This window comes from Eupeodes corollae, chromosome 3, assembly GCF_945859685.1.
Source record: "Eupeodes corollae chromosome 3, idEupCoro1.1, whole genome shotgun sequence".
Lineage (NCBI taxonomy): Eukaryota > Metazoa > Arthropoda > Insecta > Diptera > Syrphidae > Eupeodes > Eupeodes corollae.
Genome location: NC_079149.1, coordinates 30,084,191 through 30,199,724, shown reverse-complemented (window position 1 = coordinate 30,199,724; position 115,534 = coordinate 30,084,191). Strand labels below are relative to the sequence as shown.

The following is a 115,534-nucleotide window of genomic DNA, read 5'->3' as shown; positions in this document are numbered from 1 at the left end:
CACTTTAAAAATTGTTGTAAATACTTTTTTATTTTAACATATTATTTACTAAATTTAATTTGTTATAGCAGTGAGTATCAATATTTAACAGTAGTGATGATTTAAAATAAGATACTGAACTTTGAGCACTGCTTAGTATGAAGGGGACCCACTGTGCAATGGTTTTTCGACAATCACTCTTGGATTATCATTCGCCCATATGCGGCAATTCTTCTTATTGACGAATCCACTGAGGTACAAATGTGCATCATCCCTGAAGACGATTTTCTTAAAATAATTGATCATCCACTGTTGCTATTAGTTCCACCATTCTGTCCACTAACGATGGTGACGTTTGAAATGGTCAAAACGCTTTAGTTCTTGAGACAATTGCACCTTGCAAGCGTGTAAATGCCCGTCTTCATATTGCACTATTGTTTTCCCATCTGCTACAAACCCCGTTTGCTCCAATTTTTGTTCGACTTTCCGATTGTACGCACATTTAAAAGATTATATTGAACCACAAAATCCATCCCAGTGTTTTGGTGTCTTGGTCAAACAACATTTATCAAAACAAGCAAAATTTGAGATTAATCGTTATGATACAAAATTAGCAAGAACTTTTTAAGAAATGCACTATTTGATTTGATCTGAACTCCCATTTTCATAATAAGCCTAAAAAAACTTTGACAACATGTTCAATTGTGTATCCTTCCATGGTTCAAATGGAGTTAGTCTGAAATTCAGAAATATCAAATAAAATGCAGTTTATATGTGGCTTACAATCAACATCGGCCTTTAAAACTTAACCACCGCCTATTTCGATTTTGATACATGCAGAAAATGTTAAGCTCTATTTACATTTACTTCGCCAGCTGTCCAAATCAAAATATTTGAAACAAATTGTAACGATACAAATACAATGCATTGCTGCTGCTTCTATAGCTTCAAACACAGCTAGAAGAAATTGATTCGAATACATTATGACATAAGCTATTGCAACTGTAGGTCAAGCTACAATCAAAAAATCTCGGTGGTCAATCGTGATCTTCGAGAAATGTCACGGTCAGAAAATTTGTCTTGCAATTGTTTCGTCGCCATTTCATTTCCATTTTTGGAGAGAATTCAAACAATGTTGATGGGTAATTAATGAGGAATCTTTACATTTTTAGTAATGGCGTATTTTTTAATTGTGAAATTTCAAGAGATGACAGCTTAAAAATTTACAGCTGTCTTAAAAGTGAGCTGTTTAAAAAAAATAATAAATAATTGTTTTAAGGTAAAAAGGACTAGCATAGGAATTTTTACACTTAATTCTTGGCATAAAGTATCGCTTACCTTCAAACTTGCAACGCTATATAGAATATTATCCGTGCTTCAATTTTAAAACACCTTTCAGTTTCACTTTTGTTTACCTTCAATGATAAACATAAAATCAAAAACAAACAAATAATTATTGTTTTGTGTCTACATATATGTATGTGTCTACAAATTTACATCAAAATACTACTTTAAACAAATAAATTAGCAATGAAACACTTGTCAAGTTTCTTTTCACCTAAAAAACATCATCATTGTGGACATCGAAAATAGAAACAAAACAAAAATCAAATTTTTTCTAAAGTAGCATTTCTTGAAGACCTCGACTTCAAAAAGGTACACACAGAAAGAATATCAATTAAACGCCTCTCACAATCAAAAACTAAAAATGATGATGGTATCGCTAAATAAAAGTTGCAAATATCTATGCTTCGCACGCTTCTCCTGTAATCGCACCATTTAAAAAATAATAATAAAATTAAAAAAAAAAATTAAAAAACTTTTAACAACTGAACAATTTTATAGTGGCAAAGTCAATTAAGTTTGCTGTCATGGTTGAGATATCGCGAGCAATTCGACATTGTAGCAGATAGGAGTAAGGACGTGTAAGAGGTGGCGGTGTCTTATGCTCATAAGATCGCATACTTCAACATGGTAAAACATAAGCAATGTTCATTGAAATGAAATTCCATTTCCTACACATATCCCCTTAGCCGCTTGAACTGCACATATAACATGTAAACCGCTAGAGGCTGTCTAAAAAGGTCTTGAACAACCTTAAACTTGGGCACATACATTAGTCGTGTGCAACAGACTCCTCCAATGTCAAACTTAAAACAACATAGCATGCGTGCGTTCGTTGCGTCGTCGTCGCTTGGTCTCGATCGTTCCTCGACGTCTTCGTCTTTCGGTCGATTTAATTTATCGATCGCTGTTCATCTCTTTTTACGGCCCGTTGAATATGTCTGTTCACATTTTTGTTGTCTTCTAAAAAATAAACATGCCTCAGCAACGACGACAACGAGGATGCAGGCGGCAGGCGTTGACAAGATGATAATGCTTGCTCTATGCCATCATATGCTTCATTGGTTTTTTATTAAAATGCTTTAAGCCTATTTTCTTGTTGCGTTTCTTTGTTGTTGAAATTGAATTAAAGTTCTTGTTTTCTGGGATAAAGTATGGTTCAATAGCAGTGACGTAGTCACAGAAAAATTCGTCTTAAGGTCTGTTATCAAAAGGGACCCTTGATAGTCACATAGGTACAGAATAACAGGGGTTCAACCTGAGTTATTCCGGCTTAATTGTGGATACATTTTTTTGGTAAAATTACCCCTAATTAACATAAAATGGTTCTATAACGTTGATTATATTGAACCTTTATACTTTTTTTTTGAGAAAGAAACAAGAGGAGATATCATTCCATTTGGTGAGTCACCAAAACTTAATGAATCAAAGGAACTCACGATTAGAGATTGGACATAATATGTTAGATAATTATTTAAACACATATGACAAAGTTATCATGCCAACTAGGCACATTCTCCTAGGCCAATTAGCTTGGGGCTGAAAGGTCAATAGCTTTATTGTGGTTACAGTATTGTCGTCTTGTCACTGGCCTACGAATACATTTTTTCATATTTTGAGCATTTACTATGATATAAGGATCAAGGTTGTAAAAATTGATTTATTTTGGCAGCTGTCACTTTTGAAGCTGTCATACTATGAAATTTAACAAGCAAAAAATACATCATTGCTAAAAATTAAAAGATACAACTTTCAAAAATGTATTGAATTTTTTAAAATCAAAAACAAAAATGGTGAAAATTTTGAAGTTACCGTTCGAAGTTGCTTAACTAAAACCTTTCAAACGGCATAAAATTCAAAGATCCAATCCAATGCGCTTTGCTTTGACAAACAACTCACGTCTGATTCAATAGACACATCAATTTTTACCAAATTTACGTACTATTTACAGACTGTGGGATTCTTATAAGAAACAATTGAATATTGAAAACAATATTTTCTGCGAAATAAAATAAGTTTGAAGCCAATATTTTGAATTTTTGAAAAGATATTTGAGCCGAAAGTATATTTTTACCAAGTTTTAGTATTGTTTTTTTTAGGTTTTTATTTTTTGTAAAAAACTGTCAATTCGATTTTTCTCAAAATGTTATCAAATGTTAAAAAAAAAATATTTTGAAGTCATAATCTTCAATGTTTATTAACTTTTAGTAATTTTTTACGCTTTTAATTTTTGGTAAAAAAAAAACTGTCAATTGAAATGTTGAAAACAATATTTTCTATAATTTTTGAAAAGATATTTGAGTCGAAAATAAGTTTTTAAAAACTTTACTTAATTTTGTAGGTCTCTATTTTTTGACAAAAAAAAATGTCAAATTATTTTATTTTTTTTCAAATTTGTGTCAGATTTTAGGAACGTTATTTTTCGTTGCACAAAATTACGGACTTACGAACAAAATTACGGACTTATGAACGTATGTACACACGCAGGCACAGGCATCTCTCTAAAAATCTTTTATTTCGACTCTGGGGACCTTGAAACGTCGAGAAATGTCAACATTTTTGAATTCGACAAATCGGACCGATTACTATAACTTCCTATGGGAAGTTAAAAATAGATGACGTACGGTGGTAGTATTCTATGACTCACCTTAAAAATTTTCCGTTACAATTTCCCAAACGCGTGTCTCTTATACGTTTATAATTTTAGTAGGTGGTCTATCGTCTTTTTTTAACAAATTTTCGTAATAGATGTTCAACAACTTATGTGACATTATCCAGACTCTCAAAATTAACACCATTTCTATGCACGCCAGTGCTAATAAACTTATCTCACAACAAACGTCACAACGCACTCTTTATACACAATGCATGCACGCAATATGCATCAACACCCCTCATCGCATGCATCAACATCAACATCCCACGGGCATTACACTCTTTTTTTCAAGTTCTAAAACCCAACCACACAAAGTCATCATTGTCTTCCGGCCGCAAAATGCAGCCCAGCCATCTCAAGCCAAAAGTAACTATCGACAAACTTAGTCTTCGTCGTCAAGCCCATCGAATACCCAATATGAAGACAATTTCAAAGTAAACAAGGTACAAAGAAAAAAGTTAAAAAAGAAAGAAAAATAAAAAAAGACCAAAGAGGAAGCTAGAGCCTAAGCCGAAGAAGAAGAAAAAAATACCAAACCACAAGCCAAGCTAGCTACGGCCGCGCGCCATCAATGCATAGTTGGTCTGCGTCGTATAACCCATCATCATTCGCCATCATGCCCACAACCAGCTCCGAATCCGACCTCCATAGGAATACCGAATCCGAATCAGAGCCTCAAAGCACAAACTCAACCATCCAAATCCATACTATCAACTTTACTGCATTTTTCCTCGGTTAGTCCACTCCGATCCGTGTCGCGGTAAACGTCTCGTCTTCGTCGCAGCGCAGTTGTCTTTATAATATTATTCGTATTCTTAATAATCTCGCTAAACGCGTACGCATGCGGTCTTGATTTGAAGACAAAAAAAAATCTATCTGTGAGATACTTTTCTCGTTTTTTTTGCGTGATTAATTTATTTTAATGAAATAAAAAAAATCAACAAAAAGAAATTAAATATTTATAAAATTTCGGGTTGCGTATCTCTGAATTACAATTAAAGTTGTTTTTTTGATTGAATTTGTATCTGAGAGATACATTTGAAATCTATCTTTATGATTTGCTCGAAGTTTTGTTAAACGTTTTTGCTTAGTGCTAAAAATATGAAAAAATGAAAAAATCCTTTTGAATGTTTAAATAATTGTTAAAAAATTGAGAATTCGTGTAAAAGTCAAAGTTTTGAAAAAGAATTCTTGAAAAATAAAAAAAAACGGAGATATTTTGTGTTTTTGAAATTATAGAAAAATCTTTTTTAAGTGATGTTTGATTAACTTGCCTCCCTTAAATCTTGTAATTAACCTCAACCTTAAAAACGAAATGCCAATAGGCCGCTTGGAACAAAGCATTCGAAAGCCATCTTCCCTGGAGACTCTTTGCATTAGTACGAATAGTACTCTAGAATCTCGTCTCTCCAGCAATGACATACCCAAAATGGAGCTACTCAAAATCAATTATGTCAATCAGTGTAAACAGGCAGTTTCTGTTACAAGATCAACTCCTTCCCCAAGATCACCAATTGCATCATCATCAGCATCATCGTCTCCCACGTCTAAGCCCCGGATAGAGAGTGATCCAACTCGGGATTATAGATTTCTGGGCTATAAGAGACCCAATAGTCATCCAGAGATGCTGTCGAAGAAAGATTCATCGGTGACTATGATCGAGAAGTCACACCATGAAACTTGGGATTTTCTTCAGAATAAACGAGCCATTCCAACAGCAGCAGCGTCGTCACCAATCGAAGTCGCTGGATCTTCATCAGATTGTCGGGATTGTTGTTCGGAATGTTCGGATTGTTCATCTGGAACCACAGACTCACTGTCATGTTCAGGAGCAGTGGAAAAGAGCAACAGTTGGAATTATCGCTCAAAGTTTGACATTCCCAAGAAGCCAGAATCTGTCAGTATACCCCGAACAGAGCGTTATACAAAAATCGATTCAGTCGATAGGAGAGATCATGAAAAGGTTCAGATGAGGCATCCAAACTCTATAATAGGTGCAAAATCATCCTCGGATGTGTCGAAAATTCAGCGGATGTTCGAGTCGGCTAGCCAACATCAGAGAAATCATCATGTGCCTAAGCGAGAATCACTTGATTCTGAGCCTTCGCGGAAATTGAACTCAAGACAGGCCGATTCTCCTCGACGAAGGACTTTCTCGCCAGCTGGGAGTGATGAGAGAATAAAAAGACTGGAAGGCCAACCTTACGACTCAGACTGTTGTGAATGTAAAAGTAATCGAAAGCTTCTGAGTGATCAAAAATCGATCTCCAGAATTCCCAAGAAGGTGGATTCTAACGATCAATTGAGTCGACAAAATAAAAAAATGATGGATCATAAGGCTGAAAGTAAAGACATTCCAGGAAAGCAGTTCAAAAAGCAAGATGTACATCAAATTCTAAGTCGACAAATATCTGCGGATGTTAAGGCTTTATCAAAAAATTACTCCGAACCAACAGAAACGAGAAGCTGGGAGATTAGCAAAGAAAAATCAAAGAGCGAGCCCAATGAACTCGTAACCTGGCAGGCTCAAAAACAAGCCGAGACGAAAAGTCGAAGAGATTCAAGTGATTTCGAGTATCACCCTCGAAATGAATCCAATGAACAATTCAATCGCCAGATAAAGAAAATGTTCCAAACCTCTGAGGGCATTTCTTCCACATCCATCAATCGCAATCGATTTTATGACTCTTCACCGAGTTCAGACAACGATTTGCCACAGATAATCGATTCGAAGATGCTCCGCAAGCGGAATCCACATCAAATCAAAGTCGAACGTATTCACATTCGAAAGAAACGTCAACCCCTGCTGATCATTAATCAGCTCTCCGATTCCTCATCGCCAACTACCGCCGCTGCCGATCATTATTGCGAAAAATCTTCAAACAATAACGTTGATAAGTCTAAAAACACGTGTGGCTTCAAGAAGTGCACTTTCTCGAACTGCCCGATGTCAGCAAACGATCCTCACAACACTAATGACAGTCCGAAAGATCAATTGGTCAAGGAGAATAACAAGAAAAACCTTGAGAAGTCAACCTCTTCACAGACCACCACGGAGAAGAAGATCATTTTGGCTTCACCAATGACCCAAAAGAAAAAGCTATCCACGGTTGATGATGATGGCGATGGCGATCACCATCAACGAATCGAGGATCAAGTGACAATTGTGATCAATCGGGGTCAACAGAGCAGCGGTGACCCTAATGATGTTCAGAATTTCAGCAATAAAAATCTAACAAAAGCAACAACTGATGAGCTATTAGCGCCATCTGTGCTCAACAATACGATCGTGATCAAGTCGCCATCAAGCGAGAAGATCAGCAATGTGGATGTCAATTTGATGAACATCCAGAATCGTAAGTTCAATGATCTAAAGAACATCAATCATTGGACGGAGGAAGCAGAGAATGCTGGTGGTCATCATCATCGATCACAACAGCAAGCCCACAGCGGCGGCATCTCCAGCAGCGATCACGTGCGGAATAGCGTTAAGATTTTCGTTCGCAATTATCCCGTTAACAGTTGCTCATCATCGACAACGTCGACGTCGTCGTCTGCCGATAGTAATTCCTTGTCGTCTGCCGATGCCGACGACCGGGGGCGACGTGTAGGTAATGGCGTTGGTGATCTTATCAAACGATACGACTCCCAACAGACGGCGAGTGGCTCGAGTTGTGTGACATTGTCTTCATCATCGGCGGCAGACGATGAAGAGTACGACGATGATGATGGCTCCGGAAGTGCCCTATCTGCGGATCTGCGAAAATACCAATCGGATTGTAGTAGCAGTAGTAATTGTAGTTTATCTGTTTTGGTTCCTGCCTCCGTGTCATCGGCAACGTCGTCATCAAGAGGAACGGCGACAATTCAAAGTGTCTTCCCGCCCTCCTCGACGAAATTCGGTTGCGATGGTGGGATTTTTTGGAATAATTGTTATTTCTATGATGGAGATAAGAGTAATTACTGTTGTTCGGCGATAAGTTGTGATGATGAAAATTGTCCGTACTACGATTTGGAAGATGACGAAACTGCAGCGCATCAATCTTCGGATAAAGTTGATGGTTGTTGCAAGGAGAAAGGGACTAAGCAAAAAGTGACACCCGTCTCCGCCGCCGTGGTGGTGGTAGGAAAGAACCGGAGTCCAAGAAAGGTTTGTACATCAGTTTTGTCACTTTCATATTTTTAAATGTTAATTTGGAAAAAAAAGTAGAGAAAACAAAATAGCTGAAAAATTAGTAATTCCAAAAGTTTGCATTTTATGTCCCAAAATGTCATTTGAGCATTTTCAAAATGTCAAATAGTTTGAAAATTAGATACTTATGTGATTGTCAAATTGAGAAAGGTGCAAGAACATCCCCAACTTAATTGTTTACACAAAGATTTAAATTGAATTTATTGTAAGACATAATTAGGACACATTTTTCGGTCTTTTGAAAGATATGAAGTTTTTTCTTGTCATTTATGTCATTATTTCCTATATTCAACTTCAAGAATTTAAGATTAAAACTATTTTCTATGCTGTCCCAATTTAAAAACCAAATATCCTAAATTGAAGGTAGATCAAAATATTTGTGACAAATTTGTAGAATATAATTCCAAGTTATTTGGAGAATGATACATTTTTATGATAATCTTAACAAATAATAAAGTATACAAAATTTTGTAAGCTAATAAATTATGTCCCAAACTCTTACAATTAAATTCTAAAGTGTCCCAAAATTGTGTTTTAAACGGTTTCAAATACCAAAAAATATAATTTTATGGATTTTACCTCTAATAGACATTTCTGACAGTGTTTGCTGTCCCAAGGTCTTATCATCAAATGTCCTAAACATGGCGCAGTTTAGTAAAATGAATGTCTAACAATATTAATAATTTTGTACAATACCATGCATTGAACATTTTGCAACAAAAAAATTGTCAGCTTATAAATCCCGAATTATGTTTTAACACTTATACTTTTATTGAAAAGTGACCTAACCTTCCGGATAATTTTACAAATAAAAATTGTTAGTTAAAGTGGTTATAAGTTATTTGGGACATATTATATTCTGAGCCTGAACATATTTTCTGATGTTGAACATGTTTAAGAGATTTAAAATAATTTTAAAAGTGATAACTTTGACACAAAAATTTGCTGTCAATAGCTAAAGTCTTGTCCCAATGTTGTACAATTTCATTCCAAACGTATCCTGAGCGTCAAACGTCTAAAAATTGTGTGTACAGGTGATTGTAATACATATTTCTGTAAATTATATCCTTACAATGATTTGCATGTTCAGAGCTAAATGATTGTAAGACACTTGGGATAAAATCTTTAGATAAGAACAATAAAACTGCTGTCCCAAAGTCCTTAAGAAAAAAGCTTATATTCCTTATTAAAGGCAAGTTCTTGGTTTCTAATCATGCATTACGTCTTTTATTTGAACAAAAATACACCTTAAGTATTTCCAAGTCTCAAATCAAAGCGTATACCACGCCTTGCATCAAATTTGAATGTGCCTTACTTTTTTCAATAGACGAAACATTTTAATTCGAATTTTATATGCATTTAAAATTAAATACACAAATCATCAATTACTTTCAGTACAACACCTTCATTTATAACCATGAAATTAAGATATCTTGACAATCTAATTAATTTAAGTCATTGTGCGTTAACCCTAATCTTATTTGAGAAAAATAAACCGTTGCCTTTTTCTATTTACCGATCTATTGAGCCCACATTTAAATCACAATGTGCGTCTTACCGTGGATGCACCACAATACAGAGATCCCTATCTTTCTATGAATTTTCATTTGGATCTTTGGACTTGCTAAGCATACCTATATTCAAATCATTCATACATATTTTAAGGTCACCAAACATCTCGGCTATAATTGGGTCATCCACACATCGTCGCATCGTCCAAGAACAGATGAATAATCCAATTAAAGAACAAGTCTTGTATCACTGAATGCATTCATCGTGTTTTAAATTGTGGTTATATGGTGAATACAACTTTAATGGCTACTCGACTATAGACCGTTAATAACACACAATTTTGTGACGTGCGTCGTTGGTTGTTGTTGGTTGCTCGTACCCCATATTTATGTAGATTTTTATCAACAACTTAATATAAAATACAAGTTTTTATTTTATTTTTTCTTCTATTAGAAGCTTTGGTTTTATTCTGCCTAAATCAGTTGAATCCAGTGCAAGAATTTATTAACTGGTTTTAAATGGTTGTTTTTGTTGTTGTTGTTGGTTGGTTTTGAATTTGATTTTGATTTGTTTGAATATTTTCCGTTGGAATAAGTTTGTAAAGCAGGACAATGTACGGTAGATTTTTGATTTACGATAAAACACAATTTATGCATTATTAAAATTTAAATTTAAATTTGAAAAGAAATTTTATTTCTATAGAACGATCGAGCGGTATTAATTTTTAATTGTGTTGTTTTATGGAGATGTGATTTGTATTCTATAAAATGGGCTTGTAATGTGATATTTTTTTTTAATTTACATAATTGCCATCACCACCGATTATAAATAATGTATGCATTCAAAGAATTCAGATTCGGTCAATCACATAATTTAAGACCTTGGCATACTTTTGTTTTTGTTTTTGGCAGATTTGGTAGCCGCTATGTGCGTTATGTGTAAACGAGAATTATGTTAAAATTAACTTAATTAGGTTATGAGAAATGTAAATAAAGGTTTTGTTACCATCATGATAAAAACATAATTTTGGGCATTTCAAGAGTTTATTTTTTAATTAAAGGTCTAATGGAAAAAAATTGATGTTTTCATTTATTTTTGTCTTGTTGATTTATTTAAAACCATAAAATTCACATCATTGAATGCAACGTAACCCACCCACAATGAAGAAGTCAGGTCTTAGTGAAACTTTATTCAAATTTGTTTTTAATTAACATGCAATGGCAAATATACACCACTGACATATAGACTCTCATATCAGGTATTAAATTTGATGGAAAGCCTGTATGCAAAGAAAAAGTATCAGATTTTTCTTGAAATTTCCCACAATCAAATTTACAAGGGATACTAACTTGAAAAATGAATGTAATTAAGTCTCCATGTATATATTTAAAAGTTCAATGATCAATATGATGTTAGGTATTAAAAGTACAGTGCCCTATTATATAAGTTTCTGTACATTTATTTTTAATTGGGATTATTGTTAAAAATCAAGTGAACTATGGAAAAAATATTAAGAAAATTGTAGTGTTTACTTTTTAAACAATGTGAATCATTTCATATTCGTTTGACTTAATGCAAAGTTGCAAATTTTTAAACATAACAATATACTCGTATGTGTTTTTGTAAGGAATCAAAAATTTACCTGTTAGATATCTATCTCCTTCTATTTTTAATCGAATACCATTAACTTAACTTCATTTGATTAAAAAAAAATTAGCTCAGAAGCCATATTGATTAAGCAAATTACTTAAAGTTAATGTAGATATTTTGTGATTTCAAATTTAGAAAATATTTAGAGATAGTAAAAATCGTTTGAAATAAGTACAATTGTCATCAAGTTTTAAATAACTTAGCAATTCAATTTAAAATGTTATACCAGAATATTTAAAAAAAATTGATGTAAGGTTTTGTAAGACTCGACCTTTTAAAATGTTTTTAAAAAAATAAATAAAGAGAAGTTGCACTTTATTACTTGTAAGATGAAACATTTATGCTCGGATTCAGAGTCCATGATCCAGCAATGCATCTTATTTCAAAATAGACGTTACTTGACATACTTTTTTGACACTACGTTAAATTTTTGTTTTAGTTTATTAAATGATAATTTTGACTTTTCGACGTTTCAAGGTCCCTGGAGTCAAAATAAAAGATTTTTAGAAAGATGTCTGCGCGTGCGTGTGTACATACATACGTATATCCGTACGTTTGCGACGTTTTTTTCGTCTTCCATAGCTCAAAAACCAGAAGAGATATCGACTTCAAATAAGTTTTGTTATACAGATAATAATGCAGAAAGATGCAGAAAGGGCACTTAAGAAAATTGTGTGGGTGGTTTTCTTACCATAGCAGTTTAAAAAAAAGTGAACATTTTGGTTAACCCTAAATATCTCAAGAATCAATGGCACTAGAGACTTGAATTAAATTTTATATTTTATGTTGTAACGTGATACCAAACATACATATTTTTGGAAAAAAATCATGTCACCTCGAAAATTTTACGAATGCACAAAACAATTTTGTGCAACGAAAAATAAGAAATAAAACTTTAAAAAAAACTCTACTCAAAGTTGGTAAAAATTTACTTTCGAGTCAAATAGCTTTTCGAAAATTAAAAATATTGTCTTCAAATTTCTTTTTTTTTTTCACAGAAAATATTGTTTTCGATATTCAGTTGTTCAATTTGTAAAAATTTAAGAAATACTACTAAAATTGGTAAAAATTTGTTTTCGACTTAAAATCTATTTAACAAAACTAAATTTTCAAACTAAACTATTTCTTTATACAAAAAATATTACTCGTAAATTTAAAATTTGTAAGAATAATTCAACTGACAACTTTTTAAACCCAACGCGAAAACCTACAAACTTTTAAGCAAGACAAATCGACAGACGGGATGGGAAGTTATCAGTGTGGGTCGCATCCCAGTCTTTTTTTTATTTGTATATTTGCAAACATTTCAAATAAGCAAGTTTTGTATTGTCAAGTTCAAGAAAAACGTGACTTCAATAGTCAACTTATTTTGAAAATAACAAAAATATATACATACATATAAGTACTCCTTCATAAAAGAACGATATTTAAATCAACAAAAATAAAAGAACAATTCGTTGTAAAGAAATCAAATAAATAAAAATAAGTACACATACACCCCAGTGTACATTAAAAAATGTTTGTAATGTTTAGTTATATATTAATGATCAAAAATTGTTGAAGTGGTCTAGATCAATTTAAAAAGAAATAAAATAAACAAAATGAACTTTATATTGAAGGAGGAGTAATTTTATTTGAAAAAAAAGACCAGAAAAGTATAGCCACAAATTAAGGGAAGTCTCGGGCTTACCTTATTCAAGTAAAACCAGATACAGTGTTATCCATTTTGCGGTTTTAAAATTCAACGTCAACAAAACGCATATAAAATATTTTGTTCATGATATTTCTTTTTTATAATAAAATTTTAACTTTGACATTATGAGTGAAACACCACATAATCAAAATGACTACCACGAGAATTGTTACAAGCATCAATTCTATTGAGGTAATTTTCGACAATACTTTTGACACATATAAGCCGGTATATCAGCCATAGCTTCACAAAAAATAAGTCCAGCATTGTCAAATCGCATGGTGGCCAGTTGATATCGCCATGACGAGAAATTCAACGGCCAGGAAATGTTTCTTGAAATAAAGTCATACTAGATCGATCTGTGTGGCATGTGGCACCGTCTTGTTGAAACTACATGTGTTCTAAGTCGTATTTTCTTCAATAGCAGGCAAAACAAAAGTCGGTTATATTATGACCAAAACGCTCCGAATTGACGTGACAGTGGTTCCAACGTACTTTTCGAATACGTTAAGTCGAATCACACCTCCGGACCAAAGAGGGCACCAAACATTGAATTTTTGTGGATGTAATGGCCTCTATTCAATTACTTGAGGATTCTTAGAACCCCAAATACACCGAGCAAGAAATATGCTTTGTCGCTGAAGAAAATTTTGTTCGAAAAATCGCAGTCCACCGCCAGTTGTTTTAGCACCCATTTGATGAATCTACGACGCACAGTCATATCTATCCTCTTAAACTGTATGTTAAAGTACTCTTAGATAACCCGAGCGTATGATTTAAAAGTTATTTTTAACATACATATATATTTTATGTTCTGATTTACAAGCCCTCAAAGTTGAAAAATAATTTTACTGAAATTGCGAAATTTTCAGCAAATTTTGAGATGTTTTTTTCGAAGTTTCTTTAAATAAATTCTCTCACTCCTTCAATAATTTAATTGGTCTATTTTTTTGATTATCTAAAAAAAATAAGTATTGGTTATTTATAAAAGAAACCTGCTATAAGTAGTCTGAAGCTTTAGTACTAAGAAAAAATCCTTTTTTACCTTTTTGATTTAAAAAAAAAAGCGCCAAAAGATACCAAAAACGCAGATACGCCACCATATGCTCTATACATTCATATTAAAGCACAAACAAAATCAGCTGCAGATACGTGCAGATGTGGAAGGTATGCTCAAAAATGTTTCAGTGAATCGTATTTCAAAAAACTCCGTTTTGACGGTGGTGTATACCAATAAGTTTGATGTCTTTGGTATTAATTGTCAAAATAAACTGGTTAAGGCCATTATTTTATCTTTAATTCAGCGGTTTACTGTTATCCTTGAAGTAATAACGTCGAATGAAAAAAAAATGAAAATAAAATGTTAAGATTTTACTAAAGAAAACTTTTATTTAAATTTAACATCAAAACCCTCAAATTTTACAAAAATTTCAATAACACAATATGTGGCTGTGGTAGAATCACCATTTTTGTAGTAGGTTTTAAACGATCTATTTTCGAAAATGCCAGACTTTCAAAAAAACAAAAACTGGTTTAACAAATAAGTTTAACAGTTGTCGAATTCCAGCTATGTACTTTTGAAACCACAAATGAATAACCTGTTATTAAAATAAGGAAATCAATTGCCTTGACTGTAATTTAAAATTAATTTCCCTCAAGAACTTAAATAAATCCATTAAAATGTTCAATAAATGCTTTTCTTCAATTACAATTACAATTAATTGAAATGAGTATCTTTTCGAATACAATTGCAAGTAATTAAAAAAAATATTTGTTTCAATAATAATTACATTTTCAATCAGAATTACTTGTAATTTTATTGCAAAAAAAGTCAGTTACTAATGCAATCAATTACAGAAATGAAATCTTAACCATTATTTCTTAACTCTGGTACATAAACCAAATAAGCTCTAAAAATAGTACATAATATCATAGCTTTCATAATGTGGCTAATTTGAAGAAATAATATCTGAATCAATTCTTACAAAAAGAGGATGGGATGCTACTTAAACTTGCCATTCGTGACCGTTTGTAGATTTGTCTAAAAGTTTAACATAATATTAATAACAACGATTTATGTTAAATAACAAAATTTGAAGTTGTTCTTTTCATGTTTAAAAAATAAATTGGTCAGTTAAATTTTTCTAAAACATTTACTTAAAGTTTGCAACAATATTTCACTATAAAAATGAGTTTGATTCTAGAACTGTTTTATCTACGGAGATTTTTATTCAAATACCATTTTTTATTACTTTTTGAAAGTTTTAGATATTTCCAATTATCTTGCGTTAACAACAAAATTCATCATAAAATGAAAGCATTTTAAATCCCTTACCGTCATTTATTCCCGAGATATCAAGAATCGAATATCGATTTTTAATAATTTGGTGTAGTATTTTTTTGTAGATTATAATTTTTTTGAAAAAAAATGTATTGTTGGAAATTTTACTGAATATTAAAAACAATATTTTTTATAAGGTTAAATTATTTTAAAAGGAATATTTTTAATTTTTAGAAGATATTGAAGTCGAAAATAATAATTTTTATAATTTTTTAGGTTTCTTTATTTTATGAAAGAAAAACAGTCAATTCGATTTTTCTCAACATTTTACCAGATGTCAAAAACGTTATTCTTTTTATAAAATCGTAATTTGTTCGTAAGACATTCGAGGTGACAAATATTGGTTTCAGTTTGTTTTATTTATAAAAAACAAACGTTACCTGATTGTGTTATTAATATAATATCAGTTTAGTATCACGTCACATTATAGAACATACAATTTAATTCAAGTCGCTTGTGTTATTGGTCCTTGAGATATTTTGGGTTAACCGAAATGTTCACTTTTTTAAAATTGATATGGTATAAAAACCAACTATTCAATTTGTTTAAAAGTCCTTTTTGCATCTTTCTGTGTTATTGTATGTACATATTTGTTATTTTTAATTCGATATCTCAACTGGTTCTTTTCATATGAACTAGAAAAAAAGCTTCTTGAACGTACGAAAGCTTTTATTTAGATTTTCGGCACCTTAAAACTTCGAACAATATCAAACTTTACAATTCGACAAATCGGACCGTTTACAATAGCTTCCTATGGGAAGTTAAAAATAAATTACCTTGAGTGTAATTTAAAAATGCTTTCTGTCAAGAACTTTCAAAGCCCATTACAATTTTCAATTACAACTACAAGTAATTGAAATTACAATTACATTTGCATTTGCATTTGTAACTAACATTAATATAGAGCTTTGAAAGTTATTCCACAAAGTTTATATTTCCAAAAAGTAAAAAAATTCTAGATTTTGTATGTGTAACATATATTTTTGCCTGTCATTGAAATTAGTAAAATTTGTAACCCTCCATCAAAAACTATGAAATCAATTTGTCTGCCCTCAAAAGAACAAAAACTAAGTTAAAGAGATTCTTGAAAATTGTTAACAGTTTAAGGAAATAATTGTAACGGCGCAACAGTCCGTTGACACCTAAGTCCTAGTGACTTACAACTCTCAACCATTCCTGTGTGCGAGTACTGTTGTCAGAATTTATCCATGAAAAAAAACTAAAGATGACATAGCCAGGGATTGAACCCAAGACCTTTGGCATGATATAAAATTAACTGAAATATAATAAAATAAATACAAGCCCCAAATTCTTTTTTAACTTGTGTAATTTTAGGATGTTTTTTGTTTAGAATCGAGATCGTATACCCATTTCAAAATACGTTAGCTTAAACATTTATTTTTAAAGTAACTATATTTTTGTTTTGTGAGGGCCAATATAAAATATCTTTATTTCTCTTCACATTCAGACGAAACATAGTAATAAAGTTAACTTAATTTGATGATTACCCGTTGTATTCGATTATACCTTAAAAATTTACATAATTCTCCACCTTTTCTCAAACTTTTTCTAAATGATTCAGACAAAACCAGATAATTAAGTGTACATTTATGAATTTATTCAAGTATGTAGGTATGTACACTTTAAAATACAAGTAGCACTCCAATTTAACAGCCCATTAAATCGTTTAAACTAACGCGAGACGCTCAGTTCCGATTTAATTAACCAGTTTTCAATATTTTTAACTATATCAGCTGACTTAAGTAGTGCAGATTTTTTGATTTTGTTTCTTAATTAATTTGTCTATCCTACTCAAAATCAATAAATAAAATAAATTTTCGCTAAAACTAAAATTAAAAGAAACATTTAACTGCACTTTTAAAAAGATAAACTTGTCTTAAAACCGCGACTTTGCATGTAACTCTTTTAAACAACCGTCAAAAATATCTAAACCTGTTGACTTTCTTTTTATTCATCATCATCATCAGCATCAACTTCAGCGTCTCGTCGGTCGTCTTAGATTGAAGTCCAAGACGAAGTCGTCATGATTATTATTTTTTTGAACTTCGCGAGTATCTTGTGATTGATCCGTTATTTAACGAAAATTTAGCATTCACGCAGATATTTTGTATATTTTTGGGTTTTATGTTTTTCTCTTTGATTTCATATAATCAAGTTCATTATGTAAATATTTTTTTGGATTTGTTTTTGTTTTTTTAGGTTGTTTTTCTATATACACAATATACACACATATAAATGTACTATCAGGTTAAGTGGGGTTTATTCAATTTGTTAACGGATTGTTTTAAAATGTAGATTTGCATTAGACTTATGTTAATTTTGTTCAAGAATTAACCTAACAATATTGTTGCAAATTTGTATCTTTTTTGTGAGTCAGTCTATTCTTGGCCGACCTAAAAATAAAAGAATTCAAACAAGAAATACAACTCTTCAATTTTATTTCCTTGAACTATATGTTTATAGAATTATTTTCATATAATGACAATTAAATTTGACATTTAAAAGAATATAATGTAGAGTTGATGATGTCAAAAATGCATTTAAAATATTAAAGTCAAGCTAAAAAACAAGTTTTGGTGAAAAGATTCATTGGATTTGTGTATAATATGTGAAACATTTTTCGAGATGATTTAAATCGAATTAATAAGTAATAATAAATTGAATGCATTAGGATCGTGAAAAGACAACTTAATAAAAGTCATAATATTTTATTTGGTGCGTTATAATTTATTAAACAAAAGTAAACACATAATCATTTCTTTATAACTAATATTTTTGACATTTAGTTGCATTATTAGACATCTGGTTTTTAATGTGGCAATACTTTTTTTCGGAGTTGGTCTTTTTGACAGCTGTCACTTGATTTATGATAAGTTTGGTTTGCAAATTGTGCAAATTATTAACAAAAATAACACAAGAAAACAATTAATTTGTTAAAGGAAACTTTTGCTGAACGTATTATTTCATGTCATGGGTCCAAAATCAAGCAATTTAACATCCCTGGACTGTTTTGTGAGGTTATATGACGTTGCTTGGCTACGAAGATAAGCCCGAGACTATTGAATATTGAAAGATAACATTTGGCTTGTTATTGTTGACATAAGGCCCCAAAGGGCAAAAAGTGGCTTCATGTCTGGAATTTCTTTGAGTCTGCTGTGGCGACCACTTATTAAAAGTAAATTTTAATACATAATGACGAACCTTTATCATAATAATAAAGATAGATATTTTTATTCAATAATTTTAAGGTTCTTGCCACATACATTTTTTGGTTTAAGGAATAAATAATAAGGCATGACAAAATGTCGTCTGCCCGAGTGACAATGTTATTTAATTTTATATTCAATTTAAAAACTTACAATGTTTATTTATTTTTTCAAGTAATTGATACTTAGTGACTTGTAGCATAATTTACTTTTAGTTCAATAAAATAATAAAAAGGAGAGTAGTTGTAACTTTTAGTTTAGTCAAAACAAAATTACTTTAATTACTTTTACTGAAAAATGGAAATTTGCTTACTTTAAGTTTATTTACAAAATCCAAAGAAAAACATTACTTTTTGTAGACACAAAAGAAAAAGGTAGTTTAAAAATTTTCATCTATGATTCTTCTATAGATCATCGCCTCGGTGGTATATTTTTGGATCAGCAACCAATCTTCTCCATTTAGGTAACTTATTGTTTCGTTGTCGCTTAGATAGCTTTTTCCAAAAAAGAGTCTCCTTAGCTCCTTTAATATTAGATATACACCGATGAAGTGGATAGTGTTTTCGTTCACTCCCATATTGCATAAGGAGCAAATATTAACCAAATCGAAAATTTAGAATGAAACAACAACAACTTGTGTGTGCTACCTTCAAGTTCATAGGCTGGAGTTGAACTTCAATTGTAAATTCGGCAAGCAGCTGCCTTAAAACCTTCTTAGAATTGTAAAAATTAAAAATCTTGACCAGTGTCAACTCTTTCGCCTCATCTCCCTCCTCATACGAATCCAATCGAAATCGTTGGCTTATGAAAAAGAGAGGAGACAATAGAAGGAACCTGAATAAAACAACAACAATTACTTGTGTGTGCTTAGAAAAATGCTAATCGGTTCAGTATAGTTCGATAGAACGGAAAAAAAAAACCTTTAATTGGCTTACAACTTTCATGTGGGTGCGGTGGCATGGCGTAGTGCGTAGTGCACTAGCTCCTCACACACTAGGTCGCTTGTTCAAGCCCAGCTCGGGCAAAAAGTTCTTCAAAAATTAAATTGAACATAAAAGCGATTAAGCACCACTAAAGGAGTCTGATGATCGGGTTGGTCCCCGTGAAATAGCTATAACTCCAGCCTATGAACTTGATGGTAGCACTCCTTAGAATTAACCAAATCGTTTTTGTGTGGCAAAACAATTTAGGTTAAGAAGTTCACCTCTTACTTTAAAAATAGTTCTAATCAATGTCCCTTTCCGTAGATGTCCTCGTCTTTTTATAATTGACTTCCTTTCATTTTCATCCATCGATTCGATAACCTTGTACAGTTTTTTTTTTGCATCTGGAGACTAATACAACCATGTTCTAGAATGATAGGACAATTTTCAGCAAGATCAATCCAATCCTTGTAGAATCCAGTTTTTCGACGCATGACACTTCTCAACATAATATTTGGCAATCGGTTTCGGTCCATATTAATCACCTGTATCAAATAGTCTGCGCTCATCTTCAATGTTGATGCAAAGACAATCGAAAGGCCTGTTTCCAAATGATACATGTACTTAGGCGTACTTAAAGGGAGGAGAAATTCTTCTAAGGAAGAATCGAAGCAAGTTTTAAACAACTTGTATATCCGAACACCCCAGATCTATGCTCCATAAAACAGAACTGCTTTTGCAGTTGCGTTAAAAACTTCATGTTTGGCGTTTGTTGATATGTTGCTATTATTGAAAATTTTCGTTCTAGCAGCATCGGTCTTGGCTTTGGGGTGTAAGATAAACATAATCCTTGTTTTCTTCTCTTGCGGCCCGTCCTGCACCATTTGGAATACCATTATCTTAGATTTTTCCGAATTTACTTCCAGTCCCCATTTTTTACAATAATCATATAGCCTATTGATCGTAAGCTGAAGTCAAGCTGGTGACTCTGCCAAAATGACAATGTCATCAGCATACATAATTACTTTTATTTTTAGATTTAAAACTCCACTCCACAAGGAAACCAATCAACCAAGTCATCAAGAAATGACGCAAAAAACAATGGGCTGAGATTGCATCCTTGACGTAGTCCTCGATTTATTTGGAATTTTTGAAGTGTAAATCTTCAAACTTGCATTAAGGAATGATATTCCCCTATAATTTGCTGTGTCGTTTGGGTCACCTTTTTAAAGTATTGGTCATTTAATAGCCTCATCGAAGCAATCGGGATGTAGAGCAAAACTAAAGATGATATTGAGTGCTTGCCCCAATTTTTTCGGTGGAAGTATAATTGAAGAATTCTGCGGAAATCCCGTCTGTGCTGGCTGCTTTGCCATGTGTGACTCTAGTACCCTTTCTACTTTCAAAACCGTTATCTACGCATCAAGGATATCATCTTCGGCATGTGGTGTCGCATAATTCCATACTAGTTGTTCTGAAGAGATATTTAGCTATCCTGAAAATGTTATCTTTGTTATTAAGAAAACAATTTTTTTTAATAAAAACCAAGTGATGTTTATATTATTGATAAAAAGAAGAAGACAGTGGAGAAATATCAGTTGCGGTTTGAAACGCATATCGTTTTCATGAATTTTCAACTATTTAATAGTCAATTTGACTACCACAATAGTCAATATGATGGCTCTTAGCGTTCTGTGTAATAATATCCGTGGAGTGATGGTTAGTGCGTAGGACTTTCAGAGCGAAGGTCTTGGATTCAATCCCTGCCTGTACCACCTAAAGTTTTTTTTTCACTGGTACTGCAAGATTAATTGACAAATCTACCAAGCGTTATTCTTGTCATAAATAAGTTCGGACGTTTGGATTCGACATAATCCTCCATACTTGAAATGACTCGCACGAAGAATTTAATGAGAGCTATGAGTCACTATACACTGGTTATCTACGGATTTAATTTTCACGTTTTCACTTTCTCGTTAACTTCCCATAGGAAGTTATTGTAATGGGTCCGATTTGTCAAATTGAAAATTTTGACATTTCTCGACGTTTCAAGGTCCCTAGAGTCGAAATAAAAGATTTTTAGAAAGATGTCTGTGCGTGCGTGTGTACGTACGTTTGTACGTCCGTACGTCCGTACGTTCGCGACGTTTTTTTCGTCGTCCATAGCTCAAGAACCAGAAGAGATATCGACTTCAAATAAATTTTTTTACGCAGATAATAAGGCAGAAAGATGCAGAAAGGGCTCTCAAGAAAATTGCGTGGGTGGTTTTTTTACCATAGCAGTTTGAAAAAAAAGGTGAAAATTTTGGTTAACCTTAAATATCTTACGAACCAAAAAAGCTAGAGACTTGAATTAAATTTCTTATAATATATTGTAACGTGATACCAAACAGGTATATTTTTTGAAAAAAATCAATATAACGGTTTTTTTTTATAAATCAATAAAACTGAAAAAAAAAATTTGTCACCTCCAAAATTTTACGACTGAAATATGATTTCATCTCTAAAACAATTTTGTGCAACGAAGAATAATGTTTTTGACATCTGATAAAATTTTGAGAAAAATCTAATTGACCGTTTTTTTTACAAAAAATAAAAACCTAAAAAAAAAATGTATAAAAGTTTGCAAAAATTAATTTTCGACTCAAATATCTTTTCAAAACTTTGAGTTATTGGCTTAAATTCACTTTTATCTTTCAAAACATTTTGTTGTCAACATTCAGTTAAAGTTTGAAAAAAATCGATTTGACATTTTTTGTACAAAAAATTAAAAACAGAAAAAAAATTAAAAAAAGTTCGTAAAAAATGATTTTCGACTCAAATATCTTTTAAAAACTTTGAGATAATAGGTTCTAACTAATTTTTGCTTATAAGAAATATTGTTTTCAACATTAGGACAAATTTTGAGAAAAATCGAATTGAAAGTTTTTTTACAAAAAATAAAAACCTGAAAAAAATGTATAAAAGTTGGTAAAAATTGATTTTCGACTCAAATATCTCTTCAAAAATTTAAAATATTGGCTTCAAACTAATTTTATCTTATAAGAAATATTGTTTTCAACATTAGGACAAATTTTGAGAAAAATTTAATTGACAGTTTTTTCACAAAAAATAAAACTCTAAAAAAAAAAAGAATACTAAAACTTGGTAAAAATTTACTTTCGGCTCAAATAGCTTTTCAAAAATTAAAAATATTGGCTTCAAACTTATTTTATTTCAGATAAAATATTGTTTTCAATATTCAGTAATTTTTATATAAATATCCAACAGTCCGTTTTTTCATAAAAAATAAAATCTACAAAAAATAGTGCTCAAATTTGGTAAAAATACATATAGACAAACTTTTAAGTAAGACAAATCGACAGACGGGATGGGAAGTTATCAGTGTGGGTTGCATCCCAGCCTCTTTTTAACATCAGGAATTCCATGGATTATTGGCATAGACCTAATCGTTCACAGCTCTCTAAAGAAAAAAGTCCAAATGTGTAAAATCACAAGATCTCGGTGGAAATTTTTTAGGTAACTTCCGCGTCAATCCATTTAGTTGCACAAGCCTCCTAAACCTAAGTTGATATGTAAAATACGGTGTAATGTCATAGGTATATGGTCGAATTCAAAAGATCGGCAAACTTGAGTTTATGTTAAGGAAACAATGTTCTAAATTGTCGGTATCAATCCTCCACATTATTATCTTGTCGCAGCAGCTCAAATTCCACGATGCGGACGACTTAAGAAAGCTTTAATTTCACACGCTTTAACTGCAACATTTGCACCATTTTTGTTTTGAATTTCAACATTTTCAATATATTTCATTCTGTTTTTAAGAATGACTTAATATTGACTTGTCAAGTGTCATAAAATGACAGCTTGAAAAGTGACAACCTTTAAAATATTGGGATATTTAAAATCAAGCCTGGTATTGGAAAACAATTTGGAAAAATATTAAATAAACTATTCTTTCTGTATTTAAAAAAATGTCTGCTGAATATTCAAATGAAATTATTTACTTATATATTTTTATTCAAATTCCGTTTAAATGAAAGTATAAAACTTTAAAAGCTTTCAAATTTTAAGAAAAACAAATACATACGTTTTTGTTTGCCTTTTTGACACCTTTCGCACAAAAATGTATCGATCTTGAGCATAAACATTTTATGCAACAATAAATCGAACGTCTTAGAGTTTCTTTTTGCTCCAATTAAATTAATGTAACGTACATACATATGGATGTAACTTCTTCTTTTTCTTTCGACCTTAATTAGCCTATAGCCTCTTTCTTTTATTTTTTTTCTTATAACGTATATTTGTATAAAAATCTAGAGCATTACAAATTATGAATAAAACATAAAGCCGGCAAAATGCTTGAGTTTGGTTGAATGTAATGTAAATTGTTATGAATAAGTTTAAATTTGATATAAAAACACAAAATAAAGGAACAAGAGTTCTTAAACTTGTATGCTTATGATTATGGACGGAAACAAAGCAAAGAAAAGAAGCGTTTAAAAATTTCAAACGCAATGGTCGGTGAAATTATTAACTAGTATATGCAAATAGCAAATTGTAAGACTGACGGGCAAGTTAGGTACTTAAACTTGAGTAACAATTACAATGTACACTATGAACAAACTCAATGCTTATTAGAGCTTTAAATTTATTTTTTTAAGATACTTATGAAGTCGTTGCGTTGTATTTAAGATATTTTCTATTTAAAAATTAGATTGTTCATATTTTATATGCATATTTTTATAATGGAACAAATAGCTAATGGCGTGTAAAATAAAAATAATTTACATTTATTTTGAATTGAAGAGGATACATAAACATTAATAAAGATTTAATAAAATAAATACAAATAGGTGCATGAAGTGAAATTAACCATAAAATTGATTTACGAATATGATGTTAATAAAACCCGATAGGATGTACGAATAGTAATTTTTAGTTTTATTAAGCAACTAAAGCTATGAAATGAGGTTTCTCAAAACAAACTCTGCTAACAGGTTGATGCACTAAAAGTACTTACAGGTTAGGTGTGGCTGTCCAAGATGGAAACGGACACACTTAGGCCAGTTTAATGGCCCATTGTGATACCACATGAATCTTGAAGATTCCTTCAAAGCTCAATGGAACCAGTTCGAGTCCCTTACGAAATTTGAGAGGTTGAATATGCTGATATGATTTAGATCGTTTAGATCGTTAAAGAAGAACTCTCCTAGGTGATTCTTGCGTTTTCGAGCCAGAGCAGGGCATGTGCAGAGAAAATAAAGAACTGTTTCTTCCTCGTCCATACAGCTTTTGCAAAAGTCATTTGAGAATACGCCTAATCTCATGGCGTTCTTTCCCATTAGAAAGTGTCCGGTTATGACACCTATTATCGAGCTTATATGCGATCTACTTAGATAGAGCAGGCACCTTGAACGTTTTAAATCCATTGATGGGCAGATGTTTTTTGTGACTTGACACGTGGTGATGTTGTTCCACCTGGTGCCTGTCGTCCTCACAGCGTCTTGCATTAACAGCAGTTTACAGGTAGCGATTGGTATGCCAGTACTTGCCAAACGTGGTAGGATGGGCTGTACTGTACCGTTCCTGACGAGTTCATATGTCTTACAGTTACCTGGAATTTCTCTATGGCCCGGCACCCAGCAAAGGTGAATATTAAACTGTTGTGCCATCTCCATTAGAGATGATCGACTGTTATAGAGTTTGTAGAGAATAGTACTTAACATCATTTAAAAATTATTCAAGTGAATTTCATGATTTTGGAATCGATTTCTTTCAAGGCCTCGATTGAATTTAATTAATTTTATTGATGTGGGTTTTTTTTGCAATCCAATCTTAATTAAGCTAAGTGCAAGCGATTGTTAGATATTTACAAATAACACAATTTGCAAAATAAAGCGAAAAAGAGGTCAATTTTGAAATGAGAGATAGTAATGTGGACATTTTTATAGAAATACATTCTTTTTGGTCTTTTAGTAACTGTTTGATAAGTTGTAACTTATGAATCGCCAAAATTCGCGAAAACCTATTTTTCATTATTATCAGACTTCTTGGAATGGAAAAGGAAGGAATCAATAAATTTCCAGCTTACTGTTTCTTTTTCCGAGGTGAAACCCTTATTTTATAGGACTTATATTGTAATATCAGTCAGTGATCAGCTATAAGAATATATTCGCTGACAATTACTTTTCAATAAACCAATTTTTCCTCACATGTTTAGTAGACTTTTTTGTCCAAGTCTCACAATTTCAAATTTATCTTGTGGGATTTTACGTCAAAAGATTTTTTTATATGACAATAAAGACAAATATCAGAACCTGTCAGATGTCAAACTTTGTCTGACAATGATGCTTCACGTAACATTGTCGTACAAAAAGTTTACACGATTGGAAGACTTTTGGAATCAAATTGCCATTACAATGTGTGATAATTTTGACAGTTTTGATGAAGCCAACAGCATTTGTATTATTGTACAGCTTGACATTAGAAATTAGAAGTGTTCTTATCCTTAATTTTTCAATTAAAGGCTTATTGCATAATAGAGATAAATCAATGCAATCGAAATTAAAATGTTCTTTGGTAAATTTGTCGAAATTAAAAAAAAATTGCGTTTGTCCATTGTCTTGCTAACTATTATTTACATCTTCATTTTCAAAATGTTTCATATACTTCTTTATTAGTTTTCGACAACTTTTTTAAACAAACTCTTATTTGCAAATACAAATTTCTCTTTGCATATTTCTGAAAAGATATTAAAAATTCTAAATATAATTTGCAAAGTTTATTGCTTAGTAAAACAAGAAGAACAAATACTGTGCAAAATAACAAAAATTCTACTTTTCCAACTTTGAGCTTGGGGAAAATATTTTGGAAAAGAGGAAATCTTTTCAATTCGATAATATTGTCTTGCAAATTTTAGTTTGATAAAACGTAATTTGCAAAGTAAAAGTACAAAGTTGCAAAATGAAAACTGTTTGATAAAACAGGGCTCTGGTGTGATATAAAAAGAATTATTTTCAACTTATTTCAACAGCTTTTTGTAACGAGTGTGCAAATTTTGTTGGCATACTAAATTGGTTTCAATTTTAAGTAAAACGAGCTCATATGTAATTCTTCTAAATCCTAAAATTTTAAAGAAAATATTTAAGAGTTTGAATATTTTACTAACAGGAAAGAACAAGATTATTGATATCTATTCAAATTTTTAGAAAAAAAATAAAATAAGAAAAGGTTATTTTTACAAAAATGAAAACATTAAATATCGAATAGTTTGAAAAAAAATAGAGTTATTTACTTACAACTTCTTTTAAAAAATTAAGACAAATAAAAAAAGTGGTTGGGATGCGAGCCACTTCCCATCCCATCTGTCGATTTGTCTTGCTTAAAAGTTTCTTCTTTTTTTTTCGTGTTGGGTTAAAAAAGTTGTCAGTTGAATTATTTTTACAAATTTTAAACTTACCAGCAATATTTTTTATATAAAGAAATAGTTAAGTTTAAAGATATAGTTTTGTTAAATAGATTTTTAGTCGAAAACAAATTTTTACCAATTTAAGTAGCATTTCTTAAATTTTTACAAATTGGATGAATGAAATTAATTTGAGAGATATCAAGAACCGAACATCAATTTTAACCAAATTTGCGTACTATTTTTGTTAAAATTTATTTTTCTATAAAAAAACGGACTGTTGGATTTTTATAAAAAAAAAACTACTGAATATCGAAAACAATATTTTCTGTGAAATAACAAAAGTTTGAAGACAATATTTTTGATATTTGAAAAGCTATTTGAGTCCTGGGTAAATTTTTACCAAGTTTTAGTACTGTTTTTTTTTTTTGTTAGGTTTTTTTTTGTAAAAAACTGTCAATACGATTTTTCTCAAATATCACTTACTGTTGAAAATAATATTGTTTAAAAGATAAAAGTAGGTTAAAGCCAATATCTCAATGTTTTAAACTTTTTTGTTTATATTTTAATTGTTTTTAAACAAACTGTCAATTCGATTTTTTGCAAAATTTGTCTGAATTTTGAAAACAATATTTCTTCTTATAAGTTAAAATTAACTTTTGTTAAATTTTATTTTAAGTTTTTATTTTTTGTAAAAAAAACTGTCAGTTAGATTTTTCTCAAAATTTTAATGAATTTTGACAACAAGATAAAAGTATTTTAAAGGCAATATTTCAAGGTTTTGGAAAGATATTTGTGTCGAAAATCAATTTTTACCAAGTTTTATAATTTTTTTGTTTCGGTTTTTATTTTTTGTAAAAAAAAACTATCCATTCGATTTTTCTAAAAATTTTACCGAGTGTTGAAAACAATATTTCTTATAAGTTAAAATTGATTCAAATCCATAATTCCAAATTTTTTAAAAAATATTTGCGGCGAAATTCAATTTTTACCAAACGTTTTTTTTTCGTTGCTCGAACATTGTTTTGGAGATAAAATCATTTTATATTCGAAAAATACTTGTTTGGTATCACGTTACATTATATTATATAAAATTTAATTCAAGTCTTTAGTGGTTTTGGTTCGTAAGATATTATGGGTTAACCAACATTTCCAACTTTTTTTAAACTGTTATAGTAAAAAAAACCGCTCATGCAGTTCTTGAGAGCGTTTTCTGCATCTTTCTGCCTTTTTATCTGATAACAAAATTTATTTGAAGTCGATATCTCTTCTACGGACGGACGAATGAACGTATGTACGTACACACGCACAGACATTTTTCTAAAAATCTTTTATTTCGACTCTAGGGACCTTGAAACGTCGAATAATGTCAACATTTTCAATTTGATGAATCGGACCTATTACAATAACTTCATATGGGAAGTTAAATACAACAATAAAAATATGATTTAAAATCATGAAAAATAATTTAAAATAAACCAGCATGGTGTTCAAAATATGCGTTTCGCCCCGATGCAATGGTTGGGCTCATCAGATGATGACCATTGCACCTTGTCTTGACGCATATTTTCTCGAATAAATCGAGAATCCATATAATATGAGCTACATAGAGCTACTGTGAATTATATGGTTGCACTATAAAAATGTAATTTAAAGTTTGTTTTATAAAAATTAAAACCTACAACGAAAATTTAACTGAAAATTAAAAAAAAAGATAGCAAAGATATTGTCTTTAAACTTATATCATTTTACGATGAGAATATAGTATTAGTTTTAGAAAAAAATTTATAAAAATTAATTGCTCGAAAACCTTGAGAGAAAATGAAGATATTGACTAACAACATATTTTATATCAAACAAAATATTGTTCGAGACATTCTTTTAAGTTTTAAAGAAATTGAAATTGGGAGTTTTTTATATAATAAATAAAAATCTTCAAAAGATTATTAAAAGTTGGTTTTCGATTGAATCATCACAGGAATACAAAAAAGAATTGAAATTACACTTTTTTATCTTTTGCAATTGACGCTTATTTTTACAAAAAGAAAACTTAAAAAATGATTTTGGAATCAGTTATCTTGATAACAAATAAACATATTGACTTCGAACCTTGTAAAACTTTTAAGCGACTGTTTCTAATAGGAAAATACAAGACAGACACAGTCTTCAATTGTTTTATTCCACAGGAATTTAATTGTAAATATTTTTCACATAAATCAAAGTCGTATTTAATTTAAATTCTCAAATGTATCTTGACAGAAAACAGCTTAAACTTACAGCTAATTCCTTGACAAACGTTTGTCTTTAAACATTTTTTTTAAACACATTTACAACTCGAGCATTTCTTCACTTTTTATAACTTTCTTAGAACTCTGTGTAAATATATTATTGAGTTTTAAGGGCTCAAATCTTGGTTTATTGAAACAAAGTTCTTACTAATAATTTACTACTTTCGTAGCACCCGGTAGACCTTTTCGACATAAGTACATATATTTCTGACATTATATCAGTATTGATTTAGCGGTAAACAATTTTATCATTGATTTCTGTTTATTAATATATTGGAGATTTAAATTCATTTCCATTTTTATTTTTGATGTGAAGTATTTTGTACTGTTTGTTTTAATGATGTTTTTCTTATTTGATTCTAATACATTTTCGAAGTGCACGCTGTGACTAGACTTGGGTCTATGCTATGGACTTGCTGCCTTCCTTGCAATGTTCGTATAAACATAATGCACGTTAGATGTTTGAAGATATTTCTTGACAAATTGTATACAGTTTGAAAGTTCTTTTACATACAATACACATACACACACATATTATGTGTAGTTTTTTAGTCTAAAAGTAGTTGTCAGCTTTACTTGTCCGCGTCTATATTTTCTAAAAATGTATTATTTTTGCTAAATAAACAAAATTGGTGACTTCAAATTTAACAAAACAATATTACCTGATCATTAAATCGTTTAAAGAATTAGTTACAATGCCTAACCGAGTTCTAATGTCCTAGACCCTCAAATTTAAGAGTCTAATAAATTGAAATTTTATCTGAGACTAGTTCTATTCCTCGAGAACTTGATGGAGAAATGAGAAGAACTTAACCGAGTTACAATTTTTTGAAATAAATCGAGTTTAAGAGACTAGAACTTTGTCCATTATCTGTTAATATTTCAAATTTCCAAGTTCCTTAAATACAAAAATTGTCTTCTTACACAAAAAATTTCGTGAAAATTTTTATCGAATAGCAGTCAGAAGTTATCGGTGTTTGTCGTCTTTTCAAGTTTTGGAGTGACGTCGATTTTGCTCTCAAGAAGTCATTTGGTTCATAAATCAATTTTTCCGTAATGCGAACACTTAAGCCTTTTTTGATTTCGTTTCAATATTCTTACTGCACTTTTCAATCCCCGATTTTCACTCTCGAGAGAGTTCGTTAGGATCTGATTTATTTAAGTACATTTATTTAAGCAATGGATTTTTCCTTTTCTTTCAAACCTCTTTCCCCCATAGTTAATGACACAGAGTGACTTCAAATATTTGAACATATTAAAAATTCAACTCATGTCTGAAACTGTGAAAAATCGTTTTGTTTTATCAAAATTCCTATCTGCATTTCTTAACCTCTTCTGAGCAAATTTATTTAATTCATGCTTTGAAAACCATTTCACTTTTTTATGATCCAAAGTCATATATAATTTCATCGCTTAAGTCATACATCTAAGCATTCACTCTAATTTCGAATTCAAGTCTAGTTTTCGCATCGCATCATTTTATTTGAAGTAAAATATGGTTTTATTTATTTTTAAGTCTTTTTTAGCCATTTCCCTTTTTTTGTACCTTGTTCCAAAAGATCCGGTAGTAGCATCACGTTGATGTTTAAAAAAAAATAAAACTCATATATTTAAGATTCAAAACGCTACTTGTATCGTAGAAAGTTGTTATATTATTTTATCTCTCGATGTAATCGATGCCTGATTACCTTCAGCCACTGCCACATCCAGGTGCTGGAGTAAAATATCAGCCACCATTTGAGCTCTAAATGGAGACATTTTTTCTTTTTAACACCTTCATCATAATGGATGGTATGATGATGATAATAGTGATGTCGTACATTTATTTTAACTAAACTCGCCGTTTGTGAGGAAGTCTTGAAAGACTGTACATAGCTACTTGTATACCTTTTACATATTATTACAATCAACATTCTTCAGATGTTCTCCAAACTTAACTCTTCTTGTTTTTGTATTTTTATTTGTAGGCTGATGTAATACACGACATGAGACCAAGATCCATGGATGGAGTCGTTGACTCAGGAGTTTCATTAAATGGCGATACCGGTTCTAGTCCCGACAGTGAACACATGCAAAATCAACAGGTAAGTTTTGAAAACTCTGTAACTAGCTAATATACCGGTACTGGGCATTTGGTGTGGAAGTATAATCATATAATTCCTTAAGCGATCAGCGCCGCGCGCTCCATTTACATTGATGAACGACGATTAAGGAAATTTTCCACAAAACACATTACATATCAATAACTTGAAGAGCTTGAAAATTAAATGGAAAATATCTTATGCCAAATTATGGACAAAGTAGATAGGTTAAGACGGACACAAATGTATTCATTTTTTAACTGTCACTTTCTTGTCAATCAAAATAAAAATCTCATTTTTACAGATTGATTTACACCTAGACACTTATTTCATCTTTTACTGATCATTAAAAACAAACAGAACTACAAAACAAATCAATTTTTGCTTGGTAAAGAAAAAATGCAGATGCAAAAAGAAAACTGCACTCATAGTAATGGTCCCAAAATGATGCCAACACATTAATTTGTCGCATTGTATGTGCTTAGTGTTGACAACCCTTAAAGTAGTTGATAGCTATCAATCTAAAAGTTTGTTAAAGATATAACAACGCATTTTCATTTAAAAAAAATTAAGTTCACAAACGTTGAATCATTTGACCAATGACAACGGATTTTCATTTGTTATTATTAAACAAATATAATTGTATATACCAGTTTCACATTCATAATTCAATGGGTTCAGTGAGATTCAAGAGTGGTCGAAAGTTTAAAAATGACGTCTCGTAGAGTAACGATTCAAAACATGTGTCAAAAACTGACCCAAAATTTAACGAAAAATGTGTCTTCAAAACATAAACGACATCGATCAGTGAGAGTTCAGTAAGAATCAAGAGTGGTCGAAAGTTTGAAAATGACGTATAGTAGAGTATTGATAAAAAATATATGTCAAAAATTTGACCCAACATTTAACGAAAAATGTATCTTCAAAACATAAGCGACATTGATCAACTGCTCGTTGCTTCAATTGCTTCTAGTCAGTGTCAGTATACTCAAGCTTGATTTCACGATTGTTACATAAACAAACTGAGTTTTAAGGAATTTTTAATCGACACAAAAAGAGGCGAGTGACATTTGAAGAATTTTGTTTTGGTATCTCTCTTTATCCACTGCAATACAATGTTTTGTTTCTTCAAAACATCAAGCACAATAGTTCGCTTCTTAAATAGTACAGCATACTTTTAAAACAAATGTGTTAAATTGCATATCACTTTCAAACCCACTTTTATAGCTGTCATATTTTGACATTTAATAAAAAGTTACTACGCCTTTAGTAAAAATGTCCCAAACGATTTTATAAAGTGTAAAAGCCATTTTTAGCAATTTACTAAGCTTAAAATATGATTAACCTAATTTTAAAATCTTACAATCTCTTAATAATTTGCTAAAGTTAAAATCACGGAATGGCTTCCTTAACTTTTAACAATTTGCTTAACCCATATGACATCCGTACAATTATTCTTATAAGATCAGTGGATTGAATGGTTCAGTCAACTCAACAGTTGGGAATTCCAATTAATAGGTCTGTTTAAGCATATTTGCTCTGTTTATGCCCAAGAACTATGTTTTGACATATTTGGATGCTCGTTTTTTAATAAAAGGCAAATAATAATGTACTAGTTTTCTTTTTAATATTAAAGTGACATGTCTTATAGGAAAAGCCTATGAAAAAAGTCCTTTGTTTGCTGGACTGTCATAATTAAGTCTTATGTCAAATGAAATAGCTTCGTTTTTATGGCTTTTTTGATTTATCAATCTGATAAATGATGCTTTGAATAGAGTTTCAGATCTTATGTAGAACGACATTTAGTTCTAATTCACAATTGATAATTCGAAAACGTCACTTTAAATAAATCTGCAATTTTCTTAATGATTGGTTATTTTTTCTTCGTGTTTCCTTTGCTCTGATGTCAAATCTTATCAAAAAATGTCAGGCTTATTTGAAGCACGTTATAAAAAAAGAACAAAAAGGTATAACCAACAACAAAACTCGCTTACAAGTGCAAGCCCACCCCAAAGAGTTCATTTTCGTCGAACAAGTTAAATTCACAGAGTGACGCAAAGTTGAAATGTTATCTCTTTTCAAGTTAGCAAAATAATTTATTGCATTTAATAATCATTGCATGGTGTAAGCAACACAATCTTTGCTTACTTACAACATATCCACACCGCACCATATTTGCGAATGTTCATTCATTCACAATGATTGAAAATAATATCACTAAATGCAACTTTACCTTTTATCTGTCATAAATACTAGTGAATAGATTATATTGGCATCTCTGTTTAACATCAAATCTTTGTATCTATAAGATTTCCGGTTGATATGCCTGGAAATATTTCTGTGTGTGGATGGCATAATAAATTTTAACCCAGACACTCACTTCAATCGTTATATGCCTCGTTTGGTTTCAAGCCGGCTTGATGGTGGCTGAGTCTAAAAAACAGGTCCACACTCCATACGTCAATTCAAAGTAACCATAAACCGTTTTACTTACAATGATTTTGTTGACAATTCGTTTAGATTTATGGTCATAATCATGTTTTATCCTTATTTAGTTTATATTGTGTCTGGATATGCATCAGAATTATAAATCAAAACAATGTTTTGTTTACTTCTTCTTTCTTTATATGCATCTTTATATTTCGCAATCGTTTGACAGTTCTTTGATTTTGATGTCTTTATTTAATGCAATAGTACTGTTAGTTAAGATTTATTCGACAGAACACAAATCAAAGGTATGTATACATAATACAGTTGTCAAAATGACAAAAACAATATTTTTAGATGTCATGTGCAAGGGAACTGGACCCGCACAGCACAGTATTTTCAAATTGGTGCAATCATATAAAGGGCTGTTTACATCTTTACTAAAAGAAAAATGTTTTCTTAAAAATTATTTGACAACTCAGGAGCATGATTATATTTTCTTCTTTTTTCTAATTTCAGGACTCCCGTCTCAAACGTGGCCATGTATTATCAGAACTTCTCGAAACCGAACGAATTTACGTTACCGAAATGAGTTCAATCCTAAAGGTAAGAAGACCGAATGTAAATTATTTTTTCTACGCCACGATTATTTTCAATAACAATAAACGTAGATTTTTCAATTATAAAGTTTATTAAACCAATTAATAGTCCATTTCTATGAATGAATGTTATTTCCTGCATAAATATGTAGATCAGTTCAATGATCCTCCACTCCGCTGCAACTGTTAGAAAATATTCTTTGCACAAACAAAGAAAACGCATCAAAACTTCTATTAATTATTTATTCTTCCGGTAAACATGAGTACCTGCTCTTTTCGCGTCCGATAAAACTAATGGTCAGTGAATCATCGCGCAGAAATGCATGGATGATTTTAATCTTTTTGGATCTTTAAACAGAAAAATATTTTTTGCACAAATCTAATGCTTGGGTGATTTCTCGAGAAGTAACTGGTGCATCAAGTTGGCAAAACATAGAATATGACTTGGCTTGCATGGTCACATTATAATTGAAGATGTTTCATTCGTGAATCTTTCTTCGACGCGTCAAGATTCTTTGAAGTGTTTCCTTTTTTCCTTCAATTTTTTAAAATGCGTTATGGTGGCTATGATCTTCGAAAAGCTTCTAAAACTCGACGATCGTTTCGACTGAGAAAAGTTCAAAACACTGCCAATAATGTTGTTGGACGTTTCAATACAAAAATCGGTAGCTTTAATAGTAAACCACCAGCAGCACCAGTTTGTGAATCTCCATTGTCCTTCCAAGGATCACTCTTCGAGGATAGCTTCGATGAAATGGAGAAAACATATAAACCTAAAGCAAACTTCAATGCTAATGACTTTCGACCTAAAATTGATTCTGCTGCTGCTGACAAAAGTTACGTTTTCGGAATGAATTTGCTGAATTTCTCCACTGGCAATGTTCTTACAGGAAAATCAACCAAGATTTTTAGCGAAACTAGCTCGGAGCTAAGTGACAGCCTACAACAAATGAAGAATGAACGGAAGACCATCTTTAAAGAACTCATCGAACTGTCAAGTTGTGATGAATCGGTGGAGTATCAGCTGATCAAAGATTACCTCGAATGTAATTCTTATTCGGAGATTGAAAATGATTCGGAATTCAAGGACTATTTGCAGCGAAAAAATTACACTGATATTTTGGAATACCTAGAAGAACGATGCAGTTCTGCAACAACAACGATACACAAGAGTTCGCTGAATAACACAAAGAAGCTTTCAAACCCCAAGAAGTTACCCAACACCGATGAGTGCACACATTTGTGTGCTGCTTGCAAGGAAAGATTCCGATTATGGCGTCCGAATGATTTGAATAGAGAAAATCCCGAAGAACATCTCAAACCAAAGACATTTCTAGCCGCTTACAAAGATATTTACAAATTTTGTTTAGATTTCTTCGATGAAAGCTTTAAAAGTAATCGCAAGAAGGACATAGCACTCAATGATCTTCCAGCATATTCCGAAGAGAAGTACTTTAAGATTCTTGAAAAGTTTGTGACTTCACATGGATTTGGTTCGATTGATTCCTATGTCGATTCGAAATTTGGTCCGTTTATAAGCGCTGAGCTGAATACATTCAGCAGCAGTGGAGGACGTCGGAGAACTGCAAAAAGCAATAATAATTTCTCTTTAGTATATTAATTCAGCTATTCAGCATGTGTACAGCTGGTATTTAAATGTTCTTTTTGGTTATATTTTCAGGGCTATTGTGATCAAATGCAATCGGAAGAGCTGATGCACCTAGTACCAGCTAGTTTACAGGGCAAAGAAGATATTCTTTTTGGTAATTTGCACGAATTGTACACGTTTCATAGTGAAATCTTCCTCAAGGACCTTGAAAATTGTATTTCCACCACGGAATTGGTGGCTTTATGTTTTGTTCAAAGGGTAAGTTATTATTTTTTTTGTTTTAAAATGCATACACAAAAGTCAAATAATCAAAATGTTGTTTGTTTATTCAGCGTGACACTTTCTACCGCCTCTACTCGTTTTACTGTCAAAATATACCTCGATCGGAGCGTTTGCGAGAAACTCTAGTCGATACCCACCTTTTCCTGCAAGAATGCCAAAAACGATTAGGCCACAAACTACCCTTGGCTGCTTATCTTTTGAAGCCCGTTCAAAGGATAACCAAATATCAGTTACTGCTAAAAGATCTTCTGCGATTCAGCGATAGTGGAAGCTGTACGAAAGAACTTCAAAAGGCTCTAGATTGCATGTTGATCGTGCTAAAATGTGTCAACGATTCGATGCATCAAATTGCTATCACTGGTTTTCCTGTAAGTTTTTTTTGACATTAAATCAAGTTGAGCGTGTGGAATGACGGATTTTATTTGCAGAGTGATTTATCACAACAAGGTGAACTATTGCTACAGGATTCCTTCCAAGTGTGGACGGAGAGTAAAAAGGACATCCGGCTGAGGATCAAACCTCAGCAAAGACACATTTTCTTGTATCAAAAGTCGATGCTATTTTGTAAGCAAACCTCAAAGACAGGTCACAATAAGAGCACCTATCAGTTTAAGCACTATGTTAAGGTAAATGATGTTAGATGGCGCTTATAGGCGTTTGTAAGCACATTTATTAAATTTCCCTATTTTTCTATTAGATGTCACAAATTGGTCTCACGGAATCTGTTAAGGGCGATCCGAAACGCTTTGAAGTGTGGCTTCAAGGACGCCAAGAAGTTCACACTCTTCAAGCGCCTACAATTGATGTGAAAAACAAGTGGGTGGCTGAAGTTAAAAGGGTGCTTCTCAATCAGCTCGAAGAGCTCAAGGGTGAAAAAATCAAACAATACGGCCTAAATCATCGTGGCCTACGCCAAACTGCCTCTTGGGACACACCCAACTCCATCATTTCAACACCTCAACGTACAATGAGCTGCGAAGTCTCATCGGAATCAAATCGCAACTCAAATTGCAGCAGCGAAGACAGTTGTCCACCTCACACACCAGGTGTCAGTTCGATCTCATCGACGGAAAAAGAAAATCCAGACGGTTGTGGTTGGAGTTCGGATTACTCCAACAGTGAGGATGAAATGTCAATGATCGAGGATAATTCAACACCGGTAAGTAAAAGTTTTCGAATATAATTTTTTCTCAAAAACAAAATTCTAATTTGTTTCATTTTTTGTTTTTCAAATTTTGGTGTTATGTTTTTTGTTGTGTTTTTTTCATTTTGTTTTTAATTTTTTTATTTATTATTAAATATTATTTCTGTTTTATTTTTCTCGGACTCCTACTCTTCACTTTTCATGCACAAAATCAAAAACAATGCGCTTTAAATAAATTAAATTTAATCTTAAAAACAAATTTACAAAAAAAAATTCAGACATTTTTAAATTTTCTGGCACAATGGGCTTACAATCATGATGGTGGTTCATATCCGCGTGCAAGTAAATCAAATTCTAAATTTTATGTTTCGGTTGAACATTAAATTATAAACAAAAATGTAGAAAGTTAAAATCAAATTAAATTATTTAACTAATAGTACAAAACGAAAAACAAAAAAAAAGTTGTAATTTTGTAAAAAAACAGTATTTCGAGCTGCCATCATAGAGTTAATGCATTTTTGCTGCATTTTAAATAATTAAGCTTTAAAAAATAAATTTGTATAAATATTGTAAATAAATAATAATAATTTAAAACAAAAAAGCAAATTAAAATAATATGTGGATGAGAACTACCTATCTTCTATATCGTATGATCGCGGGGTGCAGTTATACGGTTTTTATTTTGGCCCACTATTTTTCGGTCATTGGTCACTGTCACAATTTTTTGGCAATAAAATGTTTATTTATGAATAAATCAAATACAAAAAAATGTGTGTCTTAAATGCAACTCCATCGAGCATCAATTTTGGAGGCCATCATTTGACATCATTATTTTTATTACGTAAGTTTTAGTTTTGTTTAAACAAAAAAAAAGTAACAACAAATAACTTTAAAAAAGAAAAACATATCACATTTTTACTAACCTATCGCTCAGCGAGCAATGTATTAAAGTAAAATTAGAAAGTAATTAATATATTAGAATTTGCTTTTGCAAGTGTTTTGTGGCTGCAAAATTACTAATAACTAACTTAAACAATGTACATATATTTTTAAAATGCTTTGGAAAATTTTGTTTCAGTAAAAATTAAATACTTACATCGAAAATAGTACAAGGTAAGGGATTCCTAGTGACTAAGGATAATTTTCTTTGAAATCCAATGAGAAGAATTTTTTAAGTGACAACAAGTAATGAAACATCATTTCGATTTTTTAGAATAAAATGATTTTATTTGTTAACAACATAAGAATAATAACAGTTACAAAATCTTTATTGCGTGGATTTGCCGTCTGCAGATTGGTACACTGATTATGATATTGAAATTAACAAACAATTTTTAAATTTAAATAAGAACTATTTTTAAAGAAAAATAAAATAAATCACTAATGATTTACAGCAAATATTAGAAGCTAGCTTTTAATATTCTATCACTATAACTTAGAGCTGTTTTACAAAAAAGTTATAGCTTTTCTGACAATTCATTCAATACATTCCGAACTTGTTCCGTTGAAAGCGTATCTTGTTTCAGGAAGAGTCTGACATCTACCATTAAATTAAATATGTCTTCTCTTTCTGCTGTGTTACATAATATTGCACAATATTGGAAGGTCATCTCGGTGTGGCCTAAAATTAAGCGGAGGAAGTTTTACCCTCGACCTTAGCATCATTGAGATGGATTCTACGCCTAGTTCGTCTCTGAAGTAGTTTGCATGTTGAAGGTTATAGTTGAGTGTACTGTACACCGACCTGTAAAGAGATCCTCTTGCTTCACTTTCATTCTCATTCCTGCAGTTTATATCTGTGTTGGAAATGATCTCGTAGAGTCTTTGTTTCTAGTTTTTGGGAGGCTCTTGGTCTAGTCTTAGATCGGATTTACACAAACGTGTATGATCCACCCAATCATCATACCATCCAACTTTTCTGCTCACTGTTATCATCATGATCTTCTTCAGAAGTCGACCTTCATCTATGTTAAGACCTTTATATACGTAATGTAATCAGACTGTAATTTCAGTGTTTTTATGTATAACGGTGATAATACAGTTTCGATGGTAGTCTGAACATGCGTTTTAAGCAGAAGCGTAAAAGTTTTTCAACTTGATCATATTGTTGACCTCCCCATACTTGCGTTGCTTAAAGCATGATTGATTCTGCAACAGATTCAAAAACTTTAAATTTCCTGCTATGGTTGAGTTTATTGCAGTTTTTGCCTTTGTAAGCTTATCTTTAAGTGATTTTCCATTTTTAAATTGCAGGTGAAGATCACTCCAAGGTACTTGTATTCGTTGACAACTTCAAGTCTTTCGTTATTGTAGTGCCACTTCTCATTTGTTCGTAGTCTGCCTCTCCCTCTATTGAAGATCATGATCTTCGACTTCTCTTGGTTCACCACTAGGTTCCATTTGGCACAGTATTCACATAATCGGTTCATCATCAGTTGTAGCGTTTCCGGTGAATGAGCAAGAATCACTATATCATCTGCAAACAGAAGTGCTTTGATAGTAGTACTGCTGACTTCAATTCCACCAGGCAGGATGTCCATAACATCGTCGATAAATAGCCCAAACAGCAAAGGGCTTAGAGTACAACCTTGCCTCACTCCAATTTTCTTTTCAAACCATTCTGACACTACTTCACCATCCCAGACAGTAGCCCATGTATCTTCCAGCAGATTTTCTATGACTCTTCCAAATTTGTGAGGCATTCCCTTGCAGTACAATTTGTACATCAACGATCGACTGTGTCAAATGCAGCCTTGAAATCCACAAAGAATGCGTATAATTTTCTTTCCCTGCGCTGCAAAAGATTCAGTTACATTGCGAAGTACAAAAATATGGTCGACAGTTGAGTATCCCGCTCTTAATCCCGCTTGGTACTCTTTGAACATATTGTTGTGGTTGATCCAAGATGTAAGGCGCCGTTGTAAAATAGTCGTACAAATTTTGTACGATACGTTTAAAAAGGATATTCCCCTATAGTTGTTTGGATCGGGTTTGGAGCACTTTTTATAGATTGGGAATATCAAAGCTTTGTTGAAATCTTGAGGCATATTACCCTTCTCAAGGATGTCATTGCTTAAGTTTGTTACTGTTTGTATGAGCTCTACAGCGCCGAACTTATAGAATTCACCCGGAATGCGATCCAACCCTGGTGCTTTGCCATTTTGCAGATCTTTGATCACCGCATTTGTTTCTTTCGCTCTTATTTGTCTATCCAGTATGTCGTATTCAAAACAGGGAGAAGCAAATTTAATGGAGTTTATTCAGCTTTGTGGATTTAACAGCGTTTTGAAGTGAGAGCACAATGAAGATGCATTTAAGTTTTTGCTTATGGTGAGTCTCATTCCTCATTTCGAAGATATTCCCCAAATTTTCATTTGACAGTTCTACCTTATCAATTGGGCAAACTTTGTTGAACAGACCTTCTCCATCAAGTGAAGTGACTTTACGAGCATCATTTGCAAACTGCTCTAAATTTAAATTCTCTACAGATATCTATTATAAATTTTGTGCTCTGAAGTCTGTAAGTTTTACTCGGCTTATTTGATTACTAAAGTAAATTAACATCCAATTTTCAATAACCAATTTGGAAAAACTGTTCAATTTTGGAACAAAGATCAAAAATTCCATTTTCAAAACAAAAATAAGTAATTCGCATTCAAATCAGTAGTTTAAATCGCAAAAATGTCTGTAAAAAATACATGAGACCAAAAATGTTGTTTCTCGTGAACTGATGATTTTTGAACAGAATACAAAAGATGAAAAATGCCAGTTTTCAAAATTTGTTCAGTTTAAAAAAAATTGTTGATAAAGAAGTTTTTCTTTTACCGGGAAAGGATAATGTACTTTTTTTTATCGCACCAATTCAACTTTATTTTACATATGAAGGACAAAGTGATTTGTTCCTTTCGCTTCTTTGTTGAAAGTCCGGTAATAATTTGATACCTAATTTTAAAACAATGGCTAGTCCGACTTGAGTCCAAAATCTAATAGAAGCTTTTCAAAGTTCCAACGAGGTTTGTAGTGTTTTATTTCCAATCATTCCTCTACTGTCAAATTTTCTTGCATAGAACTTATAATAAAGCCCTTGTAGCTATTATTGAAAATTTCTGTCATTGGACAAATAGGAATCAACATTTTCTAATTGAGCATTTGAAGCTAGGTAGCAGTTATAGCTTTCATTGAAACAAACCCCGAAAATGAATATTTGACTGTGTTTCCTTTTAATTAGACTTCTAATTATGTACTGATCGATTGGAAATCACTTACATTTTTAGGGGTCAGTTATAGCTATCATTGAAATCGATTCGGAAAATTTTCGAATTGATATTTGACGAAGTTTCCCTTCGATTAGAAATGAAAATTATATACTGATCCATCGGAAATCACCCAAAGAATTTTTTTTTGTGGAAAAAACGTGCAAAAATGTATTTTCCAGTGGGAAATTCATTTTCCTGAACAGCTGATACTTTTATGTTCAAAAGTGAAACGAATCGTTCTACTGATTTGTGTTTCAATTTCACAAAATTGCAATGACAGATTTTTGTCACTAAAGGTTTTTCGGTGGATTACCTACATTCAGGACATTTTTTTCAATGACGGATTTAATGAAAGCTATAAACGACCTGTCAAGAACATTCCAATGTTTTTTTTCAATGATGAAAACCTATGATAGTTATAACTGATGCCTTACTGATTTGTGTTCCGATTTTACACAATTCCAATGACATACATTTTTAAATGAAATATATAAATGAACAAATTCCAATGATTGGTTTTAATGATGAAAATCAATGATAGCTATAATTGGCCCATTAGATTTGATCATTGGAAAGATTACTGACATTTGGGAATACAAAGAAAATGTTAAACGGCTTTTAGTGGAACGAGTTGTTCTAAATCAGCTTTTAATGGGAATTGCTACATTAAAAAATTAATAATTAACTAAAAGAAAAGTTTTGAACTTAATAAAGTAGTTGTTTTTAATTGAAAACATTCTACAACTAAACGGTGATTTTTTAAGAGCTTGAGAACTTTTTAAAAAAAAAAACGCATAAAATTTGCAAAATCTCATCGATTCTTTATTTGAAACGTTAAATTGGTCCATGACATTTACTTTTTGAAGATAATTTCATTTAAATGTTGACCGCGGCTGCGTCTTAGGTGGTCCATTCGGAAAGTCCAATTTTGGGTAACTTTTTCGAGCATTTCGGCCGGAATAGCCCGAATTTCTTCGGAAATGTTGTCTTCCAAAGCTGGAATAGTTGCTGGCTTATTTGTGTAGACTTTAGACTTGACGTAGCCCCACAAAAAATAGTCTAAAGGCGTCAAATGGCATGATCTTGGTGGCCAACTTACCGGTCCATTCCTTGAGATGAATTGTTCTCCGAAGTTTTCCCTCAAAATGGCCATAGAATCGCGAGCTGTGTGGCATGTAGCTCCATCTTGTTGAAACCACATGTCAACCAAGTTCAGTTCTTCCATTTTTGGCAACAAAAAGTTTGTTAGCCTTGAACGATAGCGATCGCCATTCACCGTAACGTTGCGTCCAACAGCATGTTTGAAAAAATACAGTCCAATGATTCCACCAGCGTACAAACCACACCAAACAGTGCATTTTTCGAGATGCATGGGCAGTTCTTGAGCGGCTCTTCACTCCAAATGCGGCAATTTTGCTTATTTACGTAGCCATTCAACCAGAAATGAGCCTCATCGCTGAACAAAATTTGTCGATAAAAAAGCGAATTTTCTGCCAACTTTTCTAGGGCCCATTCACTGAAAATTCGACGTTGTGGCAGATCGTTACGCTTCAGTTCTTGCACGAGCTGTATTTTATACGGTTTTACACCAAATCTTTGCGTAAAATCTTCCATGTGGTCAATTAACACAAACCCAATTGCTGCGAACGGCGACGAATCGACATTTCACGGTCTTCAGCAAAACTCTCAGAAACAGATGCAATATTCTCTTCTGTACGCACTGTACGCATTCGTGTGGTTGGTTTAATGCCCAATAAAGTAAACTGAGTGCGAAACTTGGTCACAATCGCATTAATTGTTTGCTCACTTGGTCGATTATGTAGACCATAAATCGGACGTAAAGCGCGAAACACATTTCGAACCGAACACTGATTTTGGTAATAAAATTCAATGATTTGCAAGCGTTGCTCGTTAGTAAGTCTATTCATGATGAAATGTCAAAGCATACTGAGCATCTTTCTCTTTGACACTATGTCTGATCCCGCGTGATCTGTCAAATACTAATGCATGAAAATCCTAACCTCAAAAAAATCACCCTTTACAATCCTCGTACAGCTTGAAAAGGTGGTTAATTACAACCTTAAAATGCTTCAGTTTTGCGAAGTGTGAGTGCAAAATGTTCACTTTTTTAAAAGTGTTTTCTTAAAGTGCGTTTCGTTTCAGGTTTAGTAAGGGGCCGGTTATAGCTACCAGTAAAATCCATCATTAAAATTTGAAACAGGAGGAATCTGATGAGCGTTTATAGCAATCACTAAGTTTTGTACTGTTGCTTTCATCAGTAAAACTTTTAATGTTGTTATCGGAACAGTACAAATTTGGAACACCAACAGTAAAACGAAATGGAATTTTGTTTGGCTTTTGGCAATCAGCTGATCAGTAAAATGAAATTTCATCATTAAAAAAATTAAAATGGATTTATAAATTAAATAAAACTTTAAACGCATTTTGTCTTTTTGAAAAAAATACTTGAATATAGGATTCATCTTAATGCATCAATCTTTTGCTAGAAATAAATCTGTAAATGTTCAAGAACTAAAAAGAAAAAAATTACTGAGGGATTTTATTGAAAGCTGTAACCGGCCCCTTATAGTGTAATGTTTACTTGTCAGATGTCAAAAGTGACTTACAAAATGATCCTATATAAAACAAAATGTTGGTTTTTATCTACTGGCTCTTTATTTGAGAAGCGAAATTTTGTATCTGAGGCTGTCAATGTCAATTAAAAAAAAAATAGGTGGCGCCTAGTGACTTACAACTCTCAACCATTCTTGTGTGCGAGTACGTCAGGAATGGAAGGGACCTACAATATTAGGCCGAATCCGAACGGCTAATTTGAGAAAGCACTTTTCCTGACAATAATTACTCTTGAACGATATGTCAATTCCTCGCAAGAGGCAGAACCGCAAAAACAGTGTCAATTGTTAAATGAAAAAAAAACTTTCAGTAATACAAATTAATGAACACAAATTTCAAGCTTTGTTCGTTTTGTATAATCCATCAGTATTTGTAAAATCTCAAAAATATACACTAGTTTGGCAATAAATTAAAAATAGCTATGGTAATTGACAGTTGAAAAAAAAAATATTGTATTGTCAATTTTGATAGAGCTGTTATCATGTCTGATTTTTTCAGTGATGTAATTTCGCTAAAGCCCCTTGTATTCAAGAATTCAGTGGATATTAAAAAGTTTGAATGTTAATGTATCAATAACACTGATTTTGAACAGTGCCTAATTACTAAATTATCGACACAATTTCTGTATGCCTATGTTCTTTTTTCAAACAGTTTGCTTAAAATTGATCAGGGTTTTATATTGAAAAACTAAAGTAAGTTGTATGCAACTTAAAGTTACTTGAAGTTGCCACTAAATTGATATTACTTGCAACCTTACATTTTTCAAAACATGAAAATATCGCTCTTCCGTTTGCAATGGACATGGCCAGTAACCAAGCTATTCCAACCATTGTTTTGTGATTTTTATTGCTCGATTCAATTCAAAAATTCAATTATAAAACGTATTAATTTGCCGACTAAAAATATTTTCAATTCACTAAAAAGAAAAAAATCAAATCAGTTGCTTTTTTTGGCGATCACCTGGGATCAAGACAACATGAAATATATCAAGCAACCCAAAACAGTTTTGAACAAAAGTCGACTTTTTGTAGAATAAGAATTATCATCTGGTGTTGCAGAAGAAACCAAGTGGCTTAATAGAACATTAAGATTTTATAGAGCCCAAGTGGTTCTTGTAATAAAATGATATTCCAAATTCTTTTCCAAGGTTCATAATTGTTTAGTAAACTACTTTTGTCAGTTATCCATAACCCACAACAGTTTTACTTACTTACTTAAGGTGGCGCTACAGCCTCACCCAACAAACTTCTCCATCTAGCTCGGTCCGTAGCTAGATGTCTCCAGTTTCGCTCTCCAAGTTGTGTGAGGTCACTTTCCTCTTGTGCGCACGACCTGATCCTCGGTCTTCCTCTACTGCGCTATCCTGTGGGTGTGTATTCGAAAACTTTCCGGGCCGGAGCATTGGTTCCCATGCGCTCTACGTGACCCAGCCATCTTAGTCGTTGCACTTATACCCTTCTGGCTAAGGCTACGTCGCTGTACAGCCCGTACAGCTCGTCGTTCCATCTTCTCCTCCAATCCCCTTCGATGCATACGGGACCGTAGATCACACGAAGAACTTTTCTCTCGAAGCGACCCAAGGTGCTTTCATCCGCTTTTGTCACAGTCCATGCTTCTGCACCGTATAGCATAGGGATGATAAGGGTCTTATATAGCAACACTTTGGTCCCTCGAGGGAGGACTTTACCACTCAATTGCAAGAGTTATTCTGCGTTTGATCTCAGCGCTTGTGTTGTTTTCTGCGTTTACAGCGGAGCCTAGGTAGACGAAGTCCTTGAATACCTCAAGGTTACGTTTGTCGATTGTGACGTTTTGACCAAGACGGAGGTGTTGTATGTCCTTTATAGACGACAGCATGTAAATACTTTGTTTTGCCCTCATTGACCGTTAAACCCATTTTTGTCGCCTCTGCCTCAACACTTACAAAAGTCCAATTGACGCGGAGTTCTTCCGATTATCTTAATTTCATCAGCATATGCTGACTTTTGAAAGATAGTGCCTCTAGTGTTGACGTGTGAGCTCTGCTATTTGCTTTCAAGTATGATTTTAAAAAACCACATGACAGCACATCACCTTGTCTAAAACCTTTTTTGACATCAAATGCCTCGGTGACCTTGATAGAGCAGCGTGCATTCTCCATCGTCATTCTGCACAAACGGAAAAGCTTGGCAGGTATGCTCTGTAGAGCTCTTCCCTACGGATTCTGTCATACGCGGCTTTAAAATCGATGAAGAGATGGTGGGTATCGATTTTAAGCTCCTGGGTTTTTTCCAAGATTTACCGTAGTGTGAATATTTGGTCGATAATGGACTTTCCTGGTTTGAAGCCACACTGATAAGCATCTATCAGGTTGTTGATGATGTGCTTTAGACGTTCACATATTACGGCAGAGAAGATCTTATAGGCGATGTTAAGAAGACTGATTCGTATATAGTTGGTGCAGTTTAGAGGGTCTCCTTTTTTCAGGATCGGGCAAACAATACTGAGGTTCCATTTATCGGGCATTCTTTCTTGCGACCATATCTTACAGATAAGTTGGTGCATGCTCGTAACCAACTTATCTCCAGCTGCTTTAAAGAGCTCGGCATTCAAGCCATCTGCTTCAGCGGCTTTATTAGGCTTCAGCTTAGATATTGCAACCTTTACTTCGTCTAATTCGGGAGGATGGGATTGTTGGATTTCGTCGTCTAAGTTGAATGGATCATCCTGCCTGACAGCGGAATTCGGTTCTCCGTCGCCGTTATACAGTCTAAAGGATTGTTCCCACACGAGTTTTATCTTGAATAATATTCGCACTTAATCAATTGTTTCCAAAGGTAAAAGGTTTCATAACAACCAGATCTGACTTTTCAGATATCTAGCCTGAGGCCGACCGGCCATTTCTTTGTAGATAAGAATATGAATTTTCGTTACTAATAGGGTTTGAACTTTAAAGCTTTATTTTCTAGTTCTTAGGAGGTATATTTTTATGCAGGAAGAGAAATCATAAATATTTGCAATCTAATTTGTGTGCACAACTTCAGTATTTAAAATTAATTTTGTTTACTTTGTATTTAAATTTGATTTCAATCTAAATTCAACGAATTTTATTTTATTTAAATTTATTCTTTTACTTAAAACACAAAAGTAAAAAAAAAATAACAGCATCTCACAAAAACATAATATTAACACAATGCTTGCGCTTTATCGCTCGCTTAAACTCATATCACTAACTATACACTAAAATTATTCTAAATAATTATAAATAATACACTTTACGTATAGGATACTCACAAATCACAATCAAATAACAACAAAATTATCATTTATACTATTTGTTTAAAAAATAAATACAAAATATATAAATATTATATGTTTTCACTCTTAACACTAACCAAAAAATAAAAATAGGGCAGTAAGTTTATTGCTTTGGCTGACTATAATGCAATGGGTCATTCTGAGGTATCAATGCGTGAAGGTGATGCAGTTGAATTGCTTAAAGTCGGCTGTGCTGGATGGTGGTTTGTTCGTATTTTAGGTAATTTCTTTTTTAAGAAATAAATTAATTAACTTGCATTTTTCTTTAGTTTTTGTTTCGTTTTTATTGTCTATCAAATTCGCACATTTTATTCATGTATTTTTGTTTGAATGTGATCTCTTGTAATGTCTTTTCCATCTCACTTTTAAAATATTTACGTAATATGTACTTGATGTTATTTATCTATTTTTGAATCACTTATATTTCATCTAAGGATTTACATATATTATAGACATAGTGTTTTTGTAGTTATCCTTCGGTATTTAAAGTTTTTGATATTCTTCTTTTCTCGAAAAAAAATATACTTTTTATTACTTGTAGTATTCATGTTTGTAGTATATATTCGTAACGCAAGTCTTAATATCTAATTTTTCGAAATAATCAACTTTGAAACATGTTATTTCAACAGATCACTTAAGTGGCGCCCAACGCGGATTAATACATTTAATTTTCAAGTCAAAGAAATAACATTCGGAGCTGTCTTTGAAATTATTTTTTAATATTTGAAGTAAATATAACAATATCAAGAAATGCCACCGTCGAAGTATTTATAAGAAAGAATAATAGTTTTCTTAAATGGCGCCCAACATATAATTTCTCATAGTTTTGTTTTAGTTGGGAAAAGTGAGTGGTACCCAACCACTCTGTTGTTATAAGATCCCTTTTTCGTTGGACAACTATTACTTTTTGAAGCCTAAATCCTCAAAACAGCAACATACAAAAATGAGACATTTAACATCAACATTTAAAAGTCAACAATAATAAATAACGGGCATTTTTTTTAGACGTGTGGTTTTCAATCCTCCAATACTTTAGATCGGACTTGTATTCGTTTTGACAGCTGTCACTTGGTCAATGCTTAGTTTGCCTTTTAATAATGAACATTGTTTGCTAATTGTGCAAATTTATTACCAAAATAATGTTTCCCTGAACGCGATACAAAAAAAAAACAATCAGTTAATTGAAGTAAACTTTTAACGAACGCATAATCTTCTTCGTCGTGGTTTGTGAGTTAGCCTCAGATCCTGCGATTTAACATGGCTGGAGTCATTTTTTTCTTAAGTTATGTGAAGTTTCTTGTCTACGTAGATAAGCCTGATATAATTTACGCCTTGAAAATGAATATATTCGGCGAGTTATTGCTAACATACCGCCGCCTCTACTTTGGTCCTCTCGATTGAAATTTATTCAAACCAGTCGTGGTGGCCACATGCCTAAAATCATTTTAAAAATACAATAGCAAGCCCTTATCTTCATAAAAATTATTATTAATTATTGGTCATAACCTTCAATTATTATGCGTTTTATGTATTCTTGAAAACCACACATCTGAAGAAAAACACTAAAACAAATTATTCAAATTAGATTACCTTATCAAAAGAAAATGTAGTTTTATTTAAGAAAATAAACTCTTGTTAAGTGGCGCCCAACACTAAGTTCTTCAACCAGCTGCCTTCTTTTTTAAATTAATCTTAAAAAAGATACAAATAACCTCAAGAGAAAACTCAAATGACAAATTAGATAAGTTTTAACTCTCTGCAACTCAATTACAATTACAAAAAAAATAATATTTAAAAAATAAAACAACAATTTCTAACTTCGCATGTACTCGTTATGTTTTCACAAAAAACTCAAAATACTTTAACCACAAATTAACCTTCATTTAAAACAAAAAAAGCTAAAACAAAAACAAATTTCAAAAATTACCTATAAATATTTTCTTATAACTTTCAGATACCAATTCAGAAGGTTGGTCCCCAGCCGCGTACTTGGAATCAGTCAATCGAAAATCATCTCGAAGTTCGAGTCGGAATCAAGAACGAGCAGTGAACAACTACATGAATATAATCTCAAATTAAATTTTAAAAAAACCTACAAAATATTATCAACCTATCTCAAAATATCTAACCTGCCCATAAGAATATCTTAACAAAGAACAAAATTTTCTCTTTTCGATGAATTTGATCGCGTTTAACAACAACAACAAAAAATTAAAAAAATAATACAAATTCAAAGAAGGCACGTTTAAGGCCTCCACAGAATTACAAATAAAAAAAATAATTAATTTATAAAAAAAAAAACGGAATATATAACTTTCTCTCTAGTCTTTTATAACATTACAAATAAATTATGTATAAAAACATAAAACTAACAAAATTTTGCCCCGCAATTTGTGAATTAATTGATTTTCTAATCGAAAAATAATCAACTAACACTTTTGTGTGGCTTTTCTTATTTTTTTTTTAAATTATATTTTTGTCTTTTTGTAAATTATTATTCTTATACTATCGTTAAATATAAATATACCTTTGTAATTGTAATTTTATAAGAACTTTCTTAAACAAAACAAAAACAAATTATTTATTCCCGAGTCTATAGCCTAATGTATAAGTCGAAATTGTATAATTATTTAAAATTAAAACAAATAACAAAATAATTTGTAAATCTCTAAGAAACAATACAAAAAAATATTATTTAATTTCTTAAAAAATAAATTTTACATAAATTATTTGAAAATGAAAAACAAAAATTCTCATTCTTATAGCTAAGTGAAAAAAAAATAAATAATTGTACATTTTATTTTTAAGAAAAAAAAAACAAGAATTGTTTTATTTTTATATTTAAAAGAAAAACAAAATAATTAATTAATGTGTGTTAAGGCAGTTTTTTTTAATCAATTGTTGTGTTTTATTTTGTAAATTATATAAAAGGAAAAAAGTTTTGGTTCTTTTTTTTTGTTTTGTTTATTTTATTTAAGGAACTAAGTTTTAATATTTAAATTATTGAAATTGTAGATTTAAATTTAAACTAAAAAAAAAACAAAACTCAAATTAAAATACATCAATAGTTAAATATGCAATAAAACACTTAATTGGTAAATAAAAGTGTGCTTATAGAGGAAGACGTGAAATAAAATTAAAGCCTATGTTAAAAATGTTTTCGTTTTTATTTGACCTATGATTGACTTATGACTACTTCTAAGTATAATTGACAAGTCAAACCTTTTGGTACAGAACATAGTATATTTATATGTAAACGTAAATACCAGTCGCGTCACTAAAGAATTGAAGTTTAAAATGTTTTAAGGCCTACTTTATTCTTAAATTGGATCTAATATTTTAATAGGATATAACTGATTAATTTTAAGTTTTCAAGAATGAATTTAATCCGCGCTTAAGTAAAATTACGATTTTCTTAACATTTAAAGTAAATTAAAAACTTTATCTCTTAGATACAGATTAAACCATTTTAGAATCTCACTTGCTTTTAAATCATTGGCCTTTTCTGTTTTATGTAGGGCAAGTGAAAACTAATAAGTATTTTTTGGAAACAAAATTAAACTTAATATTAAAGATAAGGATTATAGATTTTTTTATAGTAAGCGCAAACTCAAGGAGATAATACTAGCATTAAATTCCATGCGGTTTCTTATTCCCCATTGTATAACGTTGTTAGGTCAGAATTCAATGAGCTTATCATATTTTGTCGTTGCAGTTCCACATCCGAAGAAAAGGATGTGAATCTGAAAACGAATATGAAAAGCTAAGAGTACTATCGTCAGCGAAACAATGTATTGGATTAGAAGTTGCAGACAGGAGATCATTAATACAAATGAAAACGAGTGTTGGAGATAGAACAGAGCCCTGGAGCATAGCAGCATTTATTTTGTGATTTTCAGACTTGAATGCATCCAACACATCTTTTATTGAACGATTCGAAAGGTAACTACTAATGCAATAAAGGAGGGATTCATGAAAACCGAAGGCACGCATTTTTGATAAGAGAGCCTAATGCCAAAACCTATGAAATGCTTTCGAAATATCAAGTGTAATAATCTTACTTTCTCCAAAACGATGTAAAGATTTGTTCCGTACTGTTCGGTGAGATGAACCATGAGATCACCAGTGAACCTATTGCTACGAAAGCCATATTGTCGGTAATTAAGAAGCTTTCCATAATCGAGATATTTCGTTAGCTGATAATTAATCAGCGTTTCCTTGCCATTAGAAAGAATTGACGTAAGTGCAATCGGTCGTTAATTAGACGGTAAGAAAGATTCGCCTTTTTTGGAAATAAGCTGAACAAATTTGGTTTCCCATCCGCTCGGAACGAGACCTGAGCAGTAGGTGAGATGAAAAAGTTCACGCAGTGGTTTTGCCAGCGTTGAAGAACACCTCAGAACAATAGCGGGGATACCATCTGGACCAGCGGATTTATGTATGTTAAGATCTTTTAGGACTCTCGCTACAGTATGAGTCCGAAAAAAGATTAGCCCCATAGAATCTTTAACTCCCTCAAGTACAGTCGGAGTCATAACACTCACTGGCAGCTTTGATTTTGCAGCGAACTGCCTCACAAAGAGATTAGCTTTCTTTAAAGAGCTAACAAATGGAGTGTCATTGACGACGAGGGTAAGAACCGAGGAAGAAGAAGAATTCCTCATATTTTTTACAAATGACCAAAAATGTTTACTGCCTTTGGGACATTGCAGTATTTTTTTTGCCGTAATTGTTGGTCATGTAAAAAATTGGTCTGTCGAATATGAGCGCTGCAGGCCTTCCTGGCTTGCTTGAACATTCCTGTTTTCCTCAGCTGGATTGTCTTTAAAAAAAATGAAAGTCGTTTATTAGTAATTCTTCGAATTTTAAGAGGTGGATACCTCAAAAGCTTGCAATGAGTGATGAAGTCGCTTTCGAATTCGAACTAAGCCCATTTGAAAACCTTCCGGAAAATATATTTCTATGACCTAGTTGACCAGTGTTAGCTAAGAAGTATATTCTTGTATTGGAGTAAAACTGATCAGAGCCTTAAAACAGCCAAAGCTAAAACATCAGTAACTAGAGATTTGTAAAATTTAAATAGTTAGAATTCACTACAAACATACGCTACTGGTTACACAAGCAATTTTAAAAACAGGTGATTACTATTTCCCATCGAGATCTTGTAATTAAACACCTTTACTTTGAAGACACCTGGAATATAAGGTCTATCCGAATGTTTAACAATGATTTAATACCTTGAAGATGGAATTCGTGAAGTTATCGGGGACATACATCCAGCAACAAATCTGCAAATCGTACTTCACAAATTTTAAACTTCTCAAAACACAAGATTTCCTGATTTAAATATTTTCGTATTAATTCAAGATACTTGGAGCTATGAAGTTAGTTAAGAAATAATAAAATCTAATAATAATGAAGAAAGTTTTCTACAAAATACATTTCAAATATTGTACATATGTATTTAATGTGGAAATACGATGTCTGCTTACAAAAGATGTCATGAAAAATTTCTTGGAAAATATTTGGTGTAGACGTCGCAGCCATTTGGCTGATATCGTTTTTGAATCTCTTGTTGAAAAACCCTTCTACCATTACGATGAGAAATCATTTACTAGTGCTTTGAAAAGTTTTATTAAAAACATTTTTCTTTCTTAATTTGTATTTTGGCCTGATTCCAAACCTTGGCTCTTACAATACATTTTATGTTTGATTGTAATAATCTTTTTAAACAAATATTAAATATTTTGTTTCTACTACATTCTCTGAAATCAAAATACCAAGTTATCGATATTTTTCTTTGTCCTTTCAACCTGGCCCTTGGATTTCGTATAGTTAAGTTTTCTTCATTATCTCTTCGTACTGTTTTCTTATAAAAATGTTAATGTTCTGCGTCAATTTAGAATTAATAACCGTTAAGTCAGTAAGTTGGTTAACATTTTTTACCTTAGGGACATTATAGTGTACTTCTTAGACACAATCATTCAAATAAGATTGTTGTTAATTGCGGTGTACCTCAAGGTAGCCACTTGATCCCACTATCTTTTGTTTTATTCAATAATTACCTCTCATCTTTCTTAATTAACTCTTCTTTCAGACTGATTGCAAACTACTTCGAAATGTCCAACTATGTTTTTGGGAATGGTACAATACTAATCGTTTATTTTTAAATATTTACAAATGCAAAACAATGCGTTTTTCTTGCAAGCATGATTTAATTGCTTTTGATTATATGTTAAACTCCTCGTCTTCTCTTGTTACTACAATGTCCACTCAAATAGGATTTTAAGTGTCCTCTCATAATATTTTACCTTCGTTTTCTTTCTTTAACGTGACCTGCATTGGGTTAAGAACTAGATTTCCACTACGTCCCAATTTTAGCCGAAACTATTCAGCTAGTTAGTAGAATTATAAGTTGTTTAATATTTTCGAAAAATACTTAAATATTTACTTCGTCGGCCTTGCCAATGAATCAGGCATCTTTGCCACATCCGGAATCCAGGTCGGGCTCGTTTATTTTGTATTGTTGTTAGTATTTTTAAATTATACTTTAAAGTAAATGTTACGATAGGCTTTAACGTACTGTTTGCATGACAACACTTAAGATTCCAGTTCTCCATAATTCTTGTCCTCAGCGCCCCAAAACAGTTTTTAGAAGAGAATTTCATTTAATATTTGACTACAAACAAAAACGACAACTTTTTTTTTAATATAAGTTAATTTTCTTAAAATAGTGTTAAGTAAAATAAGCAATATTTTCATACGTGTCCCCCTTGTGGTTGTGAAAGTCAATCAGCCAGCCCTTAACTTTTTTTCCCGATTTTTGAATCCCCTCTTCTCAAAAGTACTTAGAGGGGCAAAACCCATATTTATTACCGGCTAATGGGAGCTAATTGCAGAATTTGTCTTGTCTGATGTTTTTATCTGCGTTTGGCAGTTACAAAATTATGTTTGATTTAAATTTGTGATTAAAATAGATGTTTTGAGTTTTCTCTGATTGTATCATAAATTAATTTTTTGCTAAAATATAAAAATTCCATTATAAAAGACACTTTATTAGATTTTAGATTTAAATAGCCAAAAAGATCGTTGATCTCAAAATTATTTTTTTCATTTCCTCTACCTCTCTGTCTAATCTCATTTTAAAGAATTATTCTTATTTAAATAAAAAACAAAATAAAACTGATCTACCAGGCAAGCATACTTTGTAGCAGGTATTAATTTCGTAACCCGCTTTTGCATTCATTCTCCCTTCAAAGAAAAGTTGGTTCTTTCTATCACACCATGCCGATCGCGATCACCCACACTACTTCCTTAACCACTCCCAATTCTTTCAGTCTTTTTTGTTATCAAAAACTCTCCTTTAAAATATCATAGTCAAAGAACAAGATTACCAGAAATAAGAACAAAACAAAACAACTATTACTGTGCTAAAACTACAGCTGTGCCACATTTTTAAAACGAAATATGAAACAAGACAGAATAAACAATAAATCTTTATTCTTTTCACATGATAATTCCGGACTGGTCTCCCAAATTAAGAAGAGAAGGCTATAGCAAAATAAAATTAAAAAATATTACAAAAAAAAATAAGTTTTATTTTACTTCAACTTAATCTTTAGTTGTAAGACTTAAAAATTGTGTAGAGACATTTAACAATTTGAACATAAAATAAAAAGAACAAAACCAAAATTATATTTGTTCCTTGCTTGGCAGCATGATCGCCTGATACACAAAACTTAAAAGAATTGCCACGTGAATGGGATGTTTGTGGGCTGGAAATCGAATGCTTTTTTAAATATAATTAATCGTCAACTTGCACTTTTTAGCAAGTTTAAATATGCTATAGCTCTTCCCTCTGCATCAAAAAAGTATTCTCTTATTCATAAACAATGTACTAGGTGATCATACAACGTAGCAAGGATTGTTTTCGCTAGCTGTCAATAAAGAAGGAAGGGAGGCACAGAGAGAGAGAGAGAGAGAACACAAAAGTATGACGAAATATAAACAAAAAAAAACTTTCTTTATCATCATGAGCCTAGTATATTATTGTAATTTTTTGTATAAAGCGGCGGCGCGGCGGCCGCTCAATCAGATTTGATGTACCAGGCGATCATGCCCGTTAAGATGGCATAGCTAAATTTTTGGTTTCATCTTCCTTGGTTTTTAATTATGCTTTTCTATTCGTATACTCCTTTTGAATTTTATTAACTATGTACACGAAAAGAAATAGAAGAGAGTGGGTATGGCAAATTTTATAGTAGTTAGATGCATAGGCACATCATATACTATATATATAGTGTGTCTATGGTGGTGATCGTGGTTGTATAGTTAAAAAAAAGAAACTAACACAACACGTGCATAGTATTTTATCATTGTTTTGTTTTTCATTGGAAGTATTGATGAAGGACGGAATGATGAGCTTAAAACCTACTACGCTTCATGAACGCCTGGTGCGCAGGGAAGATTTTTTTGTAAAGTCGTTATCTTTCTGTTCATACTCTTAAATAGAAAGTTAAGTTGTGAATTAGAAAGAGGAAAATTACTTTTTTCTTCAGAGAGTAAATAGATAAAAGAAAAAGAAAACAAAAAGGTGAGTAAGTTCAGAAGTAGTGGGATAAAAATAAAGCACTTTTTAAATTAATGACATTTTCTAAATACAAGAAGTAATTATAATTAATTAAATTGAAATTATGATTACTTCGTATTAAAATTTTGTATTTTTGAAATATTAGTAAATAATTACTAAAAAGATTGAATTAACAGATGATGTACATAGGTGTTTATTTATTAGTATTCGCCGTACTGTTAGTAGATCACAAATAAAAGGAGTTAAAAGTAAAATATGCCATCTTTAATGCTTGCTACAGATGCTAAAGACTTTAACCTTTCATTAGAAAATATGAATAGAAACGTCACAAGTTTGAATACAAAATTTAATAAGCTTTTACGTTTTGTTTTATTTCTTTTCTTTAGAACGAAAAAAGTATAATTGATTGAGATTGAGCTTCGAAGAAGAATCTTTCTTTGATCTGAAAGGGCCACAGAGTCATAGTTTCTAGATGGCACATATGTATACCAGTTTAATAGCAGTTGGCATTTGGAATATGTATTGTACTTCAATTTTAGGTTCCATTTTCTAGAGCTTTAATATAATTTCGTACTTTGGAACGCAGGTGAGATCAATCATTAATTAAATCAACTACATGGATGAGAACGATTGCTATTCTAAGTCATCAAGATATGTTTACTCTTGAAATCGCTTGTCAAAAATATTAAAAAAAAAAATTAAATTGTTTCTTGTCAGCTATGTACATCGAGGAGGATTGGCCATCAATTTCAAAGTTAAAGCCAACTTCAGAGTTAAACAAATGTACACAAAATCGACCTATGTAAATCACTTTGCTACAGTCTGACAATCAACAATAGAAAAAAGAAATACATTGTACAAACTTACATACTCGTAGGTACATACTATTATTATTTTAAACTTTTTGCTTTGGATTATATTTTATGTTAAGTGCCGAAAAGAAGATCATGTGAGAAATTAAATTAAAGTTCACAAAATGATCAATTGGTCACTTAACATAAGTTTTTACTAGCGTACCCGTGCTGGAAATCCTGCAAAACAAATTTTGTTCCAAAGCTAAAGTTATGGGTTTTTCCACGTGTAAAATAAATCAAATTATGTTTGATCGAGATCTGTCAAAGCACAAATTTCTCCTGTTTTAGCATTCCATTGAAGAAAAATAAATTTATTTATTTTTCATTTTAGGTTCAAATCCGTACATCTGGATTTTTCGGCAGATTTACCCCTCTTTGCACCAAAACTGTTTGGAATTTGACATCTCTACCGGTCTCCCTAACACCTTCAAGAAGTTACACTAATACAATGACACAAAAATAAAACAATTGGTCGCATTCACAAAGCTAGTGGCTACGTAGTCAAAATTCGACTAGCTTTGTGAATGCAAAAATTCACTACAAAGCTAGTCAACCTGGAACTGTCATATTATTGACAAATGCAAATATATAAAATAAAAAAAAATTGATTTGATAACTTTAACTTATCTTTTGTGTTTTTAAATTTAATAAAATCAAATTTGAGAAACAATTTAAATGATTTACATTTGTATTTAAATACTGAACGATTTATTTCATTTTGAATTCGTGTTACTTTACCGAGTAGCTGATTGTGAAACGTCAAAATCATTCTACACTAACTTTGTAGCCGAATTTTTTACACTACGTCGAAGGGGAAATTTCAACTACTTTTGTAGTTAAATTTAGCCAATCAGTATCCCTTGACTACGTAGCCACTAGCTTTGTGAATGCCACCATTGCAATCGTAATCCATGCGCCACGAAAAGAAATCAATTTTTTAAGGAAATCTGGGGTGGAATCGGCCAAGGTGATTGACTATCGTTTTCATTTCGTCTGTGTAAGATGATTCAACTCAATTCAATTCGATTGAACGATTTCAGATTCAAATTGTCAAAATTCATTGTTGCCTTGGTAAAATTTTAAATCGATTCTAATGAAATATCTAAATAAAAATATCCAATTGCCTGTGTTCGAATAAAATTCTTACTTTTCTTGCTTTTTTCGAATTTATGTCGTAAACTTTGTCTGTCACGGAATTGTTATTTTTTTAACGAAACAAACCGAACTAAGAACATTTTCTAGTCGTTTGTGTAAGCGTCTGGTAGCTCTATTCGGAAAAAACATCTTTGTTTGAAAATGACTATCACATCTTTTGTGACAGCTTTTTAGGTATCAATTTGACTATCATCTTACGTAGATGAAATCGATCATTTTGACTGTCATTTATAAATAATCACCTAAGCCGATTCCATAACTGAATTTACCCATCGAAAACACCATTAATTTCAATTTGAAAGATTACGCTGAATGTAAGTTTTCGCTGACGCGCAGACATTTTTCTTAACTAAAAAGATTTGGATTCCATGAAAGGACCAAGAAAAATCAATTAAATACTTTAATTTCTAATAAGTACCTTAGGTATTTTCAATACCATATACCCTCTGACCTGTTCTGTTCTGTTTTGCGAACAATATGCCGAATAATGTCACAGGTGGAGTGGAGATCACAAAACAAGAGCAGAAGAAGAAATATGTTTTGCAAGTAAAAACTACACAATTGAACTGATAATACTTTATAACATTTATTTTCAATAAAAGAAAAATATCATTAATTCCACTAATGGAATTAATGTAATAAATCTTAGTTATGTTTTTACAATTTAATTAAACGAATACGACTAATATTATGATGTTTTTATCTGCGTTTGGCAGTTACAGAATTTTGTTTCATTTAAATTTGTGATTAATACAGATGCTTTGTGGATTTTTTCTGATTTAACTATGATTTTTGTTTTGTTGCCATTATAAAAGAAATTTTAAATTTATACACGTTTTAATTTAATAAACAATAAAAAGGAGGTATAGTTGATTTAAAACAGAAACAAAATATACTCTATTTATTTTTGAATTTTTATGTCTATATAACATTTATTCACATTTGATCCTCTTCTGGTTTCGTATTGTGTAATTTTTGAATGCGCAAATTTAAGCTAAGTTTTCTTCAAGGAATGTGTGCTTTATTTTTAAATTGTTTTTTTTCTTTTTTGACAGAAACAAAATTGTTAAAGAAGAAACAAAACAAAAAAAAAAAACAAAAACTTTACTTCTTATTTATAATAATGTATATATTTTCAATTAAGATATTTTGCAAAATTTATTTTGTTCTTACGAATTAGGAGGATTATAACACTTAATGAATGGAGTACTATCGACAATCAAAATAGAGAAGAAAAAAAAAAAGAAAATAAACAAAGTGGTAAAAAGAAAACAAATTTAAATTAATTAAATTAATTTATAGAAGCGCATTTTTGTTGTTCATCACTTTTGCACTTAGTTGGCTGTTACTCGACTGTTCGCGTAGAATTGTTGGGCAGACAATAGCAACGTCAGCACATAGATGCAAGCAGCAATCCAACAGTTGTAGGCGTTCTGTAAAGAAAAGAAATATTAACAACCAAATTAATTAAGAAATAAGATTGTGAAAAATTAATTAGAAAAGGAAATAAATTAATTTAGATTAAAGTATTTAACGATGATGGGGAGAGAGAGGATTGTTAAAGGTACACGGGTTGACCTTTGGTCTTACGTTTTAAGCTTTACACAAATTAAGCGAATTATTGAGTGTAAAAAAAGTTTAGTACAAAATCCGAAAAACCAGTTAACAATCATTTTTGTGTGCGTTCACGATTAAGAGAAATAAATATGTTAGTTTCTTACAAGAAGTCTAAAGTACAAGTAAGAAAAGATGGTCGGATAGGGATTAAATACTTTCAGACTTCAAAGTGCAATTTGCAAGACGTTGTAAAATATTTAAATTGCTGTTCAACAATTTTAAACTGGCCCAACTCGATGAGAAAAGGCAAGGTTCAACCTATCGGTGTTAACTTGGCCTCAAAAAGTGGCCGCTTTTTGTAATCTATTTCTTTAAAGTTGACCAATTAAAGGACCACCCTTTAATTTGTGTATTTAATGAAAGAAGATGATCGCTAAAAAAATTCATAATAAATTAGAGAATTTTATTGAGATTATTTTAAGGTCAAAAAAGGTAAAAGGTGGTCATTTTATTATTATTTTAATTTTCATATAGACAAAGGTTTATGGGAGCGTTTTTCCGATTTTTTCTCTGGGATGCTCAATAAAACGTTAAGTGTTTATTTTATTTGTTATTTATCATCAAAAATCGACCACCTTTGTTGTTAACCGATTTTTTGGCATATTAGTTGGTTTTTACAGCATTCACGAACTTTGCTATATTAACTCACAGATTTAAATATTTAACCAACATTTTGAAAATGGTCCTAAATGAATTTCTAAGTTTGGAATTCATTAACCCGAAATGTACCCTTATTACTTAAGGAAACGTTTCACTTAGTTGATCTTTGACTTTGACGCTATAAATTATACAGTGGGAGTTTTGAGGTTGAATTTTGACAAAACTTGTTTATATTTGTTCTTTCTGACTGGTGACTAAATTTTACTTGTGTCCCACAGCCCTTGTGCAAACGAAAATCAAGGGTTTGTGAAGTCGTTTTAAGTTGAAAAAAATATCCCTTTCAAAGTTTCGTAATCAGTATAATCTTTTAAATTTGTCTTCAATTTTGGTTATACTAATAACGGCTGCCATGCTAAAATTTGGTTAAAATTTTATATTATTTCATTTAGAAAAATACGTCTTATTTTGATTAACAAACAAAAAAATATTTTAAAAAAAAGCAAAATATTATAAAACATCTTGCACATGAGCTACGAACTTCGAATTGCGAACTGTGGATGTTCGCATATTTTGACTTTTCTTTTACATGGGTTTTATTTCTATTCGCATTAATTGCATATAGCATTTTTATGAATCAAATTTATTTCAGGAGTCAAATGGACCAACTCTATGACTGTTTTATTAATTAATTTGATTAAAGAAAATTTTGAACGCCTTCAAACAGACGACATTTAAAATCATGACAGTTTAGTGCTCAAGTTGTTTCATAATTAAATCAGAGAGCTCTGAACATACTCTGCTCAGAACTCTACTCTACTCTACTCTGCTCGCTCAGATTCTGCTCAGAGCTCAGCTCTGAACTAAAGTTCATAGCAACCACATTGCAATTCGTTTAACAAACTGTTTTTACAAAATTGTCGTGTTTTAGAGAACAAAATGCAAATTTTATTATCCTTACATAAGTGTCAATTGGTTTATTATAATTTAAATGTCTTTTTGTTTGAAATTGACTTTTTGAAATGTGTAAAATCACGTTTGTTCGTCCATTCGTTCATTAGTTGTTCGATCTCGTGTGCTAGGCCCTTTAAGATATTAGGTTTTTGTTTTGTGGAAAAGTCTGTGGGACAGCCAAAAATCAGTTATATTAATAAAAAAGGAAACTTATAACTTTTCGTGTTTTGTAGAAAAAGTTGCCAGTTGATTTTTTTCTTTAAATAACCTAAAAATTAACAATAATATAATAAAATAGTTTGATTTGAAAATATATTTTTGTTAACGAGATTTTTAGTCGAAAATCAATTTTCAACAGTTTTAGCAGCTAACGTTATTAGTTCATAAGATATTTTGGGTCAACTCAAATGTTCACCTTTTTTTAAATTGCTATGGTAAAAAAAAAAACTAAATTGATCTTTGATTTTTCATTATAAATTCAAACTCTGAGCCTTTGATATATCGAATCTTGGCGAAAAAACATTATTGTTTAAAATTTTGTACTGATTTTTTTTGACTGGTCCTATACATACATTAACTTTTCACAGAAACAAAATTCCTATGATTTCTAATTATGAAGTGTGTCCCACAAATATAGCCGCAAAAGAAAAATATAGTTTCGTGAGATAATTTTAAGGCTTACCTTAGGAGACATTTTTATCGTTTTTAAATTGCAAACTATGGACTAAAGTTAAAAATTAATTTTTGAAGTGTCATTGTTACAAAATGTTTTAATTTTTTGGAATTGACTATTAAAAGAAGTTGAGGGGATCTCAAACTACCAATATTAATTCTTCAAAAAAAGTTTTTGTGGTCGTGGTATTCCACTGCTAATGGAATTTGAACTGTCAATCAGTGCGGTCGTTTTCGCTACTATAGAAGTATTTTACTCCTTTCGAGAGTCAACTGCTACTCTACTACCCACTCCCCAACATAAAACGCCAAAGAAATTTTTATTTGGTTTACTATAAAAACCAAAATTTAAAATATAAAACCAAAACATGCACATCTCTGATTGCAATTACTAATTCCATTCTTTTCAGATTGCGATAGCGAAATATTTCAAATAAAAACGTCAATAATAATTTAATGGGTAAATTCACAAACGTCAAATTTTTTGGTAGTTTTTGCTTTTTTGCGATACTGATCGTTGCTCAGCTGATTACGATGCGATGATGATTGACAAAAAGTTTTACGTTTAAAAACAACTTTTGCATTATGATGGATGTGATACTAATGAAAACTCTCATTGTAATTAAAATCTGGACCCACACATTTTATATCCTCTAAAACTTTTCTCCACAATACTGACTTTGATTTTCTGCCGGAAATAAATTCACCTCCTTATTTTAATCGGGTTTCTATTTAATTTGTAAAATATTCACTGAAATTCATCAAATTAATTAGTTTATGAACAATTTAGAATTTGATTAAACACTTTTCATTGTCCTTTTCCGCCATTTTTGCTACGAATCGCATCGGCATGCATCAACAACTTATCCAGAAAATTCTTGATGCTTTTTTTGTTTATATTTTCCCATCAGTTTATCGAACTTTGCAATAATGGACAATTGACATTTTAAGTGATGCCAATTATTTGCGTTTATGAACGTGCTTCAGGGATAATCGCAAATCATCTCTACAGTCATGCGATTGTGAATTTACACAATGTTTCCCCTGATTAAAATATTCGTCGGTTCATTAATCAGTTTGCCCCATAGTATTAATTTTCAGATGTTAGCCTTATAAAAGATAAAAAAAAAATTCACTCGAGGTAGAAACGGTGAATGCCTTACTAACTGCTAAGGAAAACAATTTCAATAAAAAATGGAGCCATCGAAAACTTTAATCGAGAATTTCAAAAAAATGTATAAGGCCCTACTAATAGCTATCATTGGTTTTCATCGTTGAATTAGAATGTTTACGGGCCGTTTAAAGCTGTCCTTAAAAATTTCTGTCATTGAAAGAAATTTCCTGATTGAAAACCACTCACAAAATTTTACTGACAGAAATCTGTCATTGGAACACAAATCAGTGGAGAGATTCGTTTCAGTTTTTAACTTCAAAGTATCAGCTGTTCAAGAAAATGAACTTCCGTCCGGTAAATAGAAAAATGCATTTTTAGCAAAAAATAAAAAAAAATTTTTGTGTGATTTCTGATCAATCAGTATATAATTTTTTCATTTCTAATTAAATTGAAACACCGTCAAATATCGATTCAAAAATTTTTCCGGATCGATTTCAATGAAAATATGAAACATCGAACTTACAATAATGAATTGAAAATGTATTTATTTATAGGTTACCTACATACATTGGGTGGCGCAACAGTCCGTTTGGAACTAGGGCCTAGTGACTTACAACTCTCAACCATTCCTGTGTGTGAGTAATGTTGTCAGGAATGGAGGGGACCTACAGTTTATATGCCGAATCCGAACGGCTAATTTGAGAAAGCACTTTTTCATGACAAGACTTACTCTTGGAGAATTTGTCAATTCCTCGCAAGAGGCAGTACCCATGAAAAGACTTTAGATGGCATAGGCAGAGATCGAGCCCAAGACCTTTGGCATGACAGTCCAACGCACTAACCATCATGCCACGGGTACTACATTATTTATAGGTTAAAGGCTTTAGATTTGTGGTTTTGTTCATTTAATCATTAAGTAAGGTTGAACTTTTTTATGTATTTAAGAATGTATTTTATTTGTGTTGTTTTGTTCGATAAGTCATATGGTAGGGATGAGCTTTCCTTATGTATTTTATTTAATAGTGAATATTTAAAGAAAAACCTAAGAATTAAAATGATGAAATGATTTTTGTATTTTGATGTTAAATATTATTTTAATTGCCATTTTCTTTATTTAATAAACAAAAAGTGATGAATTTATAATATTTTGTATTTATTTTATTTATTTTGGTTTTTAATTTTGTTCATGGGCCAAGCATATGTCTGTTGTTTTTTGTTTTACTCCTTAATATAAGAAAATACTCCCCAAAATGACAGAAAAATACTACTCTTGAAATTTTTAAAACGACAGCACCGCTGTCAATACAATCGAATCCTTGTTATCTATATCTCAACAGATTTACCATTATCACTCTTAATTGCAAGCAAGGAGCTTATTAAGTAAATTTTAGTAAGGAGCTTTTGGGTTTTGAAGCTTTTAAGAACACATTTTATGGAAATGAGTATGTTGAGTAAAACATTGTGCAGTTTCAGGCAACATAAGGGAATACATTTGCAGTCAACTGCTTTTTTTAAACGTACATTTTGACCAAGGCAACCAGTTAGTTGATAAAGTACCATAAACTTCAAAGTCGGAAAATTATTTTACCAATTTCTACTTTCAGTTGATCGTGCAAAAACTCCATCTCGACTTGTATTTTATATTTTAAATAAATATTATTTATTTCACCACGAGCACAAAACATAAAATGGAATTGTGCAAAAAATAAATAAGTCACAGAGTAATAAAGTTGAGCTTTCAGTTAATTAAAAAAAAACATGATCAGCTGTCATGTAATGACATAAGTAGAATTGACTTGATGGTTAGGGACATTTTTCTTGGCTAACTTTCCAGTCAGAGTTGCTTAAATTGGAAGGAAATTCGTTGGCAGCTGGCCAATCATATACCAGAAACTAGCCTTACTTATAAATCACTTATGTCACCTAACCTGTCCATTATGATTGCATTTTTTGATATTATTGTTTAGAAAAGGTGTTTTTAAGTGTTTTTTTGTTTTTTAATAATAGTTACGTGATGTTGTGTTAATTACGTATTAGTAAATGACTACAAACTCTAAAAAGGACTTAATTATAAAAATATTTTATGGACTTCTAAAAAATAAATTGAAAGCCGTCAGAAAAGCAGCAGATTTTTTTTAATAAGGCCACAATTCACCAGCAAACGATATGCACACATTTTTATTTCTCTTTTGCAGCGATTTATATTTATATAAGGATTCCGTAATTTATCATATTATGACTTCCGTAATTATCATATTACAGATGTTATTGATTTTTATCAGAATATTTTGTAATTAAATAAAACTGCGGAGGTGAATAAATTATGTTTTAAAACATATCCTGAAAAGAATATTTATTGGGTTTTCCATGGATAAAATAAATCAATTTATTTTTTATCTACATCTGTCAAAACACAAATTGCCCGTTTTTGAATTCCACAGGCAAAATAAATTGATTTGTTTTTTATTTAAGATCAAATCTGCAGATCTTTTTACAAAAAAATGTGTTGATGGAAATTTAACAGCCTGACGAAGTTACGCTAAAACAATGGACAGCTTCAGATGACATAAGTATTTGTGTTTTGACGTAAACTAAACGATCACCTCAAACCAATTTCTTAGTTTGTGTCACAAGGAATTATAGGTAACTGCTCGGACATTCAACTAAATTGTTGAATAATTTTCTTTAAGTGCAAGAGAGAAAAACATGTGGTCAATGTTTTCCTTTCACAAACAAATCTGAGAGAAGAGAACCACCTTACATCTCAATTTCAATAGTTTTCTCTTTCATACATTGATTGCGAAAATTTATTAGTTGCTTAAATCCATAAAAAATGTCTGTATCCTACTATGATACACATAATGGCTGAAACACAAACACGCTTCAGCTTCGGCTTCGCCTGACGTTTACGAGTTCACTAAGGATTTGCATCAGGAAGAGGAGGATTCTATGATGATCCGAATCGGACAATTCTTCCTTCGAAGAGGGTTCTCTACACACATCTTGGTTTTTACCAGCTCATGAAATTGGCTACATCAATCAATTGATGTGTGACCCAAAAGTCGCTAAAGATAATAATCGAGAAGTAAGATGACGATTTGAATCGATTTGAAATCAACTGACTGACTGCGTCTGAAATTAGATTTGTTTTCAGGGTTATGTTACGCTTTACGATGGCTTCGAGAGCTTCTATTTACGCTATATCTATCGGAGAGCTCGAGATTGCTGGAATCTACTTATTTGGAGGGTCCCTGGGGCGGAGGTAACCCTCAAGGATCTCATAATCAAGGACTACGGTTGGACATTCGTGTTCACTGGAAGGGAAACACGTAGTCTGAACCTGAAGTCGTACAACTACTTGGGAAAAGAATGATGCATCGATTATACTTTGAATTCGATTGTCAGGAGCCACAACAAATGAAACATGAAAGATCTGGACAGTGTTCTGCGACAATGTTCAATTAATGGTGAGCCAAAAACAGGCAAAGCATGGAAAAAAATATTGATTATTGTCGAAGGTGTTTTCAGTATGGATGGTCGGATAATTGTCCGATTGCCTGAGGTTATTGCATTAAAGAAGAAATACAAAGCTTATATGTATTTGGATGCGGCGCATAGTGTGGCAGCGATGGGACCAAATGGTCACGGTATTATCGATCATTCTAATGGGAACATTTACAAAGAGCTTTGGCAGTGCTGGCGGTTAAATTGATGAAATAAGTGATTCAGTTGGCCTAAAGTATTTACGTTAACCTCGAGATCCTAATCTGATTACTTATTAAGTTAAAAGGAATAAATAAATAATAATAAATAAAGGAATAAGGTCATTTTATGATTCGTTAAATAAGAATGTCATTTATTTGAGGTATGAGAAGGTATAAGCATAAATTTAGTTACTGAAGATCTATTATATTTCTATCACTAAAAATAAATAAGTAAAGTAAAATTGAAAGATGTTTTATTTTCATTCAAAAAAGTTAACATCCATCAAAAATGGCAGTGTTAAAAAGCTAAAAATTTTGTTTCGATATTCTCTTTATTCATTGCCAATTTGTAAAAATCCATTTCCAGAAATTTGTATTGACTTATGACATTAAAAAACAAAAAATATATTTCATATAATTTTGTATTCCAACAATATATCTACTCTTTTCTTTCATAAGCAAAAGAATAGGACAGATTAGAAACAATTTCGTTTCGTGTATAAGAGATAGAAAAAGTGAACAAATGTTTCCTGTCTATTGGTTTATTTCGTTGGAGTTGCTTAATATGTGCGCGATGTTTGGGCAACTAACGATCAAACTACTTGGTTTCGAAAAAGTTGCATGTGCGCGCCTAGCCTAAAGTAAGGCAAATTTCAAGTATCTGATTTGCTAGCTGCTAAAAAATGTCATTCCAATTAAGAAAACTTTATTGGAAAGTTCACTGGAAAGTTAGTTAAGAAAATTCTCCCTAACTGTGGAGTCAAGTCTACTCACATATGTCAAATTGACAGTTAAACATGTTTTTTCATTCAACTTAAAGCCTTTTCCTTTCCTTCTGAAATTCAGTAAATCGAATTTGACAGCCATCCCAGAAATCTCCAGAAAAAATTTCTCGGACGAAATCTGGCAAAAAAGATAAACGTTTTACGCTCTCGCGCACTCTCTTTTGTAAGAATTAGCTTAGCACAACTTTTGAAGTGTGGAACGACTTCCGACTAAAATTGTCAGTCGGAAACTGTTTGAAACTAGGTCTGGAACACACCTATTTTGATGGTTTTTTCTGGTGCGATTTAATTGATTAACTGCTTTTTATTTGTATTTTTTTTCTTTAAAAACAAACAAAAAATTGCCTGTTTGTAAGCGACTAATTCACTTTGACTGTTTAAAACTTTAGCCGTTTTTCTTTTTAAGGTCAGAGCAGAAGTAGATCCGACATCCGAGTACTCTCTGATCAGAGCTCTCCGACTTATTTATGAAACATATTGGACAAATGAACTATCAATAGCTTAAGAATTTAATTCAATAAATTTGTAATTGTTGCTTTTTTGTAATTTCTTGGTATGACAGATGGTGTAAGAAATTAGTTAAACTTTGAGACAGAGTCTACACAATCTTCTTGTCATATTTATTATTGATGCAGAAAGTTATAACACAAATATATACATGAAATAAGTTAACAACAAAAAAGAGTCATGTGCTGTAGCTCTATAAATGAACCTTGTTTTCGATCTAAAAACACATCATTGTTTTCTTTTTTTTGCCTTTCTTTCAGTAAGAATATGGATTTGAAACTTTGGAGCACTTACAAGTGCCAATTTTGCTTAACATCTGAGATGTAGATCTTATCAATTTAGTCATAGGGCGTCAACTTACAATAAATTAAAACCCCACGAGACCTTGAGCTTTTCTTCATAACGCAAATTATACCCACAAAAAATCAGATCAGTTGCAACTTGCATTTGAGGGATTAAATGAACGTTACCTGATTGTAAGCAGCATTTGCAGCTGAGTAAAAGTCCCCGATAGTTTCATAATTCTCTGCCAAGGGCAAATCCTCAATCAGTGCCACACTGTGGATGTAGAAGAACAATCCCATCAGCGTCTGAAATTAAAATCCAAAGAAAATACAATTATTTAAATATCCCATGAATTTAATTTAACTCGGAAAGAATTGTTCCAAAGGAAAAAGAAAATAGTGCGTAGAGGTTTTTTCTTGGCAAATAAATTGAATTTTTATTTTCTCAATCGATTTTGCTCGTTTTGGATGATTCTACTTACCAATTGGATGATTCCCCAAACAGAGATGATAAGACCGCAGAGGGACAATTTAGGACCACAGATTTTCATTTTGGGATTAGGTGGATGGATTCTCTTCCAACAGTTTGTGAATTAAAGCAAATAAAAAGTATTTTATTAAACACTATCCTCTCTTATTCCTGTTGGAATACGACGACGATTTTTTTCTTATTTTTTGGGTGAAGAAAAATGTCAGTCAGGTGAAAATCATGTGACAGCTTGATTGTTGAGGAGAAAAAAAATATAAAGTAAAATTTCAATAATATCTGGATGTTGGTAGACCTGTATGAATTTTATGGAATGATATGGAAATGGGTAGGGAATGAAGTTCGAAGATGTAACTTTTTGAGGGAATTTTTAATGTATATTTCTTTCAGTTTTCCATTGAAGTCAAATAATTGAATTTTTTAAAAATTTGAATTTTAAAATGTTTTCCTAAGACCTCTGAAAAATGTGTACATATATAAAAAAACCTTTAAGCACTCACTTATTGAAGGGTTTGCACATTTGTTCCTGATTTTCTACGACACAAGACAGATTGTTTGAAGTTAATGGGAATTTTTTAAAATTATCTTGAGTGCTTTAATTTCAAATTCTTAGCCTTTCAATTAATAAGTGCGCAATTTAGCCAACAATCAATATACAGGAAAAATCTTTAAAAGTTTCTTTAGCAGTTCTCGTGCTTATAATGCAAACATTTTTAACCCCAATCATATTTCAAAAATGATTAGCTTCGCCATCCCAATTGTGGTCATTACAAAAGAATATTCATAATAAGACAGTTCATGAAAACTTTAGATGACCAAAAATGTCAGCTATTTTTAAGAAAGGTGACCCGGATCAGAAATGATGATAAGCGCTTTAGTGCGCCGTTTTAATACCAAAAACTCATTTCACCTTTGATTGAAAGGGATAGATTTATAGAGAAGCTTCATAGCGATTATGTTATAGCCATTTTGTCTCATTGAGAAAAACGATTAGGTCTCTAATCTTTATCTCAGATAGCACATCAAGTTCTTGAAAGAATGCTTTAACAAAGTATTTCATTCTAGTGTTTGCAAAAGCAGGACATTTGCAGAGGAAATGGATTATTGTTCCGCTTTCTCTTTGGTCACTACAGCTACGGCAAAAGGTGTGGTAAGAGATATCCAACTTCTCTGCATGAACCCCTATAGGCCAACAAACCGCAACAATCCTGGCTATGTCTTGCCTTGGCCTACATAGAAGATCGTTTGTACGGGTTTTATTATAGGTGGGCCATATCTTCCTAGATATAATGCAGTTGGGTAAATTGCTCCACCTTCGGTTTGATTCAGTTTGGTAGATAAAAAAGATTTTACCCTTCATAGCACCAAGAGGAATGTTAAACATTTCCGCAAGTGAGCAATGAAGGGCCGATCCTTGCCTGGCTAGCTCGTCAGCCCGTTCATTTCATACGATAATACTATGCCCCGGAACCCGGATCAGGGTGACACCGAGGTTAATATTCAGGCTCGCAAGCTCATCGCGACATTGCTGGACCCATTTAGATGAGGATATGGACGAGTTAATGGCTTTGACAGCTGCCTGACTGTCTGTAAAGATAGCCGCACTTCGGTTTTGGTTTTTGTTTTGTTTAAGTATCTTACATGCCTCCCTTATACAGGAAGCCTAAAGGATTGGGCTACATTTAGGGACTCAGAAAAGATCCCAGAACCAACTCCGCACTCCATCTTTGAGCCCTCAGTAAAGATGGTTGTGTGGAAACGTATTGACACGATGTCATCTTCCCAATATTCTCTGGATGGGAAAATAACCTTAAAACCCTTACTCAAAGTAGGAGTGCAGTAGTCAGTGTCTACCGAGATAATATCTGAGGGAATCAATTTCGTTGTGTTGCTGTGAGCATAAGGTTTTGACAACCAGCTGTTTGATTCATTCAGCCTAATAGCGCTGCAGAAAACTATGTATTTAATAAAAAGGTCGATTGGTAGAAGATCCAAAATAACGTTTGAGGCGTCCGTTGGGCAAGTACGCATGGCCCCTGTGGTACCCACGCAAGCTGTTCTCTGAACCTTTTTTAGCTTATTAATATTATAGGCTTTGCTTAAAGCAGGCCACCACACAATCGAGCCATATGTTAAGATTGGACGTATTACGGCTGTGTCCGTCCATAAAATCATCTTCGACTGATGTCCCCACTTTTTGCCGAAAGTTTTGCTGCAGGCGTAGAAGGCAACACAGGCCTTCTTAACCCGTACTTCAATATTTAGTTTCCAGTTTAGTTTAGGGTCGAGTATAACTCCCAAATATTTTGCACTGGAAGACAATGATAGGATTTGACCGTTGAGTCGAGGTAGCGTGAAGGGTGGTACTTTAGTTTTGGTGGTAAAGAGCAACAGTTCAGTTTTACTTTAGTTAACTCCTAGTCCACAACTCGTGGCCCAGTTGCTCTCCGTAGATTTGCCCTTAAGATAAGCATGCTGAGAGCTTTCGAGAGGTCGTCCAACTACTATTTCTCTAATATGGTAATCAAGAATGCGCCCAAATCTTAAGCACAAAAGATGTTAAGCTTATTGGTCTGAAATCCTTCGCGGATTCGTGACCTCGCCTACCCACTTTCGGGATAAAAACTACTTTAACCTGTCTCCATGACATGGGCACATGTTTGAGAAGGAGACATCCCTTGAAAATTTGTTTCAGCCATGGAGCTGCCACATCATGCAACTTTTGAAGCATAACTGAGAGTATGCCATCCATGCCTGGGGACTTATATGAAGAAAAAGTATTCATGGCCCACAAAATATTTTCTCTGGTTATAACGGAATTGACTTGCTCCACATGAGCTACGTTTAGCTCTGTGGTTTCAAGCGATTCGGCGTTATTATTTTCGCAACCCGGAAAGTGCATCTTCATCAGTAGCTCAAAAGATTCGGCTGTAGAGGCTGTCCAGGTTCCATCTGCCTTTTTTTGAAATGAAGGATTACAATGTTCCTTCGATAAAACTTTGCTGAGCCTTGCGGAGTCCTTTATGTCTTCGATTGATTGACAGTATTCTCTCCAATCTTCTTCTTCCTTCTTCCTTCTTATGAGAGTCTTTATACGGTTGGTAAAACTTATGTTTGTGGCAGATATTGAAAATTGACCTCGTCATTTTCCTAAGACTGGACAGTTCTTCATTCCACCAAGAAGGTAGGGTTTTACGGCTATATTTAACTGGGCAAGAGACTCTAAAAGCTTTACTTATAGAAGTTTCAAAGGTTTTTATCTTTAATTCAAGGTATCCTATCGATTCAGTGAGATTCGGTAAGTTGCTTAGTTTGGAATTAGCAATTTGACTGAATTTCTTCCAGTCAGTTCTTTTGGAATTTCTGTAAGGTGGAGGGTTTTTCGACTCGAAATTAATTTGAAAAAAAATCCACTTGTGATCCGAAAACGAATTCAAAGGGGAAACTCTCCAATTCTCCACTAATAAATTACGGTTGTTTACTAAAGTAACATCAAGCACATCCTCCCATCCACCATAATTTTCCGAGCTAGGAAAGACGAAAGTGGAAGTATTGCCTCTGTTACAAATGGTCATATTATTTTCAATAATAAAATCAAAAAGTGACTCACCTCGTTCGTTGATCACAGAACTTCCCCAAAGGGTATACCGAGCAGCTATAAGAATATAGGGGTATTACTGTGTTAAAATCATTGAGAATATTTTTTATTATAACAACTTTACGTTATATGCTACCAAGAGAACTGAGGCTGTGCGATATAGTTTATCAACTAAATTCTATGAGAAAATGCTTGAGATGAATACTGTATTTGTCCAAGATGGCTCAAACCAGTTGAGAAACTTCAAATGTCAAGTCCTTTGTTATTTTTCTTATACATTTATGATATCGAAAATCACACCACAAGAGGTATTGTGATAGGTCATGTTAATATTAAGGTCCTCCTTTATGAAGACGATATCGCTATGTCAAATAACCCGTTAACTCTGTGCTTAAAAATAATGGGCCATATTCATAGATATTTGCTAAACTCTTCCTAAGTTGTTATTAACCAAGTCCAGAGTTTAGGCTATTTAAAAATAAATGTAAACCTAGGTTTAGGGCTTAATCTGTGGTTTAACTATAAACATAGCAATTGCTGCGTTTAAGTTGTTATTATCACAGCCAAATGTCATATTTGATTTTTGTTGAAAAAGTAAATTATATCAAATGAAAATGTCGGTTGATACCGCAATTGAAGAAGATATAGATTTCTTAGTGGAGTTTGAGTTATTTGGCGTTCTGCAAAATATTTCACAAAGAAAAAGGAAAATATACAAAACACGGTTCAATTCATTTGAATTAAGTGACAAGAATTCTTACGAATGATATCGTTTGGATAAAGAAACAGTAACATTTTTTCAATATTATTATAATATTATACATCCATTTTGAGGAATGACAGGACAAAATAACAATTTTGAAAATTTTTGTTTGCTTCGAACTGTCATTTGAAGTATAATTGTAGTAAAATACAACCTTAAGCTTAGGTCTTACTAAACACATCTGGAAAATTGACTATGGGTAAGAGCTGTGTTTATTTAAACCAACAAGCCTTAAACTATTCTATTTGGCCAACAGAAACTCAGTATTTTGGATTGAATTTGTTGTGAAAGAAGAAGAAAATGTTTTGAATAAAATTTATTTGTATTTTAACAGTTTTGTTTGTTACTGATTCTATAATATATTTTCTAGGCATAGCAAATTCTAGGTGGAACAACTTACCAACATGCGCAGCCACAAAACTCATATGGCCTTCACTGGACCTTAAGCGGTCTAAAGACTTGTTATCTCAAAGCAGACTTCATATTAGCTCCCTGAGAGGTGTCCTTACGGGACACTGTCTTATAGGCAGACACGCAATTAGACTTAGTGTAGCCTCAAATGACTTCTGTAGGAGCTGTATGGACGAAGAAGAAGAAGACACAATCTCTCATCTCCTCTGCACTTGCCATGCTCTTTCACTCAGACGCAAACTACACTTTTGATAATCCCAGTGAACTAGCTAAAAAGGATATCAAATATGTTCTTCGCTTTATAAAAAGCTCAAAATGGTTCGACTAATAAGAATTAATTCTCTTGATTCATGTGGTATCACAATGGGCCTTTCTCTTGGCCTAAGTGTGTGGATTTTAATCCGCAGCCACGTTAGCCTAACCTAACCTAGTGAATTGTTTAGAACGGTTGAAGTGAACAAAAAGGGGATAGCAGCAACCAAGTGAGCTTGTAATTCTTGTTGGTTCATGTCGTGAGTCCATTCCACTCGAGCCCAGAACTTCAGTTGAAACTCTTCTTCGAGACGAGCTAGTGTTACGATCTTGTCTACGCTGATGTGCTGATCTATCACAGCACAGAAAAGGATTATCGACTTAAGGGTGTCGACGGCAAAAACAAATATTTAGGAGAATGTTGTTAGAATTCATTTTATTTCCACAAATAATTTGAGAAGAAGAAATAGTCATAACTTTTTAGTTTTTACTCACAAATTGTTTTCACCAATACAAAATTTGACAGCTGGAGTTAAACAAATTTAAACGCGAAATGAAAACGTGTAAATGTTCGGTGTGAACGATTTTCGGGTTTTCCAAAAATGTTTGCCAAAAACTCGGTTTGGGGTTTGGTGTGAAAATGATATAAGATAAGTTTTGATAGTAGTTACAGCCCTATCAAAAACTGATATGGTCTAGCTGTTTTAAATGACTTTCGGATCACATTGCGAACTGATAATATTGAAGAATTAAAATGCAGAAACCATTCTGTCTCCCTTTCGAACAACTTTTTAGTTTGTGTTTTGACACAAACTAGACGATCACCTCGAACCAATTGGGTAGTTTGTGTCACAAGGAATTATAGGCAACTGCGCGGACATTCAACTAAATCGTTGAATAATTTTATGTAAGACCAAGAGAGAGAAAAATGTTGTCAGTGTTTTCCTTTCACCAAAAATTCTGAGATAAGAGAACCACTTTACATATCGATTTCACTAGTCTCCTTTTTTATACATTGATTGCTAAAATGTATAAGTTGCTTAAACCCATACAAAATGTGTTAATCCTACTATGATACACGTAACTGCTCCACATTCAAATAAATATTTTATTTATCATGCATGTATTAGTGTATTTCAGTCCAATGATTTTAAAGCGTGACGAAGTAAGTAGGATACTTCCAGACGCACGCAATAATATATCCTTCTCATAAGTTTGTTTTGATCTTCTCTTTTTTTCATAAGCAAAAGAATAGGACAAATTTGAAACTATTTTGTTTCGTATATATGAGAAAGAAAAAGTGAATAAATGTTTAATGTGTATTGGTGTCTTTCGTTCATTACTTTCGGAATTGCGCGATGTTTAGGCAACTAACGATCGAACTATTTGGTCTTATATATTTTAAAACGTCACCATCGACAGACGTAACTTTAAGGTGGTTAAGGACTTCTTCTATCTAGGCTCCGCTATGAAAGTAGAAAACAACATCAGCACCTGAATCAAACTAAAAACGAAAGAATTACTCTTGCTAACCACTGTTTTTTTTTGGGCCAAGAAAACAATTGAGCTATATAAGACCCGTATCATCGTCGTCCTTCTATACGGTGCATAAGCATGAACTATAACAAAAGCGGATATAAACACCTTGGGTCGTTTTGAGAGAACATTTGTTCGCGTCATCTACGATCCAGTATACATAAAAGGTGAGAGTGGAGGAGAAGAATCAAACTAAAAACGAAAGAATTACTCTTGCTAACCACTGTTTTTTTTTGGGCCAAGAAAACAATTGAGCTATATAAGACCCGTATCATCGTCGTCCTTCTATACGGTGCATAAGCATGAACTATAACAAAAGCGGATATAAACACCTTGGGTCGTTTTGAGAGAACATTTGTTCGCGTCATCTACGATCCAGTATACATAAAAGGTGAGAGTGGAGGAGAAGATGAAACGACAATCTGTACGGGTTGTACAGCAACGTAGACTTAGCCAGAAGTATAAAAGTCCAACAACTGAGATGGGTTGGTCACGTAGAGCGTACGGAAACCTATACTCCGGCCTGGAAAGTCTTCGAATATATGCCCACATGAAGTGGGAGAAGTTGAAGGAGAAGTTTGTTGGGTGATGCCTTAGGCTAGGTGCGCACATGCAATTTTTTCGATACCAAATAGTTCGATCGTTAGTTGCCCGAACATGCATACATAAGCAACGAAACAAACCAATAGACAGGAAACATCTATTCACCTTGACTAAATTGTTCTCCCTCTTGCACTTACAGAAAATTATTCAACTAATTAGTTGAATGTCCACGCAGTTACCTATAATTTCTTTTCGAGGTGATCGTCTAGTTTGTGTCAAAACACAAACTTAAAAGTTGCTCGAATGGGCGACAGAATGATTTCTGCATGTGCGCGGACTCTCATACAAGTCTATAGTGCTTAATTTAGAAACCAAACAGTTTCGGAACTAAAAGTTGCATGTGCGCGCCTAGCCGTAGTTCCTACAGGACTGTAGATCCACTTTAAGTAAGTAAGGATGTATATTTTTGGTTTTTTTTTATAAACTAAAAGTCCAGATTATAAATGTTTTTTAAATTCGTATATACAAGAAGTTTTAAACATTGATTTATTAATATAAGCTTATTTCCCAAGGACTGTCATAATTGACCACTAAGATCTTTTGATTTAATACCTTTAGAGGTCTAAAGGTCTATGCCAATGTTCCTTTATTGGTTTATGAGTAATACCATTAAGATGATATACATGAACTTATCTAACTGAACTTATTCGCAAATATGCGAATTGTTCATGGTAAGTTTCAAGAAAAATCATGGTGGCCTTCGGTTTTATATCTCAATAGTCGCTTTTCATATAAAAATGAACCTTTTATTTGTGTCAATTATGAAAACTAGACCCCATTTAAAAAAAAAATTAAGATCTGAAACCTTTTACAGAGACTTAAAATAAAACTTAAGATGGTCATACACAACAGAAGGATAGAGCTAAGTAAATCCGAACTTGCAGCCAATTGGCTGTGTATGGCCAGCTTTAAAAGTTCAACGACATGGCTTTATACTGGCAGATAATTTTATTCTGTTTTACAATTCAGTCTATAAAAAACTATAAGAATACTCGCATCAAAAAAGAAATAAACTGAATTTGTTGGGGAGTCAAATCTGCTCCATAATACAAATTTCAAAAATCATTTTAAAGTGATCCTCAACTTATTTTTAAGATTGTTTTCGCGATGAGTATTCTTCTGTCAAAACTTAAAACTAGGAATTTATAAATACCATCTATCATCACTGCTCATATTTAAAAATCTCCGATTCCACTCTATTCCAAAACCGAAAACGAAACAACAATTTTGACAAGACGTCATCTGTCAACTTGAAGTCGGAAAATTTTGTGTGCAGAAAAAAAAAGTAAGTCGCAAGTTGAATCAGATTCAAACGAATAGGAATAAAAAACAAGTTTCACAAAGAAATAAAAAATTAAAAAAGAGAAAAAACATATTTTTTTAAAACATAACAAAACCTTTAAAAAAAGAACAAAATTTTAAATCAACTTACATTATTTTTATATTTTCAGTTCTTTGTTCACTTTTCTATTGTTTATGAACGAAGAAGAAAAACTTAAGTTTTCTTATTTTTCATTTAATTTTCTTGTAACAAATGAATGCTGCTGATTCATTTTACGAAACCTTTAACAAATCTCTAGAGGGATTCGCTTTACAAACCGAAAAACTAATTAATGTCTCAATTAAATTTGCATTGAATCTGCGTACGCAATTCAATCAAGCAACTGACACCTTCCAGAGTCCCATCGAGTTCACTGAACTGCAAATAACTCTGCTGAAGGTGTTGCTTTTGATTTTACTGACAAATCTAATTTTGATTGGATTTGCCTGGCGAAAATTCGGTGAAGTAATCACCGAGAAATTCGTTGAACCAAGTAAGTTCCCTTAAAAAAATATGGCATCAAATTGAAAATGATTTTTGTTGTTTTTTTTTGCACAGGCACTTTGAAAGAAATCGAGGAACTTAAACTGTCTGTTGCGAAATTGAAACTTCCCAAGGAACACTCGCCTAGAATCTAAACTAATCAAAACAAAATGTCTAATCGCATTCGGAAGTTCTTTTCCCGTAAAAAGGAAGAAGCTAAATTTAAGGTATGTTCCCAGAAGTCTGAAAATTCAATTTTACAAAATTACGTCATTAATGACGTCGTTGATTTTTTCCATTTGTAGCTCAAAGTAGGCAACATTGGAACTGGACATCAGCTCAATGCACCTGCTGCTCCATCTACATCCAAACCCCAACAACCCAAAGATGTTTATGTTCCTCCGAAACGCCAAGAACTTAGCGATGAAGCAAAAGCTGCAGCAGCTGCTGCTTTAGCCCGAGTCCAAAAAAAAGACAACAAGGAATTCAATACTTCGTTGGCGGCAATCAAAGCACAAGCTAAACGTGAATTGGAAGCCGAAAGAAAACTGAAGGAGGAAGCAGACGCACCATCTGGTTCAGAGCCACCAAAAGAAATCCTCGAAAATAAGAATCTAGCTTGTCATGGTGTGTTTTTCCGGTGTCCAATGATTGGCGAAGAAATTCTCCCCAAGAAAGAGTGGAAGGTGAAAATCAAGGAATTCCTCTACCAGCAGCTGGAATCAGAGAAAGCCCTCACCGCTTGTCTAATCATATACAACTGTAACACTAAGGAAAAGGTATGTCGCAAGAATTTAATGTCCAATTTGTGTTCTTTTCATGTCAATATTTTATTTAGGCTGAGGACTGCGTGGCAACGCTGTCCAAATACATTGAGAACCTCATAAACCACCCGGACGAAGAGAAATACTGCAAAATCCGAATGTCTAACAGGTAAGTCTCATAGTGCAAAAAAAAATCTTATAATGCTTCAAAATTTGTGTGCATAGAATCTTTTGTGAAAAAGTTCGTTATGTTGAGGGTGCCTTGGACTTTCTAATAGGCGCTGGATTTAGGGAACTTGAAATCGATAACGAACCTTTTCTACTTTGGTGCAAGGACAATCTTGATGCAGACATGGATCTTACAGTCCTACTCGATGCCCTTCAGAATGCCGAACCGATTCTCCTCGAATTAGATCGAAACATTCAAGTCCTCTTACCAATGCAAGCAAAACGCACTGAATTGCCATCCGATTTCTTCCGGATCAGCCCAGAAGAGATAAAACGTGAACAACAACTTCGAAGTGAAGCCATCGAGAGCGCACAGATTTTGAAGACAAAAGCAATGCGTGAACGTGAAGAACAACGGAATTTGAGGATGTATCGATTCGCTTTGATTCGCATCAAATTTCCAAATGGAATCTACATTCAGGTGTGTAGTAGGAATTCCATTTCATTTGTTTGGATATTTTTGAAAAATTTGTTGTTTTCATTTTTTCACAGGGCACATTTAATGTTTATGAGAAACTAACTGACATTTATCAATTTGTGCAATCGTGCCTGGCAGATGAGGCAATGGAATTTAGCTTAACACTTAGTGGTAGCCAATTCTCTGATGAGGATTTGGACAAGTCTCTTTATGACTTGAGGTTAGTCATAGAGATATTTTAAAATCTGTTTAAGGTTATGTTATTTTTTCGTTCTTTTTTAAGACTCATTCCAAGTGTGATGTTTCTGTTTATTGCACCGTCAACAAATGGATCTGATGAGAATTTCCTTAAAGAAGATCTTTTGATGCTTATTCAACCGATGTAATATCCTACACCAGGTGAAGAATAAACCCTCTCTCTATCTCTGGTAATAACGCTCTTAAAAATAGCTTATAAAGCAGCACTTATGGGTAATTAAATTGTAGCTAGAAGATGAGGAACTAAATTATTGATTATGGCTTTCGAAAAAAAAAATAAAGAAAAACTCGATAGACAACAGAAGAAAATGTTACAGATCATGCAATCATTATCACACTACCATATTGTTGTTGTAATTTGTTTGAATAATTTTTCATTCTTATTCTTATTTATATAAAAATCAAAGAAATTATGCAAAAAAAAAAGAAAACTATTTATTACTTCAGCAAGGGTTGGTTTTTTTTTTATTTTATTCAAAGAAGAAAAAGTGGTCCTTGATTTAAATAAGTCTTAGTGTTTCTTTAAAGATCAAATCAAAATCTGACATCTCAATTTTGCAAAAACTGAGATTTTAAATAATTGGAACAATTGGATTGAAAGATGTAAATAAAGTTTCACTCTGACTTTAAACAATATAAGTCATTTTAATTCAACCGGCCGCCGCTTTTGTTGGACATCGTATACAATATATAATTTCATGTTATATGAAATTTTAGTACATTAAAAAGGTTTGCTGGTGGCGCTGGTGATTCTCCCCCTTTATGAACTCTACTATATAGAATAAGTTCCTTGACGGCGGTTAAGATTCCGACTCGGTTATTGCCTCCATAATCACCGAAACAATTGAGCTTAATTTGTTCACCAATCTGACTTGCTTGTTGGATTTTTAATTTTCTATAAATTCAAATTTAAACTGTTTGACTAAACTATTTTTTGGTAGAGAACAAGTTGAGTCATTTAAAAACCTCTTTTTGTAATAGTAATCAAACAGATCTTCGTTATTGAATATTGACAGAAGAAATAACCGATTGACAAGTCTGTATTTTATAAATCACACTAACCACGTTTAGTAACCTGAAACCTATACAAAATATAAATCTAAAACATGAGTTAATAATTTTAATATATTTCAATAAGCTCACAAAATAAGGAGACCTTTAAACTACACCAACTATAGAGGCATCAGTCTACTTTACATCACTTAAAAAATCTTCTTTGCCGTAATATGTGAACGTCTAAAGCCCATCGTCAACAACCTTACCTGATAGGTCCTTATCAGTGTGATTTTATACCAGGAAAGTGCACAGTCGATCAAATAACCACATTACGGCAGATCCTTGAAAAAACCCAAGATCATCACCCACCATCTCTTCATCGATTGCAAGCGCGCATATGACAGTATCTACAAGGACGAAATGTATAGAGCGATGTCTAGTTTTGGCATTCTTGCCAAACTCGTCCGTTTGTACAGGATAACCATGGAGAATTTGCGCTGGTCCATAAAGGTTGGAAACAACTTAACAGAATATTTCGATGTCAAAAAGTTTTTAGACAAGGTGATGCGCTGTCATGCGATTTTTTTAACATCGTACTTGAAAGAATAATGCAGAGCTTCCACGTCAACACTAGAGCCACTATCTTTTAAAAGTCTGTCCCAATTACTAGGATATGCTGATGACATTAACACAATCAGAAGAACTCAGCGCGATATCAATGGAGCTTTTGTGAGTATTGAGGCAGAGGTGGCAAAAGCGATTTTAACGACCAATGATGGCAGAACAAAGTTCATGCTGTCATCAAAAAAGACTTACAACACCGAAGTCTCGGTCAAAACGTCACCATCGACAGACGTAAGCTAGTTATGGACACTGTCTACCTAGGCTCTGCTATGAACGCAGAAAACAACAACAGCGCTAAGATCAAACGAAAAGTCCAACAACGAGCTCTATGGACTGAACAGCAACGTAGACTTAACCAGAAGGGTAAAAGTCCAATGACTAAGATGGCTGGTAGAGCGCATGGAAACCAATTAACCAGCCCGGAAAGTCTTCGAATCCACGCCTAAACGACAGCACTGTATAGGAAGACCGCGGATCAGGTGGCTCGGCCAAGTAAAAAATAACCTTATCCAACTTGGAGCGCAAAACTGAAGACATTAAGCTAGGAACCAAGCTAGATGGAGAAGTTTGTTGGGTGAGGTCCTAGTTCACACAGAACTGTAGCGATACCTTAAGTAAGAAAGTAAGATCACAAATACATTGTCATTTATGTTTTCAATTAAATACTACACAACGATGTGTTTGTGATGAAACTTAAATGTGATTGCTAAGCTTGGAGTTTGAAATTTACTTTATTAAACAATATCGCCTAAAATAAATATAGCCACTTCACCATCGTTAAATTTTTGAAGTAATTTCTAAACACAATTTTGCACATTTCAGGTGGAATCTCGGCCATAACTTCTTTAAAGTTGGTTTTCAATGCGTCAAGACTTCGGGAATAATTCGTATAAACACGGTCTTTAGATAACCTTCACGGAAGTTAGTCTAACGGTTATAAACAGCATAATTGTAGACCAGAGAATTGACGTTAAAAAACTTAAAACAAGATTGGTTTTATTTGTTTTCCAATCTTGTTAGAACCATAATATCGTATAAACCATGATGTTTAATCAGTGGCTTATAAAATTTGTTCAATTTGCTTTTTACGCAAGTAAACCTATAAACTTGGATCATCAGCAATATTTGCACTGTTATCGATTGGGTGTGCATTAGGATCATCATCAACGCCTCCACTCTTAAATGTTTTACAAATTTATAAGTATCTCTGTCACAAAAGAAAATTATAGTGATTTCAGATTTCGATGAGTGTGGTGAAACTGAGGTGGATCTTTTTTAATCTTTCGTTCAATATAGATTTTCAGCTGGTCAAAAATCAGCGAACCTGAGCCAACGAGCCAAAGTGTGTATGAGGAATCAACAAGTCAAGTAGTAATAGCAGTCTAACTATCTCAGAATATCCCATACAAAAATTGAATTTAACAAATTCCTTACGTCTCTTTCCCTATTTTAATTTTTCTTAGGTAATTAGCCAACTTTTTTTTTATTGGGTTACCGTTTTTTGGCCTCGTTTTCCTGCTTACAATTTACATAATTTTAAGCAATAAATAATTTTCTAAACAAGTAACCAGGTCAAAATGGTTCTGCGCCAATTGGTTCGGTCGTGTATGTCCAGCTGAAGATCAATAGCAAATGTGATGGTCTTTTAAAATGCATTATTAATTCTTCCGTCAAACCTATAGCTTAATATGTGGTTTTATTTTTAATAGATTTTTGTTTATGGGAATTGTATACAACCGACAGATTTCTGTCAAAAAAAAAGACTGAAAAGTTTAATGACAGTAATGATTCCAATAACTAAAAAAGAATTATAATTATAATTATAATTATAACTGGCCTCTTTTTCTAAATTTAAAACTTAAATATACTCTCTTCCCAACAAGTCACATACATATTTCGTAACGAAATTCTGTAGTTCCACTTTTATTATTATTATTATTATTAATTTTATTAAATGGTAAATAAATTACAAATTTAATAATTACTTAAACTAGAAATTAGCTGCCAGGGCTATCTACTAGGGAAGTTAAGTTTTTAATTGTAAAAGATAAGAGATATATAGATACATAGGTAGTTATTATTGTTATTATTATTATTTTTTTTATTTTTTGTTTTAAATAGAGTTTTCAATTTTTAAAGTCGTCATTATATTGTATACCAAATTTATGTTGTCAGAATTGATATTTTTCAAAAGATGGTGTAAGTTTTCCTTTGATAGTTTTGCGCAGGTTGAAGAGACTTTTGGACAGGAAAGAAGGTGGGTCATTGTAAGAGTAGAGTTATCCTCGCAGAGATGGCAGAGTGGAGGTGCTTCTTTATTGAACAGGTGTTTGTGTGTAATGTATGAATGGCCCAGTCTGAGCCGGATGTATAGCTTAAGTTTTTTTAAAGATATGTTGCTGGGATAGATTGCTCTGTCCCCGTTTGGATTTAGATTTTTGTATGAGTGGTTGTAGTTTGTCCAAGATTCTTTTCTTTTGAACTTCCAGTTTTCTAGAAGTAAATTGGTAGTATCTTTTTTATTGTGTTGAAAAAAGGCTTTTAATGGTTCTTTTTTCGCTGATTTGGCTTCTGCGTCAGCTGCTTCGTTGCCATTGATCCCAACGTGGCCGGGAATCCAGATGATTTTTAAAGTTTCGGGATTTAGGATGAGATGGTGTCTTATGGTCTCTACTATTTCAATCGAGTTCGAAATGTTTTCTATAGCCTTTATAGTTGAAAGGCTATCCGAAAATATGATCGTTTTTCTTTTCTGGGAGTGTGTTATGGCTTGGTATATAGCAAACGCTTCGGCAGTAAAAGTGGATGTGTGAGAGGATAGTAGCCCTTTGGAGACAACGGAACCGTTGGCGCCAACAACAGCAAACGAGGTGTACGTGTCCCCTTTGGATGCGTCTGTAAATAGTAGTTTCCATCCAAGAGATTTGTAGTTTTCTGCGATGTCTTGAAAAAGTGTTTTGTATATATCATCAGAGGTTGAATTTTTTGGATAGTTGGAAAGTTCGGTGTTTATGGTGTTACTTGGTAGGTTCCAAGGTGGTTGGCTATTCTTTGCGTAGTTTTGAATAGAGATCGGAACATCAAAGTTCTTTGCCAACGTGAGTGCCCTACATAAAGTTGATTGGATTCTTTGATGTCTCTTTCGATTCAAAATTTTTTTGACTTCTGGATGGATGGATGTTCTGTATGAAGAGTTTATTTTAGTAATTATTTTGGCCGTGAGAAAGTCAATTCTGTCCGTTAAATGAGGAAGCCCAGCTTCAGTTAATATGTTAATGATGGGTGTTGAGCGTATGGCTCTCATGCAGCATCTGGTGGCGGAGTGGTAAGGTGTTGTGATAAGACCCAGAGATGATTTGGAGCATTTTCCGTAGATTGGTAAACAATAATCAATTTTTGATAACACTATGGATTTGGTTAAATTTATAAGAGTATTAATGTTCGCGAAGCTATTTTTTGAAGACAAATATTTAATTATATTAACCCTGGCAGTTAAGCTTTTCCTTATATAAATACAATGGTTCTTAAAATTAAATTTAGAATCAAATATAATGCCAAGAAATTTCAAAGAATCAACGTTTTTTATACAGCTGTTGTTTAAATTGACTTCAACAAATTTTGTACAGTTGTGTTTTTTACATATGTGAAACAATTCGGATTTTGAACATGAAATTATTGAGCCCGAGTAATTACACCATTTATAATAGAAGTAAACATATTTCCCAATTCGTGGAGGTCTTTAATTTTAGAAAAAATGATTAAATCATCGGCATAGAGTGAGTGTTCGACTTTATGAAAGCTGTCTATTATATTGCTTACTTCATTAAAAGCTATGATGAATAGAACCACTGATAGTGGAGATCCTTGGGGAATGCCGTTCTTAAGTTGGTGTAGATTTGAATAGATGTTGCAATATTTTATTCGGAAATTCCTGTTAGAAAGAAATGATTGTATATATTTGTATGTTTTTGGTCCTATTTTCCATTTTAACAGTTGATTAAGAACAACATGTGCTCCGATCCTATCAAAGGCTTTTTGGAAATCTAGACTGAGAATGGTGGCGTGGTTTCGTTCAGACAATGATGTGGAGACAAAATGGTCAATATGGAGAAGGGCGTCTAGAGTAGACTTCCCTTTTTTAAATGCGACTTGTCGGTTGTCAACCAGTTTGTCTTTTTCAAGGAACCAAAATAAACGTTTGGCTATTATTTTTTCTAAAATTTTTCCTGTACACGGAAGGAGGGATATAGGGCGATACCCTGAAATTAATGTGCGGTCCCCGGTGGGTTTAGGCAGTGGTATGATATTGGCAGTTTTCCAGGCATGTGGGATTATTCCTGTGTCGAAGATGTTGTTGTATAGTGCCAGTAGACGATTTTTCAAAGTCAGAGGTGAGTTTTTTAACATGACATATGAAATGCGGTCAAAACCCGGGGTTTTGCCTTTTGCTGTGTGTACGCAGGAAATAAGTTCAGACATGTTTATTTGCGATTCAATAGAGATAGCTGAAGTGCAGGGGTGGAAAGATATATTTGCGTTGTTCAGGCTTTTTTCTTTTTCGCTGATGAAAGTATGGTCGAAATTAGCATCGTCTGAAGATTGTTCCCATGTTTGGGCAAAGTTTTCAACGATTTTTAAAGGGCAAGTCAACGTTGTTGTGTCTGTTTTTATTGTTTCTATTGTGTATGGATTATATGTGCCTGTTAACGTTTTTAAATCGGCCCAAAGTTTTTGAGGTGTTGAATTTGGATTTATGTTAGCAGTAAATTTTTCAAAACAGTTCTTTTTTTCGGTTTTTACTGTTTTGCGAAATTTGGCATTAAGTTTACGATAGAGAACGAGATTGCAATCAGTAGGGGATTTTTTAAAGTTGTACCATGCTTTTTGTTTTTGCATACGCAGAGAACTTATTTCCTTATTCCACCAAAAGACGGTTTTCTTGTGGGTCTTGTCGCTAGTTTGAGGAATGGATAAGTGTGCTGCAGTGCGTATTGATTTATGAATCAAAGCGGATTCTCTGTTGATGTTCAAGGAATCTTTTCTCAGGAGCAACTCCCTAGATACAGTGGCTCGGAATAAATCCCAGTTGGCTTTGTCTAGAAGGAATTTTTTGGTTTTTTTAACCTGTTGGTTATATTGTCCGGTAGTGAGGCTAATGAAAATGGGAAAATGATCGCTCCCAGAGAGGTCATCCGATATGTCCCAGGTAGTTTTATTTAGAAGAGAAGGTGTGATGAGTGATAGATCCACGTGTGAAAGCGTACTATGGGTGGAAAAATGGGTTGGTCGACCGTCATTAAGTAAAGCTAACCCAGAGTTAGCGATAAAATGTTCGACTGTTTTGCCGCGTTTATTTAGTTTTTCAGAGCCCCAGGATGGACTCCATGAATTAAAGTCCCCTGTTATTAAGACAGGGTTGCTAATTCCGTTGATAATATCTTCAAGGTCTTGTGTTGAAAATTGTTGATCAGGGTGGATATAGAGAGAAATAATCGTAAATTGAATATTTAACTTGATTTCAACTCCTATTGCTAATATATTTGAGTTAATCGGAATAACTGAATGGGGGATTGAGTTATGGACGAGGATGCCAACACCTTGTTTGGAAGTCGTTATAGAGTCGATATTTTGGAAGTATGTGGTATATTGTTTGGGAGAAAATGGATGGCGATCGGAAATTACATGGGTTTCTTGCAAGCAAATGACCTTTGGTTGTATGTCTTTTATTAGTAGTTGCAATTCGTGTAAGTTATTCAGGTACCCATTAAGGTTCCATTGTAGGATGGTGAATTGTTGGTGAAGTGAAGGTAAAGTATTGTTTTTGCCGGTGTAAAGAGAATTTTGTTGTGGAGAATTGAATGCGGTGTTATTATTGTGGTGTTCATTATGACTCCGCGGCATTGATACAGAATCGGGAGGGCTTTGTAAAAAGCCCTGTCGATTCGGTATCCCCACCGCGGAGTCATTGTTTTGGTTAAGAAGTTTAGTTTTAGGTTGAATCATCATCTTGTTCCATATGATTACCAGGTTGGTAGTATAGGTTTTGTGAGAGAAGTGTGTTTGTTAGATTTGTTAGAGGAGATGGGAAGCTAGAAGGTGTAAGAGACTGAGTAGTCTCGACAGAGTGTGTGTGAGAGAGAGAGTTAGTATGAGTGTATTTGTTGTTTTTATTAAAAGTTGGTGTGGGTGTGGAGTCAGTTATCGTATTTGGAGGAGAAATCGTAGAAGTAGATTTTTGTATGGTGCGGGCAGGTATTATTGGCGCGGGTGGGGAAGTATGAGGAAGCTGTTCATTGTTTTTTTGTTTAATAGTTTTTTCGCAATTATTTGTTTGTGTGGGTGAATCAATTATTGTGGTAGATTGGTTGTAAAGATTTTGCTTAGATGTGTTGTTTGTTGAAGTAGAAATAGTAGCTTGATCGGAATAAGAATTGCTGGGAAGCAACTGGGGTGGAGGGGTAGAACCCGTGGTGGTGTTTTGTTTACTTGACGTTGATGAGTTTTGTAAAACTGAGGAGTAGGTTGTTGAAAAGAATTGAATCGGATTTTTTTCTTTGTATATTTTTTTTGCATCGGCCATTGAACATTTGTTGATTGTTTTAATTTTGAGAATTTCTTTGGCCTTGATGTATTCTTTGCACAATTTGGAAGATGATGGGTGTTCTTCGGCACAGTTAGCGCATGAAATGCGTGTGCAATTTTCTGGTTGATGGGGGGCAAGGTTACAGTTTTGGCAAATTTCTGAAGAAGAACATCTTTTGGTGGTGTGGCCGAGGAGTTGACATTTGCGACAGCGCATGGGGTTAGGGAAATATTCCTCTATTTTTGCTTTGTGCCAGCCAATATCAACGGTGGAGGGAGGGCGGAAGCGATCAAAAGTAAATAGAATTAGACCGGTAGCCTCTTGTTTATTGTCAGGTGTTGTTTTTTTAAATTTGTATACCTCGGTTACGCCTTGACATTTCATTTCACTAATTATCTCTTCTTCTGGCACATTGATTAGGCATTTGGCGTATGCTGTACCTTTGCAAGAATTAAGGTTGGATTGTAGTTTAACGGAGATTGGACAAAGGTTAGCCAGGTGTTTTTTGGACAGGAAAAGATTAGCTATTTTGGCGGATTTTGCAAGGAGAAGAAGGCTACCGTCACGTAGTTCCGTTATACTTTCGTACGCGGTACTAATACCATCAATGGCTTTTTTAAGTAGAAAAACACTTATAGAAGATAGAGGTTTTTTTTCATCACTAGAAGAAATGACTATGAATTTTGGGTCGGGAAGGGTTGAATTTATTTGCACTGTTTTGTCGAGTTCTATGTAGGTAGGGTTATTGTTTTTCTTTCTTTTTCTAACATTGGATTCGGGCAAAGACTGAGGTGCTTTTTCAAGCACCGCAAATTTATTGCCCGAAAGTACAGTTGGCCCAGGGGCCATAGTTTAATTGATATACCACTAGATCAAATTATATATGTATATAATTTTTCACGAGATAAATTGAAGCAACACAAAAGGTTGTTGAAGATATTAAGTAAGTAACGGTAAAGTATTAAACTGAATAGAGCGAGCAAAACTGAGAGACAAGTTGTCGGCTTGAAGGTCAGACGGTGACTGAGTTCCACTTTTTTTGATTTCATAAATCTGAACTGGCCCTTTTGTATTTTTGCCGGTTCGTTGACAGCAAGAAGCCAAAGGACGCCGCCACCCCAGCTGTTTCACCGGTTCCACGATTTTTTTCATTGTCTTCTTCCATATTTCATCAATTTCAATTCATCAAAAGCAAGTTTAGTAAACACCGATTAAAAGTAAAATGATAAACTATTGGTTTAATAATTTAAAAGAAACATAAAACTTAAACTAAAAATCACATCAAGAAATAAATTAATAAAAAGGTAAACGTCTGCTTTTTGCCTGTGAATGAAACAAAAAGAAAAAACAAATCCCAGATTTCTTCTGCATGCGTTTTTATTAAGTCGCTATCTACGCGCACCGCAAACAGCAAAATACAGTTAACAACATACAACAGTAGGATTGTTCATGGTATGATGGATTTTAATTAAGTTTTAATTAGTTTAATTTGATTTGCTCTTGGCTCTTGCGGCAGCACTACCTTCGCGCTGCCGATCAATCAAGAATTTTCCTTATTAATTTTCTATTTTTACATTTTGAAGGTCTACGACACATACGAGAAAATGATTGATGAGCAATTAATTGATGAAGTTGAACAACATGGAGTTATCTATAATCGGCAAAAATATTGCATCAACATGGGTGCTGGTTCGGCAAATGGCAATAGCAGTGGTGGCGGAGTCAACAAGTACGAAACAAAGGATGAGGCTTGGCAGGAAATCGCCATGAATTTAAGATCTGACGGTAAGCATCTTTTCTTTAATTTTTTTTAGTTAAAGAAAGAAAATTTAGGGCAGAACCCTTTAAATGTAATGATTTTCTTGGGAAGTAGGTTTTTTCGTTAGCCAAGTATTATGCTCAGAAATTATTTAATTGTTTCGTTTTATTGCACAGAATCATCCAATATAGAAGCCAAACAAACTACCATACCTATATAGTTATACATATAGGGTTTTCCAATAAGAATTTTTATTTTCAATGTTGAACCTGGTAAAACATTCCACAATAATTAAGTGGGACTAAAAAAAGATTTGTAACGAATCCTATAGATTTCACCCTTCATCCTTTAAGTTCACACTATGAACTATAGTCTACAGGAAGCTATAGTCCAGTCCTGTAAGCAGGAATGAAGGGTGTTCCGGTATCTCTTTGGCTGGCATGCTTGCAATAGGCTTAGCTCGTCGAAAATGGCTGGGTTCTTGCCAAGGGATACCAAAACGCGTGTTACGTAAAATCATGCCGAGTTGTAGGTATAAAAACACAGATAATACACATTAATTTGGATCTAAAAAAAAATTTAGGACCCTAAATTCATCCTTTAGAAAAACAAATGAATTACTATTCGAATTTCGACAAATTGAAAGGATTGATAGAGAAAGAAATTTCAAGTAACAACCTTAGAGAAGGAAGGACTCGATGTTATGTCCATATGAGGTATATATATCCCACCCGCGCATCACTATAATGTGGTACGACCTTGGCTACTGCTACCTCGATATTGTTTTGCAGTAACCCCCTAACTTCGTATGTGGTGACTTACCGAAGGTTTTCTGAAATGGTCACATTTACCCTATGAATAATATCTTAGCAATCCATGAAAATTACTAACTCGTAAAATTCATCTCTTTATCAATTTAAAGTCATTCATTAACATTTTTTTTTTAAAACGTTATAAATTTCATTTTATTTTACCAAAAAAAACAATAAATAAAATATGCATATAAACTAAAGAACAAAAATGAGCTAAAAATAATAATGTGCAATTAGGATGAAAAATCTATGTCTCAATTGTATGTTATTGTACGAGTTTTATAAAACTATTAACATAAATGTATTGTTTTTATATTCGTTTTTAATTTCTTCTTTTTTTTTGTATTCTCTTTTATTGTTTCTTCGTTTATTTTTAGGATTATTTTAGGAGAATTAGTTAAACAAATTTATTTCTATTCTGATAACAAAAGCCTACTTTTAGACAATATATTTTTTCTTTTATTTTCTTATTGCCTACTTTCTGGCAAACTTTCTTGTAATTTCAGTTTTGTTTTGTTTTCAAACTATGTATGTATTGAGTGTATATGTTTCAAAGCAATTTCCAACAATAAAATTCACGATCAAATTTAAATAAGTAAAAATCACTTACCGAGCTTTTTCAAACGTATGGAATTATAAAAAAATTTAACCTTGTTGTTATTGTGGCGATCAATGGATTTTGTTTTTGTTGTTTCTGCCGTCGAGGTGGTGCACCGCTTCGAGGATAAGCATACAATCCAAAGTAATGATCGTTGAACGATAAATATGTACCTATTTTTGATAAGATTGAAATTTGATTGAATTGTATATTAGAAAATTGCTTTAAAATTTTGTTTGAATTTAATTTAATTACTTTAGTTTTTTCTTTTTTGATATATTCTTTTTTTTCTTTAGATTTAAGTTTGATATTTTGTTTTAAAATTTAATTTTTTTTTTTTTTTTTTTTTACTTTAGTTTCTCTAATTCTTACATATTATGTAATGACATAAACACAAAAAAAATGCAATAATAAGATAAAAATAGATAACATAAAATAAGATAACCTGGTACTTAGCTTTTGAGTGGTTTTGATAGAATTCTGAATCTTGTTGGTAATTGGAGTATGGTAAAGATGGTCGTATATACTTGCTGTTAGATTTTGTGCGTGTGTGGAAGGTTGTATATTGCTGCTGTTATGAATGATGTGAATGTGGATGGTTGTCTGATTTTGCTATTTCTGCTGTGCACTTTTACTGATGTGGTCGTATGATTTTGCTGATGTGGATGAATGGAATGTGTGGATGGCTGTATGATTTTGCTGGTTTTGGTGTGTATGCGGATTTTTGATGCGGATGATGGATGTAGTGTTGTTTTTGGTGATACCTAGTTGGATGTTCTTGTTGTTGCGGATGGATGGATTGATGGATGGTTATTTTGACCTCTTGGTTGTTGTTGGGGTCGAGTGATGGTAGATGGTTGACGTAGTTTCGACGGTGATTTTGTTGGCTTGTACGGGTTTTTCTTTGACCAAATAGTTCAGTGGCGTTTCTTTAGCTCGAATCCCGTCAGCCTTTAAAATTCCTGGTCCCTCGTGGCGACTAGACTATGGGTCTGATGGATGACTTTTCTTTTAAAAAACAATATTAGAAAAGATTTTTTTTTTTTTTATTATTATTTCACATTTTTTTTTCTTTCTTTCACTGCATTATATATGTACCTTTTTATTTAAATGTGATGTTAATGATGTTATTAGCTTTACTTTTAATTTTTCTGCAGTTGTAGGTAAAACTTCACTTACAAATTTTTTACTACTTTTTTCTTAAAGCTTACACTGTGATATTATCTCGTCGCGCACCAGGAACCAAATGAACGATTTGTCCTGGCCTTTTTCGGCTTTTCCATTGTCGAAATTATTCGACGAAACTGGGCATTTAAAGATGGAAGTGGATCCGGTCTTTGTTTTTCTGATTTTTGAACCCGATATTTTATTTAGAAAAATCCAATTGCATTTCAAGATTGAATAATGGATTTTTCTTCACATAAGTGTGATATAATTTAATAATTTTGGTCAAAATTCTTGAAATTTAAGAAAACACGCAAGACCATACGTAACCAATACTAATGATTTTCTTTGTATTAGTTACCGATCATGATTCCTTTTTAATTATTCTCTTTTGTTTTTCTTTTAATTCCTACATCCTTAAGGTTGCTCCTTCAAGTGTTTTGCCTTATACTTTCATTTCTGATTTTCTTTCGATGTCCTTGACCATGGTCTAGTGGTCTCGACGCTGGATCTCGTCATCACCTTCGGACTCACCGGGTTCAAATCCCACTTCTTCCATTTTTACATTTTTTTTCCTTTAACAATTCTTAAACCCACTCCTCATCCTTCACGTAATTTTATTTCCTTTTTTTTTTATTGTGAATTGTGTTCGTCATGATCATTATCGTTATACGACGATCTTTACTTAAATTACATGAATGCATTCAAAAAAAACAAAACAAGTCCGAAAAGATGTCACCCTGAAAGTATGCATCGACCTACTAGCTTCTACAAGAACCTTTTTATTCACATTTCCAAACTGTTATACAATCTCATACATTGCTTCATCATACCAAATTACAACAAATAATATTGGGACACGCTTGCGTATTCGCAATTTCAATTTTTAATTTTCTATGTATATCATTTCTATTTAAAAATGTCATTTCTCACAGATTATCGCTCGACCGGACGGTAGGTCCTAAATTGTGCTAATATACTTACTTACTTAAGGTGGTGCTACAGTCTTGTGTGAACTAGGGCCTCACCCAACAAACTTCTCCATCTAGCTAGATGTCTCCAGTTTCGCTCTTAATCTACTGCGCTGTCCAGCCATCTTAGTCGTTGGACTTTTACCCTTCTGGCTAAGTCTACGTCGCTGTACAGCCCGTACAGCTCGTCGTTCCATCTTCTCCTCCACTCCCCTTCGATGCATACGAGACCATAGATCACACGAAGAACTTTTCTCTCAAAGCGACCCAAGGGGCTTTCATCCGCTTTTGTCATAGTCCATGCTTCTGCACCGTATAGCAGAACGGGGATGATAAGAGTCTTATAAAGAAATACTTTGGTCCCTCGAGAGAGGACTTTACCACTCAATTGCTTTCTTAGTCCAAAGAAAGAGCTGTTAGCAAGAGTTATTTTGCGTTTGATCTCAGCGCTGGTTTTTTTTTTCTGCGTTTACACCGGACCTAGGTAGACGAAGTCCTTGACTACCTTAAAATAACGTCTGTCGATGGTGATGTTTTGACCAAGACGTCTGTGTTGTATGTCCTTTCTTGACGACTTTGTACTTTGTTTTGCCCTCATTAACCGTTAAACCCATTTTTTCCGCCTCTGCCTCAATACTCACAAAAGCCCCATTGACATCACGCTGAGTTCTTCCGATTATGTCAATGTCATCAGCATATGCCAGGGTGTCGATTTGGTGTTCTTGGGTTTTTTTCCAGGATCTGTCGTAATGTGAATATTTGATCAACTGTGGACTTTCCTGGTCTAAAACCACACTGATAAGGACCTATCAGGTTGTTGACGATGGGCTTTAGACGTTCACATATTACGGCAGAAAATATTTTATAGGTGATGTTAAGTAGTCTGATTCCTCTATAGTTGGTGCAGTTTAGAGGGTCTCCTTTTTTCAGGATCGGGCAAACAATACTGACAATACTGAGGTTCCATTCATCGGGCATGTTTTCTTCCGACCTATCTTACAGATAAGTTGGTGCATGGTCCTAACCAACTTATCTCCAGCTGCTTTAAAGAGCTCGACATTCAAGCCATCCGTTCCAGCGCTTTATTAGACTTCAGCTTAGATATGTCAATCCTTACTTCGTCTCAGTCGGGAGGACGGGATTGTTGGCTTTCGTCATCTATGTTCAATGGATCATCCTGCCTGGCAGCGGAATTCATTCGTCGTCGCCGTTATACAGTCTGCAGAAGTGGTCCTTCTCCTCAGCATTGACTGCGGTTCCACTATGATGTTTCCACTTTCGTCTTTGCAGCCTTCGGTTCTAGCTTTATGTACCTGTGAATTTCGTTTCACCTGTTCATAAAACTTTCGAACTTCATTCCTGCTTTTAAACCTTTCAACATCTTCTCGCCTATTCTGCTCATATTGCTTATGAGCAGCTCTCGTCCTTTTATGTAGCGCATTTGCCTGCCGACATTTCTCATCAAACCAGGGGTTCCTTGTTGGTGGCTGTTTGAAACCCAGCACATCAGAGGCGGCTTCTCTAATTGCATCTTGGCAATGTTGCCACTGGTTTTCGATGCATTGTGTTGGCGGCAGAGAACTTCGAGAGAGGTTACTTGTAACTAGGTCGGAAAAGGATTTGGCTATCTCTGGCGATTGTAGCCGTTCGACGTTGTACCTTCTCCCAGCACCTCCTTGTTTTGCCTTGGGTCTGGAAATGCGAAGTGCTACCTTGGCTACAACGAGGTAGTGGTCCGAGTCGATGTTAGCTCCTCGGAAAGTTCGGACACCCTTCCAGCATGTCTGGCGTCGATCGTTATATTGTCAATCTGGTTGACGGTAGATTGATCGGGAGAAGTCCAAGTTCCTTTGTGGATGTTGAGGTGTGGAAAACGCGTACTGGCTGCCATGACGTTTCGCCCCGCAGCAAAATCAATGAGCCTGAATCCGTTGTCGGAAGTGTTGTCGTGTCTTCCCTTCCTAGCTTCTAGTTCTAATGAGGTATTTCAAAGTAAGTTTATCAACAAAATCCTTAACCTAAGACAAAAATATCCCCTAATCATGTTATGACTTCCATAAACAAGCTAGCTGTATCAAGACCTTAAAAAACTATGCTTTAATATTTCTACTAATTCCGATATTTTTTTTTGTGTTTATTTTCAGTTGAAACATGCAAAAAACGTTGGAAATACCTACGAGAGCGTTATGTATCACAACGCAAACAAGGCGATCCTCCAGTATACGAACATCTCTCACGTCCATATTTGGAAAAAATGAAATTCCTCGATCAACACATTCAGCCACGCAAATCCTATCGCAATGTATCAAGTTTCCTAACATCACCCAATGCCAGTAATTCATTTTGTGAATACAATATGGATTCTTCGAAATCGAATAGTTCAATGAAAAATCATTCTTTTAATGCCCAACAACATCATCAACAACAGCTGCAACACCAACAACAGCAACAATCACAATCTCTATCCTATCCCCAAGAGAATATCATAAAAACCGAAGAAGATCCAACGTTTCGTGATTTTGTAGCAGCAGTTGCATCACAATCGCAACATCTTCAACAAATCAATGCCCATCATGCGTCGTCATTCAATCCAAGTATGATGGCTAGTCCTAGCGATAATGGCGGCAATCATCACATATCCAATATTATACCTCCGCCTATTCAACAGCAATCTGTAGATAACTATGACCAATTTCGGGCGAGTGAGCAAGGTGCATCTGCGAGTGGGGCGGCCAATGTTGGCAATGGAGTGGCTTCATCAACATCCTCATCAATGAAGTCTCCTTTATCGTCATCGCCACCACCTCCGCCACCGGTTACAGCAAATAATAATGCATCGTCTGAGTTAAGTGATGAGCAAAACTTTGCAACAAACAGCAGTGGCAATAGCATGAAGAAAGCCCGCGTACAAGTGTCGAATCAATATCTGGACACCTCAGATTCAGATGATAGTCCATTGTCATCGATGCGGCATGCGAAGATGTTAAACGATAGCAAACACGCTGTCCAACATTTACATCAATCTCATCAGCATCATCAACAACAACAGCAACAACAAATCCTACAGCAACAACAAAAACACCAACAACAATACAATAAAATGTTCAACAATCCATCACGTAATATGAATTCCCTCAACCATACACCAGCAGCTGCCTCCGGAGGACTTTATCCATCGAGCAATGATTTTTTATTTTCACTCTATCAACAAATGTCGCCAGCAGCTGCTGCTGCAGTAGTTCAACAAGAACGAAATATCAATGCTGCTGCAGCTGTGGCCTCAACAAGCTCTGCACGCAGTTCGGAACACCTCCTTGGCGAATTGGTTACATCTGAGCTCCTCAAAATGAATAAGGATCGTCGAAAAACCGTCCAAAAAAGAATTCTCGAAATATTATTTTTTGAGGATTAGAAGAGTTTTGTTTGTTGATAAATGCCTCGGGTAAGTGCTTAGTTGCAATAAGATTTAGATTATAGTGAAAAAGTATAACCAAAATCACATCATTATTTAAAAACATAAACAAACAAAGATTTGTACAATATAAAACATAAATTATATTAATTATTTAATATATAGCGAGTTATTGTTTAGGGTTAAGTTTTTATGAAAAATGTGTGGTTAGGAAAGAGTTTGCATTTCTATTTACATTAATATTTCCTTTTTCTTTTTGTTAAACTGAATTATTAAAAGAAATATTTTTAAAAAATGGCCAAAAATTATTAAAACAAACAACATTTTGATGGCCAATTAAAAATAAAGAAATTCAGTTACATTTAATCAGTTTAAAAAACAAACAAAAATTACCTACATTCATTATCCTTCATCAGATATTTTATATTTGTATTTATGTGTAATACTAGCTGACCCGGAAAACGTTGTTTTGCCGTATACAATTTTTCTAGAAAATAATTTTTTAGTTATGTGAAAAAATAACTAAAGTTACTATAAGTGTGTGGGGATGTGGTTATGATTGAAAGAGGAATGGACAACAGAAACTAACTAATTAATTATTTTATTCTTTATACTTTATTAAATTGACAAATATATATTTTAAATTAGGAACAGTGTCCCCAATTTTCCACTGTATTTATCACCAAACCAACATTTTTTCCTCTCCTTTAATCTTGAAAAAAAAACGTCGCATATTTTGGTCATTCTCTTAATTCTCGTTGCTAGGAAATAAATGGATCTGACAATAATATTAAGTGATTTAAAACGACATGGGTCCTTTATCCTCCTCGTTAGCAAAATTAAACAGATGCCAGTCTTCGCCATCCCGATGTTGTCGTCGATGCGCGAGATATTTTTTTTTCTAATTAATTCCATTTAAACCAACTTTCCTCTTCCTCAGCCCTTCTACCTCGGTTTCCTCATCCCCTCATTCGCCCTTTTTTAATACAAAATCTAGAGATTGTAACAGGGGGGTAAATATCTATACCGCCGGGAGGAACTCCTGACTAATATAAATATTCTTTCCGCCTGCTCTTAAAACAAAAAAAATCTTGAACGGGAAGGGAAATGGATTGATAGCCGAGAGGGAGTCTCAACTTATCAGTATCGATACGGAAATTTGCTGAAATAGATCTCGGGCTTTATTTATTCAGTATAATCCAATTTTTACATACATGATAGGTAAGGTTAGGTTAAAGTGGCTGTTGGTTGGGAAGTCCAACACACTTATACCAAAGTATGGTCCGTTGTGATACCACATTGAACAGTTGATCAGCTTAACTCGTCGAACCAATTGAAGCTCCGAATGGAGCGTAGAAGACAAATAATGTCAGAATTTTTTAGATCGCTGTATTGTTGAAGTAGTAGTCTCCAAGGTGGATTCTACCTTTGTGATAAGGCAGGGCACGTGCACAGAAGATGAGAGATTGTCTCTTCCTCCTCCTCGTCCATGCAACTCCTACAAAAATCATTTGTAGGGGCTCCAAATCGAGATAAAGTTCGGTTTTTTGTGGGTTAACGCCTAGTCCACACCGATTTAGTTTGTAAGACTTCTTTTAGTATATTTGGATGTTTACCCGTTACTGCAATATGATGATGATAAGCTGATAATTCTTCGGTGTTTAGGGTGAACGTGGATGGATTTTCCATAATTTTGGAATAAAAACGACTTTAACTTGTCTCCAAGACATCGGGATGTATGCCAATTTAAGGCATCCCTTGAAGATGTTTTCTAGGATGTGTATTAGAAAACTTGCATTTTCTTGCAGTTCAGCTGGAATTATACCATCCGAACCTGCAGATTTATATGGCTTAAAGCTGTTAATAGCCCATTTGAGTTTTTCCCTAGTGACTAGACCTTGTGGGGGATATACATACATATAATGTATTGTCAGCATTTCGTTTCTTTGTTCGTTATCTTAGAATATTAAATTAATGACGGTAAGAGGAGATGGTATCACATGAATATTTGGTAGGAATATGAATGTGATTTGTTTAAAAAATTCTTAACCCTAACTCTACCTATCTCACTAATACCACCAAACCAGGATTTTCCAGCCTTTGGCCTCTCGTATCACACCCACTAGATTACGCATTATTAACATTAATATTCTAGCAAAAATCACGGAGAACTTAAGAATTGAGGAAAGAAAGAACCTTTGAAAATAAATATAAAACAATTTTATATCGTAGCCCAGCTTACCTTTTATAAACAGAAACCTTCCGAATTAAAAGTAAAAACACAACGATTTTTAGAGTAGAAAAATATATAAAAAACCACTATCCATCTTTATTCCATTAAACCTGCAACCGTCCTCCTTGCAACTTATATTAAGACTAATACAAAAACTAGAGAAACGTTTTTAAGAGCTTTCGTTCACAGAACGAACACTTCACTTTCGTTAAGTTATTTCAAATATTTACATAAGTTTTATTTACCTTCTATTTATTTCTGGAACCATCGACTGCTGAGGTTGTAAATCTCATGCAGTTCGATACAAACATTGTTGTGGCTGCTCCTGGAGGAATACAAATGTGGTTAGAAAAATTGTATGTATTTATGTATTCCATTCCTCGTCCTTTATATGATAGATAGTCTGTTTTTGTGTAGGTCTCTGCTTCTAAGTCATTAGTTGGCTCGTCACAGTGTTGTTAGATCCTAATCTAAAAATAAAACTTAAGACTATAGAATGTAAAGAAGAAGGAAAGTAATTCTATTGTGTTTTGTGATAGTTTTCACAAAATATTTATAATTATAATAAAACACAATTTTCAACTTTACTTTAAAAAATATCTATATTATAATTTAAGTTTAACTTGCTGCTCAGTTGCATCCGTTTTTTAGTGGCTACTTCAACGAACTCTTTTTCTAAGTTTTTCAGTTTAATCCAAGTGTTTACTACTAAGATCAACTTAGTAGGTTGATTTTGTTCGCGATTACGCCAAAATAATTAAAACCATGATTATAATTTTGATGTCTATCCAAACCTCGTCTTCACTCATCCCCCAATGCTTTCGGCCAATGGAAACGCGCGGACTTCGATCACGTCATAATACAGCTTTTTTGCTGAGGTGAGCCGACGCTCTTGAAATCCAGCGGAAATACCTACTCACACATAGCTCCCCGGCTTATGCACAGCACAGTCATCATTGAATTCGCCAACCGCTGGTGTCACTTCTTATACGCGATTAAAAAAAATAAAACTACGTCGTCGGTGGGGGGTGAGGGATAAGCGAATAGCGTTCCATTTTGTACAATGGTGAAAAGAGAAAATTATAGGCTTAGAAAGTGTCCCTGAATATTTAGACACAAACATTTAATTTCTGATAATTGCTAGTAGTTAATTTTACTTCTCTCAGATTGTAATTGCCTTCTTTACGCCGGGCAATCTATACTTCTTGTATCGTGATCAACATTTATGTTGTCAAAATTTGTTTTTGTTTTAACTCTACTGCAATTTATACACTTAATAATCTCACTTGTGCACTCTTTTACTTCGTGGTTTGTTTCTCCACATTTATAACAAATTTTTTCACTCGTGCAGTTTTCTATTGCACTTAAAGCATCTTCTTACGTTCACTTTTTCATAAATAACACATCTATCATACTTAATATAAACAAACTTTTCATCCATCATTTGTTTGAAAGCTTCCTTATCAATTTCTACAAGTACATTATACATATATTGAACGATTTTTAAATGATTGATACACTTTAATAACTTTAATATTTCTAAATTCAAAATTATTTTGGTTTTTAATTGATTCAATTATTGTATTTTCATTTAGAACCTTAGTTTCACTTTCACTTAGCATTAGACACCTTTTTGCATGAAACAATTTTTTGCATTGGCCATTGCATTGGATTAATGCATCAGTTTTAATTGACTTTCCGCCACATTTGTGGCAATTACCACTCATTGTCCTTAAAGATTTTTTTTTTTATTGTTCTTCAATAATATTGTCTTTTATTTTTTCTTATCTGTTAATATCCACTGTTAATTTATTTTTAAATTACATTAATTTTATGAAAAAAATAGATTTAAACTTCCGAACTAAAATTTTGCAACCGATCACTTCAAATGTCTCTCTCTTATTCCTTAAAACAGATTCTTGGAGTTGCTTACCGACTAACACACGCATGTCTCTCAATAATTCACTGGGTTTCTTGTCACCCAATGCGGTATCGTGTAATAATTTTTGCAAGCGAACGTCCTCCGATTCCATTAAGCGAGCAAGAATGTTTGTTTTTAAGTGATCGTACAAGCCGCTAGCGGGCTGATTCAAAATTATGTCTTTATACAAGTTAATCGTACGCTTTTCTAGCAACCCGAGTGTTGTAAAATATTTAGAATTATCCGACCTGACATTACCTACCGCGAACTGTCCCTCTATAATCCAAAGCACACGTCCGGATTTTCCGGACAAAACGGTAAATTTTGTTATGTTATTGCATTTACTTGGGCACTTAGAGGTACTCCTCCGCTCCCTGCACCACTGGCGAAGCTTGATTAGCTTTGATGATCTCGACGCGTAACAAACTGTACAAAATAGAATAATTGAAAGAAAAAGTTTATTAACTTAAAAAATAAATAAATTATTGAACAAAAAAATCAATTTTATTCTTATTAAAGTGCAAAATTATTTGGAAAAACTTTTAAAAAATGTGCGAGAAGAGCAACAAATATCCACAGACAAAATTTGTAGCGAGAAGCGCTTTCTTACTGCAGGTGCAAAAAAAAATGGAAAAAATCCGTTAACATCAATAGATTAGATATTTAAATAATTTAATTAGTCTTTTTAAGACAAAATAACAATGTTTACAACCGACAAAACGGTCCAATTCAAGTTGGGCCATGTTTGGATTTCAATTTTAGGGTGCGCCTATACTTTCTGCATGATTTTTTCTGTTTTTTTTTGTCTACAATAAATCTTCGTTGTCCCAGGAAACAATCTTCTTCGTAAGTGATGTTATTTTATTATCAGGTAGACTTTTTTTCTCTCTTTTTAGTTCAGCTAAAACAAAATAGGGTTTTTTAGGGTTGGGCTATTAGTTTAGCTAAAACAAAATAAATAAAAATGTTATGTTCTGTGCTTGAAATGAAGACAGTTAATAAGTCGTAGACTAAATTGAATATTTATTAAGAACATAAACTTAAATGTAATACATAAAATGGAAAATAGAAATGCTTTTTAATGAACATAATTGAATGAACTTTTGCTGGATGGATGAGAATGCAAAAATGGAAATGATATTATCCCGCCAGAATATATGTCACTTCAGAATGACAATCTCCGTCCAGGGTTGGTACTTGAGGTTGCTTTCATTCATAATGTCAGGGATGTCGTACCTTTAGGGTGGTAACAAAAAATAATGACTGGCCCATAAATTGCACATTTTTTGTCAGTTTGCTGCGGTCTCAATATTGTTATTTTTTGCAACAAAATGCAAAAGTACTTTTAAAAATTATTCGTTAACTTCTTTAATAAACTCATACTTGTGTTTATTTGAAGCATCGCCATCTCATAAATGGTTATGCAGTTCCTTATAAATATTGCTTAAATCTAAATTTCTAAGCTTACTGTAGACATTTTTGTTTGTTAGTTTTTTTTCTTTTTCTAATACAGATATATTAGTTCTTACAGTTTTATATATTTTATAGTATCCTTATGCGGATATGTAAGAATCCCCTTTGTTTTTAATAATATTAATTTCGAACTAACTTTTTCTGAATGCAGTAAAAACACAGTTCATTAAATATTACAAATAAAACACATTGATTGTTTTAAACTGTTTAATTGGCTCAATTAAATTGACAAAAAAGAATCACTATGCATTCTTGATATTGATTAATTGTTTAATTACAAAAAAAAAATATTTCTGCTGAGTAAACAAAACGGACCGCGCACACGACTTATCACTAGGGTTGATTCTTTTTGACTGACTCTTTTGCTTTTCGCGTTTTCTTTCGTCTTGTCTGTATGGACTCGTACCAGTGCTGTCGTTTTATGTATTTCGTCCGTTTTGTCTAGTGCTGCAGTTTTGGGATCCTACATTTATATAGACTATAATTTCGTTGGATGTAAAATCATTCGAAGGAGTTATATTTTTAAAAAGGACTAATTCATCGTCATCAACTTTTTCTTTAGTGACTTTTTTAGGTAGTGCATTCGAAGATGCCATTCAAATATTTGTTTCGTCGCAAGCAATGGAGTTTGCTTGATCTTATACTTGAAAAGATTAACTCTTAAGTGAGTAAGTATATAATCTAAGTTATTTAACTCCTCTACTTGAGTTACATACAGGTTTCTTATATTTTTCATAGCAATGATGAAACCAATAAAACCTGTTTTATTTTAAGTAAATATAATTTTCTAAGTTCTGAGGTGTAATTAATAGCTTTTTCGAAAAATTCAAATGTGATAATTTTGTTTTCTTCGGATATGCCTCTTTTAAAAGAAAACACAAATTTGCTTTTTGAATTGAAGCAGTCAAAAATATTATTAATAGTTTTGATAAACTGGATGGTCGCTTCAAAACCTTCAAAACCTGCAATGTTTGTTTCAAGCAGAGAAGGAAGGGCGTTTGCAGCGCTCTCACTCAGCGTTTCTGCTGCAAGTTTGACATTCATTATTTTTGAGTGCCAGTTTAAATGTTTCTTGTTCATTTATTTGCCAAATGAAGCCCTAATTCTCCTTGGTAATGGACAAGCTTACCAATGCATTCCCACCTTACTGGTTGACCACTTTCATCCGTAAATGTTTTTTTTTGTACCCCACGAATTATGTTATACAATTTAATTAATAATTATCGGTATCTCAATCGACTGACTATTTGTTTTACAAAAGAAGTATTGCCAAAAAAAGAGATGAAGGATATGGACAATAACAGAATAAAAGTGTCTCCGTGTGCGTGAGTTGGGGAAGTAAACCCAGGTGCGGAGCGGATGCATTGTCTGTCTTGCGTCGCTCTTGCGCTCTTGTTGTGGGGCCAATATAACCCACATTTATTATTAAGTCACCACGAAGTATACAAAGTGCATACTTTTCGATAATCATTTAGTTCTTCGAACCTCAATATAAATAAAATATGATGATCTCAGATATTGTTTAATTTTGAGTTCATATCGATTGCTAATTGTTTATTTACTTTGCGCGTGCGATTGTGAAATACGGAAAGAATTAAATGATATTATTATGAGGGGTTGTGGTTGATACTATTACTGTTAAGCCGTTGCATAAAAAGTATGCAAGAGGAACTTGCCATGCCCCGTTCATTCCGACAAGTAGGTAAACAATAGCCTCTTTGGCATGAGGAAGTTATTCAGTTGACGATTTCGTCCATCATCAGACATGCGACCAACTTTCTGTTCTTTTTTTCTTGAGCAATGGATTTAAGAATGAGGACATCTATAGATGTTTGGGTATACCCAGGGCCAACTTCGGTCTGGCTATACCAGGATCTCTCTGCTGGTAAATTGTCTTTAAAGAGTGACCTTATACGCCCGTGGGCTTTAAAAATGGCTTTACAAGGAGAAGGATCTCAGTTATACCGGGTATTTTCCAGCTATCTTCTTACCTTGCAATATCTTCATTGAATTGCTATCCCATCTCCAAAAATCAACAAAAAGAATGTTTATTTGTTATTTTAAATTACATATTTATTTGAAACGTTTTTATAAATATTGAAATATTATTGAACTTAAAACATAGACCTGCGAGGAAAACTCTTTTTCGTTTTCATTTTGTAATAAAAAACTTAAACATTTAAGTTTTATTTGATTTTTTATTCATTTTAATTTCCCAGTACGAAATATCCAAAAATTCACTAGTAAAGAAGTTGCTTTTTCCCCAAGGAAAAGAATCCTCTAATGATTTTAACATTGGCTTGTCATTGGAAGGAAGTAAGTACCTACACCCATTCTCGATGAACATTTTGCTATGAAATCACTGGGCTTATGGAATTTTTCTTGGCTAAAAAAGTGGTTCTTGTTATGTTATGATTTCTTCACAGAAAATGAATGCACGAACAATGTATAGTTTTTAACTGAAATTATTTAGTGAAAGAAGCATATAAATTTCATCTGGGTCTTCTTGGGTGTTAAGTTTCTTAGAAAGTTGTTCTTGTTGGGGGCTTTGCTTCTTTTGGTTCAAGGCTTTCTTAAAGTATAAGTTTTTAATCCGTTTGAAGGACAAACGAATAATTTTTTCATATTGTTTATAAGAAGGGCAATCCTTCTTGACAGCACCTGTAAATAAAATTTTAATAAATTTTTCTATAAGCGAATATAAATATTATAGCTTATTATATAAGGTCTCGTTTATATTTTTCATCGCTTTAAACTGCTTTTTTCCACTTGTTCCGTCGAAATTATATAATACGGCTAAATTTGGTGCCATGACATTTTTCAGATTTTTGTCTATCCCACCATTTCCACCGACGAGTTTCTTGAAAAGATCGATCTGAAAGAAAAATCGGTCAAAGCTCCATTAACTAGCTCTGCTGACAACATTCCCCTGCTAAGTAAATCCGCGGGATTTTTCTTAGTCCCGACGTGCCGTCAATTATTAACATTGGTATTCGTTTGAATTGATGATACTCGATTCCCCACGTAAGTTTTCATATCACGGGGTAGTCTTTGTAGCCAATGCAAAACTACCATCGAGTCTGTTCAAAGTATATACTCTACGCTTGCCCAATCCATTGCCTTCAGTAATTCTACCAATAAGCGACCGAGCAACTCTGCCCCTGCTAACTCTAGCCGCGGTATAGACACCATCTTGAGTGGAGGCACTCTTGTCTTTGAAGTAATCAATTGGCTCGTCACTTTGCCATTGGCTTGCTCTACCCTTGCATATAACACAGCTCCGTATGCCGTTGTGGAGGCGTCAGAAAATCCATGTATCTGTACCTTCGATACCTGTAACCCTTTTCGTGGCTTGCCATGTAAGTATTTTAAAAGCTCGCACTAATTCGTATCGAATCTAATTTTGCTGTGCTCCTGAGTCTAATATAGCTCGAACTGGCCCGATCAACTGCCCGTCGTCTTCAATCTTACCAACATTGTTGGAATCAAAGCTTCATCACCTGTGGAGGGAGAGATTAAATAAAAGACATTCAAGTAGCTTTCAAGAAGGTTCTTAGTTTTATTGAACTTTTGCCGCTTAGCCGGAATAATTAATTGTCAATCACCATCGCATTTAATGCCTTTCTTCACAGTAACCTCTGCCAGAGGTACTCTGTGGCTTGGGAATAATAGGCTGTTGTACATTATTTTAAATGGACATCTCGGACACGGAGACTGGAAACACGCATTCACGTTATGTCCTTGCTTGAAGCAATTCTCACACAACATGTGCATGCGCACAAAACGTACCCTAGCTGACTGGTCCAAAAACCCTGAATTGCTTGCAATGGTATAATTGATGTTCCTCGCCGCATAACTCGCACCTGTGCTGATGTCTTATTGCTCTGCTTGGCTTGCTCCCTTGCCAATTTATCGATGGCTTCATTCCTTGCTTGGACTGGCCGGCCGTGTTCCCTTGCTGCCCTACTCGCTCGCTGCTGAATTTGTCGAAGCGCTGCCTCGACCCTTTCCTCGCTACTGCGCCGCTCATCATGAAGGCCGCCTTGGCCTGATGGCTGCTTGTCGGTTGTGTGCTTCCCGAGGCTTGCCGATCCAGGAATGCCAGCATCTCCTTTGATGTTGGTGTTTCAGATTGCCGTTGCAACTCCCATTGGCGGGCCGTGTCCGCATCCAGCCGCTTGTGTAGCAAGTGGACCACGATCATATCCCAGTATTCCACTGGAATACCTTGCGCTTTTAGCTGTCGCAGGGTCTCGTGTGTTACATTCGAGAGCCTCTGGATCTGGTCCGCACGAGGTGTAGCTTGCAGACATGGCAGACTCAGGAACTGCCTCAGTAACTCGCGGCATGTCTGGTACTTTTTATCGTACAGTTGATTGAGCCTAGCCCAGGCTTCTAGGTAATTACCTTCCGTGAGCTGCCATTCGCCTGAAGTCCTGGCCGCCTTGCCGGTCAGCGATTTGGCGAGATGCTGAAATTTGAAAGCCGGCTTGACTTGCTCGTTTTCATGCCCTGAACTCTTGCCACTTCGTGAGGGACCCATCGAACTCCCCCACGTATTTTTTACCTCCTGCTGAGGAGGCACCTGGATGGACACCTCTATCGCCTGTCCGCTTGCCGTTTCCTTCTCAACTCGCTGCTCCCTTTTACGCTGCGCAATCGCGGATATCCGCTTGCGGAACTTCCTCTTTGTGCCGAGGTAAAGTTCCTCGGCGTCTGCTTGCCGCTCTGACGCCTCGTCCACGTCATTTCCCTTGCCAGATATCCACTTCATATGGTTCGCCGAAAGCTGGCTCCATACTTCCTCTAGACGTTCAAGCCGCACTTGCAGGTCCTCTTCGTCCTCATCTTCCCTGGGTAGCTCCAAATAGCCTTCCATCCTCTTCATCGCTTTGAGGTATGCCTCATGGATCCTATTGTTCGCCATTTGGGTATCCTGTAATAGATATATGGATAAGAGATTGATCCCTGAAACTTGCTTTAACTACTCCAACAATAAGTTTGTGCCAGATAAATACTAAACTTCCTAACTTGCCATTCATATAATTTGCTAAAAAGCATAATTTTTAATTCTACTATTTCACTTTCCCAATTACTATCTGCGGTCGGTGGTTTTCATCAAAAGATTTTTTAAGAAACCTTAGCTCGCCGGCTTTGCCAATGCAATCATGATCTATGATTGCTTCTTGCTCATATGCATGTATAATTATAATAATCTATACTGCTCTTGCCGCCTTGCTCGTCATGACAGCTCGCTAGCTTTATCCTTTCTGTACAGTAATTTTATTTAATTATTTGTTTCCTTGCCATCATAGCCACTATCCTTGCTGTTAGCACTTCGGCTCAATTGCTTTAAAGCTAGTATTTTGAATACACTCGCCGGCTCTCCGATGGCTATGATTTATTTCCCTAACCTTGCGCATTGTTACTCCCTATCCTACTTATTGCTTCGTCTGGTGGTTACAAGGCACCAGCGACAAACGCAACGCAAAAATAAAAATATATAAGTCTGATGGTGGTTGTAAAGCACCAACGACTAACGCAACCCAAAAATAAAAATATATAAGTCTGATGGTGGTTGTAAAGCACCAACGACTAACGCAACGCAAAAATAAAGATATATAAGTCTGATGAGACATGCTCCCAATACACATCCCTAATATCATACCAACGCACTATGTCACCAGCATCACCGCATAGCACAGACCGAAGCGACGCAAACACCAAAAAGAAACAGACAAAAAACGAAAATGATGAAAACCAAACCGTCTCTATTACGCTTGCCGTTGTTCATTCTTTATTTATATGAACAAGCTACCTCGCTAATTTGCCGCTATTTTCACTATGTTATTCTTTTCTTAATTCTTGCACTGACCTACACCGTCTTTCCCCTTGCTGTTGTTTCCTAATGAAACAAACTTAACTCGCACTATATGCCGCTTTGCCGAAACATAAACCCTATCCCAAATAATTTTCCATTTTTCACTTGACAATTAAGAATTTATCTGCACTCATTCACAACATATAAATGAATATATTTACTCACAGTTTTTTCTTCCGAGAAATAAATATATTTGTTAAAACAAAAAATTTTTAAATTTTAAATTGAAATAGCGCTCGCACAGTAATAAATCGCAATCTCTGAACGTGAACTGTTTCTAGCGCCGATTGATAAACAACTGAACGAGACAATCTAAAACAACCTACGGAGCACACGCAGCCGTTGCTTGTGTTTTTCTCCTCTTTGTCATCTTCTTCTCGTTCGCCTGCTAGTTGTTCGTGAGTATACACATTTATGTATTTTGTGTATCCCTCTATATAAAATATAGTACCGCTTGCTGAGAGTAGCTGTTTACTCTTATTTCCCCTTGAATAGCAGACACGCTCTTCCATGTTGGGACTTGCACAAAATGTAAAAATATGTAAAAAGAACACATGCACATACAATTCCAATATTAAGCCGCTTGCCGCTGTCGATACATCTTGCTGATATTTACAGCTATATTCTTCTTGCTGATTTTTCTTCTTCGATTCATCTACATATAGACTAGGTCTCGCCATTTTATTTTTAATTTCACTAGCTGGAATTTACTTTTAATTAACACGAGCAAAAACGAAACACTCGCGGACTTTATCCATTGGTCGCTGGTAACAATCCGGCTCGTTTGGACCAAATGTTTAAACCGAAGTTAAACCTCGCATAGAAATGCGGAAAACCCAACCCGACGTTGAAATAAAACGAAAACAGTTTTGTTTGGGAAAAAGCCTTAGCAAAAAACCTAATTTATTAAACACCTTTTTTATCACTTTCCGACTTGCCGACTGGCCATTTACAAAGCTGATTTTAGACTAAAAATATTTTACCTAAGAACGAAGAATGCATGTTCTTTTGTATGCTCTTTCGTACAATACATAATAAATATATAATGTTGAAGTGTAGGTTTAGCTGGCGGTTGCTGACTGTATTGGTGTTGAAACTCGTACGCTAGCGTTCGATACAGTATCGAAGTATTATAAAAGAGATTAGCTTTGTGAACAGCTACTCGAATTTCATGTATATTTAGGGTTCGTTTTTCCTTAGGATTGCTCTTATTTTTTCAGCTAATTTTTGTTGTGGACGACTGGTCAGGAACCGCATCCTCAATCCTAAATAAGAAAATAAAAGAATAACCAAATAAATTTCGTACTTACTCAAATGTTGTTGAATGTTGTTTATGTTTTGTAAGTGGAATACCAAGTGATGCAGCTGTCACTTGCCTCATTGTTGGTCTCCATGGAAATTCTCCATACCTTAGTGGAGAGAAATTCCATTGGAAAGCAATGAGTTCGTTCCGGAGGAGATCTAAGTTTTGTGTATTGTCGTTGTTAGTTGAATTGTTAAGTTGCATGTAAATGAAATGTTGTGCTATATTTATTTTTCTGAGAAGCACGATTCTCAGTTGGATTTTTGTTTGTTATGTTCTTTAAAAAGGAAGGTTTCACTTGTTATATTTATTTGTATAGATTTTGAAGATAATCAGAGATTTAAGATAAGATTTCTGGTAGGTTTGTTTTTTTTTGTTATAATGTTCACTACAGACAAATATTCTTAAACACTGATTTAGCACAAGTCCAGAGACAAGTACCAAATATCTTACCGCTGAAATAAAAAATAAAAAGAATAAAATACCGACACAAAAAACACCGCGAAAAACCTTCACTTCGCAATGAGCTCGGTAGTGCCTATATCTTTCCATGATTCCTTCAGAGGAACCGTAACCACAAACCTTCCAGAACTGTCACGTTTATACGTGTTTTGGAAATTCTGTTCCACCAGTTCTTCTTCTTTCGATCTCATGGACGAGGATTTGATCTCATCCAATATCCATAGTCGTCTAAGCGCTTCGTGTAGCTGTTTATTGTCTAAGCACACCGTGTGCGCTTGTTTATCTCTTTCCCAGCAAGGAATTCTTCTTGCTGTTCCATTATGATCTTTCCAAAGGCTGTTTCTATACCAACCACCCCATCTGACTGTCTTTCCAAACTTGGCATAAACATCTTTGCCAAAAACTTGCATCCTAGCAATAGGTCCACAGGACCTTCTTTCCAATACTCCGGGTCTGCTAATGGTGGCTCATGAGACGCATCCAATATTGCACGCGCCAAACCTTGTGCTGGAATTGTTGGTCGCTATCGACCCTCTTTCGGTAGCACCCAGAACTCTTGCTCGATCAAAACACCTGATGAAAACCAAGGACTAACCTTTAACGTGGTTTTGTGCTTGATCTGAAATGGCTGACCGCTGATGCCAATCGCTTTCTTAGTTGCTTGCTCTCTAGGGAGCGGCCATCTTTCCATCAATTGGTTGGTTACCAAATTGACTTGAGACCCAGTGTCCAGCAAAGCTCGGACCTAACCATAAGTCTTACCTTCCAAGTCTATCGTTACCTGTGCCGTTGGCATAGGGGTGTAACCCTCTCTTTCCCTACAAATAAAACTATTCAAATTATCTTTATATATTATCTTTTTATTTTCTTTTTGCTCTTTCGTATGTCTTTTGAAGTCTTTTCATGAGGCTTTGCCGCTGTCGTCATCTGACTCGAATCTTCTAGTATCTTTCCTTTCAAGTCGAGGACGCCCTCCAGTCAGTCGTTTCTTTTCATCTTTCGACATCCCTCTCTTTCGCCCCTGCTCCTGAACCTGGAGCACAGTTAGCTCCGCTTTATTCAGTTCCTTAACCGGACAGAGCACAATATTATGCATTCTCCGACCAGGACAACGTGTGCATGGCCCTTGGAAACAGTCTTTCACATTGTGACCGTTCTTCAGACAATTCGGGCACATATTCTATTCTTGCACCAGATCTTGTCTTACTTTTAGGTTCAAGACCTGGAATTCTGGACACTCCCAGACAGGATGCGCCATAGAGGAACATGCCTGACATGGCATCCTCTTCTTTCCGTCTGCCTTGCTCATTCTAGTAGTCAGACTTCTTCTTTCCGGTTGCTCTTTCGGTCTCTCCAGGTGTCTTTCCAGATTTCTTGTCGTCAATCTTTCCCGCGCAATTGCTTGCGCCGACGTCGATGGCCTGGAAGCTTCTCTGCGCCCACAATCTTGCGCACTTTCCAATGCAACCGACCATCTATCGAGGAAGGTGCATACTTCTTTCACCGTTGGCCTTTCGGAGCGGTGAGCCTCCTCCCACTTGCAGGCAGTCTCGGCATCCATCTTGTCATGTAGAACATGCACGATTATCATATCCCACCCATCCGTGGGGATACCTTCCGCTTTTAACTGTCGCAACGTCTCGTGTGTTGTATTTGACATTCTTTCCAAGTCACTTGCTTTCGGCGGACCTTGGAGCAAAGGAAGCCGAAAGAAGTTACGGAGGAGCTCCCGACAGGCCTCGATGTAATTCGATCCCGTTAACTGCCATTCGCAAAGAGTACGAGCGGCCTTTCCAACCAGCGAGCGTTTTTAAATAAGCGAACTTGTACGCTGGTGCAATCCGGTCATTCTCGTGTACTGCAGCCATAAAGCAGTCTCGAAAAGCTTGCCATTTCGTGATTGTGCCACATCAAACTCGCCCCATGTATTTCTCACATCATGTTGCGAGAATGGCATCGACACTTGAACTTCAATCTGCTGGTCTCTTCTTTCTGGGACCGAAGGTTGTAATTCGGCCTTTCTACGTTTGAGTGCGGCCGAGGCTAGGAAATAATGTTCCTCAGCTTCAGCCATCTTTCTTTCGTAATCTTTCCTTTAAATACACTGAAACGAAGAAATTATTGTAGATTTTATAGAATTTATAATATATTTTATATAGAAAAAATTAATAGCTTTAATGATAAATGCAAAAAAAAACTAACTCGACTCTAGATATGCCCGTCGACACATCGAGTCGAATGTAATTTTGTGATATTGTTGTGTTGTTGTATTGACTGATCTTTCCATCTAATGGCGACTACGCATTATTCAATGCTTTAAGTCCCTGCTTTTCTTTCCATCTTTCGTAAAGAATCTCATTACTTGCGATACCTTTCCTCTTTCCCAGTCAATAAATCTTCTTTCCTTCTTATTTCTTTTCAGGAAAATCTATTTGACAATTCTTTCAGAAAAGTCTATCCAACAATCCGTAAAATCTTTTCAACAATTTCTTTCGTATAAATCTGTCCAACAATCCATAAAATCTATCCAACAATCGTATAAAATCTATCCAACATTCCATAAAATCTATCCAACAATCTCTTTCGCATAAAATAAACAGAAATCTCAAAACGAAATAACTTGCACTTGTTGAACTACTAAAATTCATCTTTCCATTCCTCTCCCCCCCTTGCGACATTTAACAGCCATTTCAAATTCTTTCCGTAGGAGAGAGAAAAAAAAACTAGACCAACATAAGTGTAGACGAACGAGAGAAGGGAAAAAATAAAACGACATCTTCCTCCCTCTTTCCCATGTTAACGTCACAATTCAAAAAAAAGAAAAGAAAAAAGCTATCCAACACAATTTTCTCATAAATTCCTTCCAATTGTAAGCTAAATTTTGTCACACAAATAATTAAAACACGTCCGTTTCATTTGCTGGTTCACCAACCAATGTTTTATTTCACATCTCAATATCCCTACCTAACCGGCAGTCTCTCTTTGTATATACATAGTTTTTTTTTTCTTTTCTTTACATCTCTCTTTTATTTCTTCTTTTGGAAGTGTTGCCACACAATTGAACCATTCCCCTTTTTTTCACTTTCCACAAATTTATTTTTAATTAGACTCAAAAAGGCAAAATAATTACTCTCCGACACATAAATATTCTTTACGATATACTCATTAACTCAATTATTTTCCTTCCGCACAACAACACAACACATAAATGCACTTTTCATAATTTTATTTGTTTTGTGGACTGTATCTTTCTTACGTTTGTCTTTCCTGTATATTTATTTGATTTTTCCTTGAGTGTGCACATTTTGTCTTTCCAAATATTGATAATCTTTCCAAATATAATAATAAATAATTAATCCTGCGAATTATTTCCGAAATATTTCGCTTAATTTTCTTCTTTTTGTTGTCTTTAATTGTTTTCAAATACTGTATGCTTATTAACTGCCGACTCGTCGCTGCTGCTTGCTACACAATGAATGGATACATAGATTCGATTCTTAGCAGTGCAGCCGGGTTATTGTCTCTTTCCTCTTTCGTGTTTTTCTTATGTACATTACGCAGCTGTGCGCAAAAAGAAAACCAAAAAAAGAAAAAACCGTGTGTATGTTGTATGTGTTGCTATGAGGGCAAAACGAAGTGCCGTCATCGTGTCGCCTTCACCATTGTGGTGGTTGATGAATGATGATATTTTCTTTCGTTTAAAATGTGCATGCCTTCGTGATGTATTCTTTCGTTCGTGTAGATGCAATGGGAAAAGAGGTATGCCGCTTGGGTTTTTCGTTTGTGAACGATAAGGGGAAAAGTATATACGTGCCGCTTGGCCCGTTCTTTCGAGAAAAAAGGTTATAATACATAGTAGAGAAGAAGATAATACAAAATTACACTTTCTCTTACACATACTACTGAGTCACTTTTACTACTTAGTTTTTTAATTTTTTTATATTTTGTGGTATTATTTTCCAAATTTTTCACTTTTATAAGCACTCCGAGTAAGTTGTCTAAAATATAATTGCCTGTTCCGCATTCCTTGTCGCAGACGACGCTTAGAACCAGAAGCTAAAACGTTGTATCCATTAGAAAGATCCCGTATTGATCTTCCATTGGAAGCCAAAGATATACGAGACGAATTTATATCGTACTTTATCAAAGAGGGCGAGGTGGAATGGCAGTTCAGATTCATTTAAAAAATCAAATATTAAATTTTTTTAAATTCAATTTCAAATTAAATATAAACTGTTTATCTTTGTGGAAAATTACACTGTTTTATTTTCGAATCAACAATGTTCTTACCTATTGGTTTTAGTAGAAGGAGTCCAGTTCCAATACATACCTTCTCCATACCAAAACAAAGCAACCATCATTTCAGGGAATCCTAAAAAAAAGCGAACGCCCAACCGTCCGACTTACTGATTAAATAAAAAAACCGTTAAATTTTAATGAGTTAATTTTATTTAACCGTTCTCTACAATGTCCTTTATAAGACTAAGTCAATTGAAGCAAAGACATACCTAAAACTAATTCGTAAAACTACCATAACCCTGGTTCTCAGATGCGTCCGCATTATTGGAGTTGCGCGTGTTGTTCAATGCGCGCGTGAAATGAATCCGATTTAAATGCAACGAAGCAGATCTGGTCACCTGTGGGAAATTATTGGATGTGCAGGTCATATCAACTTGAGAATAGCTTGATGTGCTATTCTCGTCTTCTTTATCTGGAAATCTTCAAGTAGTATAAATGAAACACCAGAGTTAGAGTATAACTGATACGAAGTCGAGTTATTTGCTTTATTGAGTAAGATAGAACTTAACACTTTAACGTTGATAATTATAAGAACATCGATAAATAATTCTGAATCGTATTTATACTGTTTTGCTTATGTGCAATATCTTAAACATATTATATACCTCATACATAGGTCGTGCCTGTGTTCACGTAACACATTATGGTTTCTTGGAATATCTTAATGGTTAAAGTCTGCATCATATCCTGTGCATGATCGTAGCGTGATCGCATGTTTTCTAAGGTGTGGTCATTGTTGGTTGCTTGTGCATGCTGTTATTTTATATTATTTTTAGATACGGAGTAACTTGGGTTATTAACTCGAGTGTTCCCGTTGAGATGAAGATGGCTAAATACAAAAATTGTACATAAATCTGAGTGAAAATAAAGTAAAAAAACTTACTAAAATAACTTCCTCCATTACATTATCGAACGCTCTTCTCACTTTCAACCGTGCCAGTGTAGCCTGTTCTGTTGTTAGTGTGTCCAACTCTGAAGCCATGTACTCGCAAAGGAGGCCGGATGGGGTCTTTGGGGTTTTAGAAGATTAACGCATACTTTGCAATGTCTCTACCGCCATTGCCATTTGGCTGTCACTTCCTCCTCGAGAGTCGTTAAAAACTACGCGTCGTCAATGGCAGAGTAATAAAAAAAGTAAAGGGCATTAATACAACAATTTTAGATATTGTGAACTTGGGGTTTCTTACATCCTACAACCTCCGCTTCATCTCAATTGTTTAAATTAGCTTCATCGCATCTTCATTGGTCAACTCCTTCTCTACCCTCTTCCGATACGATTTCTTAATTTTTTAATATTTTCTGGCAAGTTTTGAGGCGCCGGTGATTTTTTTGCTCTGTTAAAAAACAAGATTCGGTACTGTTCTGTTAACTTCATAAATACCAAGACGCTTCTCTATAACAGTTAGTAGATTTCTTCGCAAAAGTTTAGCCGACTCAGTACTTTGATTTGTATTGGCTAATGTCTCTTGAAGTCCTACTACCAGCGGAATGATGCACGATAATGAGGGGTTCGACTCTCCCGACAAAATAACTGTTATTTTTTTGA

At 33.6% G+C, this 115,534-nt stretch overlaps 7 protein-coding genes across 11 annotated transcripts; 4 read left to right on the top strand and 3 right to left on the bottom strand.

Moving 5' to 3' along the window:
* Nucleotides 1-5,269: 5,269 nt before the first annotated feature.
* On the top strand, nt 5,270-50,699 carry LOC129952343 (uncharacterized). 4 transcript variants are annotated; one of them, XR_008782297.1, is made up of 9 exons: nt 5,270-8,129; nt 31,181-31,297; nt 34,241-34,327; nt 36,002-36,187; nt 36,262-36,579; nt 36,640-36,837; nt 36,909-37,370; nt 37,634-38,196; nt 49,497-50,699. XR_008782297.1 is itself a non-coding variant. In XM_056064879.1 (9 exons), the coding sequence occupies exons 1-9, from the start codon at nt 5,295-5,297 to the stop codon at nt 49,619-49,621; spliced, it is 4,455 nt and encodes a 1,484-aa protein (XP_055920854.1). In that variant the 5' UTR covers nt 5,270-5,294; the 3' UTR covers nt 49,622-50,699. The 4 variants fall into 4 exon arrangements, 2 of the variants coding, with proteins under 2 accessions (XP_055920854.1, XP_055920856.1); XR_008782298.1 differs by lacking the exon at nt 49,497-50,699 and adding an exon at nt 47,636-47,762; XM_056064879.1 differs by lacking the exon at nt 37,634-38,196 and adding an exon at nt 47,636-47,762.
* Nucleotides 50,700-58,702: 8,003 nt separating this feature from the next.
* Nucleotides 58,703-69,102, bottom strand: LOC129951727 (ribonuclease kappa). The gene is made up of 3 exons (XM_056064032.1): nt 68,858-69,102; nt 68,562-68,681; nt 58,703-59,574 (listed from the first exon to the last, which is right to left on the bottom strand). The coding sequence occupies exons 1-3, from the start codon at nt 68,924-68,926 to the stop codon at nt 59,476-59,478; spliced, it is 288 nt and encodes a 95-aa protein (XP_055920007.1). The 5' UTR covers nt 68,927-69,102; the 3' UTR covers nt 58,703-59,475.
* An 8,457-nt stretch (nt 69,103-77,559) lies between these two features.
* LOC129950396 (uncharacterized) lies at nt 77,560-77,984 on the top strand. Its single transcript, XM_056062339.1, has 2 exons — nt 77,560-77,839; nt 77,905-77,984. Exons 1-2 carry the CDS (start codon nt 77,560-77,562, stop codon nt 77,982-77,984), a joined length of 360 nt encoding a protein of 119 aa, XP_055918314.1.
* Nucleotides 77,701-79,943, top strand: LOC129951548 (UBX domain-containing protein 6). 2 transcript variants are annotated; one of them, XM_056063758.1, is made up of 8 exons: nt 77,701-77,839; nt 77,905-78,056; nt 78,135-78,608; nt 78,668-78,762; nt 78,819-79,242; nt 79,314-79,459; nt 79,523-79,667; nt 79,726-79,943. In XM_056063758.1, the coding sequence occupies exons 2-7, from the start codon at nt 78,000-78,002 to the stop codon at nt 79,623-79,625; spliced, it is 1,299 nt and encodes a 432-aa protein (XP_055919733.1). In that variant the 5' UTR covers nt 77,701-77,839; nt 77,905-77,999; the 3' UTR covers nt 79,626-79,667; nt 79,726-79,943. The 2 variants fall into 2 exon arrangements, with proteins under 2 accessions (XP_055919733.1, XP_055919732.1); XM_056063757.1 differs by having other exon boundaries at nt 79,523-79,943.
* A 7,163-nt stretch (nt 79,944-87,106) lies between these two features.
* LOC129950395 (uncharacterized) lies at nt 87,107-88,549 on the bottom strand. The gene has a single exon (XM_056062338.1). The coding sequence runs from the start codon at nt 88,547-88,549 to the stop codon at nt 87,107-87,109; it is 1,443 nt and encodes a 480-aa protein (XP_055918313.1).
* A 332-nt stretch (nt 88,550-88,881) lies between these two features.
* LOC129952733 (ras-interacting protein RIP3) lies at nt 88,882-97,507 on the top strand. The gene is made up of 3 exons (XM_056065533.1): nt 88,882-89,152; nt 89,284-89,485; nt 95,149-97,507. The coding sequence occupies exons 1-3, from the start codon at nt 89,150-89,152 to the stop codon at nt 96,414-96,416; spliced, it is 1,473 nt and encodes a 490-aa protein (XP_055921508.1). The 5' UTR covers nt 88,882-89,149; the 3' UTR covers nt 96,417-97,507.
* Nucleotides 97,508-105,045: 7,538 nt separating this feature from the next.
* LOC129952573 (uncharacterized) lies at nt 105,046-111,788 on the bottom strand. The gene is made up of 2 exons (XM_056065222.1): nt 108,090-111,788; nt 105,046-106,979 (listed from the first exon to the last, which is right to left on the bottom strand). Exon 2 carries the CDS (start codon nt 106,968-106,970, stop codon nt 105,834-105,836), a length of 1,137 nt encoding a protein of 378 aa, XP_055921197.1. The 5' UTR covers nt 106,971-106,979; nt 108,090-111,788; the 3' UTR covers nt 105,046-105,833.
* Nucleotides 111,789-115,534: the final 3,746 nt, after the last annotated feature.

Bases quoted from the DNA above. Each gene is read 5' to 3' on its own strand.
- LOC129951548 (XM_056063758.1), top strand. From the start codon at position 78,000: ATGTCTAATCGCATTCGGAAGTTCTTTTCCCGTAAAAAGGAAGAAGCT. The intron at 78,609-78,667 runs GTATGTCGCAAG...TATTTTATTTAG, and splicing joins ACTGTAACACTAAGGAAAAG to GCTGAGGACTGCGTGGCAAC. The intron at 78,763-78,818 runs GTAAGTCTCATA...TTGTGTGCATAG, and splicing joins AAAATCCGAATGTCTAACAG to AATCTTTTGTGAAAAAGTTC.
- LOC129952573 (XM_056065222.1), bottom strand. From the start codon at position 106,970: ATGGCGAACAATAGGATCCATGAGGCATACCTCAAAGCGATGAAGAGG.
- LOC129951727 (XM_056064032.1), bottom strand. From the start codon at position 68,926: ATGAAAATCTGTGGTCCTAAATTGTCCCTCTGCGGTCTTATCATCTCT. The intron at 68,682-68,857 runs GTAAGTAGAATC...TTTTAATTTCAG, and splicing joins TTTGGGGAATCATCCAATTG to ACGCTGATGGGATTGTTCTT. The intron at 59,575-68,561 runs GTAACGTTCATT...TTTTCTTTACAG, and splicing joins CAAATGCTGCTTACAATCAG to AACGCCTACAACTGTTGGAT.
- LOC129950396 (XM_056062339.1), top strand. From the start codon at position 77,560: ATGAATGCTGCTGATTCATTTTACGAAACCTTTAACAAATCTCTAGAG. The intron at 77,840-77,904 runs GTAAGTTCCCTT...TTTTTTGCACAG, and splicing joins CGAGAAATTCGTTGAACCAA to GCACTTTGAAAGAAATCGAG.
- LOC129952733 (XM_056065533.1), top strand. The intron at 89,486-95,148 runs GTAAGCATCTTT...GTTTATTTTCAG, and splicing joins CATGAATTTAAGATCTGACG to TTGAAACATGCAAAAAACGT.
- LOC129952343 (XM_056064879.1), top strand. From the start codon at position 5,295: ATGCCAATAGGCCGCTTGGAACAAAGCATTCGAAAGCCATCTTCCCTG. The intron at 8,130-31,180 runs GTTTGTACATCA...TTTTATTTGTAG, and splicing joins AGAACCGGAGTCCAAGAAAG to GCTGATGTAATACACGACAT. The intron at 36,580-36,639 runs GTAAGTTTTTTT...TTTTATTTGCAG, and splicing joins TTGCTATCACTGGTTTTCCT to AGTGATTTATCACAACAAGG.
- LOC129950395 (XM_056062338.1), bottom strand. From the start codon at position 88,549: ATGGCCCCTGGGCCAACTGTACTTTCGGGCAATAAATTTGCGGTGCTT.